The 109,146-nt window shown below is 57.4% G+C and overlaps 1 protein-coding gene across 1 annotated transcript; it reads left to right on the top strand.

The window, feature by feature from the left end:
- The first annotated feature begins 29,817 nt into the window (after positions 1-29,817).
- CCDC85C (coiled-coil domain containing 85C) lies at positions 29,818-108,843 on the top strand. The gene is made up of 6 exons (XM_058567681.1): positions 29,818-30,846; positions 89,732-89,805; positions 100,896-101,000; positions 105,918-106,010; positions 106,988-107,086; positions 107,890-108,843. Exons 1-6 carry the CDS (start codon positions 30,066-30,068, stop codon positions 107,977-107,979), a joined length of 1,242 nt encoding a protein of 413 aa, XP_058423664.1. The 5' UTR covers positions 29,818-30,065; the 3' UTR covers positions 107,980-108,843.
- The last annotated feature ends 303 nt before the right edge of the window (positions 108,844-109,146 follow it).

Here is a 109,146-nt window from a genome sequence, read left to right as displayed (position 1 = left end):
GCCTCATCCAGCCTGGGGGAAGGCATTTCCCACTCCAGCCCCTCTAACCTTCCTGTCTTACCTAAGCGGGGAAAGCTAAGACACACTAGGGAATGTCACAGCCCAGGGACATAAGATTCTAGAACATTCTCCTCCCCAACTCCAGTGTAATAACTGTCACAGCTGCAAGAGCTGCGAGACACACACTGTACCTCACGAGGAGGTCTTAGGGATCTCAGGCAACGGAGGAGACAAAAACAAAGACACCAGAGGAAGTTGAAGCCACCAGCTCCTATAGCTACAGCAAACGCGAAGCACAGTCCAACCGCTAGCCAGATTAATGTAAGTCCTCACGGTAAAGGCCCACGTACCTCAGTGCCTGTTACCCAGCACATCGCGTCCAGCTTTCAGAAAAAATTACAGGGCGTGATACATGACAAGAAAAGACAGTCTGCGGAGAAGCAGCAGCAGAACCTGACTCAGGTAAGACACAGAATGTGGAATTCTCAGACAAAGAATTTCAAATAACTACGATTAATATGTTAAGGGGTCTAATGGAAGAAGTTGACAACATGCAGGAAGGAATGGGCAATGTAAGCAGAGAGATGAAAACTGTGAGAAAAAAATTAAAAAGAAAGAAATGGTAGAAATCAAAACACTGTCATGGAAATGAGGAACGCCTTTGATGAGTTCGGCAGTAGAGTAGACACCGACAAGGGAAAAATCAGTGAGCTTGAAGACATGTTCATAGGAACGTCCCAAAGCAATAGACGAAGAGAAAAACATTAAAAAACAAACAGGACAGGGGCCGGCCCTGTGGCGTAGCGGATAAGTGCGGGCGCTCCGCTGCTGGCGGCCCGGGTTCGGATCCCAGGCGCACACCGACGCACCGCTTGTCAGGCCATGCTGTGGCGGCGTCCTGCATAAAGTGAAGGAAGATCGGCACGGATGTTAGCGCAGGGCCAGTCTTCCTCAGCAAAAAAGAGGAGGATTGGCATGGATGTTAGCTCAGGGCTGATGTTCCTCACAAAAAAAAAAAAACGAACAGAACATCCAAGAGCTGTGGGACAATTTCAAAAGGTGTAACATATGTGTACTTGGACAACCAGAAAGAGAGAATGGAGCAGAAGAAATATTTGAAGTAATAATGGCAGAGAATTTTCTAAAATTAATGGCAAATACCAAACAGCAGATTCAAGAATGTAAGAGAACAAAAAGCAGGATAAATATAAAAAAATCTACATCTAGGCATATCGTATTCAAACTGCAGAAAACGAAAGACAATAAGAAAATTTGGAAAATAAGAAAATTTCCCCCAGAAGGGAAAATACACCCTATCAATAGAGGAACAAGGAGAAGGATGACAGCAAACTTCTCATTAGAAACCGTGCAGACAAGGAGAGAGTGAAGTGAAGGCCAGTCATGTGTCACTTGACGGGGGTACGTTCTGAGAAATGCATCATGAGGCGATTTGGTCGTTGTGCGAACATCATAGAGTGTTCTTTTTTTTTTTTTAAGATTTTATTTATTTATTTTTTTCCCCCCAAAGCCCCAGTAGATAGTTGTACGTCATAACTGCACATCCTTCTGGTTGCTGTATGTGGGACGCGGCCTCAGCATGGCCAGAGAGGCAGTGTGTCGGTGTGCGCCCGAGATCCGAACCCCAGCTGCCAGCAGCGGAGCGTGCGCACTTAACCACTAAGCCACAGGGCTGGCCCATCATAGAGTGTTCTTACACAAACCTAGATGGTATAGCCCATTGCACACCTAGGCTAGATGGTACTAATCTTATGGGACCATGGTTGTATATGCGCTCCGTCGTTGATGAAATATCACTATGCAGCACATGACTGTATTTAAAGTGTTGAAAAAAAAATCAACCTGAAATTCTATATCTGGCAAAATTATCCTTCAAGAGTGAAGGAGAAATAAAGACTTCTCAGAAAAACAAAAACTGAGGGAATTCATCACCAGCAGACCTACCCTCCAAAAAATGTTAAAAGAAGTTACTCAGAGAAAAGGAAAATGATAGAGGTCAGAAATTCTATGTATTGGATGATTATAGTGTGTGGATAAGTGAAATGAATGGCAGCAGAGCCATCAGGACGGGAGGGAGGAAGAGGGGACACTCTGTTATAAGGTGTCCCCTTATAACAGTGCACTACATGGGGATGGATAGTGTTTTTGAAGGTGGGCTTCTATTAGTTAAAAATGTCTATTTCCTCTGTACTATCTCCTCAAATTTTTCTGTAAATCTAAAATTGTTCTGAAATAGAGTCTATTAATAAAAAATTACAGCATAAATAAAATGTGTATTGCCCACTAAAATCATTTTAAAAAGTATAATTGATATGCTTAGAAAGGAGGTAAAATGAAATCATATTAATAAATGCTCAGTTAAAACCAGAGGAGGCAGAGAAAAATTACACACTGTAGATTATAAGCCAGTTCTGTCGATAATCACTTTAAAGGCAAATGATCAAAATACACCAATTGAAATTCATAGATTGTCGGAGTGGATAAAAAGCAAGGCCCAACTATAGGTTGCCTACAAGAAACCCACTTTAATAGAAAGACTCAAGTTAAAAATAAAGGGATGGAGAAAAATATAACATGCTGCCATTAATCAAAAGAAATCTGGACTAGTAGCTATATTAAATTCAGACAAAGCAAATTTCAGTAATAGAAGCCAGAACGGGGTCTTCTAGTCTTTACCAGACGGTCTGCTCCCTGAGGACAGGGCCCTGGCTATTGAACCCCCAGGGTACAGCATCTGACATATGCTAGGCATAGTATTTGTATAAATAAATAAGCACATGAATGCACAAAAGGATGAATGAATGACTGAATGAATGCTCCGACTTGGCTGTTTCCATGAGGCCTGAGCTCCTGCCGTAGCCGGTAGCCACCAGCCGGATGGCCTGGACAATTTCTCCAAGTGCCTTCTAGAGCCAGCGATGTTTGTGGGGAAGTAGGGACAGGACACTGCCTGGGCCGCAGGGACAAAGCTGGTCCTTTGAGCTGACGTGCCCTCAAGCCCTGTGTGATGGAAACAGCCTCGGAAGCTAGCCCTGCGGCTGAGAAAACCTCTGGATTTTCTTCTCCAAACATTGGCTTTGTGCTGTCAGCAGATGACTCAGGGCCCACAAAGGCTGCCTTCCTGCCTCTCCAGGCCCCGCCTGGCACGAGGGGGACACCCAGCCTTGCTGCAGACTCCCTTGATGACCCTAGGCAGGACCTTTCCCACCCTCAGCTCCAGTGTCCCTACCTCTTGAGTGGGGTAGGGAGGAGGTGAGACCAGGCCACTGTTGGATGCCCTGGGTCCTAGCCCACTGGTCCTGAGGGTAGCATGAAGGTCCAGCAGCATTGCTCACATTTCCAGGAGCCCAGTGGGCACTGTCGGCTGCCAGAACCAGGACACAGAGGCCAGCAGAATATCCAAAGCCTCTTTTGGCCAGACTTGGGTCAGTGTGGGCGGCCAGCCATGCATGGGCTCCAGCATACCAGACGTCCACTAATTACAGTCATTAGTTCCTTCTCCAGAATGACGGGGCAGGCCACGGGGCAGCTTTTTTGCCTACTGGGCCACTTGCCTTCCCCTGTCTGGAGGGAGCAGCCCAGGTGTTGGTTAATCCTTTCTCCCCAGGGCCCAGGCTTCCTCTGGCTACTCAGCCACAGCAAGAGAATGTGCTGGGAGTCATCTCGTGAGCACTGGGGAGTGAGTTAGTCATCGCTGTGCCACTACCTGTGTGATGTGGATCACGGTGGGGCAAGAGGCCTGGGGCCAGCAGAGGACTCAGACCGGAGCCCAAGGGCTTGTGTAAACATTTCACACCTACAGAAAATTAGAAAGAACAGGAAAAAGAACACACCACCAGACTTTACCAATGTTACTATTTGACCACATTTGCTTCAGATGTCTTAATCTTTCTCAAAACATGAGGAACTGTGAGCCACAGTGTGAGAGGGGACGTGAGTTAGTAATCAAGGGCACTGGGTTTGAGTCCTGGCTCTGCAGCTTACTAACTGTGCAACCTTGGACAGGCCACTTAAGCTCTCTGTGCCTTGGTCTACTCATCTGTTAAATGGGGGTGATTGGTGAGGCTGTCGGAAGAGTGCCTGGCACACAGTATGAACTCAATAAACAGAAGTGAGTATAGACCCAGGTGGCGCCCAGCCCCTGAGCCTCACATCAGCCTCCGGGCCTTTTCCTCTGCTCCTGAGGGAAGGTTCTCCTGGAGGTGCGCGCGTGCAGGCGCCACAAAGGACATAGAACATCATGCATCATGTTCTTAAACTTAGTGTCAAGGATCTCTTGCTGGATACTTTTCCTTTTGTGACGTGCTTCTTCCCCCTCCATCCAGTGTTCGAGATGCGTCTACGCTGATAAGAGCACTCGCTCCATCTAACTGCCGTCTAGAACGCCACTGTATGCACCACCTTCTGCAGATCTCGAAAATCGCAGGAAGGCAGTGCAGACCGTCTCTGAAGGACCTGTATGCTTGCCAATCTGCTGGTCTCTTTTCAAAACATCTATTTTTAATTTTTAACTTGGAAAAAGAAAAATGAAAACGGAAGACAGTGTTTATTGAAGACCTGTTGGGGTGATGGGTGCTTTGTCCAGCACGACTGCACACGGGAGCTGTCTGGACCAGGTCTCAGCCCTCAGGTCCTCGTTAGGCCACACATACCACAAGCTCATCCTTCCCCATATGCTGTCCCCAGCCCCACCCGTGTGCCTGCAGGACCCCTGGGTCTCCCCAGCTACTTCTCAGTCTCCAGGGACCTCACATGTGCTCAGGGGCAAATTTGCTGATGTTCTGCAGCCCCCGTGATCTCCCTACCCCCCTGCCTGCACCAGCCTTGTTGCCACTGTTTCCCCCCCACATGCAGATGGAGAAACTGAGGCACAGGTTGCTGATGACAAGGAATCCTCATGGGGTCAGAAAGTGGAGGAGTCAGGATTTGAACCCAGGGCCCAGTCGGGCTACTTCCCTGAGGCCCTGAGAGTGAAGGCACAGGTGGAGTCGACAGCGGACTTGGTCACCTCGGCCTGCCTCCTCCTCCCTCCAACCCACCACCCGCTGAGTGGCCTCGTCACTCCCGCACTCTCTTATCCCGCTGATAATTCAGGCTGAGCAGCAGCGACTGCTGTTCATGATCCCTGTGGCTTTGATGGAGTGGCGTGTTTGATGGTGAGCACACAGCCGGCCGTGGCCCCAGCCACCCTCCAGCCTCTCCTAGGACTCTCCAGGGCCCGGGGTCCCTCAGGCAGCTCCTCCAGCCTGTGGCCTGGGTGCGGGGCCTGCGGAAAGGCCAGTGGCAGGGGTGGAATTTTAACGCCCGGCTGAGCTTGGAGCCTCAAGGCAGTGGTGGCACGGGAGCCGGGGCCAGAGGGGAGCGTGGAGTGGTCAGCCCTGTGGACAGGGTTGGACTCAGCGCCTGGACAGGGGGCTCGTTGGGTCAAGGAATAAATAACTCTGTCTTTATTCTTTTTTTTTTTTTTTAACAGTTTTATTTATTTATTTATTTATTTGTGAGGGAGATCAGCCCTGAGCTAACATCCGTGCTAATCCTCCTCTTTTTGCTGAGGAAGACCGGCTCTGAGCTAACATCTATTGCCAATCCTCCTCCTTTTTTTTTCCCCAAAGCCCCAGTAGATAGTTGTATGTCATAGTTGCACATCCTTCTAGTTGCTGTATGTGGGACGCGGCCTCAGCACGGCCGGGGAAGCGGTGTGTCAGTGCGCACCCAGGATCCGAACCCGTGCCGCCAGCAGCGGAGCGCGCACACTTAACTGCTAAGCCACGGGGCCGGCCCCCTTTCTTTATTCTGAGGGGCCCAAGGCCCAGTGCGAAGGCTGAGGGGTGCCATGCCGAGAGAAAGGTGGCCTGGATGCTGGACAGTCTTGGGCTCAAGTCTGCTTCTGTTTCTAACTTGACTTTGGAGAAGTCCCTCCCTAAGCCTCAGTTTCCCCATCTGCACCACAACCAGATGGCCCAGTTGTTCTGGGAGATTCAGATTTCAAATATCCTGTTCTGACATTTCCCACGCCCTGTTCTGTAGAGTATGGGTTCTGGGTGCTCTGATCAAGGGGCTGGTGCTGCAGAGGGTGCCACGGTCAGGTAAGTTTGAGAAACATCACATTCCAATCCCCTCCTGGAGATTCAAGACACACATCTGCATGCTAAAGGCTCTGAGAAGTCCTGCAGCCAAAGCCTGGTTCACTTATTTGCTGAGTCAGACTTCTCACGTGTCCCAGTGCACCTGTTAACACTATTCTGATCTCTTACCTTGATATACATCTAAGCCAGAACCCTCACATGTCTGTTTTCTTGTCTGTAAAAAACAACAGCACTCTCCCCCTGGCAGGGGTGGAGAAGAGTTAGATGGGAAATGCAATGGAAGGGGCCCCTGGGATGTGGGGGACAGATGCCGCCTGCACCCCCAGCATCTCTAGGCCCCAGATAGAGGCCCACCCACGCTCTTGCTGCTCAGAAGCCCTGGGGAAGACGTTTGCACACCGGAGCACACTTCCCCAGAGGGGCCCAGGGCTGGGAGATTTTCTGAGGCCGAGTATGAGAGCTCCTGCCTCGTGGGGAGGCCAGCACAGCCTCCCTTTCCTCATCCCCGGGTCCCATGAGGAATTAATGCCAGCTTTGCTCCTGGTGCCAGGCTCCCAGATGCAGGAGTTACAGCCTTGCTCCAGGACAGGCTGGAACTCCACGCCCAGTGCTAACCTCGCTCACTGTGAGCTGTCCAATCCTGTCCTGGGCTGGGGTGGGGGGCGGGGGGGCAATCAATAGACATCAGAGCATTTGTTTCAAAATCAAAATTCCAGGGGAAAGTCCTAGCACGTGGACATCAGAGCTGGAAGACGGCTATCATCTTACAGATGGGAAAGCTGTGGCTGCCCACTCCCCTCCTCTGCCTTCCCTCTGTCTCCCACAAGGACGGCAGCCCCTAGAAGGAGGGCAGAGCCCTGAGTCCATGGACACCCCCTCCCCTGATGACCCCAAATTTGGTAAGTGAGATTGTTAAACCCATTTTGGAACATTTGCCAGTCTTGTCGAAATCTGTCACCCCTCTGCCCAGAGCCCTTCCACAGCGCCCCGTGTGTCCCTCCAAATGTGGTTTGCACCCTAATCCTGGCTTCAGGGAGCCCCTGTCTGGACCCAGATCTGGCTCATCCCTTCCAGCTCTGCAAGTCTTGGCCACAGGGGCCCACACTCCAGCAGTCATGACATGGCTCTGGGGTCCCCTGGGTGGTGTGTCTTGCAAACAGTTCTGCTCAGTTTCTTTGGGGGTCTGTCAGATCTCATACATCCTCCCCTGGGTGACCCCACAGTGCCTGCCAGCCGAGGCTCCCCCGAGGCTGCAGCTGAACCACAGAGTCCTGGATAGGTGAAGGTGATCAGGGTTTGGGGCTCCCACCTTCCCCGCTCCAGGGTCCCCTGGGCGGCAGCATCTTGCAGGGCCTCCCTGGAGTGGCTCTGAGTAGCTCCCCACCCCAAGCCTGAATGCAGCATGTCTCGGCAGGGGCAGGTTCAGAAGCCGGCCTGGCAGCTGCCTTCCCCAACATGCTGGGCTCCTTTCCCCTTGTGTAAGTCCCTCTCACCCCTGGAAGGCTCCTCTGTCCCTTGTGCAAATCCACCTCTGTCAGCCCCGCCCACCACTTAGCTGGACGTGGCGAGACTGCCCAGTTAGGTCTGAATCCCAGCTGTGGATATTGCTGAGGCTCCAGATGGAAACTTCTCTCTACCCCTCCCCCCAAGTAGGTACATGCCAATAATCACACACATATATATGTTCATAACATGGATTTAGAACGGTGCTAGGTTGGTGAGAGAGGAAATCATCATATGACTGACTCAGGATCCCAAAAGATTGCGGCAGGCTGGAGTGATGGGTCAATGTACCATAATTGCGATTTAAAGGGACACTTTTAAGTTTGAACATTTGCCTGTATAGGAACGGCCACGGGACGTGAGTCTCAGAACAACACCTGTGAGACAGTCCAAACAGAAGTCAAGTGATACGGTCACCCAAAATGCCTATGTGTTTCTGGCTGCATTAATAGAGGTCTAACACTCAGAACAGGGGATGTGATGGCTTGCTTAGAGCTTGGCTACTTAGAACCACTTGGTGATGAAGAAAGCCCAATGGGAGCGTATTCAGAGGTGGAGTCTAGGATGGTGACAGGATTTTAGGTTTCATGAGAAACTTGATGTATTTAGGCAGGGGAAGAAAAGAGGGGGAGATTAGGGCACGGGGTAATAATTAGAGATCCACGAGGGAGAGAGGGAAGCAGCCCTGCTCTGTGAGGCTCAGAGGGAGGAGCCGGAGCCAACAGGAAAAGGGTTCAGTTCAGTCTAGTTAACAGGGATCAGGTTTCTCCCAGAGGTGGTGAGCTCTCTGTTCTCAGAGGAAAGCCAGCAGAGGCTGCACAGACACCTCTCGGGGTGAATTTAAGGAGATCCCTGCTAGGACCTGGATGACTCTTAAGATTGACCTCAATATTGTGTGTGTGCTAAGCTGCTCCTCCCCCTTCTCCCTCACCACCCCCTCCCAGGTCTGCAGTCCCACAAGGATGAGGCGGTAGGACAACCAGAGTATAGGTCAGACTGTGCCTGGTGGTGGTCGGGATGCTGGCGGCCCTGCCTCATGTTCCCTCCCAGCCCCACCTCACACCCCTGCTCCATCCCAGGCCCTGGCCCTAGTGGGTCCCCTCGGGCTGGCCTTGCCCTCAACGCCCCAGCCCAATCCCAGGCTGTCCTGGAGGAGGAAACTGGAACCCCCTGGAGTGGCCAGAGGAGGGGTTCCAGGGCACTGGGGCCAGCCGGACAGTCATCAGAGACCACTGGAGACCCCTTTGGACTGCACGCAAATCAGAGCCAGGTGAGGGGCGGAGCGCTGGCCCGGAAGTCACAGAGTCCCTACAAGTCGTGAGCAGGAAGGCCCCTCAGCACGGCTAGTCCATCCCCGTGTGTCCCCACTTTCCAGAGGAGAAAACGAGGCCTCGAGAGGGAAAGCGACTCTCTCACGATCCCGTGTCCAGTTGAGACTGGAGCCAGGACCTAAGGGGGTCTGTGATGGACTGAAATGTGTCCCCCAAAATTCATATGCTGGAGTCCTAACCCCTAGGACCTCAGGATGTGACTATCTTTGGACAGAGGGTCTTTACAGAGATGATCAAGTTAAAGTGAGACATTAGGGGGGCCCTAACCCAATGTGACTGGTGTCCTTATAAAAAGGGAAATACAGAGGCGAAGATGCACACAAGGAGAACGCCATGTGAACATGCAGGCAGAGGTCAAGGGGACGCATCTACAAGCCCCCAACACCGACGATGGCCAGCAAACCACCAGGAGCTAGGGGAGGCTAGAACAGATTCTCCCTCACAGCCTCAGAAGGACTAGACTCTGCTGACACCTTGGTTTTGGATTTGCAGCCTCCAGAACCTCGAGAGAATAAATTTCTGTTGTTTAAGCCCCCCAGTCTGTGGAGTTTTGTTACGGCAGCCCTAGCAGACTAAGACAGGGTCTATTTGACCTGGGAGCCCCCAGGTCCCTGTTCCCTGGACCCACATTCCCACGTGCTCCCGCCATGGCTCCACCCTGCCCTCTTGCTGGCGGCCCTCTTAGGAGACCCTTCTCCTCTGTCACCTCCCCGGCTCCCCTCACACCCACAGTCCACACCCCCTCATCTCACTTGATCCTCATAGCAACCTTCTAGGGTCAGTACTATTCCTAGCCCCATTTTACAAATGAAGAAACTGAGGCTCAGGGATGTTGAGACTGGATGCATCCCATCAGAACAACCCAGTGTGAGGGCGTGAGGTCCTCATGGCTAAGGTGTTTCTGTAGAGACTGGACAGGAGGAAGTGGGCGAAATGATGTGACACAATGAAATTGTGGGTACTGTGAGTGGACAGGGGCTTTGGGCAACAGGGCCTCCTCTTCGTTGTCAAAAAGAGCCACCTGCCCGGTGGGCGGTGGGCCAGTCTTGCTTTGGCTAAGCGCCTGTCCCAACGGCCTCTGAATCCCACCCGTTGCTGGGATCCCAGACACTGGACTCTGAGCTTGTTGGGGGCTGAAACCATAGCCCCTGGAACCCAGGAAGTGCTCAGCCAATGCCATACATCCTGCAGATACCTAAAAGGTCATCCCAGGAGGGGGAGTTTAAACCAGGGAGATAGGTGTCAGCCCAGAGAAAGATGGTCTTTCCAGATTGGGAGTTTGCCTGTTAAGGGGTAAGCACCCCACCACTGGAGGCATGCACGTAGTTGCTGAGTGGATCCTGTCAGAGCTGCTGTAACTGGGGGAACGTTTGGTCACTTCCAAGTTCCTTTCTGTTACTGTACGCCCAGGAAGGTTTAAATCTTCCATGTATTTTTAAGTATAGGTAATACTTCTATATAGTTCAAAAATCAAAAAGCATAAAACCAAATCCAGGGAAAACGGCCCCTTCTCTCCCTCCGACCCAGCCTCCGGTCCTCCCCCCCCCGGGAAGCCCCGAGTGATGCCGGGTTCGTGCGGGATCCTCCGGCGTCTGTGCGTGCACCAGCACACTCACTCTTTATTTTTACAATAATTACACGTTCATGTTATTTTTATTCACGTTCCGCTGCTTGCTTGTTTCCCTGACAGTGGATTTTCGGCAGCAGCCTGATGATACGGGACAGTCCCCTCCAGGTGCCCACACCTATAAAGTGGGGGTAACGTCCACCTCACAGGGCTGTTGGGAGACGACGTTTCCCGGTGCCTCTGAGTGAAGCGCCTGGTGCACGGTCTGGGTCCCTGAGACAGGTCCTAGGTCCGTGGATGTGCGGAAGGAGCACACCCCCGCACCGTGTGGCCGCAGCAACTCCTCAGGCCACCAGGGGGCCCCTTGGAGCTGCCCGGTCCAGCTGGTGGCCACACCACGTCCGGAGGTGACCAGGACAACACCAGAGGCTCCTTGGAGAGAGGGAGGCCCCTGGGCTGGGACTTGGCATTGTGGATTTCCAGAGGCACTGCCTCGTCCTCCATCCTTTCATCATCCTCCTTGTCCAGGAGTACAGGAACAGGAAGCTAGTCACCTGTGACCCCACTCACCTCTCCTGAAAAGAACAAAAGTTTTTTTTGTGTGAGGAAGATCAGCCCTGAGTTTACATCTATTGCCAATCCTCCTCCTTTTTTTTTCCCATTTTTCTCCCCAAAGCCCCAGTAGATAGTTGCGTCATAGCTGCACATCCTTCTAGCTGCTGTACGTGTGGGACGCGGCCTCAGCATGGCCGGACAAGCGGTGCGTCGGTGTGCGCCCGGGATCTGAACCTGGGCTGCCAGCAGCGGAGCGCACGCACTTAACTGCTAAGCCGCAGGGCCGGCCCTGAACAAAAGTTTTTAAGCAATCCTTTTTGTTGTTTTCATTCAGAGAAGACAGAGAGGAAGAGTTGTCCTACCCAAGCACCCACAGCCCACCTGTCCTGCCCCATTCCCTTAGCACCTGGGCCTTGGCAGCTCCACCTCGACACCTGGGCCCCAGCCTGCCATAGCAACACTCCCCGGGGGGGGACTCGGTCCCTGTGGACCTCATCGCCTCTGCTCTGTCCATTTGCCTGTCTCTGCAGGCACCTTGCAAGTTCACTTCTCCTGCCTTTGCTCATGCTGGTGCCTCTGTCTGGGTGTCTCCGCCCTTCTCACCCCCGGGCCTGCAGAGCCATCCCCTTGGGCAGCCTGCAGGCCACGTACTCATCCTGCTGGGATCCCACAAGGCCAGCTCTGGGCTGACACAGGTGCTGGATTCTCCCCATCTTGAGGCTGCGGACTTGGCTTCCAAGCCCAGAGCTGGGGCAGCTGGGCGGGCCCCGTCCCAGAGGCTGGGAATGGGTCTTGCGCACTTTCCACTTCTTTCCCTTGGTCCCAGCCGGCAGGACAGACCAGAACCAGATTGAGCTGGAATCCTGACCAGAGCAGGGAAGCAGGGAACCTGTTCAGCAGGCTCCACTGCAGCCTCTCACCTCCAGGGGAAACAGGAGGCCCACGGATCTCAAACACATGGGCCTGGACCCCACGGGCAGCAAGCCTGGGCCTGGACCCCATGGGCGGCAAGCCGTCTGGCTTCACCAGCCCAGAGCCACTGCCTGCTGGGGCCACAGGACTGTCCCAGCCACATCAGCCACACGTTGAACACACTCGAGGCCAGCCATTTCATAGAGTCAAAATCACCACAAAGTCACTCTACCATCACGTTCTGGGGAGCCACTCTTCCTCCAGCATCAGGACAGCCAGCTCCTTCTTCAGTGGTACCTGCCTGGACGGACAATGATGCAGACGTTTACTGAGCTCTGACCAGGCACAGTTCTAGCTCACTTGAGCCTCACACTGACCTTGAGTTTTGCACTGTTGTGCGGTGAGGAAACAGAGCAGCAGGTGAAGTCACTTGTCCAGGGTCACACAGGGAGTGAACAGACACTCCAGAGAGACTGGGCCCAGGTCTATGCTCTTAACCAGCACTGCATTTTGGAGTAGGGACACTTAGACTGCATGGGGAGCGGGGGCTGTGCTTTATAAAAACACTGAGTGCCTCTGGATGAATTTCCAGTGTTCCGAAACACAAGTCTCCACTGGGTCTGTTACCAAAGGCATCCAGGTGCAGATGGGCTGCAGTGGCTGCCTGAGCCCAGGATCTGACGGAGGGTGGGGTAAGGCCCCGTGCTGTTGACCCAGGCCACACCACGGGGCCTCACAGCTTCAGCATAGTCCTGGGCCTGGCTGGGACAGGACCCTGCCTAATTCTGGACACTGGCCAGGCACCTGGCCTCAATGATGCTGTCACCCAGACCTGCCTGCCTAGAGCTCTGCCCTCAATAATAATAATAATTACAGCTATTATTAGTATTCTATTGTGATGACGGTAATAGCCGTGGAGGCAGTCTGGTGGCGTGGTCAGGAGACCAGACTCTGTGTCAGGCGGATCTGGCACCCCTTGGCTGTGGGACCTTAGGTCAGTGACTTGCCCTCCCTGCGCCTCAGTTTCCTCCTCTACAAAGCGGGCTGAGGTTGCTGAGAGGCATCAGTTCCTGCTGACCGTCCGGGGGCGGAGCCTGAGCTGCAGCCACCAGAAGGGAGGCCCTGCGACACTGCGTGCTTTCAGGCGGAGCCCACCAGCATCCCAGAGAACCTACAAGTCAGTTCCCGCGGCTGCACCACCCGCCGGTCATCAGCAGACGAGGGGTTTCAGGTCCTGTGATGACAGCCCTCAGCTGGTGGCCCACGCATTTCATCCTCAAGACACTGGGCAATTTCCACTAGGTTGGGGACTGGTTATTTCCCCAGACTCTTCTCCGTCAAGGAGACATGAACTTCATGGGCTGCCCATTTTAGAGACAGGGTGACTGAGACATACGGGAGGCCAGCGGCTTACTTCAGGCCTTAGAGAGGGGCAAAAGGCCAGTGGTTCAAGCAGGGATTCTCAATTTGACCTCCACTGTGTAGTTCCTGAACTCGGCTCCTGGGGAAAAGAGAATGGGGCACGACCGTGGTTGCCTGCATGATCAAGTGGGGGCAAGGGAGTCGCGAGACTTACAGAGGCCACTGGTCCCATGAACAAACTCACAGGCCAGCTGCTCCACCCCCTGCCTTCTCTCCTCAGATCCCATGATGGGCGCACAGGGGACAGGGAGCCAGGTCCCTCTCTTGCTGCTGCCAGAGTCAGAGAAGGGGCAGGGGGTCCCTGGGTCGGGAGCTGGGGCTCTAAATGCCTAATAAGGCTGTGTGAGTTGAGAAGAATACACATCTGTCCTTTATGGAGCTCCAGCCCAAACACTGTGCCACCGACTTTGCAGACCTCCTGTGCCCACAACAGCCCGAGGGATGCGGGTTAAGTGCTATTGCTACACCACCCACAGATGAGGAGAAATCCCAGCGGTGACGTGATTCAGGCCACACAGCTGGTTGGAGGCAGGGCTGCGCTGGAACCCAGAACCCTGGCACTGTCTCCTCTCACCCTCCAGGGAGCCACATGCCAAGAAGGAGGAGGTGCAGTGGGGTGTTGTGAGCAAAGCGAGGTGGAGTCGGCTCTGGGCTCACATTCTGGCTCTGCCAAACACTTGGCAACCCCCTGGCCCTTCTGCGTTTCCATTCTCTCCCCTGTATGGCCGGGTAACGCTCCCACCTCACCAGGCTGCCTTGTGGATTCCAAGACACTGTGAGGGGTGCCCATCTCCTGCAGACGGCACTCAATAAAAGCAAGTTTCCATCTCCCTTTCCCTAGATAATAAAGCAAAGTGTTCCCTCTCCCAGACAAAATATTTACATTTTAATAGAAGCCCTTGTCCTAAGAAGGGGCATGAGTGATGGTGGAATTCGAGGCAGCATGTCAGGCCAGGCGGCAGCTAGGAAAATCTCTCCGTGCTCTTCAAATCATGTGAGCAGCAGCCCCAGGGAGGGTGGTGCTCCCTGTGGCATGCCAGGGTTCTCTGTCCTCCTCCCCTGCCCAGGATGGCTCGCGTCATCTTGAATGCACCACTTCCAAAAGTCACCCAAATTCTTCTGGGCTGAGCTCATTTCACAACCTCGAGCTAGTGGAGAAGGATTTCCCTGGAGTCACACCTTAAGGATTGTGGTTCTCAGAGCCGGCCTTAAAGGGAAACAGGCACTCAGAGAAATGCAGAATAAGGCTGCTCCAACACCATTACGCTCCTGTTAAATTAGACACACACACGCATGCACACACGCACACACATGCAAGCACATCACTAAAATGATAAAAGCCAGTGCTGGCGGGGCTGTAGGAAACAGCTCACTCACGAAGGCTAGGAGATTCTTCCCCAACTCTGCTGCCTGTGGAAACGGGGACCCCCTTTCCAGGCTCAGCACAAGCACGTCCTCTGCAGTGAAGCCTGCCCAGCTCCCGGTCAGGATCACCGCTCCCTCCTGGCAGTTCCCATGGCACAGGGGTCTCCTTTAGGGCACTTCTGTCTGTCCCCTCCTCCACTCCCAGCCAGACTGAGAATTTGAGGACAGGGACCGAGGCTCATTCATTCAGCTGCTCGTGATCCTCTCCATAACCCTTGTCATGGTGAGGATCCTCATTCAACAAATGAGGAAACTGAGGCTCAGGGAGGGTCACCCATTTGCCCAGGTGCTGGCTTTTCAATAGCACAGTGCTGCCTCTGCAGGGGACCAGCCCTGGTTGAGCTCTGGGGACCCCAGGATCCCAGGATATAAAGGGGGCTGGGCAGATGGGGCCGGGACAGTGCAGCAGTGACATGATCAGGGAACCCAGGGGCCAGTGGGCGCCTGAGGGGTTGAGGAGGCATGGAGAAGGACTTTACAAACTCATGTCCTGGCATGGGAGTCAGCCAGGTAAGGAAGACGGACAGGGCGTCCAAGACAAAGGGAACACTGTGGGCAAAGGCATGGAGGTGTGACAGATAATAGTGGGTCTGAGGAATGAACTCTTTACGTTATCCTTGTGGCGGAGTGGAAAATGTGGGCTGGAGAGCAGGGTGGTTAGCAGGAGAGGTCACGACTCCTAGACACAGTGACCCAGAGACTATGCTTTGAAAATCAGCACAGCCTGGAGTAGAAGAGTCTCTAAGGGTGGGCCAGAGGTCTCTGCCTTCAGCCCTGCCCATTTCAATCAAACATCTGGACGAAGCCAAGGGAGGCTTGCGTATCAGATGTACCAGTGGCAACGCCCCATGAGACCACGGCATTTCCAGGAACCTCAGCAGGTGGAACAAGGGACTGAAACCAACAACGGAATTGAACAGGGAGAGCCAGACTAACCTGCATTCAGGCGCAAAAGGTCAATTGCACACACTGACAAGTTATTGGCAAGGTTTTTCTCCTCCCAAATTGTCTTTAAAAAGTGCATCTCCTGAGGCTGAGAGGGGGAGACCTGTTTCCTGGGTCTGCCCACAGAAGATTCTCTATAAACATTCTGTGATCAGCCGAGGGATGCCCTGCACCATTGGGGGTCCTGGCCGGGGAGAGTCCTTTAGAGGAGGGGGTCAGTGTCCTGGCAGTACAGCTGGCCAACCCCAGCAATGCCGCCCACTCATAACAGCTGGGGTTGGCCTAACCCACATAAAAGCCCCAGTCCCACCCAGGAACAGTCACTCCAGCTGCCCCGAGATCAAAGAGGGCCATGGCTGGGTCAGCGGCAGCTGTGGGGTGGGGCTGTGGGGGGAATTCCCCTCCTGTGGGAGCGGACAGAGGGTGGCCACCTGTGCCTGTCATAAACTATGGACAATGGCTGGGAGAACTGGTTAAGCGGAGACTCAGGAAGCAAGGAGGCCAGGCATGCAGCAGGTGCTCAATAAATAGTGCTGATTCATGAACAAGTCAGCTATCTTCAGATCCCCAGGCAAGCCATTTTAGCTGCTGCACTGCAGTTTCTTCAGCTGTCAAGTGGCTGCAGGGTAAATTTTGGTTGAGAAGTGGCATGGGGGGCATTCAGCCCAGGGAAGCCCCCTCACAGCAAGTACTCCCTCTGTACCCCTGAGAGATAGTCATGTTGCCTTAGCTTGTTTACCTCCAGGGACAGAGAACTCACTACCTTGAGTCTGAAACAGAGCAGACACCAGCCCTGCCTTCAAAGAATTCATGGTCTCGTGGGGGAAGTGCACTGGTGTTGAGCTCTGTGGACCCACTGACCTCGCAGGGCTGACTCCCCCTACTCCTATTAAGGGTATTCCCAGTGGGAGAAGGGCCAGAGTGTCCCGTGGATTGGCCCTGCAGAGGCCCTGCCCAGAGGCCTGGCCCACCCCTATCTTATGCAGGGAAAGGAGAGTGGCCCTTTGTGCTCAGGCAGCTGCCAGGTGCCCATAGGTGCTGGGACCCCAGCCTTCATTTGGGAAGCCAGGAGGCCAGTGCCCCCCAAGGTGACTGCTCCACAGCTCCCCCTACCCCATCTTCCCTTGCTGCTCCCTCAGGAGAGAGGGGCCTCTGGGGACCCCCCCCCCAGCTGTGACCACCTAAAGATGTGTTTCAGGGAAGCCGTGAGGGGACGACTCCTGCCCTCAGCCCACCTGAGTGGGGGAAGGGGCTGCCTTGGGGAGGAGCCTGGCACCCTCCCCCTATGGCTGACTGTTGGGGTGACGCGAGGTGGGTGGAGGGGTCCAGTCCAGAGGCCCAGGTCAGTGCAGAGGCCTCCTTGACTCTCAGCCTCGGGGGCTTCCTTTCTGTCTGGCAGGTCAGAGGGGCCAGGGGCCAGAGGCCCTTTGTTGTCTGGAAGGAGGGAGGGATTACCTGCCCCATGGGTTTCCAGGCCTCCTTTCTGGACTTCCCAAAGCTGCTGACAGCCCTGCATCCCCAGAGAGCTGAGGGATGGTTTTCTCACTTCCTGTGACCTCTGCAGTGAAAATCCATCACCCGCTGGCAGAGCAATCCGGGCGGGCCCCAGAAAGATGGCATTGAGTCACCTGGGCCCTCATTGCTCTGACAGCTGTGAATGCGTGAGCGGGTAATCAGCCCTTACGGGAAAGGGCCAGATCTGTCATTTTCCTCCGGAAGCGCCAGGCGGAATTTGCCGGTTGCCCCTCCTTGAAACCAGAGAAAGGCCGGATCCCCATCCCGGGGCCAGACTAGGTCAGGTTTGGGGATTAGGAGCGGGAACACAACCATCCTTCCACTCAGGAATCCCACTTCTGGGAACTTCTCCCAAGGAAACAATCCAACAGGAAAACCCAAGCTGTGCACAAACATGTCCCCACAGGAGTTATTTATGATAGTGCAGCCCCGGAAATAACCCTCGTGTCCAGCAGCGGGGGAGCAGCTGAGCACCTGGGCTGGTTAAGTATCACATGGTTGTGACATAGGGCAGATGAGGAGGTAGGGGCTTGGAGGTCCTGGATCCCTCACCTTGTGATTCCTGAAGCCCCCACCCTGGCACTGGTTAAACAGACTGATTCTGGGATTCACGCAGAGGTGGTGGATCAGAATCTCCAGAAAGGGATCTGGCTAACAAGTGTCCCACACGATTCTTATCACCAGGCAGGTGTCAGAAACCTTTCTCATGGCTAAAATTGCAACTCCAGTGGCGCATTTATTTACACCTAGTGAAGTCTTAGTTGTTGAATCTATGAAATGGGCCTAGCACCAGAGCCTATCCCTGGGGTGCTGAGTGGGTTAGTGAGACCATGGACACAATGGCCCCATATGGTCTTGGGTTCTGTGAGCCACTGTCACCACTTAAACAGCCTGTGTCTCCCTCTCCCCTCCCCCGTCCCTTTCATGCAGTCTTCATCTCTCCCTGTCCCAGAACCATCAGGGGAATTTACATCTGCGTATTTCACCAGGGCCACACAGGCTGGTTTGAGTTCACCCAGGAGCTGTGGGAAGACTGGGCGTGATGTTTCTGCAGGGGCCTTCTCCTCTTGACCAGGAAGGATGACTCCAGCTCTGAATTCCCAGCATGGTTGCCTCTCTCTGGCTCTTGGGCAGGTCATCCTCCAGCCTTCACAGCAGGGTGCACCTGCTGTGGGAGGGACCTGCTACGGACTGCTAAGTACCCACCCGAACCTCAGCTTCTGTCAATCAAATGGGCAGAATAATTCCTGCCCGCCTCGCACGCAGGCTTGCTGTGAGGACAGGAGGAGGAAACGTCCAGAGAGCGCTTTGCAAACTGGAAATGACCGCAAAAAATGTGGGGGTGATGGGGCAGGCTCTCCAGCAGGTGAGGCCCTGGGGCCTGGGGTGCTGCTGAGGAGGGTCAGGTCTGGAGGCTTCCATCAGGGAGCATTCCTGCTCTTTCTCGCTTGTTTCACATGTCACAGCCCAGAAGTAGGTTTTAGGACTATTTGGATAAATTATAAAAACAAAATAACGCATGCATTTAGGTTAAAAAAAAATCAGGGGCCAGCCTGGTGGCGTAGTGGTTAGGTTTGTGCGCTCTGCTTTGGTGGCCCACGGTTCGCTGGTTCAGATCCTGGGCGCGGACCTGCTCACCGCTCGTGGGACCATGCTGAGGCAGCATCCCATATAGAAGAGCTACAACTCTGCAACTATGACACACAACTATCTACTACGGCTTTCGGGAGAAAAAAGAGGAAGGTTGGCAACAGATGTTAGCGCAGGGCCAATCTTCCAAAAATAAAAAATAAAAAAAAGAATAAATTAAAAAAAAAATCAAACAACACTAAAATGTTCAGAAGGAAATGAAATGGCTCCCTGTCCCTTCCTTTCCTCTCTCACTCCCCAGAACAACCAGTCTCCATGTCCAGTTGTTCCTTCTGGTTTTAGCCTCCACATTTCTTAAGATGTTTCCATTGCTATTTCTTTTTTTTTTTTTTAATAATTTTATTTATTTATTTATTTTTTCCCCCAAAGCCCCAGTAGATAGTTGTATGTCATAGCTGCACATCTTTCTAGTTGCTGTATGTGGGATGCGGCCTCAGCACGGCCAGAGAAGCGGTGTGTCGGTGAGCGCCCGGGATCTGAACCCAGGTCGCCAGCAGTGGAGCGCGCGCACTTAACCGCCAAGCCACGGGGCCGGCCCTCCATTGCTATTTCTTGATTTTTCAATTCTAGACATTTGTCTTGCCTGTCGGTCATCACAAATGAGGCTTCCATTCCCTAAACCCTCCTGCTCCCACCTCCTCTCCCTCCGCATCCCCTAGAGGGCTCTATCCAGTTCTTAGTTAACCATTGGTCAAGGGTTTTAATATGTTTATGTAAATGTTACTCCTGAAAGTCACCAAGTGGTCTTGCAGAGTTTTGTTTGTTTATGCCCTGGAGTTAATACATTTTTTTAAAAAAACTTGCAAGGTAGTTTTGTGTGTGTCTTCTTAATCTTTCCAGCTGATCCACTCTAACCTAGTGACAGTAGTGTCTAATACTCAAGCATTTGGATATCTTATCTACTCCATTTTGCCCTGGGTCCTTCCAGGCTGAGCCCTCCACCCTCTGCTCTGGGGCCTCTGAAAGCTTGGGTCCTGAGCCCAGCCCCCTGGGGCTTGCCCCTGGCCGTTCCCCCATGAAGGACACTCCCTCCTGGGGAAGTCGGCCTGTTCCCATGTCTGCTCTCAGCTCCAAGGAGACCATGTGCTCCAAAAACTTCATGGAAGGTGCACAGCAGTTAATTTTTTTGTGACCTTGCATCTCTGAAAATGTTTATATTCCAGTCTCATACTTGGCTGATTCTCTTCATGGGCATAGAGTCCAGGCAGGAAATCCTTTTCCTGCAGACTTTTAAGGCAACTGATTGCTCTGTGGTCTTTCTAGCATCCAGGGTTTCTAATGAGAAGTCCAATGCCAGCTTTTTGAAAAAAATTATTAATTTTAAAACACACGCACAGAATTTCAAAAAAATCAAATAAAATTATAAAGCTTATTAAAAAAAAAAACAAACAGTCCCATGTCTCATGTCTCCACCTCTAATTCCTGCTTCCCAGAGGCAACTACTTTCGATTCTTCTGCGACTTATTTCCATATTTGAAAGCGACACACTTATACTGCTGTTTATTGACTCCTCAATGTAGGCATTATCACTGCCTTTCTCTTAGGGACCAGGAAGGTTTGGTCCACTTATGTCCCTCCCCAACACGTGACAACCCCCCTCCCCCATCCTCCCAGTATGGCTGTATCACAATTTTTGGTTAAATCAATCTTGTTTACTTATTATATTATTTCAACATTGCAGCCAATAGAGCCACGATATGTCCTATGACTGTATTTCCTTCCTTGTAGGACTTCTGGGTTTCCCTGGGGATTATTAATTGCCTCGTTGTTTCGACTTGCTTGGTTTTCTTTGCGCTTATCACTAATTCACTGTCAAATTCTCCGACAGAGCTCTAATATTCCTCTCAAGGCAGCAAGCCTGCAGGGAATCCACGAGTTACACTCTCTTTCTTGGCCAGTCTCCCGCTTCATTCCAATCTGCACTGATGGCTTCTGGCTCCAAGGCCCTCACCCTCCGACTTCCCTACCCCATCACTTTGGGATTTCCTGTTTCCCGAATTACACGTCTTCTTGTTTCTTGGTTTAATTCCTAATGTTAGAGGAAGGCTGTCTGGGAGATAATTTTTTTTTTTTTAATCTGAAAATGTCTTATACTACCCTCACACTTGATTGCTTAGGTCCTGAAATAATTTTCCTGCAGAATGTTGAAGGCATTGCTCCATGGTCTTCTCTTCTTCTGGAGTTGCTGTTGAGAATGTCAATGTTATTCTAATTCCTGATCCTTTGGATGTGGTCTTCTCTTTCTCTGTCTTTCATTCTCTGTCTCTTTCTGGATGCTTTTAGGATCTTCTCAACCCTAGAGTTCTGAAATTTTACAATGATGCTCCCAGTAGGGTCTTTTCTTCACTTCTAGGCTGGCTCTTTATGTCCATCAGTCTCAAGATAATTTTTTGGTATTGTATCTTGAATACTTCCCTCCCTTTCATTTTATCACATTAGAGAAAAGGCAAAACATAGGGGTGTTAAGTGAACACTGCAGTGAACTCCAGGATCCCTAGCCCCTTCCCTATCCTGGGCAGCACATCTGAGGATTATTGGGGGAGAAAGATCTACAAATCTGGACACTTGGGGAGTGGGGTGCCACCCAGAAATGGGAGTGTCTCCTTCCAGTGCAGCCTGATGCCATGAACAAGAGCCTCATCTAACCCTGCGCTTCTCAGCCCTGCCTGCTAGACTCACCTTCTCCAGATATTCTGATTGAAGTGGTCTGGGGCGGGGCCTAAGCCTCTGCATTTTATCCGCTTTGAGGTGATTCTAACGAACGCCAGGGGCTGAGAACAACTGGGCTGACCCACTGGCCTTGTTTGGAGAGCCTAACCAGATGCCTCCTTGGGACTCTGCCTTGCTTACAGGGCTCTGAGTGCTCAGGATGCTAAGATAATGATTCTTCATCACAAAGTGTCCTGGAGTTGGGTCTTAGCCTGGCTGAGCCTGTTTCTGAGAGAAGGCACAGCCCTGCAGTTAGGTGTTCAGAGTCTCAAGAGACTCATTCCAGTGTGGGCTCTGGGGTGTTCTCAGGCCTCTCAACCCTTTCCCTGGCAGAGCAGCACCCCACTGCCTCGCTGTGTGATTTAGGGTTCGAGCCTGCCTTTTCTTGTGCATTCGAGTCTCTCTCCACCCCATGAGGATGAAATGATTCCATTTTCGGGTAAGAGCCAGAGGCTTAGAGATGGGCATTAGTTGCCCAGGGTCACCCTGCTGGTAAATATCAGACCGGGGAGACAGACTCCAAGTCCAGGGCTTTTCTACTTGACCTACCTTCCTCCTTTATCATGCATTCATTCAACAAACACTTACTGAGTTCCCAGGCTCTATGCTGAGAGGGCATTGGGAAGCATTCATGAACAAAATGATGCGCCTAATGGTGTGGGTGTTAAAGTTACTAATGTCCAACTTTTCTCTGCCCAGCTGTGAGCTCAGCTGGGGACTGGGTGGACAAACAACTTCATTTCAGCCCAGCCTCACCCAGAGCAGAGTAATTCCACAAGAGGAATTACTGTTATTGCTGTTGTTACATCAAACAGGAGGGGCAAGCTGGAGGGGGCTTGGAGGGCTGGGCCTGCAGCCGGCAGAAGCCGCATTAACAATTAAGGTCTTTGGCGACTTTAATTCCACCCTCAGTGCATGAAATATTCAGGCACCAGAGGAGATTGGTCTCTGATCTCTGCAGAGGGCAGGGCAGGAGGGGCAGCATTCCTGGTTGCAGACGTTGGGCTGGTGCAGCACTCAAGACCTCGCATGCAGGAGATCCAGAGGCTGTGGGGGCTGGTGGGTGTGGCCCAGAGGTGTCTGATGCAGATGGTACAGCTGTAGACACCCGTCGAACACCACTGGGGCCAGGCCCTGAGGGTCTCAGAGAAGAGCAAGGCTTTGTCCTCAAGAAGCAACAGTTGTGGGGAGGCGGACACAAACCTCCCATCACACGTGGGGCTGCCTACCCTCCCAGCCCAGTGATGCCGACAGTCTCAGAGATACACACTCGGGCTCAAAGACCTTGTGTGTGGAGCCTGGGACTTAACACCTGGAGTAAGCCCTGTTATTATCCTATGAGTAGCATAAATCACATTGCATTGTATTTGTGTATGTGTGAAAGCATCATTTTGATAAATATAAACATTTCAAACAAGTCATAAGTGAGTCAACTCGTACTGTTTCTTCTTCTTTTTTTTTACCTAATATACCGGGCACCTTGAGTATGAAATTTGGTCTGGGCATCTCTTGTGCTCTGAGAGCCCCAAGGGAGACAAAGTGGGTTGTGGAAAGTGCACGAAGTTTCACCCACCAGAGTGACACCCCCTGCCGACTTGAGGCTGGGCAGGGCACGCTCCACACCCTGCTGGTGGGAGTGTGAATCAGCTCCACCTCTCTGAACAGCAGTTTGGCATCATCTGGTCAAGCTGAAGCTGTGTAGACCATGTGACGCAGCCATTCTGTGTCTGGGTATAGACCCGAGCAAAGGTTACGCTCATGTGCATCAGGACACATGTACAAGAATGTCCACGGCAGCACTGCTGGTTATAGCAAAAGACGAGGAACAAATGTCCTCCAATAGGAGGAGAGAAAAGAAAGGTAATACGTTCATGCGATGGATGTTATACAGCAGAGGTTCTGAACTGGAGGTGATTTTACCCCCAGGGGCCATTTGTCAAGATCTGGATACATTGTTGGTTGTCACAACTCGGGGCAGGGTGCTACTTCCATCTAATGGGCAGGGCCAGGGACACTGGTAAACAACCTACAGTGCACAGGACAGTCCCCTCCTCCCCCACAACAAAGACTTTCCCAGTCCAAAATGGCAACCGTGCTGAGGTTGAGAAACACTGATGCACAGCCGTGCAATGAATGAGCTACAGCTGCATATATCGAGGTAATGATGAGGGAAAAGCATGTTGCAAAGACACATGAAACACAATACCATTTAGATAAAGTTCACAAGTGTGCAAAATTAAGCAGGATAGCATAAGGGGGGAAATAGAGTACAGAGAAGGTGCAGGAATAATCAACACAACATTCAGAATCGTAGCTACCCTGGGGCTGGGGCAGGCTGGGGCATGTGACCGGAGGGGTGGTGATTCCTTAAGCTGGGCAGTGGGCTCCCAGGTGCCTGCCGTATCGCAGTTTGTTGTAACATGAAATAGTTCCTAATAAAAATAATGTTTTTAAGTGCGTTGAGGTGTGAACTAGTCCTGCAAAGAGCTGCCTGACTCAGTTTCCCACGTGGTTGAGCCTCCTTCCCTGCCTTGCTCCTCGGGATGATGGTGTGAGGGGTGTCAGCGGCTCCAGCTGGGAAGGGAGGGGTAGGGAGGGGTGCAGATGCCGACACCCCTCACATTGGTCCCTAAAGGGACCTCTCTCCCACCTCTGCCCTGGCCTCTGGCCAGCCTGGCTTTGCAGCCTCCTGGCTGTCTCCCAGCTTCAGCTGACCCTCTCTGATCCATTCCTCCCCTCACACCTCCTGTACGTGCTCTCTATTAAACAAGTCTGGCCAGGTCTCTCTTCTGCTCTGCAGTCTTCTGTGGCTCCCAGTGCCCTCAGGCTGACTTTGAGGATATTGCCTGTGACATCAGAGGTGCTAGGCAGCCATCCTGTGCGTGGCTGACTTCCTGATCCCCAGAAGGGCACATCTGTTAGTGGTGTGAGTGAATGAGCCCACTCTGCCCTTGACCTCCCGCTGTTGCCCTCCAGGGGGCCAACAACCGGGCCAAATCCCCTCCTGGTGGCCCCAGCTTCAGTGCTGTTTCCCCACCTATAAATGTGGGGCTTGACACACTTCGTCACTAAACTCTGTGTTCTTGGGATTCCCCATGTTCCATGCTGCTCCAGTCCCAAAATGAAGTTGGTGGCAGCCCCAGGCCATACCTGGCTTCCTTTGTAGCCCAGTTTGCCAAGGGCAAGCACTAGGTTTCCTGTACAGCCCTTGTTTCACTGTACCTCAGTGTTTGCCTCTGGAAAATGGGTGCAAATGTCCTTATGGGAACACTGTCATGGTCCAGAGGATGGGGAGAATGTGCAGGGAGAGGGGGCGTGGCTCGATCCTCCAGAGCTTTGCAAGAGCTCTGCTAGGTACTTGACACTGGCCCTGTGGGTGAGGGCTTAGATGAGAAAATTGTGGCTCAGAGAGGGTAGGGACTGGCCTGAGGTCACCCAGCAAGTCAGCGACAGAGGAGCTGGGAGATAGAGCCAACAACCTGCAGTGATCTGCCCGCAGGAATAGCTGGGAAGCTGCAGCCACGCCTGGCTGTCCAGCGGCTTGGGGAGTCTCTGGCTCGGATACAACGTGAGAGCCCTATAGCAGGAGGAAGTGGGGTGATGCACGTGGTCCTGGCACAGTGCAGGCCCCCAGCATCATAGAACTAGACGCACAGCGGGAGGGACATCGCAGAGCAGCTGGTCCACTCCTCCTCTTTGAGAAGGAGTAGTTTATAGGGTAAAGTGCACTCTTGGGCTCAGATGGTCCTGGGTTCAAATCCCAGTTCATTCGCTTGTGACCTCAGACAAGTGACTTGACCTGCGTGAGCCTCAGTTTCCCCCTCTATAAAACGGGCTAGAGTGTTCCCCCCTCACAGGGCTGCGGTAAGGATTGCACGAGACAACCCACGTAAAGCCCTAGCACGTGCCGGGTACACAGAAAGTGCTCCCTTGACACTACTCTTTGTTAACAATAATCATGGTCGCTTTTGCATGGGCCCTGATTTCTTGCCGCATCATAGCCTTTCAGCCATGCATGGTGACTTCCCCTCCCCGGGGGGGTCGTCAAGGAAGAAATCGCAGAGCTTGGCCCCAGACCTGGTCAGCTGCCATCGCCTCACTGACTCGCAGAAACATTCAGCCACCACACAACCCTCCACTGGCCACACCAGAGTCCTTGGGTGTCCACCAACCTCCGAAAACTGCCCATAAGTTCACACTCGGTGACCTGAGCTTCGTGGAGACAAACAGCCAAGCCAACGGGCATCCATGTTAAATCCTAGAAGGGCTCACGACACCGTCTCAGAAGGGCTCACGACACCGTCTCATAGGGTCGTTATGATCATCACAAGAGGGCTGGGTTAGAGTCCTGGTGCATACTGTGTGCTGGGTAAGTTGTAGGAGGTGATGGTTATTATTATTCTTGTTGTTCCTGCTGATAACTATCAGCCCCATGGAGGGGCCACCCTTCCTCCCGTGGCTCACAAAGCCCTCCTCAGCCCAGCTCCGTTACCTGACTGCTCTGTGACTTTTCGCTGCTGTTCAGTGCCTCTGCAGTATGTTCCAGCAATAAGGCATGGCTGTATCTACACACACACCTCACTGTGGTTCACCTTTGGGCCTTGGCTTGTGTTGTTCGCTCCACCTGGTGTATCCCAGCCATCTCCTCTCTTCTCCTCAATCTGATAAACTCCTACTTGCTCTTCAAGATTCACCTCGGGAGTTACCTCTTCCAGGAAGCTGCTCCCAGCGCCTCAGGATGCTCCCATAATGATGCATTCTGCTCATCTCTGTTGTGGTACCTACACAAAGCATTTACAGTGCATATATGGTTGCACATATAGATGCATTTATGTATAAATACTTATCTAATTATGCTTGTGTGTTCAGTAAACCAATGAATGAAAGTGACCTGAGGCAAGTCATTTCCCTTCCGGAGCTCAGTTTCCTCATCTTCAAAACGAGGGGCTGACTCCATTGGTCACTTGCCAAAGGGTCGCTCATTCACTCAGCAAACATCAAATGATGCCTGCTCTGCGGTCTGTGCTCAGGGTCCAGGCACAGAGGAGAATAAGACAGCCCTCCCCTCCCAGTGGGAAGACAGTCTGCCTACCACCAGTATGCTGTTATCATTTCCCAGTCTCACAGACCCGGCGTTCTGGAATATTTTGTCTACTATGGGTTAGTATACTGGCTCTCTCCCAGCTGGCTCTCAAAAACATTTGTGCAGCTTTAAATGGAGATACACAGCCCAGGAGATCCTAAAGAAAAATATTGAGGAGTGGTGGTGCATCTTCATTTTTTAAAAGACCCACAGCTACTTTCACTGGGCAGCTAGAGAACTACTGTTAGAGATCCACGATTTGGTTTTACTGTCTTCACGACAAAGCAAAGCTTATCATGACCACGGAGCTGAAAAAGCAGACGCTTGACATATCGGGTCCTGGCTCAGCTACAGCGTCTGTGGGATGGTGAGAGTTCTAGGGGGCTTAGCACCTCTTGCTGGACCTGGGGGACGAGGGCCCTTAGGGAGGGGGTCTGGCTTGGACGGTCCCTCTTGCTTCAGGCCCCTGTCTCAGCTCTGGGCCCACCCACCCTCCCGCTGTCCTATTCTGATCTGCCCAAGCCTGTCCAGCCAGGGTGCAGAGAGCAGAGTCTCCCTCAAGCCACAGGGTAGCCTCGTCCCAGCACCTTGTCTGCTGCACCAGGGGGGTGTCAGAGGTGCTCTCGTGGGTCCTGGCCGGGGCACTCTCGGTCCCACTGCCTGTAGACGATGCAAAACAAACCCTGCCTGGATGGAGGCTTTGTTTTTCTCTTGGAAAGTTCAGCTGAAGCTGCTAGCCCTGGAGGATCAGGAGACGGAGCTGCAGGCCACAGGAACCACTTGGGGCCACAACAAATGGGGAGGGGCCACAAGCACAGTGTTAACGTCTCAGTGACTTTCCTAGCGAGCCACAGTATCCTATGCTCATCCCTCCCTCTCCCAGGAGCAGCTCTCTGCAGAGGCTTTGCTCTGTGGGGAGCCTCCAGGGAGCTATTTAATCTGGCTTCCTGGGTTAGGAAAGACCTGCAGCCTCCCCAAGTGTGAGCTGAAACCCCTTCCCTCTCCAAACCCAAACTCAGGCTGCGCTGGGCTCGGCCTGCGGAGCACAGAGCCCCGGTGAGGAGGATGCCCCTCCACCCAGGAGCCAGGAGCTGGCTCACCTGGGCCATGTCTGGGGGACCCTCAGCACCCCTGGGCTTGACCCTCAAAGCCATGCCCCTCTGGCTCATCGTCTCCCCATCCCCCTCTCCTGACCATCCACCTGGAGAGAGGGGCGGACAGGTGGGGAATGAGGTACCAAATCTGCCCCTCTCTGCACCCCCCCACCCCTTCTCCACATACAGGCCACAGTGAGCCTCTTAAAAGGCACATCAGGTCATGTTGCTTCCTGCTAACCCCCCACTGCTCTCCCAGCTGCCTTCCAATCATGCATAACCTGTCCCTCTGAGCTCATCTCTCATCTCTCTTCCTTGGCCCACTCCCAGCCCCACTGGCCTCCCTGGAAGAGGCCACTAGGGCCTCGGCACTAGCTGTTCCATCCGCCGGACTGCCCTTCCCCTTTATCTTTGTCCTTCCTGTCACTCAGATCTCAGCTTAGATGCCCCTCCTCAGAGGACCTCCCTGACCACGGGATCTAAAGTAACTGATCATCACTTTCTGTGACAGCAGCTTGTCTTAATCCCCTATCCGGCACTTACGACAGTCTCAGTTATCTAATTTGTTTATTATCTTCTCTCCCCTCCTTCCCCTAGAGTGCAAAGTCCCCCCAGAGGGCAGTGGCCTTTGTTGTCGTCCCCTGCAGAGCCCCCCAGGGGTCTAGCACAGGCCTGGCTTAGAGCAAGCACTGGGTACACAGTTGTCGAGCGAATGGTTGAGCTGCTGTAAATCAGGACACCAGCCGCGGCGCGGGCGCGCGCTCCAGGCTGTGGCCGCTCACGGTCGAGCGCGCGGGTTTTATCTCGTTGGGGATACCGGGGGAGGGACGCCCCCCACCGCCCGGCTCGCGGCAGACGCGTCGTAAACGCGCTTCGGGGACGCGCGGATAACGAGACAGACTCAGGCTGTGGGAAGACTCGCGTGCCGGGCGAGGCTGCCGGTGGTGAAGGGGTTCTGTGCGGCTCGGCGCCCCCCGACCCTGGCGTTAAGACCCCAGTAGGAGACTTTGCTCCACCCTCCCCAGTGGTCGGTCTCCACCTCGCGAATCACAGATTCTCCCCCGAATTCCCGGGACGAGTGGTCCAGTTGGCGGGGGAGCGGTGCTCTGAACGCCGCTCCGGGCTAGGGCAAGCTCCCGGCGCCCTGGCCCCCTCCGGGCTGAGAAGAGGGTACGGACCGCGCTCGGGACACGGTTGGCGAGGCCCTGGCTCTCCCCGTGCGCAGACGCCGGAGCCACAGCCCCGGTCTGGAGTAGAACCGCAGCCTCTCTGCGCGCTCCGGCAGGGGACGAGGGTGGAGGTGGGGGCGGAGGAGCCGGGGGCAGAGAAGGGGACAAAGAGCTGCCCTGCCGCCGGGGAGAGCGACCCCTGTGTCAGAGTCCTATTGTTCCTCGTATCTCAGACTATGCTGGACTCTGGTGTCCCCGGGAGGGAGAAGGGGAGCTGTCCTCCGGACCGTGGGTACAGTATTTGTCTATCTGGGGCGGGGCAGGGCGGGCGGGGTACGCGGGCCGGGGAAGGGGCTCGGCGCCCATTTCCGCGCGTCTCCTTTAAGGGAAGCCCTGCCCCACCTTTCCCACCTTCCCCCTCCCCGAAGCCGTACCTGCATTTTAAAAGCTCCCTGTAGCCCTGGGATTGGCCAAGGCCGCGTCCTCCGGGCGCAGAAACTTGAACCGCCGGGAGGGGGGTTGGAAGCCCAGGGGTGGACTGTACCATCTCGGCGGCGTCCCCTGCGCGCGCCCCGCCCCTCCCACACACCCCCGGAGAGGCCCAATCGGACGGGCAGGAGGGCGGGACCGCGGCTCGAACGCGCCTCTGGCAGGGCGCCGAGCGGGCGGGCGCACGGAGCCGGGGGACGTCGGGGGCTTGTGGCGCCTCTACACCCGCTCGCTCCCCCGGAGGCGGGCCCGGGCCGCGGCGCCCCGCCCCTCCCCGCCCGGAGTGGGCGGGGCGGCCGGGGCTCCGGGAGCTGGGCGGGGGGCGGGCCTCCGCCTGCTTCGCTTCAGCCCGGAGAGCACCCGGCGCGGCGGCCGCCGACGCAGCTGCGGTCCCCGCTCGCCGAGCCCCAAGACGCGCGGGTTCCCGGGCCGCCCGGGCGGGCGCTGCGTGTGGGCGCGCGAGGCAGCGCAGGGAGGGCTGCACGCGCCCCCGGCCGCCCCCCGCCCGCGCGCGGACCGGCCCAGCGCAGCACCGGCGCGGGGAGCGCCGGCCGGGCGAGGGCGCGGGCGATGCCGCGGTGACGGCCCCGCCATGGCTAAACCCCCGGCGGCGACGGCGGCGTCGGAGGAGCTGAGCCAGGTGCCGGACGAGGAGCTGCTGCGCTGGAGCAAGGAGGAGCTGGCGCGGCGGCTGCGGCGCGCCGAGGGCGAGAAGGTGGGCCTCATGCTGGAGCACGGCGGCCTGATGCGCGACGTGAACCGGCGGCTGCAGCAGCACCTGCTGGAGATCCGCGGCCTCAAGGACGTGAACCAGCGCCTGCAGGACGACAACCAGGAGCTGCGGGAGCTCTGCTGCTTCCTCGACGACGACCGGCAGAAGGGGCGCAAGCTCGCGCGCGAGTGGCAGCGCTTCGGGCGCCACGCGGCCGGCGCCGTGTGGCACGAGGTGGCCCGCTCGCAGCAGAAGCTGCGCGAACTCGAGGCGCGCCAGGAGGCCCTGCTGCGCGAGAACCTAGAGCTCAAGGAGCTGGTGCTGCTGCTGGACGAGGAGCGCGCGGCGCTGGCGGGGGGCGCGGGCGGCGCGGGGGGCGGCGGTGGCGCGGGCTCCCGCAGCTCCATCGACAGCCAGGCCAGCCTGAGCGGGCCGCTGGCGGGCGGCGCGGCGGGCGCGGGGACCCGCGACGTGGGCGACGGCAGCAGCACGTCGAGCGCGGGCAGCGGCGGCAGCCCGGACCACCACCACCACGTCCCGCCCCCGCTGCTGCCCCCCGGGCCGCACAAGGCCCCCGACGGCAAGGCTGTAGCCACGCGCAGGTCCCTGGACGACCTGTCGGCACCGCCGCACCACCGAAGCATCCCCAACGGCCTGCACGGTAAGGACAGCACGGGCCGGGCCGCGCGGGTCTCGGGGCCACAGCCTCTTCCTCCGGGGGCGGCCGCCACTCCAGACCCCTTCTCCAGCTGGCATCGGAACCCTGGGCAGGGAGATGCCGCGGCCACCCACAGTGGGGCTTTGGGTGGTGTTTTTCTGGTCAAGTGGTGGAGGCGTGTCCCTGCCCAGCTCCTAATCTGCAGCCCGCATGGGACCTGCCAGACCCCAGAAAAGTTTCTCTTCTGTGGAGTTGTCATTATCAGTGTCCAGCACCGCAGGGCTGGCTGGGGGCACTTCATTCCAGCCTTGGAGATCCTTGTCTGGGAGCGGGAAGTTCTTCATGGAAAAACATGAAAGGTCCTCTGAGCGCAAGAATTTCCCTGTAATTTGGAGCAACAGGCGGCCCCCAAATCTGAGCAGCGGCCAGTGTGTGCCGTGGCTGGAATGCCACCTGGGCTTCCCCGGCCCTGTCTGCAGTGATGGGAAGGAGCACAGGCAGCCGGGTTGAGAAGGGGAGGCAGCTGGGTCAGAGGACCAGGGCTAAGAGGCTTCCTGGTTTGCTATGAGTCCTGCACTGCTCAGGGTGGAGGGAACTTTCTCAACCGAGGCTTGGGGACTTTCCAGGGGGATATGTGCTTGGAATGGATCTTGGCTTTTCTTCTCTGCCTGCCTCAGTTTGCTTATCTGTAGAATGGAAATGATGGTTCCTGCCTTGGGGATTTGAGGTGGAGATAAAGCCCCTGAAGGGATTTGTAAACTGTTGGTCGCCTTATAGGAAGTGCCACGGTGGTCAGTGGGAGGACCTTTGGCCTTAGGAAAGCCCAGGTACTGTCTTCCATGCCTGAGACTGTTGGGCCCAGTGCAGAGGGCCCCCAGCTTGGTCTGTGGAGCAGAGCAGCCGGCTATCATGCCCAGCCCTCAGTCAGTCCCTCTCCTCCCCGCTGCCTCGCTCCTCTCCTGCCTCCCTGTTCTTCCACATTTTTGGTGGCTTGGCTCCCAGTTCTGGTGGCAATTGCTGCTGGAGGTGGAGATTAAACAGCCCTTTCTGGCTCTTTTAAAGCCTTTCCTCGTTCAGAGAAAATGTATCTAGGCCTTAAATGACTGTGCTTCCCCAGGTGACAGCCTGAGCAGGGGAGAGACGCTGGGTCTTTGGTTTGGTGGCCAAGTGGCCTCTGCAGGTGCCCTGGAGTGGGGGCTGCGGTGGGCACTGGGCTGGTGGAGGTGGGATGCTAGGCCAGCACAGTTTTTCCTAATACCCTCCCAGCTTGTGAGTTCAGGGCAGGACTGGGCTGAGAGGGGTATTTTGTTACTGATTAGCAATCTACCGCTGCAACTCTGGTTTCTCTTTGTAACTCTGTATCCACCCCACCTCCCACCACAGGCTCCTTAAGGCCAGTCTGGGTAGCTCAAAAGTTAGGTGGTTTAATTTGTTGGGGTTTCAGGGTCTGGGGAGTGAGGTCCCAGTCCCAGCCTCTCCAGCCTTGCCTTCTTGGGAGCTTTGGGAGGGCCAGATTTCTGGGCCCCAGTTTCCCCAAGTACAACACAGAGGAGGGGATTGCTGCAGTCCTGGGCCTGGGAAAGGAAAGGGTTCTGGTTTTCAGCTGTGTCATAGTGACACTTGGCCAGAGTGATTCTCTGCAGGGCACTGAAGTGCTTGAGTGTCATAGCGTAATCTGCAGGAAGTTCTGTCGTGTTTTGGACTGGGAGACGTGGCCCCTGTCTGGCCCAGTGTTTCATCTGCAGCAGTGAGTGGTGCAGGACTGGGGGACTGGGCTCCACCTGAGGGTTTCCACCCCACTGCGGGGTGGGAGGGTTGAGGTGTAGGGTTTCTTGCAGAATCCATGCCCCTCCAAGTCCCACGCATACTTGGAACAGGACTGCTGTAGATTTTGTGGTGGCAAAGCTTTGCTTTGGGGCGAAATAAAAATTCAGCGTCATCACAAATTTCAGTTACAGATGGGGTTGTTATTGTTTAGGTTTGTCTCTTAAAGTTGTGCGTGGCCTTGAGATGTTCTTCCAACAATATGAATACGATACCTAGAAACAAGGAGAGGCCCTTCTCTTAGAAACTACTTTTCTGTACTCAGACCTGTAGTTTAAGTTGAGTGAAGAGTGAGCTGGAGATAAGAAAGATAATGAGCTTCAGTCGGATGGTGGAGAAAGTGGAGTGGGATAGCGGCTGGTGCCTTACGGATTTCATCTCAACTCATCCTCACAGGAACCCTGGGAGATAGTATTATCCCCATTTTACAGACAAGCAGGTGGAGGCTCAGAGAAGTTCTGAGTGTTGCCTGGGAAGGCAACTGAGATTGGAAGTGTCTCAGTTCCAGTGGCCTGGGTGGGGCTGCCTGGGTCACCTACTGCTCATACCCTGGGCTGGCTTGCATCTCTGGCCTGTTGTCATTTTGGCTGATACTGTTAATCAGCAGAAACTGGTAACTCCCTATTCTTGGTTCCTGACCCAGGTTTGCCCTCGTTCTCCCATCCTGGGAAGTGTCACTTCCTTATCGGTGACCGCTAAGCAGATGGCTGATAACCCCATTAGCCGGTGGGGTCAGGCTGTCTTGCCTTCAAATCTCCACTCTTCTTGTCTTGACAAGTTACTTAACTCTGCTGAGCCTCTCTGCTCTTCTTCTGTAAAGTGGGGCAAAACCATAGTGCCCCCTTTGTCCATGTGAGGTCCTGGGATGCCAGGAGCTGCACACAGTAGGTCTCAACAGTTGTCAGAATCGTTGTCATTCGTATTTCTTCCAAGACTCCTCTTGAAAAACGGTAGAGACCCCTTTGGGGGCTTGCCAAACAGACTTCTGTGTTCTCTGCACAACTCTGTCTGCTGTTTAGACAGACAGCTCGCCTGAATGTTTGTGACCAAGCCTGTGTCTGGCTGCACCTGCCGAGGAGCGGGGGAATAGTGGCCCTGTGGTCCTCTTGGGAGCCACGAAGTACCTGCAGCCCTGCTGGGTGCCCTGGAAGGCCCCAAATGGCTGTGGTGGGAGGTGGCCCATCTGTATTCAAGACAGTCCCGGGCTGGGGCCGGGCCTGGCGGGCCTGTGAATGCATATGCAAATAGGCCTTTCTCCCTGCTGTTTTTGATGGAGGTCTGGGCTGGGCTGACTGAAGTCTGGACTAGGGTGCTCTTTGCTCTAATCCAGCGAGGCAAACTGAGGCAAGTGAACCCCAAACACCAGAAAATCAGGTTTGCCTCCGTGAACTGATGCAGTTTTCAAACAAAAGCATTTTCAACAATTTCTCCCCATCCGTCCCCCATCCTGGGTGCCTCACCTTCATCCAGCCCTCTCCCTGCATGTCCCCTCCCACCAGCACCTTGGTTCACTCCCCTTCAGCTAACCTAGGGACACCGGGGCCTCCAGCAAGCCTGTGTAGGGGCATTGTTTACTTTTAGAAGTTTGGATTAAGAATTTGAGCTTCTCAAAATAAGATGAGTTTGTTCTCTTGCTTGTATTTTTGTTGGTTTACAGGGAGGATGGAGCGAGGGTGGTCTGGGCCTTTAAAAAAAGACAGAGCGTTCCCTGAATAGGTCTTTTATGAGGGGCCTCCCAGCTCAGCGCCTCCTGGGCAGGACCGGCTAAGGCGGCTTTTCCTAAACCCAGCCAGGCCCAGGGAGCAAAGGTCGGGGAAGACAATGGGGTGGGTTAGATAAGCCTTCCCCGCTCCCTCCCCAGCCTGGCCCGGACCATCCATCATGGGCACTGAGGTGCTGGGCCCCAGGGTCACGCACAAAACGAGGGCTGGCCCTGAGGAGCTCACAGGCAGGTGACCCAGGGGAGGGCCAGGGTGTGCCCAGCACTTCACAGTTTACCACAAAGAACTTCCCAGTCCCAACTCCATTCTGTTCAGAGTTCCCACATTGGTCTCATATTGTAGATGGGGAAACTGAGGCTTGGAGAGGTGCGCTGACTTGCTGTGGGTCCTGTGGCACTCAGTGGGGGGCCTGGGATCAGTCTTGGGTCTCCTGTGTCAGAGTCTGGGCCTGCTGCCCTGTGCCTGCTGCCCCTCTGGGCTGGGACAGTCTGGCTGTGTTGGACTGGGAGGGACTCCTACAGGAGGCTCCACCAGCAGTGGGCGGCCTCCCCAGAGCTTGGTCCTTGGCGGGGCCCCGGTGACCTGTAGGTGGACACAGGGAGGGTGGGGAGGCCTCCAGGGGCGGGACCTGTGTGGCAAAGGTGTGGCACCTCTTTTCGGGAAGCCAGACCTGAGCCTTGGTTCTGCTCTCCTGTTTCCTTGCATGAAGCAACACGGCGCACAGAGATCCAGAGACCCATCAAATGGGGCCGGGGGGGAGCGTCAAAGGCCTCCATGCACCAGGAGTCGTTCCTCACTTCCTCTTGTGTTTTCATTCCCTCTGTTCTCTGTGCCAGGCTGGCGTCTTTCTGCTGTGGTGGCCCCAGCAGACCCCTCACCCTTGGCCTGGCCTTGGAGCTCCTAGGACACAAACTTGGTTTAATATTGTCCTTGGCGCAGCACGATTAGCAAGGAAATCCTCTGTTGCTCATAATCTGTGTTTTCCACCCATGGGGACTTTCTGCACCGTGCCTGTCAATGTCATCAGCACAGGAAATTGGAATCCTGGGACCTTAGGCGAGTTCTGGAACCTCTGTGGGCCTCTGTTTCTTCCTCTGCAAAGTGGGAAGCCGTTACCAGCCTTTGGGTTATGAACTGCACAGCGTAGCTATCTCCCACCATGCTAATCCCCCTCCTCTGGGCTGGAGCTCTCAGCGCTGGGTGTGCCTGGGGCAGTGTCTCCTGCTAGCTCCAGGTCAGAGGGACCTGGGTGAATCCTGGCCTCCCCACCTGCTTGTGAGCGTGGCAGCTCAGAACCTCTGCACCTCAGTTTCCTCTTCTGTGTCCTGAGGATAATCACACCCTGGTTCTAGAGCTGGGCCCTATAGGATGGATTCAGTGACCCTCCACTGTCACTTGGACCCCTGCAGATTTGCCTCTTTGGGGTGGGGATGGGGTTTCCCCGACACATGCTTATGAGGGGAGCCCCTTGCGCCTCCGTGGGTCAGAGCCACGTGAATCCTCGTCTAGTTGAAGGGAAGGGAGATGGCATTGCAACGGGAACAAGCAGAGTAAGGTCTATAAGTGGGACTGGACCATGGGTGCTGAGAGCCTGGAGCCTATGAGGTGTTCTCACAACGTGTGTGGGGAGCTGGGGAGGCACAGAGACTGGAAGCCTCCTCACGTGAACAGAAAGACCTGGAATGTTGAGCCAGGAGAAGAAAAGCCATGGGGCCGGGGAGCTGCTGCCAGGTGGGGAGGGCTGTCAGCCTCAAGTGTTAGCGCTGTGTGCAGCCCCCGGAGGCAGAGCCTCAAAGTTCCAGTAGTTCAGACCTCAGCGCCCACAGACAAGACAAGAGTGGTCCAGTTGGACTAGGTTGCATCTTGAGGTGGGGAGCTCCCCGTTAGGGAAGGTATGCAAGCACTGGCCTGGGCACCTGGTAAAGGGCATTCCTGAGCCCACTGCGATGGGTTACCCGGACAGCTCTGGGAATCTGGTTGTGCAAGTAGAGAATAGTTGGGAGGCGGGAGGGCAGGGCTGGGTTGTTGGGGGAATTTGCCCTTCAAGCAGGGAGGGCTACATCAGCTGGTGTTTATTGAGCAGTTACTCTATCCAAGTCCCGAGTGCTATGCACACAGTGATTCATGTCACCTGGCTCGGGGAGTGGCGGTTCAGGAGCATTAATCTGGGGTCCATCATGGTGTCGGCTGGGCTAGGGGCAGCAGGGAAGGAAGCTTGGGGCCTCTGAGGTGGCCGTGGTAGTGACAGTGGCCAGGGGAGAGAACCTCTGCAGGTTCTCAGACCAGGCAGGTCTGCTCCAAAGCCTTGCCCCCAACCTGTCTGCCTCCTTGTGACCTCTGACCTCGGGGGTCAGTCAGTCCTGAGCTGCTGGGGGGCTCAGGTAGAGCAGCACCTGTGGATGTTGTGCTCTCTTTGTCTGCAGCCTCACTGTGTACCCGCTCACAGAACAGTCACGGCCCATGGCTGCTCTGCCCACATCTGCAACCTGGGTTTTGGGTATCTGTGCCCAGGATCCATGCAGGGACCGTGATGGGATTTCAGAGCTGGGAAGGAGGCACTTCCATCACCCTGGAGCAGAATGACGAGGGAACCCCAGTGGCCTCCCCAAAGGTTTGGCGACAGAGAAACAAACGTGTCTGCTAAAGGAACATGATGCTCCTTTTGTCATGGAAAGTCAGGAATGGTCCCCCTCCTAGCAAAGGTCACTGTCACATTCCCCTGTCCCCGCAGACCAGCAGGGGCAGGTGGGTAGAGGGTTCTGGGGCAGGTCTGGAGCTAGGTCCCCCAGTGATGCATGCCTGCTCTTGAACAAGTCACTGCCGATCTCCAGCTCTCTGGGGAGCAGGGCAGAAAGATCAGGAGTTTTATCGATTCACCTGTAAATGTTCTTGGGCTCACCCTGCATATGATGTTTAAATGGAGGTGTGGGGCGTTAACTAAAGCTGAGGCTGGTGGCCCTGGGAAATAGATGTGGGTCTGCTTCCCTTTCCCCGTTCCTGCTTCCCCATCAGCCAGAGGCTTTCACCAGTTGGCGTGTGTTATTTCCTGAATTTGAAGATGGGCGTCTTCCCTTCTCTGTTGCAGTGTAGGGTGTGTCTGAGAATCAGTGTGTGTGCTTGCTGTAGGGTCTTCCCCTCTGTCACTCTGGAAAAGCTGTCGTTAAGTATGTGGGCATCTGTGGCTGATGGTATCTTAGAATGGAGGAAATGCCGTGCCTGGGAAAGCCGGAAATCCCAGAGCAAACTGCATGGAGCCCTAAGGGCACTCACGGGAGACTAGGCAGGGAAGGGGACCTGCCCCAGGCTTGGCCACGTGGGTGCTGGAGCCCTCCCTGACCGCCTGCCTGGGCCCTCTCTGAGCTTGCAAGGCCAGGTCCCTTGTCCACTTGACTCCCAGCCTTGGCGCAGAGGGGTGGGTTCCACCAATGTCTTCTGGGTGGAATGAAACGTGCCTGCCCCCTGCTGAGAGTTACCATGTTTATATCACCGGCTTCCCACCACGGTCGCTGGGCCCTGGCCGCTATTGGGATCCCGGCTTCTGCTGAGGAAGAGGCTCAGGGCCGTGAGGCAAGTCCTCCAGGTCATGTGGGGGCAGGGCCAGGAGCTCTCGTCCATGTGACCCTGGAGCCTGCGCCCACCTGTTCATGCCCAGGTGGCTGTCTCATCCCGGTGTGACTGTTCATCATGACCTTTTCACTCTCAGGAGTGCCCTGGTTTTGCCGTCAACTTCTTCATTGTGCTGGGAGCTCAGCGGGTGGGTGGCTGCAGTTGGGAGCTGAGATGGACCTCGAAGGTGGAGCAGGTTAGTACCAGCAGAAGAGAGCAGTGTGGGGAAGGCCAGGCGTGGCAGAAGGAACAGCTGGAGCACAGGCACATCTGGCTCAGTGGGGTGATGGGGGCTGGGGGATGCAGGATGAGGGGTTGGATAGTGGGTGGGGCTGGGGCAGGTGGGGTCTGTGTACTCCTCCCACTGCACCTGCGTCTCCCCCGAAGTCCCTGGGTTGGGCTTTTCCTCAGGCTGGGGGCAGTTCCAGCTGTGGCCTTTTCTGATGGGCTTTTCCAAGGGGATCCAGAGTTATTTGTTAGGGGTCCACTCAGAAACTCGATCCTTTGCATAGCAACATCCCCTCTCTTTCTCCCTATTCCCTACTTGATAAATACACGGGTGGATTATCTGCTGGGCTTGAGAGTGGCCCTGTCAGCTGACGTGTTCCCCACATCTGGGGGTTTTGGGGGTAAGGTATGTCACCCAGTGCTGTTCTGTGGATTGGACAGCACAGAACCAGTGGCTTCAGCCCACTGGTGACCTGTGTGCAAGTCCCTTCCTTTAACTGGGACCTCACCTTCCCATCTGTAAAATGGGTGGCTTGGATGGGCTGTGCCGAGGGTCCCAGCGACCCTAGTAGCATCCTCTGGCCCCTTGACCCACAGTTCCTATGAGAGACAGAGCCACAATGAAAGGGCCACCTGCCCTGCCCATCCTACCTTTCATCGGTCACATTTGTGGTCCCGCCAGCCAACTCTGTTTTGTATTCCTGGGGATTCTCCCCCCACACCCTCCATCCCAGGTTTAGTTTCTTTCTTGGTGGTTGGTCCTCAGCTTGGGGCAGGTCTCAGGATTGAGTACCTGGGGTGGCGGAGGTGGGGTGGCTGCCTGTGGCGCACAGGTACTGCTCTGCCCAGCGCTGGCTGAGGCTGAGTCCCCTGCGTGGCCAGCCTGTCCTCGTGAAGGGCCACACCGAGAGCCCCGATGGAATTACTTGCCTCTGTTACCTGATCGCCTCTCACAGGACTGGGTAACAGGTTTGGCGCTAGGGAGAGGCGCTGAGCTCCGGTTCCTGGGGCGGAGTTTGCCCAGGACAGGGCTGCCTGTTCTGGACTTGAGGTTCCTCCGCCTGCCGTCCTGTCTCTCCCCAGCCCATAGCCTTCTTCAGGGCAGGGTCCTGTCCTCCCGGCCCGTAGCAGGTGCTCGGTAAATGCTGGCGAGGAATGGGTAGCTGGGAGGCGCTGGATGAGGGACTGTCCCTCTTGTTTTAAACCCGACAGCGGTCAAGCCACTTTGGTCACCTGCCTTTCTTTTTTCATTTGCTCCATTTGGCACCAAATGGCCTTCAGCTAGTTCTAAAAAAATCAGACCTCCCCCCGAGTGGTAACTTGCACACCCCACTTCCCTGTTTCCCTTTAACAATTACTAAAAAATACACACTTGGTTTTACCAGAGGTTCCTAACTGGCCGCATGTTAGATATTACTCGGGGAACTTTAAAAACGCCATGACTGGACCCACCCAGGGTGGCGTCGGTGGTTGTAGAAGCTCCCTGGGGTCCTGCTGGGTGGCCAGAGCCACAGTGGGAAACTCCGCAGGGGCCGCCCAGGCTTCAGATGGCTTGTCAGCAGGTTAGCCGGAGGCGAGGACGCTGCCCCAGGCTAGGGCATCACAGAGCCTGGCCGGCCCAGGCGGGGAGGCTGGTGTCAGCTCACGTTAGCAGTGAGGGAGAAACAGGCCCGTGTGTGGTGTCCCCTCGCCGACCTTTGCCGCGTGGATGCCCAGAGAGAAGGCGTCACTGTGCCCAGCGGGGGCTGCCAGGCAGCAGTGGAAAGCTGGGTTTGAACTCCGCGGCTGTGCGTTTCCCGAGCACCTACCCCAGCCCTGGGCACACCCCAGCGTGCTCCCCCACCTCCTGCCTGGGGAGCTAGAACAGATTGCCAGGCATCGCCAAGGAGACACCGGCCTTCACCACCCCCATTGGGGGGTGCTGGGATGCCCCAGACGGGGTGGGGGCCTTTTCAGTATGCATTCAAGGGGACAGATGGAGGCAGGGCCGGTGGCAGCGAGATGGCAGCTATGGAGAAGAGTCGACCCATTTCCAAAAATAGCCCATCCACTGTCAAGGGAAGCATCTCTTTGTCTCCCCAAATCTGCCTTTCCGTCGTCTCCCAGGTTGTAAGGCAAGAAGGAGGCGCGCTCTTGTCTTGGAATCAGAGGCTCTGGGAGCACCCCGCCCCCCGCCCCCCACAAGGGTCCGATTGTATGCAGGCCCTGAATGCGCTGGCCTGTCACCGGCTCTTCTCCCTAATGAGCCCGCTCTGGGAGTGGCCCTTTGTGGTGGGTTCCGGCCACGCTGCCTGTGCAGGGCTCTCAGAAGGCTCGATTTCCTGGCGGCCTCACATCTCTAGCTGGTGGGACAATGGGAAGCTCCTGCCCTGCCATTTCTCCTTTTTCCGTGTTTTACTATTTTCTGGAATGTGCACCCACCACTTTTATCCGGGACAGAAAATTAAACAGCAGGTTCCTCCCTCTTTCAGTGCCTTCTGTCCTGGCTGGCCAGGGCCTCTCTGACCCCTCCCCGTCCCCAGCCCCTTCTGTGGGACCTCCCCCCACCATTGTCTTCTTCCTCTTGTTCCTTTGGGCTCTCCTGGCTCCTTCCCCTGCAAACAGGCTCATGTTTCCTAGTCCAAAGAGGATAAACAAAATCCTCTCCCTGTGGTCATCTTGCCCATGCCCCCAGTCTTCCTCTCTTTACCACTGAATTTCTCTGAGGAGCACGGGGGGCCGAGCCCACCTGCTTCCCACCCATTGCTTCTTGGCCCTGCGGGCAGTCCCGAGCCCAGGAAAGGCGGCTCCAGCTTGGTTCCCCGGCCTCTTCTTGTCCTGACCTCTTGGAGTGTTTGATGCCCACTCTGGGCTTGTCTTCTAGAACAGGGCCTCTCTCATAGCTGCTCTGGCGCCCTCTCCAGCCCCCTCCTGCCCTGTGCCGAGCCCCCGTCTTTCTCTACCTCTCGCTCCTGACCTTGAGGCCCATGTTCCCAGTGTCCTACTGGCCACTGTCCTGTTGACTCTGTGCCCTCCGCCTTGCTGGCGGCCACCCCCACTTCAAGTTTCCTGGCTCTAGCCCTGAGCTGTCCACTAGCCACAAGTGGCTGCTTCAGTTCCGTTTAATTAAGATGAAGTAACATGAAAATTTCAGTTTCTGAGTCACACCAGCACCCTTGCAAGTGCTTCGCACCTTGTTGACAATGCAGCGAAGGAACACTTCCATCATTCCAGAGAGTTCTGTTGGGCAGCACCAATCTAGATAATTCCTCGCTGGGCTCTGCAACTCCCACTTGTCTGCACAGGAAGCTTTGACACCGGAGCATGGTGTCAGGGGTCCCTCCCTCCCTGCCAGCCTCCCTGGACCTCAGCACTGGCTGCAGGACCTGCTTGCCCCAGGCACACAGCAGGCCCTTAGGGCTTCTGCGTGCAGGACTGCCCTTTCCTACCTCCCACACCCGCTGAAATCCCAGCCTTCCATTGAGGCTTAGGCCAGCCCTTGGAGATGGACAGTCACAGGATGTGTGACCAGTAGCCCTCGTCCACTCGGCGTCTGGAGGAGCCTTGAGCCAGGCTCTTGGTGGTTGCTCTGCAGCCGTGGATGTCACTTCTGCTGGTGGCCGTGTGTGTGGGCTCACATGGATGTGCAGGAACCCAAGCTGGGAGAGGCCACGTGGCTCCAGGGGGCTCCAGAGGTCTTCCCTGCAGCGCCCAGCCCCCTGCTCCCGGCCCCAGCTCCTTATCCTCAAAATGAGGCCAAGAGACCTGCAGGATCAGAAAACAAAGAAAATGGCTCTTAAAACCATGGGGTGGGGCGGGGCGGGGTGGGGCAGGGCTGCAGGGGAATGGACGCAGGCCAGCCAGCACTCCCTCCCTTCCCTCCCCTCCAAGGGAGGGGGGCATCCTAGAGAGGCTACAGACCTGTCCTGGCTGGGCTGGTACCAGCTTTGAGCATGGCTCCCCTCCTGCCCTCTGCGCTTGGGTTCTCCGAGGTGGTGGGGGCTGTGGCAGGCTGCCTTGCCTCTCAGGGTTAAATGAGCTGCCTGGGTCCAGCTGCGGGTCATTACTCCAGCTGGTTCCTGGCTGATGAAGCCATTACACACCACACCTGGGGCTCTGGCCCTGGGCTTGGCCTCACTGTCCTGCACCTCCTTGTGTCCTGGCCGTTGAGCCTGCTGCTGCTACTGCTGTGTGTGTGTGTCTGTGTCTTGGGCAGGTCATGGCGACCTTGGGGAGGTCACAGAGGGATGGTGTGGAGAGACTCCCATCCCTGCCTCCTGCAAGGGCCTGGGTGAGGCGCTGGCTCCCTGGGAAGAGGGGCTGGTGTTCATGCTTCCCTGCCCCTGGGGCTGGAGGGTCAGAGGAAGGCCCCTTCTAAACCGCCTTGCTCTCGAAATGCAATGACAGTGCTGATGGTGGTGGGAGTGTGGTGGGTGGGGTTATCCCTGAGTCAGTGCCCTGGAGGTCCCCCCTACTCCTTTTGCCGCTCCCCACCTCCTGGGGGCATTTCCTGTCCGAGGCCGGGGTTTCCTGTGGCCGGCCTCTGCAGCCTTTGCCCATCTCAGAATCCCTCCTGCTGATGGGGTGGGACGGAGCACTCATGAGTGTAGTCGGGAGGCTCCACGGGTGCTCCCTGCCCTCCTGCCCCAAGGTCCCCACCTCCCCAGGCTGGTGCTGCTTTCATCTTGCGTCTCCCCCTGCAGAGTCCTTAATCGCTTTCCACGAGTTACGACCTCGTTCTTGTGAGTGCCGGGCAGGTTATGGGCAACGTGATCCTGATCCGCTCTCAAGTGTGTGGGGCTGAAATGCTGTGGGAAATGCGGGATGAAAAGACCCCTTGTTTTTGGTGCAACCCAAACTCTGAGCAGGAGGGAGGCAGAGGGGGAGCAGCTGCCCCACCGGGTCTGCCCTCCTCCCGTGTGAAAAAACGGGGCACAGGCAGGGTCACAGGGACCTCCTGGCCTGGGGCTTTATTTTGGGGGTTGTGACAGGAGGGAGACCCCTGGACCAGCTCAGGGCCTCCTCCGGCCCCTGGGTGGTCCCTGCTGCCTTCAAAGCCAGCTGTGCCCTCCTCTCTGCTCTGACCCATCAGTGGGCTTATGCTCAGTGGACACCTTAACCGGGGCCGTGATAGGAGTCAGGAAACCCCTGGGCCCTGCAATGACTGTGCACTCATGATCTTTCTGTGGACACGACCCACAGCTGTTCTCCGAGTTTGAGAGTGGTCTGTGGCCCAGGGAAGCCCAAGAACCACAGTAAGAGGGTTAGTGAGCTTCCTCCCTGAAGCCTTTAAAAAATAAAGATAAATGGCCTTAATGCCTGCTCCCGGCCAGGAAGCCCCATGCGGGGCGCGGAGGCGCCCAGCAGACTCCACAGGTCTTCCTCCCTCGGCTGACCGGGCCTCCTGGACACTTGACAGTCTCAGCTTGTGCCTGTTGTCCGGGTTTGGGTGGCATGCTCTGGCTCCCCGCCCCAGCCCCGCCTGCGTCCTCAGAGGCCACACCTCTTGTGTGTCCTTCCTGAAGTTGTTCGTGTTTATGTGAGGGTTTTAGGGTTGGGTGGATGTTTTCATGCAAACCTTTGCTTCCTAGACTGCTTACTCCACATCCTTTCCCTTCTGCCTTGATCTCTCCCTGTTTTCTCTGGGCCTCAGTTTACCCATCTGTGAGATGAGGCATTTGGACCAGATCCACAGGGGCTCAGAGACCCCGGAGGAAGCTGGGAAAGTTCTAGATGCCTGGGTCCTCCCTGGGTATCAGCCTCGCCCAGGCGGCAGTTCCCGGCCTGGCCCCTTCTCCCATCCAGCCAAACCAGTGCCTTTTGGGGTTTTTAGACATTCCTGCTGCCCTGGGGCTTTCAGGACCCACAGTGGCCCAGTTTCTACCCTCGGGCCCTCACCTTCCAGGTGCTCGCCCAAGTGGGGGAATGATCTGACCCAGAATCAGAAGGCAGCAGCCAGGAGGGATCATTTGCCACTCCCCCCACCCCCAGGCTTCGCTTCCCCAGCTTGCCCCCCATAGGCCTCACGTGCCAGCTCCCCGCGCTGCCAGCACAGCAGCCGTTGCCAGCGGGAGCAGAATAAAAATGAGAAAGTCTTCTAATTTTCTTCTTTTGAATTGCAACCTTGATCCTTCCTCCCTACTCCTACAGACCAGGCCTCTGGTGACTTTTGAATAGGTCTGTGGGCTCCCTTTTCTCTGGCTAAATATACATGCATTGGTGCCTTAATGAAAATGACAGGCTTGGGAGCATCTGAGGGAGGCCCCGGGGGCAAGGAGAGGGTGGTTCATGGGCTGGACTGATGGGCCAGTGCCCGGCCAACGACGTTTGACTCTGAAAGGTGCTAATTTACTCGCATGCCAGCTGCTGTTTTCGGGGCAGGCTGGCTTTGGGTGCAGAGGTGAGTCCTGTGTCTAGCTGAGATGCCCGTCTCCCCAGCGTCATCCCCGCTCGGCCCTCAGTGGTTTGCTGATTGGTAGCTGGAAGAGGCCGGAAGGATGGTCCCAATCAGAGAATGAGGCCGAGGAGGCCTGTGCAGGCCCCAGGTGTGCAGAGGGGGCCTCGGGTGAGGGGTGGGCAGAGTGAGCCGGGAGGCTGAGGGGGGATGGAAGGGATGCTGGTCTGGGCTCGCAGCACTCTCCGCACGGATGGGGAAGCAGAGGCTCACAGACGCAGTTTTGTTTATTCTCGTAGCAGATATCTCTGAGACCTCCTGTGGTGTGGGACGCCAGATGAGAGTGACCGGCTGCTGCCCTGTCCTACTTCTGCACCTGGGAGTGAGCCTACGGGGGAGGTGGGGTTAGCCTACCACCACCGTAGGGAAATGGGGACGGGCCCGGAGATCCTCAGGCTGCATGGAGTGGAGGGCAGTTCTGCTGCAGGTGCGCCTGCTCTGCCATGACCTCCTCCTGCCAAGCGCGGGGCGCTCCGGGCACCCAGACCTCTGGGCCTGTGGCTCTCCACCCTGCCAGGCCCACGGCCAGTCCAGTGCGGCCTGGGAGACCCTCAGGCAGGGGAGCTGTGAGTGGCAGTCTGATCTTGTTGAGGCGCTCAGAGGGGATGGGCCCTCCCCTATGCCTCCCCCTCCTCCCCTCTCCTCCCTGCTCCTGTTCCCCAGCTGTGCTTTGTGGCCTGTAAGGTGGACCCTTGGATTAGGGGTCTCTAAGGGCCGCCTGATAGGAGGTTGGAATAAATCCATGTTTGTCGTTCTTGGTTTTTCCTAATAAATAGAAACGAACAAACACAACCTCCCTCAGAGGCCTTGATGAGACTTAGTTCTAACCATTAACATCAGGCTCTGGGGGCCGGCCCTGTGGCTTGGCGGTTAAGTGCACGCGCTTTGCTACTGGTGGCCCGGGTTCGGATCCCGGGCGCGCACTGACGCACCGCTTGTCAGGTGATGCTGAGGCCGCGTCCCACACACAGCAACTAGAAGGGTGTGCAACTATGACATACAACTATCTACTGGGGCTTTGGGGAGAAAAAGGGGAAAAAAAAAAAAGAGGAGGATTGGCCATAGATGTTAGCTCAGGTCTGATCTTCCTCACAAAAAACAAAAAAAACCCATCAGGCTCTGAAGCTGTTTTTATCACGATCCGTAGAGGACGAGCGGGGAGAAGGTCTTGGAAGGGAGAGTGACCGATGGCAGTGGGGTGTCGGGGCTGAGGGGGTCCTGCTCTGAACTGGGCACTGGGCACCGTGATGGCCTCTCCCGAAGCAGGTGGCTGCGTGGGGTAACATGCCCCGGCGCACTCCTCCTGTGCTTAGATTTTACCTTGTGAAACCCTGGTGGCCGGAGCCTCCATTGGGCGCAGGAGGGGCGTCTGTGGGAAGGGCAAGGCTCCAGGGGAGAGGCTGCCCGGGCGGGAGGATGGCCGGTGGACTGTGAGGGGCTGGTGGGCCTGGCTAGGCTCTTGGCCACTGCTCTGCGTACTCCTGTCCTCTTGGGACCGTCCCTCCCACCCCTGCCCACAGGAGCGAGCAGGACCCTGGGTCAGAAAGGCAGGGGACCCTCGCGAGCTCTGGAGGTTTGCCTGTGGCTGTGGGGCTTGGCTGTGGTGTGTCAGCCCTGAGGCTGCCTAGTACGATTTGGTCGGGGGACCTGGACAGGCAGCAGCAGGGATGGTGGAAGGGGCAGCCAGTGGGGGCCGGGGCTGGGGGTGCCTCACTGCCGCATCACCATTCCCCTCGGTGTCTCAGACAAGGAGATGCTTGTGAGCGAGAGAGTGATGAGTTGGCATCTGGAAATGATGCGTCATTAAGGAGCTTGCTTCCTAAAAACGTGTGTGTTTGTCACTAAGGGGCTTCAGGAGGAGGGGTCTTGGGGCTGCTGGGGTCTGAGGGGAGGGGGTTGGTATCGGCCCCATGGCACAGACGAGGAAAGGAGCCCCTACGCCCATGGGCTTTCACAATTGCCCCTCATCCCGGTGCCTCAGTTTCCCGCCTGTGTCCTGGGTGGAGAGTGGAGGTTTGGGTGGTCCAGCACCCCAGGCCTTCTCAGCTCCGTGCTGTGCCGTCTCCAGCGGAGGGCCCCCAGCTCTGAGAGGTGTTAGTGGCAGCCGGGACCTGTCCCTGTGGTGCCTGCTGACCACTGCGTCCCTGCTCCCCCAGGCTGCATCCTGCTTGCCCTGCTTGGGGGACAGACGGGGTTTGGTGTCTCTCTGAGTTGGCTTGTGTGTGTGTGTGAGGGGTGCTGTTGTCAGTGGGAGCGCTGGAGGAGGGTCAGGGGCCTGGCCTGGCCTCACTGTGAGACTTTGGCCAGGCCCACCCTCCTCGGGCCTCATCTGTAAGGGACCCCTGAGGTCCCCCAGCCCTGCCCGCCTCTGGGCCTGGGTGTCATGTTAGGTCGTCATTACCGCTTGGTCTGGGTGCCACCCAAGGCAGGCAGGGGCGACCTGGAAAGAAAGTCCATCCAGAGTGGAATGGCAGCTCTGTACAGAGAGGTGGAAGGAGGCCACTGGGTGGGCAGTAGGCCTGGCCCCTGTGCCCTGCACAGGGCACTTCCCAGCCTCGGGCCTGAGGTCCAAGGGAGAAGGGGCTCTGGCCCTGGCGTCTCGCCCACCCCTCTGCCGTGCTGGGCAAAGGCCACTCACCGGGCGGGTCCCAGGTGAGGTGGTGATGCAGTTATCTGACCAGCACCCTGAGGGTCTGTGCCGTCTGACAGGGTCCAGAACGAGGGTCTCGCACCTGAACTCTGGTCATGGGTCTACGTCCGGGTTGTGCGATCCCAGACAAGTCATGCAGACCCACATGCCTTACCTTCCATCTCTGTTAGCTGGAGTGACCTCATCCGTTTCAAGTTATGGGCTGTTGAGGATGGAACAAGACAGGTGCGTAGTAACAACAACAACAGCAGTAACAGTAATAGCTAAGAGATACTCAGCACTTTCTGTATATTCTTTCATTTAACCCTCACAAAGCAAAGGCATTTATGTTTTCCCCATTTGATGGGAAGAGGAAACCGAGGCACAAAGAGGTTGAACAGCGCAGGGTCCAGTGTAGGAAGCGCAGAGCTGGGATGGATCCGCAGCACTCGTGCCCTGGGCCCGCGTCCCTAACCACGACGCTGTCCTGCCTCCCTTTGCAAAAGCGGCATTTTCCCCATCAGTAACTTTTTCTTCTTCTAAAATGACTACCTGCTTTTTATAGAAAATTTAGAAAAGTAATCACCTTGCACCCCAGTACCCAGATGGCCTCTGGGTACCACTGGGCTGTCTCTGGGTACCACTGGGATGTGGCCAGTTGTGACATTGTTATCAGTAATTGGTGGGTTTTCTCACTTCCCATGGGAAGACTGGCTGTTGAAATGGGCGGGTTAAGGAGACAGGAACATTCTAGTTTCGAGTGTGATTTTTCTCTTCTCCGTGGGCAGTGGGGCAGTTATGTGAAAGTGGAGCACCAGCAGAATGCTCGTTCTGGAGTTTCTTGGCTCCAAACGCATCAGGATTTACTTTTGCAGCGTGCCCACGTTAGATTTCTCCTGGTGCCTTGTATGCCCCAGATGTCGTCTCTGCCTTTGGTTTGTTCTGAGACTTGCAGCCCCCCTTGCCAGCCTGAGCTCAGCCTTCCTAATTTATCCCGGGATCCCCTGACAGCAGCTCTGGAGGCTGGAATGGCTGCTGATGTGTGAACTCCACTGGGGGTTGGGGAGCAAGGTGGCCCCCTCCTTTGTGCTCTGTGGGAGGGAGTGTGTACAGGGAGGCAGGGGAGGATGCTCACACGGGGGTGGGGGACACCCCTCCAGCTGCCATCTCACCTGGTCCTTTCAGGCCACAGGCTCTAACCCATCCCCCATGATTTATCACTGCTGGAGATGCAGAGTATTGCTTACCCCTAAATAATCCATTACTCGTGGAAAGCTTAGAAGACACTGAGAAGTTCAAAATTGAAATTTAAAAATCATCTAGAATCCTACCCTCCGGAGAGAACTGATGTTAACATTTTGTTCTGTTCTTAGAAGAGGAAATGTGGATTCCAAAGCGGGGTCTATACACAGCTTCTGTTAACTTGCTATTTTGAAATAATTCTAGAATCACAAGAAGTTGTAAGAGTAGTACAGAGGGCTCCTTTGTCCCCTTCCCCACCTTCCCCCAGTTGTGACATCTTACGTAGGTATAGTGCCTTGTCAAAACCAGGAGGGTGACATTCGCACAACACGATGACCAGACTACAGCCTTAACTCACATGCGCCTGTCTTTCCATGCACTCATTTCTCTGTGTGTGCATAGAGTTTTATGAAATCTTATCCCATGTATAGAGTTGCTGTACACACTTTTGAAAATAAATTTTGCTGTTTAGAACCGTTTTTAGACTTATGGAATCATTGGGAAGATAGTATAGAGAGTTCCCATAAACCCTGCACCCGGCTTCCCCTGTTACTAACTTCCTGTGGTGGTGGTATGGTACATTTGTTACCATTAATGAGCCAATACTGATACATTGGTATTAACTGGAACCACCCTTTAGTCAGATTTCCTTAGCTGTTACCTAATGCCCTACTTCTGTTCAGGATCCTGTCTAAGACACACTTTTTACAAAACAAATTTGGCCACAGTGTGTTCCTCCGGTTTGTGATCCCACCTTCTTTCACGAGGGCTCGTTGAGATTATCTTTCATCTCACCCACTGTTCTTTGGACACACAGGGGTGTCTTGCTTGTTCTGTCAAGGGATGTCCCTGCTGGGCACCTTCAGGAAGGATGCTGTGTTTGGTCTTGGCTTCCTCTGTCCTGTCAGCCCCTTCTGGAGGGCAGTCCGAGGGGCAAGTCTGACACCCCCTCCATGTGAGGAGGGGACACAAGCCTCTCCCATTTGCTCCCCTGGCCGCCACTGGTCCTGCCCTCCCCGCTCCCCAGGGCCATCACCTGGAATAGCTGAACCCAAGAGAACGCGTGTCTATGACAGACCGGATGAGGTCACGCAGAGGGGCAGAGCCTGGCAGTGGGATGGGGGAAGAGGTTAGGGCTGGCTCTGCCCGCACTGGCCTCGCGAACTGGGGCGAGTCCCGCCACCAGCGTACGATGACGCAGCCCCAAGATTCTCGGGTTAGCATAGCGACTCGCATCTGGGGCCATTTCCAAAGAGTCATTGTCCCCCACCCCCTCTGTGGCCTTCCGGGGCCAGGCCCTGAGCAGCGGGTCTCGCCAACAGGATGTTTCTCCAAAGCCCATTGAGAAATCCCTCTGGAAATCCTCCTACGGCCCTGGCGCAGACAGGCGAGAGAACTGAAGACAATGGGGACGAGAAACAAAAGGCGCGATTGTGGGGCTGACTGGCAGGGTCAGTGGACGCCTGGGCCAGGGCAGGCAGACCTGTTGGCAGGTCATTGGGTTTCTGCCCACCAGGAGGGTGGCCGTGAGGGAGGGGAGTCGAGGCCACACCCCAGGCCTGAGGTGCTCTGTCCTCCTGCCCACAGCTCCCTCCAGATGTAGAACTTGCAGTTGAATTTCAGAGGCCGAATCCTTTGCAGGCGGGGTCTAGACACCCAGCGGGTCTGAGCAGCTTGGCGTGGGCTAGTTGGTGGCCTGCTTATGGGGCCCCGTCCACCCTGCCTTGCCCAGGTCTTTGCCCTGCTGAGGGTGGTGGTTTCTGGTGACCCCGTGCCAGTGTGAGCGTGGTCCTGTGATCGTGTGGCATTGGGTGTACCTGCTGTGTCCATCCCTCCCGGTGTGGGAATTTCATCCTCACACGCCCCCCTCTGCTCCAGTGTTCCTGGAGCTGGCCTTCCAGCTGGCCTCTCTGTCTCCGGGGTCTCCACTGTCACTCTGGTCTTCCGGAATATTCTTCTTGAAGCATAGTCCCCGACTCTGCAGGGACCCTCAGGCTCAGCACGGAGTTCAGGCTCCTGAGAACAAAGTTGGAGGCACTCTGTGATCTGACCCTGACTCCTTTTCCACACCTTCTTCCATCTCTTCCGGAAGCTTCTGTGACCCCAGGCCAGTAGCAGTTCCTGAATACCATCCTGGCATTTCCGTACCCCCCCCCCCCCCCCCCCGCTTTGCCCTGGCTGTCTTCTTGGCCTCTAATTCCCTTCCCCTTCCCTCCCCTCCCTTGGAAAATACTGCTTGTTTTCAAGCTGCCGTTGAAGTCTTACCCTCTCTTTTCACAGTGCTAACCACGCCCTCCCCCAGTGTCCCCCAAATCCCCTCTTTCCTTCATCCTCAGTGCTTCATGTGGCTCTCTTTGAGATGTGTCTCATTCTGTCTGGGCTGTAACTGTTTCCACGTCACCCTCCGCTGTGAATTCCTGGGACAGCGCCATATCTTAACTGTGGTTGACCTGGCACCCACTGTCTGCCTGGAGAGTGCCCATGGGTGACCAGTGGGTGTTGGGGACGCCCTTGGCAGGACAGGCAAGGCTAATGCCGAGGACCACGCCCAAGCTGCCCGGCCTCTCCTTCCTCTGGACCCAGGGGGCCAGGCCTGCTGCTTCCTTTCCCAGTGGCTCTGGCCGTCTCAGTGACCGAGTTCCTGGAAGGTGTCTGCTCTCCAGCAGTGGCCCCAGGAATGTGAGGCTGAGAAGGAGGGGCCGGCCCTGCCCCAGTGACTCACTCTGAGGTGGATGTGGTTCACTATGGTGGCCACTGCTGGGGTCACTCGGTGCCCTGCCCCCCAGGCTGGGACACCCAGAGCTGTGGGACCAAGTGAGATAGGGTGGGCAGGGAGGTCTGGCCTCAGGCCACCTCTGGGCAGACAGCATGGCCACCTGCTGTGTCTCAGGGTCCTCATTAGTAAGATGAAGAGAGCCATCAGCCCCCCTACTCCTGTGTGGGGTGGGGGGGGGTCAGGAGAGGTGACACAGGCAGGAGTTGGTGTGTGAGCCCCTCAGTGGGGTGGGGTGGGCAGGGCCCTGAGAGTCACCAGTGGCGCTCGTGGGTTCTGGGGGCACCCTGGTCAGCCTTCAGCAATCCCAAAGCTGTGTCCTTGCCTTTCCGGCCCACCCTGTCCTGTGTTTCTTCCTTGAGCTGTTTGGGGCTGGGTTCCTGGGAAATGGGGGTGAGTCAGTCACTGGGTCCTGTGGGTCCTGTGGGGTGAGCTGGCAGGAGCCTGGGATTTGGGGCCCCCTCGCCTGCCCCTGACCCCCGGTTCTCCTTGACTGTGGAGTCAGCCACCAGCTTCTTGGATTAACTGAGCCGCAGACGAAGATGCAAGAAGCCGAGGTGGGGGCGGTGCGTGGCCTCTCTCAGCATTCACGTAGACCAGGCTCCCCGAGAACAGGGCCCAGGTTCCCTTGGACCTGCCCTGGGCCCTGTGTGGGGCCAGAGTGAGGAACGGGGCCCTTGGTTTGTAGGGGAGCCGAGGAGATTGACTTGGGGAAGACGCAGGGTGGGGCAGGAAGGAAGGGGCGAGGTGTGTGTGTGTATGTGTGAGTGTGTGTCTACATGAGTGTGAGTGTGTGAGAGAATGTGTCTGTGCGAGTGTGTGAGAGAATGTCTATGTGTGAGAATATGTCTACATGAGTGTATTTACAAAAGTGTGTCTACGTGAGTGTGAGTGTGTGACAGAATGTGTGTGTGTGAGAATGTGTGTCTGTGTGAGAGAGTGTGTGTGTGAGTGTGAGTCTCCACAGCCTGCCCGTACAGCTGGTACCTGCTCCTTTAGTCACATTCAACGGCTTAAAAGCGTCCGTCCCCATGGCTGCTAATTTTGCTCTCGACCTTTAGTTAAATGCTCACAACTGCTGGGCCCTTGGCACGGTGGTGAGTGTATCACGTGTAATTGGGGAAGAGGACCATTTTGTTTCTTTTAATATCATTGCTGCCTCCCCACCCCTCCCAAGAACAGAGCTGACTTCTCTAAGCTCTTTCCCAGGGTGAGTGTTTAATAATCCACTGGGTAGTAGGACTGCGCCCACGGGAGGTTCTAGGTGCCAAGCGGATGCAGTCTGTGTCCGTGTTGGCGTGTACATGCTCACGGTGCCCTCCTTCCGTCCACACCCCCTGCTGAGTGTGGAGGAGGGCGATTGCGGACCGTCACCCCCTCGGTGCCCTGGGCAGGGGTCAGGAGCAGCACCGAGAGCCCACATCCCCTTCTGCTCCATTGTGTATGAGCCCTCATTGCAGGTGAGGACACTGAGGCTCGGGGCATGGCGGGAGCTGCCCAGGTCATACAACAGAGGCCTGTCAGACCCGGGCAGCCCTGAGCCCTCAGGTGCCTGTGGGCTGCCTGGTAGGCCGCGTCCTCGCTGCGGAGTCCCCGTGGCATCCCCGTGGCACACCCCTGGAACCTGCTCGACCAGTGGAGGAGGAGTGGGGGGGACGTGCCAGGGCCGCCTCGTGTGCCTGGCTGCCCACTTGCTGGGCAAACTGCCCCCTGTCTCTGAGCCTCAGGCTCCCCAGCTGTTGAGTGGGCTCAGGGACCCTCGGGTGGTGCTGCACAGGTCGGGACATACGCCCGGCACACAGCGGGTTCTCAGATGGTAGCGACACCGTCTTTTATCCAATTGTTGTATTAAGTGCCCTGAGCAGGAGGGACCAGCAAGATGCAGACTTGAAACCAGGAGGAGACAGGCCAGGGTATAATTTCTGTGGGTGTTGGAACCCGCCCCGCTGTGTACAGGGGCAGCCGCTTCCTCTGCTGATGTCTGCTGTGACACATGAGGCCTCTGGGCGGCCGCAGAGCTGAGGGGGAGTGGTGGAGCTGGGGTCCCCGGGGCATATGCTCATTGGTGCCCTCTGTGTGCCCAGCGTGGGTGGGGTGGGAGAGCTCATCGGTGGGTGTGGGAGGAGCTCTGATGAAGGCATCCAGGGCGATGGAGGGTGGCATGGAAAGAGTTGCTGACTTGCTGTGTTACCACGGGCATATGGCTTACCCTCTCTGAGCCCCAATTTCCTGCAGAGTGACTGATAGTCTGTCCCTCCCCACCCAGTCCCCACCGTGTTGTGGGGTGAGAAGATTGTAAATCCCAAAGAGGCCTCTCCAGGTAGCCCTCATCAGGAGCCTGTTCTCACCAGGTTGGGTGGGAAAGGGCTTGGGGTGAATGTGGGACTCTAGGGGCGCTGCAGGTGAGCTCTGTGACCCTTTGCACCCCTCATGCCTCTGGCATCCCTGTATGGACGTGGGACTTGGTTCCTTGTTGAATACTCCCTGATCTCACCCAAGGAAGACATACAGATGGCCAACAGGTGCATGAAAAGGTGCTCAACGTCTCTAATCATCAGAGAAATGAGGTTCTGGAAGTGAGGCTGCCAGGCCAGAGAGGCAGGTCCCACAGGTGAGGTTCATGTCATGTGTGTGGACGATGCCATCTTGTCCCGGGGACAGTGCAGTACCAGGCAGAGTTGGAGGTGAGCCTCCCGGGAGCTCCTTCTCCTGGGCCAGCTTGGTCCCGTGCGTCAGAGTAGGACACCGTGTGCCATCTGGCTGGCTCATTTTTGCAGTGACCCTTGGGACCACGCTTGCTGTCTTGGGGCCTCTGGCCCCGGGTTTTAGATGTGGTCAGTGGGAGAGGCTAGCAGCCACGCTCTGAGTTTTACTACGGCATCTAGAAATCCCCACCAAATATCGCAGCTTGACTTTGTGATCTGTCAGCCCCCGGGACGTGCCCTGGGACCCCTTTGTGGGGTTGTGGTTTCCCTTTGGGGATGGAGGGAGGTGAGACCATCAGTCTAGCCGTCCCTAGGAGAGGTGCATGGACAGGAAGGTTTGTGGGGTGGGCAGCCAGTGAAGCTGGTTTTCCTGAGGGTTTTCCTTTACAGCTTGAGTTCTGGATGGAATGGAGGGGATCATCTTGGTTCACAGGTATCTGATTTGGCCTGGGAGGTGACTCAGATTCCTGGTGTCCACCCCTGCCCCCAGCCAGCAGCTGTGAAACACAGATGGTCCGTGAGGGTCGGCCTGTAGGGCAGTGTGCCAACCTTGGGTCCTGGGTGTCCTGGGCCTCCTTGTTCCGGAAGCCGCCTTCCCATGGGTTTTGTTTGATCTCTGACGGCCTGTGAATGTCCTGGCCACTCAGGGCAGGGCCAGGAAGCCTGGAGTGGGCTGGGAGCCTGCTGCAGGGCCGGGAGTGCGAGTGATTGCTGTGCACGGAGCACGGCTCAGAGGGCCTGAAGCAAGTGGGGGTGTGCGGTCTGCCACTTTGTTGTCCATTTAAGAGGAAGAAAGGCTGCTGTACAAACGTTTGTGAATGGATTCCTCTAGTGCTGGCAGCGTGCACTTTTGTAGTGCTTTGAGCTCTACTGAGTGATTACTGGGTGCTGCTGCCTGCCCAGCCCTGCGCGGGTGGCACTTCCATGACAGATGGGAGCGCTGAGTCCCTGCAGGGTGAGCGGCGAGCCGGCAGGGCCCTGATGGCAGAGGGGGGCCCAGGATCTGTGCTCCTGAGTCACGGGGCCTGAGGTCTTTGCCACTCCCCTGCACAGTCAGGGCCGACTACTGCCTGCTGAGCATCCTAATCCCTGCCTGCTGGCGGAGAGTCAGGAAGCGGGCCCCACCCCATGGCTCCTGTGTCAGGGAACTCGGGCAGAACAGGCTGAGCCTGGGGGTGGTGCCAGTTAAACAGGAAGGAGGAGGCACCCATCATGCCCGGGAGGCTGGGTCTGAGCCCCATTCCTGATGAGATCCAACAGGCCACCCTCTGGCTGCAGGCCTGACCCTCCAGGAAGCCTTTCCTCCCTGTCGCTAGTTGAAGCCATTTGCTCAGTGACCTTGGCAGTCACTCGCTTCTTGGGGGCTCTGGGTGTAAAGATGAGATGACCCACGGGGTGGCCAGTGTCCCACTAAGCAGCTTCCATGGCCCGTCCCTGGGTGAGGACCTGACTCGTGACCCCATTAACCTCCAGAATCCCCCCACGACAGGCCCTCTCTTGGTCCTGCTTTGCAGACGTGGAAACAGGTTTAGGAATGTGCGCAGGACACGGAGCTATGAGTGGTGGAGCCAGCAGGCAGACTCCTGCCCGCCCGGCTGGTGCACCCCTCGGGGCAGGCATGAGGACCAACCAAATCATTTCATGCTGACAAGCCCCTGGCTGGTGCTTAGAACCCAGAGGATGTGCCAGCAGCACCAGTTGCCTCCCTTCTCTGCCCTTATCTCCCTACATTCCCTAAATTCCAGGCCCAGCCTCCCTGATGCCCCATCACGTGCCGGGTGAGCTTCCGGGCTCCTTCGTCTTTATCCCCGCACTGCCTGGGTCTGGATTGAAGTTTGTAGGATTCTCTGTGGTTCAGCCTGGGAGGAGCAGGGGGAGTGCGTGGGGTTTGTGTCGGGCCCTGGTGGGGGGAGAGAAAGCCGTGGTCAGGATACTGCACAGCCAGCATCTCTGCCGCCCCTGATCCAGGAAAGATCTGACTGCTTCTACTGTGGAGCACAGAGAGAAATCCCCAGGATCTTCACTTCTTCATTGAGCTGCCCGGGGGGCAGGGCTCCCTAGTGCTTGGCTGTGGCTTCCAGGTGGTGGGAGGTCAGAGGGCACAGCCAGGGAGGGAGGAAAGATCAGATGCTCATGTGTCTCAGAATTGAACTCCTGTACAAAGCTGGCAGCCGAGCGTGCCCTCTGTCAGCGAGGATGTCCGGTCACAGTCTCAGGTTCCAAGTGGCAGCTCCTGAATCCAGCCATCCCATCTGTCTTTCATATCCCAGGATGATGAGAAGGAGAATTCCAACAAGGCGGGATCTGGGAATCCCCCTTGGACAGCCCTTTATTTGCATATCGGCTGTAGGGTGCTTGTAGAGACAAGAGGTGTCTGCAGCTGGGAGGCAAGCATTAATGTTTCCAGAAATCTGAGGCTCAGAGACTGCAGGGACTTGCTCAGGGTCACCCAGCAGGTGCAGTGGGCACTACAGAGGCTCGTCTGTCTCTGTCCCTCGCCCTTTTACGGAGGAGGCGTAGAGGGTGTTGAGGGTCTTGTATGGGGTCGTGGTGAGGGGTGCATTTGGGGACAGTGGCTGTAAAAACTAAGTCCTGCTGGAAGGCTGCCATTCCCCACCTCGCAGCAGCACATGCCTGCCAGGTGGTTGTGGAGGGCAGAGGACCCTGTGTAATGGGAGCATGGTGCTGCCCAGGGCTGATCAGAGTGGTGGGATTGGCATCAGTTGGGGCTGAATGCTGCTGCTGAGGGTCCAGGAGGGAAGTGCAGGCTCCTGGCTGCACATGTTCCTTGGAGCCAGAACAGCCGAGCCGTGGGGGCCTCATCACTGACTGTCTGATGCCAACAGGGCCCTGTTTAGCTTGCTCCTCTGTGGGGAAACTGAGGCCCAGAGCAGGAGGAGGGGCCTTGAAGGCTATGGCCTGAGCTGGTGCTTGCACGCTGGTGACAGCTGAGGGTCCCGTGCTTATATGTGAGACCAAAGCACCTTCATTGTGCTCAGCACAACTCCCCTACGGGGTTGGAAAATGAGGGCCTGGGAGCAGCATCCCTTTCTCAGTCTGTTCTAGCTGCTGTAACAGGATGCCACTGACTGGGTGGCTTATGAGCAACAGAAATTTATTGCTCACAGTTCTGGATGCTGGAAGTCCCAGATCAAGGCACCAGCATGGTCGGATTGTGGAGGGCCCGCTTCCTGGTTCACAGCTGGTGCCCTCTTGCTGTGTCCTCACCTAGTGGAAGGGGCGAGGGAGCTCTCTGGAGCCTCTTCTATAAGAGCACGAATCCCATTCCTGGGGCTCCACCAGAAGGCTTAAGCACCTCCCCAAGGCCCCCCTCCTAACACCATCACCTGTGAGGGTTAGGAGTTCAATATAGGAAATTTGGGAAAATGCAAACGTTCAGACCATAGCAACCCCCAACCCACAAACCAGGCAGAGCCAGCTCCCTGGGGGCTCCCATTAGGGTGTCGGCCACCCATGGCTCCTTCCTCTGCAGGGAGCACCCAGGGGGTCTCTGCACTGCTGGTGTTCACTCTGGGTGGTCGCCGAGCTGTCGGCGTGTTGGACAGTGGAGTAGCAGGGCCCAGCTGAGGATGCTACAGGAGACATTAAGTGGTGTGTGGGCTGTGGCCGTCTCTGCCTCGCCTCTGGGCTCCCCCAGAAACAGTGGCAGCTTTACTTATCCCCTTTGGCACCAGGCTCCATCCTTGGTCTTTACACGTGATGTCTCCCGTGGTCACCATGACGTCTCCAGCTCTGAGGTTGCTGTCATCCCATCTTGTACCCGGGGAAGGTGGGCTTAGAGGGCCAGTAGCTTGGTCAGGGCGGTCCCGAGGCCATGAGAGAAGAGGGATTGGAACTCAGGCCTCCTGCCCTTCACCCTCTGCAGGACTCAGGGCGTGCGCTCATTGCCAGCTGTTGATTGAGCACCTGTTTCATGTCAGGTCTGTTTCCGTACTCCTGGGATGCTTCCAGGAGCAAGACATACAGAGGTCTCATTGGGGAGACAGACAGAGTAGCAAACAGATCAGCGGACAGGATGGTTTCGTATACTGGTGCGTGCTGGGAAGAGCGTACAACAGATGGTGGCAGGGGTGGTGTCTGGGAGGAGGGCCACGTGGACTGGGGCTTGGATGATCAGGAGCAGTCCCTGGAGGTTTCCCAGCTGGGGGAGCATGTGGAGGCTGGGGTGGGATGAGCCTGTGCTTTCTGGGAGCAGGACAAAGGCCACTGTGGCTGGAGTCTGGTGACCCAGCAGGCAGAGGGGGCGGAGCTGTTGGCCTTAGGATTTTGTCTAAAGCTCGGCAGAGCTGACATCATCTCATTTACACTTCTCGCTGCTCTCGGGTTTCCTGGTGGAGGACGGTCTTGGGGTGGGGTATGGGTGCCCAGATTGGAGGCCCCTGCAATGTCCCAGTAAGGCCACACGTACAGCTTTCAGCATCCTTGTGAAAAGCGCGGGGGGGAGATGGTAGTGATGGCCTGAACAACCCCAACAATCTGACCTTCGGACTTATGTGTTATTTCTTGGAAAAAACAGTTCATTTTTGAAGGAGGTGTGGCAATCCCCCGGTGTTGGAGGAATTCCCAGGGAGGGCTGTAGCTTGGCCATCCGCAAACGTTGCTGGGGCCCCCCAGGCTGCCTGTGGTGGGGCCAGGGTCCCAGAAGCCCACCTGCTTGGTTCCTCCAGGGTCCACTCCCCTGTGAACGTGAGCCCATGGGCTTGGGAGAGTATGTAGGGAAAGTGACCCCTGCTATTGACTTCCAGAGACTTCCAGGGGCTGGGTTAGGGTTGGGTTATAGACAGCATGTGGGGAGCCTCTGGACCTCATGCTCCTGGAGACGCCCTTGTGGGGCTGGGATGCCCACACTGAGCAGTTTCTAGCTCCATTGCCTGCGCTGCTCACCTTTGTCCCTGTGGCTCTGGGCCAAGATAAAGGGGCAGGAGGCTGGGCAGGTGTGAGGTTTCCAGTCACCCACATGTCAGAAGACAGGAGGGAAGGGGTGAGTGGGATTTGTTCTAATCAGCAGGGTGGAGCTGGGCTCATGCAAACAGTCACAGGGGCCTGGAACCTGGCCTCTGCTGGCCCAAAATACTTACCCCTGCCAGGCCCCAGACAGGCCACAAATTACCCTGTGCCTGTGATTCAGTTTCCCATCCACCTTTCTCTCCGAGGAGTTCCTGGCATCATAAATCTTGCTGCAAACGGTGGGGAGGAAAGGAATCCGAGGTGCTGCAGAGCATGCTAACATCCCCGGTTTGATCTTCCCTGCGGCGGAGGCCCCGGTTTGCTCCCCTCCTGAGCGTCCCTCCCAGGGACGCTCTGTACCACTGCCTTGGGGCCATTCCTTCACTCTTCAGAGCTCCTGCTCATCCATCAGATAGGCTGGCGGTGCAGCTCAGGTGTGCGAATTCAGCACCGTGCTTACAGGAGGCACGTGGTCATCACAACACGCCCTGGGAGGGGTGGGTTCCCGCATGGTAGTTCTGGACAGCCTGGTCTTTGGTGGCCCCCATATCCTCCCCCATGGCCGCATCGCTGGTTGACCCTGCATTTGTGAGGAGAAGGCCTGGTGGCCCCTGTGGCTGGGCTTCCTCTGTCTTTGTCTTTGTTCCTCCTTCCTGTGTTTTGGGGTGAGGTCTCCGTGGCGTGGTTTGCTGGACGGAGCGTGTCCCTGGCAGTGGGGCCACCTGGGCAGAGGCCGGGACGGCAGGGCGAGGGGCTGAGGAGGGGGTGGTGGTGCGAACCTGTGGCGCCGGCCTTGCTGCTTGAAGTCCGGGAGGCAGGAGGGAAGGAGACCCCTTTCCATCTCCTGGGACCACCCAGACTGCTTGCCAGCCCAGGCCAGGGCATGTGCCCACTCCGCTGGGCCTCTGCCACCTCTCTCCTTTTTTGCGTTTTCCCTTCCATTTGTTTTCAGGCCTGGTCTTTCTGCTTTTCCTCCAAAGCCGCATATGCTGATAAGGTCTGTGTTTTCTGTCGTCAGTGGCTGAGAAGATTAATGTCTAGATGAGGTGCCTCTGGCTCCAAGGGGATCCCTCATTCCCAGGGGCCTGCGGGGCATATCTCGAGGTCCTGGAACACATGCTTGTTTCTCCTGCCTTGCCTGGTGGGTTATGGCCCCACGCCCTCCTCTGACCCTCCCTGCTGGCCCATCACCACCTTAGAAGCCTCAGCTTGATATAACTGTCACAACCTCCCCCTCAAAATAAAAGAGCATATAAGACCCAGTCCCCAGCCCCTGCTGCCCTGGACTCTGCCTGGGCCACTTGTGGTCCCTGCTGCTTCCTCATCTGTGAAGTGGGGTTGATAAGGGAACCGTATCGTATGGTCAGTGAACAGTAAGGGGCCAGGCATGCAGGCCACTCTGAGCCTGGTAGGAGGAAGTTTTGTTCAGGGCTTTCACCAGGGTTCTCAGTGGTCCCCAGTGTTGGCTGCTGTGTGGCCTTGGGCTGGCCCCTTAGCCTCTCTGTGCCTCTTTCCTCATGGGTCAAGTAGGGGAATGCTAGGGCCTTCTTTATTGCAGGGTTGTGGTGAGGCTGGTTGGGATGAAGTGTGTAAGGTGCTCAGGTGTGTAAGGCGCCAGGCCACGAAGGCCGCACATGGATGCCACTCCCTGTGGGGGTGATTTGGTCTTAGGAAGGCACATTTCCAGCCCCATGTCAAAAGTCCCCTCTTGGGAGCAGTCCCTGCCCTGCAGATCCCATCCTACTCACGTTGTGAGCTGCCCGATTAGGGCCAGCCCTCGGCTCCATAGTGGGTGTCCTAAATGAGTCTGTGTCTCTGTTCGGAGCCCTGCCCTGGGACAGTAACCGTAATAACGATGGTCACCACATCTCAGCACCCTCTATGTGGTACCTCGGAGGTGTGGAGGATTGACTGAATGCCTCAGGCTGGACTGAGGCCGCCTGGGGTGGCGTGGGATCCTGATGTGGCCTGGGGCAGCTGACCTGTCTCTTGTCTTCTTGGAGCCTCTCTGAATGGCTGGCCTTGGTTTTTGTGGCTGGGGTTGTCCCAGCACCGGGAGCCAGCCTGTAATTGCTGAAGTCCCCAGCAGTGGCGGTGTGCCGCCCTGGACTCGCGCAGCATTTTGGAATACCGTCCTGTACCGCTGAGCAAACGCCTCCTGGCCCAGCGGCCTGTTTGCTCGGGGACATCAGCGCTTCAGAAACCAGAGCCCTGTGTCTGTGGTTCCCGGTTCCTGCTTCCTGGTTTTAGGATCCTTGCTGTAGGGAGCCCCCTGGGAGTTAGAATTTGGATCTTCCTTTGTGGATAAGGAGATCCGTCGCATGGTCTTTGTTAAAGACAGAGGTTGTATGGCTGGGTTTCAGGGCAGGGGCTGGACAGTCAGGCCTAGAGCTGGGATCTGACCTTCCCGCTCTGCCCCTGCCCCCCAGCAGCAGCCTCTCCCTCCCGGATCCCCCAGGACCCTCAGTCAGCCCAGCTGTGTTTCTGAGGCCCATGTTCCTGCTGCTGTGCCAGGCACCAGCCTCCCCAGGAGAGAGAGAGCCCTGCCTGCCTTCCAGGACCACGTCCAAGGTGGAGCGAGGGCGGGGACCCCCCAGAGGTCTGTGGGAACCCCTCCCCCACCCCCACATCATTTCTAGTTCTGTCTGTGATGTGGTAATCCTCCCTTTGTTGACGGCCTGACTGAAGTCACGTTTTATCTGCCCTTTTCTCCGAGCCTGTGTCTGGCTTTTGGCCAAACCACTAATAATACTGCAACTCCCAGTAATCCTTACATTTGTGGGGTGTGTGGCCCGGCCTGCCCTGTCCCTCGGCCCCAGGAAGGCCCACTCTCGTCATCCCTGAGGGACCTGCCCCTGCACCCCTGTCAGCTGATCTGCATCCCCCTTGGTGTTGGCGCAGGGTCCAATGGCCACCTCGCTCTTGAGCAGCGTCCTCACGTCCTTGTCCAGCTTGCCTGCCAGCCCTTTAGGGTGCTGTCCTCTGAGTGTTTGCATATGTCTAGGGGAGGACCTCACCCCACAGAGAAGCCAGGGAGGCAGGATGTGCCTCAAAACACCTGGGGCAGAGGTTCCAGTGTGAGGAGGGGCAGAGGAGTTAGAGAAGCATCCAGGGGTCCCCGGCCCAGCCACCCCAGCCCCTCAGGCGTGCATATACCTGGCTCACAGGCCTCCACCTTGGCGCCGGGGACCTGGATGCTCAGGGTGCAGCAGCACAGCAAAGAGGCAGCAGGCCTTTCCTGCTGCAGCTCTGTTGAACAGCTGTGGATGCCCCCAAATACACAAGACTGGCCCTCCACTCCCAGCAGAAAACAGGCTAAAAGCACCCAGGTGGCAGAGGCAGGACTAGATGCTGGGACTCTGGGGCCCTGGTCCTGGGCCGGCCCTCCCCAGGCAGAGGCAGGAGGGGACAGAGGCTGGCGCAGTGCCCCAGTTTGGACGGGTCTGGTCCAGTGGCCCCGTGCAGGCTAGCCCCAGGCCAGTGAGGCCAGGAGTTGGGGAGCGAATTTGTGGGCAGCAGGGAAAGGTCACAGACGCAGGCCCTTGAGGCCACCTGCCCCCGTCCTAAATGAGCTTGCATCTGTGGTGTCCCGGGCCAGGGGAAGAAGGGCTCTTGTGGAGCTCTTCATGAAAGCCCAGGTGCCCCGACGGGGCCTTAGCACAGGTGGCTCCTCTCCTGGTCGCCGTCCCCCCGCCCCGTCCACCTGGAGAGCTTCTGTCACTTCTGCCGCTCCCTGGGGTGAGCTGAGGCTCCCCTCTGCTGCATTCCCGTGGGTCCCATGTGCGGCCGTCTCATCAGTCACTGTGCCGTGTCCCAGTGCCTGGGCCGGAGCGGGCCTGCAACGTGACTGCACGTGCGGGAACAAAAGCTCTTTTCCAGGGATCCCGTGACTGCTCCTGTCATCTCATCCTCACATCAACCTGACCGGGAGTTGGGGCGGGGCTGCCTTCCCCATTTCTGACGAGGGAGCTGAGTGGAGGGGGAGCCAGGCTTGGGCAGCTTGGGCACTTGGGGCAGCTCTTAGTGTGGCTTTGGGAGGGCAGAGGGATGTGGGGTCTCCAGGCCTGCCCTGCCATGTGGCATTCTGGGTGTGTTAGATGTTACAGCAGCTCCCTGACCTCCGGAGGCCGTGGCCTGGAGAAGTTCCAGCTCATCTTCTGCCTCTGCCACCTCGGGGATCGGAGCCACCTGGGCCCCTTCCCTTAGCAGAGGGTGAGGGACGGCGAAGTGACCGAGGAGCCCCATGAGAGCCTACCGCCGCCTGCGGGATGCAGGCACCCTAGCTGGGAGGGACAACATGGTGTGGTGTGCCATACTGGACTCCTGTCCCGGTGCCAAGGTGGCTGCTGGGCGTGGGGTGGGGTTTGCTCAGAGGCCTTTTTGGGGCAGTAGGTGGGCAGTGATACCACAAGGCTCCCCTACTATAAATGGGTACAGAGTTCATAGGGCCGGGCAGGGGGAAGGGCATTTTCGTCTCGGGGAGCTGAGGGATGGACCTTGGCACCTTGCTCATTCTCCAGGAAGGTGTAAACAGGACGCCACACCTACCTGGAGTGGGGGTGGGGTGGGGGATGTGGAAGGGAGGCAGGAAGCCTTAGGTTAGTGATGAAGAGCCCGGCTCTGTGTGAGTCAGCCCTGGATTCAGTCTTAGACTCACCAGGTACCATTCTGAATGATGTGGAAAGTTTACACTGCCACCTGGAACCTCAGTTTCCCCATCTGTAAAATGGGGCAATGATAGTGTGCACCTTGTGTGTCTGAGATAATTCGTGTGATGTGCTGGCAGAGTGCCTGGTACGTAGTAAGTGCCAAGTAGACTCTGGCAGTGGTGGTGATGGGCGTGAGCGAGCTTCCACGCAATCGGTGCTCAGGAAAGACCAGTTTCGTTTTAAAATAGCATTCAGTATGAACGCACGGCCAGGAGAATGTGGATCCCTGCAGCCTCCTTCCCCGATCCCACTGACCCTCTGTAAAGTTGCCCCTCACTGTCGGATTGGTCTCCATCAGTCTGCCTCGGCCGGACGCAGCAGCCACATGGCCATCAGCTGCCTTCCTTAGCCTTGGGGTGGGGGGGCCACCAGTGTGCCCTTCATGTGTCATTATGCCTCTTCTTTGGGGTCCCCCGCAGCCTGGCCTACCGGACGCCTGTTTATGTTTGTGGCTGTTCCAGTATCTCTTCTGCTTGGGTTGGGACGCCCAGTTTAGGCTCCTCCGTTAATGGAACAGCCAGACAATGGTTGTTATTAAACAGCGGGGGCTGGCGGGGCGGCCGCTGGCATCCTGCTGGGCTCTCATGTCCAGCCCATGGGGGGAGGAGGGGACAGCCCTTCCCAGCTGCCCAGCCTGGGCACACTCGCCCCCCTTCTCTCTGGGGCTACATAAATCGTGGGGACACACCCTGCCCTGGGTCAGTGCACGATCAGTCTAAGTGTTAGGTCCCAGTTATTCTAGAACTTAGCTTGTCCCAGGCTAGTGCTACTCAGGTTTTGCATTATCTCTCGTAGAGGGTCCTAGGTTGTCTGACTTGTACGGGGAGATTGAAGCCCCTTCTCCACGTTCCTCCCTCTCAGCAGAGTGTGGGACATTGCATGTCAGAGAGGTGCCAGGCCTGGTGTCAAATCTCATCCCGGCACTTGAATGCTCCACGACCTGGGAGGTCGTCTTAGAGCCTGAGTCCTGGGTGGCAGTGGAGGAGGGGGCTACTGTGAAGAAGGGGAGCAGCATGTCAAAGCACACGGGGCGGGTGTAGAGGCCACTGTGCTGGCTGGCTGTGTGGGGATGGTTGATTGTTGCTTATGCCTCTTCCCGGGGCTCCTGGAGGCCCCTGGTGCCTGGCACGGCCCTTCCAGCTGACATTTCAAAAACTATCTGCCACCCGCTCACCGGAAGGTCTGGGGAATTTAGAGGGAGCCCCCGGCTCAGCCCCTCAGCGGGACTCAGCCACCCTTCGTACTTTAATTTCCTTCTCCCTCTGGGCCCCTCTGTCCCCACGTGTCAGGGACTCTGGCCCAGCAGGTGGCCTCTGGGGCTGGGGTTTTCTTGTGACCACCCCTGGTTCGTTTTTTTTTTATGTGAGGAAGATCAGCCCTGAGCTAAGATCCATGCCAATCCTCCTCTTTTTGCTGAGGAAGACCGGCCCTGTGCTAACATCCGTGCCCATCTTCCTCTACTTTATATGGGACGCCGCCACAGCGTGGCCTGACAAGTGGTGCGTTGGTGTGCGCCCAGGATCCGAACCCGGACCGCCAGTAGCAGAGCGCACGTGCTTAACTGCTACTGGGCCACCCCCACTGCACGGGGCCAGCCCCCCACCCCTGGTTTTTTTTTTTTTTTTTAAATGTTTTTTTTTTTTTTAATTTTTATTTATTTATTTTTTCCCCAAAGCCCCAGTAGATAGTTGTATGTCATAGTTGCACATCCTTCTAGTTGCTGTATGTGGGACGCGGCCTCAGCATGGCCGGAGAAGCCGTGCAACGGTGCGTGCCCTGATCCGAACCCGGGCCGCCAGCAGCGGAGTGCGGGCACTTAACCGCTAAGCCATGGGGCCGGCCCCCACCCCTGGTTTTTAACTGCTGGACCTTCCGTGGAGACAGAGGGGTGTGCTGAAGCCATGCTCTGTGTGCAGGCTTGTCGTGTTCACGTGGCCCTGCCCCTCCTTTTGCAGTTGTGTTTGCCTCGATTGGCAGGCAGATGTCTGTCCCAGGCCACGCGATGCTCTTGGTGGGGCATGGAGCTCTGTCTGGGACTGCAGGCAGACAACCTGGGCACACATCCTGGCGCCCTCATTTGCAGAGTGAACTTGGTCACATGGACTCTCTCTGGACCTCAGTTTCTTTATCTGTAAGGTGGGAGGACTTGATGTAAGCTGGTCAAGGGGGTTGTTGCGAGGCTCTGAGGAAGTGATGGAGTAAATGAGCTTTGTAGCTATAAATCTTCAAGATCTAAAGAGCCACAGAACATCCCAGCCGGGGTGTACATTTGATCAATGGACACATACCCCGCCCTGAGATGGTGAGCTGCTGAGGGCAGGAGCCATGGGTGCTTCATCCTCTAGTGAGGCCTGGGGAAGGTGGGTAGTACACCTTCGTCTCTAGACCCCCGGTCCCCCCCCCACAGCACCCCTTCTCACTGCCCACCCAGGCCCACCCTGCACCTTGGCTTTTTTTTTTTTTTTTATAATTTTATTTATTTTTTCCCCCAAAGCCCCAGCAGATAGTTGTATGTCATAGCTGCACATCCTTCTAGCTGCTGTATGTGGGACGCGGCCTCAGCATGGCCAGAGAAGCGGTGCGTCAGTGCGTGCCCGGGATCCGAACCTGGGCCGCCAGCAGCGGAGCACACGCACTTAACTGCTAAGCCACGGGGCCGGCCCTGCTCCTTGGCTTTTGAGTTGAGGCCCCCAGGATGCAGGGAGGCCCCTTAGCCCAGTGTCATGGGGTTAGCTCTCGCTTGGTGACTTTGTACCCACACACTCCCTCCGTGACATTGTACCCGCACGCTCTGAGTCTTGGGGACCTGGTCTGGTCCTGCGACTGCCACTATCGTGCAGTGTGACCCTGGGAGCCACTTCCTCGCCCCGTGACTCGCTGTCCTCCCCACCAGATGGGCAGGCAGCCTCTCAGCCTGGGGGGCTGTGAGAGGACTGTGGGCGGGCTGGGCCGTGGGAGGAGGGCAGGGGTGGTGGCAGTCAATGCAGCACATGGGGACCAGGGACCCCAGGAACAGGGTCCCCAAGTGGCTGTGCTTTAGTTTGAGCCAGCTCTCGTTGGCGAAACCAGCTTGGGGACAGTGCGCTCAGTGGCCCGTGACTAACCCCGAGTGCAGCCGCTTGGCTGTGTGCTCACAGGCCCCGGGCTGCCTGGGGAGGGTCTGCTTCCCCTTCTTTGGAACTGGTTGTCCCCCGCTGCCGCCCAGATTCCTGGCAGTTCCAGAGCGTTATGTGGACAAGCGCACGTTCCTCAATGACCGTTTTCTCCTGCATCTGCCCCCACCTACCCTTCACCCCCACCCAGTCTCCCCCTAAGCCGACTCAGTCTGTCCAGAAGGTCTCAGATTGGCTGGATGCCCATCTTTCTGTAGGGACAATTTAATTTGGACAGTCACCAAGGGGACCTAACAGGCTGGACGTTGTTCCCAGTGTTGTGAGATGGGCCTGGACGAACGATCAACCAGCCACTGCCTCAGCTTCCTGATGGCCTTAACCAGATGCTTCCCACCATCAGGACCCGTGCCAGGCACCTCACCACACCCGGAGGATGGATATACACACACACGCACACTGGCACACAAGTCCCTGCCCTCAGGAAGCTCACAGTCAGATGGTGGAGGCTGATGGGTGGGGGGCGTGTTACAGGATGAGACAAGAATCAAAAAGACCTTGAGGTGCTGGTGCAGAGGGCAGGTAGCTGGAGAGCACGCAGCCCCGGCAGGGCAATCCCAGAAGGCTCCCTGGAGGAGGGGGCCTCAGGAAAGCACTGACTCGTTCCTGCTGAGCCCGACCCTGAGGTGTACCTGGCCAGCAGCAGGTGGGCCCAGATAGGTGGGGTGTGTCCTGGGGTTAGCCGGGTCCTGCTCCCCCTTTCCAGCCAAGACATCCTGTACGTAGTGGGGGATTTGGGACAGAGGAGGTGCTTCGTGGGTAAGAGGACCAGAGAGCAGTGAAGAGGCAGCATGCAGAGCTCAAAGGCCTCCAACTGGCTAACTCTTTCACTTCAGAGAACAAAGAACAACACAGAAAACTTTTCTCCTACATGCTAATGGGAGAGGATACTCTCGTGCATGCTAACAGGCGTGTGAATGGATCCAGCCCCATGGAGGGCAATTTGGTAATTTTTAGGAAATTGCAAAGGCATGTCCCCTTTGGCCCAGCAGTCCCACTGCTGGGGATTTATCCTACAGATGAACTGGTGCATGTGCAAAACGGTGCGTGCACAGGCTGCTCACTGCAGCAGTGCTTGTGATGGCCAAGTTTGGAGACAGCCCAGGGTCCACTGCTGAGGACTGGTGCCCGCCGCTCCCACGCACTCTGGAGTCTGTCCTCAGAGGGAAGGTGGGACTCGGCCCGCCTGGTCTGGCTCATGCCCAGCAACGGCACAGCCCACCGGCTCCCACGTGTGCCAGTCACAGGACCCCTCGCCCACGGAGAAGCACCCTGAGGATGCTGGCGCGGGGAGACCAGGGTGGCCCATGGGAGGGGGTGATTTATGTCTGCCTGCTGGCAAGCACTGCACTGCGCCTTCTGCCAGCGTCGGGGGAGCATGCTGCCTGGCGTCTCCCTGCCCGCTCTCTTGCCCTCCCCATTTCGTCCTGGTGTCTTGCAGATGCAGAGTTACCACTGAATCGCTTGGTGCTTCTGCCTGTTTCCCTGGGAGGATGCACCTGCCCGAGGTACTCCTGATGGCCCAGCCGTGTCCTAAGCTGCATGTGCGCGTGGGCTGGGGGCCAGGAGGCAGTCAGGGCAGGGGTGAGCTGGGCGTGGCTTGGGGCAGGTCCCACAACCCTGCTGGGTCCTGACAGGATGAGCGATTGGCTTGAAGAGGCTGTTCGCCACACCGCGCCATCTGGCGGGGCTATTGTAGACCACACAAAGGATGGAGCGCAGAGGGACAGGGGCCGGCCAAGGAGTGGACGGAGAAGCAGGAGGGAGGACGCCAGCCTCCCAGCACACACCCGGCTGGCGGGAGCCGGCCCCATTTGTTCCTGCTGTGGCCGTGGCTTCAGAGCAGAGATCTGGTTTATCACTTCCTCCGGGGGCGAGGGATGACTCCCCACCCGCCTGGATCTTCGGCTAGGATGCTTTAAAGAACTCCGGTTCTGAGCTGATTGATTGCTCTGCTAAGATGCAAAGGCAGTTTTATGTACTAGGTAATTAAGTGGCATTATAGATGGCTCGAGAGTAAGTGACTGCTGTTTTAATAATTAAAATAAATGACCCCTTGATTGCTCCCTAGCTCGATACTGTTTTCCCTCAGTGTCGAGACACCGGAGGGAGACAGGGCATGACCGCGTGAGGGTGCACACCTGTGTGTATGTGCATACGTGGGTGTGAGTGAGTGTGAGTACGTGCATGTGTGTGTGTGTGCATATGTGCATGAGTGTGAGGTGTGCGGGGGGAGGGGGAGGTGGCCCCTTCACGTTCTCTATTTTCCAGGGCAGCTCTCAGGCGCGCACATCAGCTGGAGTGGACAGTGCCCCATCCTGGATAAACTGCCCTGCCCACGAGGCCAGGCTGACCAGGGTGTGTTTGGGACATCGTCTCCCCTGTAGGGCAGCCCTGATTTACACCCCAGCTCTAGCCGTGTGTAGCTGTGCCCATCTCACACACCGCGTGCCGGGCACCCAGGGGTGCATCAGTTCTCCTTTGCCGATTGAGGGACATCGAGATGCAACTCTGTGTGGGCACTGGGTGAGGGCTTGGGGAGGTAGAGAGATGAGCCGGGCCTGCCACTGCCCTCGGGGCCTGTGTGACCAGTAGGGATGCCAGAGTGGCTACAAGGGCAGCAGAGACAAAATGGGGAGCAGGACCCGAGGCCTGGGGAGGGACCTTGCCTCGGCTGGCCGGAGCGTCTGTGGCTCTGCACATCTGCTGCCTGTTCGGGGCTGCGCAGGCCCAGTGGGCAGCGGGCCAGCGTGCCAGAGTGTCATGCTCTTCTGCCTCAGATCGTGCTTTTGTTTTGTGGACGCGTGGCTTTCCCTAAAAGGTATGAACAGCAGAATAACGCGTCCTCACCCTCGTGGGCCCACACTGGGCTGGCTGCCTGCCGGGCATTGCTGGGAAAAGATGGAGATGAAGGAAGCAAGAGGCCCAGGCAGCGGCTCTTTGCTGAGGTCCTCACGTGGCTGCCCAGGAAGAGGGAGAGGAAGGAGGGGACACACACATCACTCGGGGTCAGGCCTGGTACTGGGCTCTCCACGTCCTGTGTCCTCCTGGGCGAGTTTAATCTCACCACGCTGCAGCAGAGGTGCTTTTTTTACGGGTGGGAAAGTGGCAACTCAGGGACATTCAGGTGCCAGTGTCACCAGGCAGGGCCGAGCGTAAACCCCCTTCTCTCCTGCCCGCCTTTCTCCCCGCTGTCCATGCATCTTCCATCCATCCTCTCCACTGATGTTTCCTCGGCATCCCTGTGTGCAGGGCACGGTGCTGGGAGCTTGTGGGTTCTCCCACAGCTGTGCCAGGCTGTGCCGACTCCACACCACCTCACAGCCCTTGCCCAGCCAAGAGCCTTGATGTGACATTGAACTTGCAGCCCAGGGTGCCAGGTCCTGTGCTGTGCCTGTGTGGCCAGCCAAGCACCAGCCTCAGTTTTTCCTTCTGAAACATGGGAGTGTCCGAGGCAGCTTCTTACCTTTGCTGTGCCCAGCTGTAGCCACGCTGTGATGCGTGGAGGGGTGGCAGAGGGAGTCTGTGGGACGTGGAACATGACTGGGCTGAGCCGGGCTCCCAGGCAGAGTCACGTCCTGCCCGAAGCAGGCCCTGCTGGCCTGGCACAGCCCAGCCCTTGGAGGGCGTGTGCTGCCCCGTCTGTGGGTGCCGCCCCGTCTGTGGGTGCCTTACCCTAGCACACTCCCCTTTGCTGCTGCGAGCTCCTGAGGCAAGCGCTTGTCCTCGGACTCTGTGACTCCAGGACCCAGCATGGAGGAGGCACCCAGTGAGCATCTGTGCCAGGGTCTGCCCATCCGTGGGGCAGCTGTGGGTCCCCGGGGTCTGTGGTTCAAAGCCCCTGCTTACTCTGACCCTGCCGTTTTAGGAGGCCCCGGCCGGCTCCTGGCATATCTTCCCTGAGTGAACAAGCGAGCGTCTTTTCCAGCCGGGTAAATGGAGTACTGCCAGTGTGGTTTGGTTGCCAGAGTAACTCGCCCAAGCTCGTGTCCCACTGCTCAGATCCAGAAACACCGTGGCTTAATTTTGCCTATCACAGCAGTGGCAGCTGTGAGAAGGTTGCTCTCGGGCGCTCCTGCTTCCTGAGGGACGCGGGGCTCTGGGGGGTGTCACTCTGAGTGGCCACAGCCTCCTGATGGTGCCCTGTGGGCGCCCCTCCCCATGGAGCTGGAGGCCTGGGTCCTGCCTCCCGTTGGGGGAAGGGAGGCACCTGCAGGCCCAGGAGGGAGGCTGGTGTGTGGGGCTGACCCGGTCAGGTCTGCCTCCCTGGGAGGCTTGGCCTCTCTTGGGACCTTGCTTCCCTTCTGCAGTAGGGATTTCTCAGGCTCCCACAGGCCCTGGCATTGGGGCAGAGCTGGGCTGTGGCTGTTAATTAACCAACCTGTGCCCTTGGGGGTGTGCGGCCAGCGTGACAACTTTCTCAGCTCGGAGTTTCCCTGTGTGTGTGACCTTTCTCCAGGCCGTGGGGCTGGGGTGGCGGGGCAGGGGGCATGCTTTGAATTTTCTGAGAGCGCACCTCTCCTTTGCACCCCCATTCAGTGGCATCCAAAGGTCCATGTGGAAAGGGCCCAGGCAGGACCCGCGGGACGTCTCTGAGCCTCTGCTCCTCCTCTCCAAAGTGAGCCTGGCACCGTCGCCTCAGGGGGCTGCTCTGAGAGTCAGAATTAGGGGTGTGGCATGCCTGTCCAGCGTCTGGCATTGGGGGGGTGGCTCTAGAATTTCTGTGTGAAGAGTTTGCCATCCCCATCCTGCCCCCGTGGTTTCATTCAGGTGCTTTTCTGGCACTGGTACCTTCCAGTGATCTTGCCGTGTGTGTGACTGTCACCATGTCACAGGTGGGAAAACCGAGACTCAGGGGGCTCATGGGCCGCCCTGGGGTGTCCACTCCAGACCCTCTGCCTGCCCCTTCTGCAGCGAGGCCTGACCCTGGCTGCAGCTTCTGAGCTAAGATTCCTCCCATGCTGCACTTGAGGGCAGGTGTGAGGTCTGAAGACCCCTCTGCTGGCTGAGACACGAGGGCAGCTTTCAGTGGCATCCGCTCAGGGCCAGCTCTGGGCTGGGAGCTCCTGGGTCCCCGTCCCTAGTGTCCGGGGCACATCTGCCCGAGGAGGCGTGTGGCCTGAGCCGGTTCCTACAAGCAGAGGCATCCATGGCTGTGTGCAGCGGGGGCGTGAGGCCCGGGTGCAGGTTTGATTTATTTTTTAATTTCTAAGAGGATTCATACTCATTAGAGAAACTTAGAAGACATGGAAAAGTAGAGAGAAAACCAAGTCCACATTTAGCCCCATCTCTCAGACCCTGCTCTGAAGATTTTTTCCCCCAAGGCTGAACTGCTTATTTGCTGCCCCGGGCGTGAGTGTTCTGGCTGCTGCTTATCTCGCTGTGTGTTTAATGTGGAATCTGGCTTTTTTCACTCAATGTTACATCCGATGCTTTTTTCCTCTTGGTCTTTGTAAACCTCATTGGTGTCCGCACAACATCCCTTCTAGTGGGTTAACCAGAATTTATGTGACAGCTGTGCTGTGGCTGGTGAGCGTAGATTATTTCCTGGTGGCAGAGGCGGCTGGTTGTCTCCACGGCGGTGGTGTCGGTCAGTGGTCAGCCTCTGGCAGGGTGGAGTAGCGATGGGTTTTGGGGCTGTGGTGGGGGCTCTGAGTTACCTCTGTGGAAGTCACTCTGGGAAATATGGCAAAATAGTGCTTAGGATGGCTAATGTGGTGACACAGGGTGACTGGAATTGACTCAGCAGTTTCCCATTTTTACCCTTAAAACTCTCTAAGAGAAGGTGTATTGTCTCCTAGGGTTGCCATAGCAAGTGACCACAAACTGGCTGGCTTAGAACAACAGAAATTTATTCTGTCACTGCAGGAGGCCAGAAGTCCACCATCAAGGTGTCGGCAGGGTTGGTTCCTTCTGGAGGCTGTGAGGGAGAGCCCCTCCTTGTTTCTTCCAGCTTCTGGTGGCCCCAGGTGTTCCTTGGCTTGTGGCCGTGTCACTCTAATCTCTGCCTCCATCTTCACACAGCTTCTTCCTATGTCTCCTTTTCTGTCTCTTATAAGGACACTCTCATGCATTTAGGGCCCATCCTAATCCAGAATGATCTCATCTGGATCCTTACCTTGGTTACATCTGCAAATACTCTGAGCTAATCTCATGTTTAAAGATGGACCCCAGATGACCCTTGTATTGCAGATGGGGAAACTGAGCACAGGCAGGGAGAGGCACTAGCCCACCTGTCTAGGGTCACAGAGTGAGCCAGGCAGTGGCCGAGGGGCCAGTGTCCCTGGGTGGCTGGGGTGGCCTGTTGTCCCAGGCCACAGTCAGGGCTGCAGCTGGCGGGCTGTCCCCGAGACCACGAGCTCTGGTGGGGAAGAGCGTGCACGGCCTTGGGTTCCCATCCCGGCTGCACTGCTTCCTGTTTTGTGACCTTCAGTGAGTTATCTCGTCTCTCTGGGCCTCAGTTTCCCCACTTGTACATGGAAATACTGCATTTCCCTCAAAGGGTTGCTGTGAGGATCAGATAAGATAACAGCTAAAGTGCCTCCCATGGGGTCTGTGGATGGTGGAGAAAGTGAGTTTTCTTCTCTTTTGAAGTAAACTCATACTTACAGAAACGGGGCAGGAATAGAAGACTGCCCCTCTGTACTTTCACCCAGAACTGCCGGTGGCCTCGTTGCTCCCTCCTCTCTCTGTACGTGGACTGCTTTTTCACCTGTAGCGTTTGAGAGAAATTGGAGTCAACACACCCCTTTTCCCCTAAATACTTTGGTGTGCGTTTCTCAAGAACAAGGACTTCCACTTACGTAGGGACAGTATGGCCATCAGGAAGCCAGACACTGACACACTGCTTGTTCCCACACGATGCTTTAGAGCAATTATCTTCCGATCCAGGGTCACACACTGTGCTCTCGTTAGCCTTCTTTCATTTGGAACCGTCTTCTGCCTTCCTTTGACATTTCCTCGACGTTTTAGAAGAGGACCGACCAGCCGCACATCTGGCTCTGTCTCACGCTGGGCCACGATTGGATTCAGACGGTGCAATTTGGGGCAGGAACAGCCCAGAGGGGGTGCTGTGTTGTTGGCATGTGCTGCCAGGAGGCACCTGTTGTGTGCCCACAGTTCTCCCCACTGTGCGCTTAGTGCACATATCTTGGTAATTAATAAATAACCTGTGGGAGGGGGGACTATGCAGGTGTCTTGATCCTCACGCATGCTCCCCCGCTAGGTTAGCATCCCCTGGGTACCACTCTGGCAGTGGTAATGGCGACTCTTTAACTTCTTCCATCCTTTGACACTTAGCAGTGACATTCTTCTGTGAGGGGCCTTCCCCTTCTCCCTCACTGGCCTGTGTATGGACACAAGGATTTTTATTTTATCCAATGCAGTTGTAATCTCTGGCTCTTATTATCATTGTCATTGTCACCTTGCCTGGGACAAACAGCTGGCTGTGCGCTGGGGAGGAAAGGAGAGTTGGGGTTTGACGTGCATCTTCATAGGGTCACTGCCTGAGCCTGAGGGTCAGGCTGTCTGCTCTTGTCCTGGCCAAGCTGCTGACAGCCTGTCGCCTCAGAAAAGTTGGTGAACACTTGGGGTCCCCGGTTCACCCCAATGTTAGGAGGAGAGGTTAGGACAGGCTGACCTTTAAGGCCCTTTTGCCCCGACCCCCGAACCCCCCTTGCAGTCACCTCCGGGGCCTTGTGCTCTCCTCTCGCTGAGACCGGGTGTTGGCTGTGGGGCAGTTCCTGGCAGCTAGCTGTCACCTGTGGGAGTGCTGACACAGACGGAGGCTCCTTAGCACCCCACCCGGCCCACCTCACTTCCCTGTGGTGTGTCTCCAGCAGGGCCCTTCCTCTGCAGGAGCGAGGCCTGTTTATTCTCGTTAGTAACCAAACATTGACCTCATCCTGGCACCGCTCTCCTGACTTTCTGGTCTGTTCTCGTTCATGTCTTTTTTAAAGAAACACAGCTGCGTGGGCAGGCGTGGTGGTGTGCTGCGGTGAGGGGCCCAGGCCCACTGTGCCCAGCATACCCGCCTGTGCCCACCTGTGCCGGAAGGGCCCTTAGAGGCTTTCAACTCCCTTGTTGTACAGAAAGATGTTCTGGATCCCAGAGAGGGGACAGGAGCTGTCCAGGGTCACACAGCAAGTGGTGGCAGGGCAGGACTTGGGCCCAGGCCCCTGGTGCACAGACTCGCCTCCCCTCCCTGCAGGCGCCCTTTACAATGCTGAGCTTCACTGGTCACCTCTCAGAGTCCGAGGTGGGTGTTTGGTCCTGGGGAAGGGCTGATGCTTTCTGCTCTGTCCTGGGGGGGCTTCCAGGATTGAGCACAGGATGTAGGGGTGTGACAGTTGCCAACCTTCTCCAGGCACCAGGCTTGCTGTGTGACGCGGCCCTGCAGGGACTTGCAAAGGGACGTGCACCCTTCAGTCTAGAAGGCCTCCACGGCGCTGGGCCCAGCACATTCGGGTGGAGGGACTTGCCTCCTGGGGCGGGCTGGGGCTGGGGGTCTCCCCACACTGGAGGCTTGGCCAGAGGCACCATGAAGGAGCTCATGTGTGGGGACAACCACGGTCACCTTCAACAGAGGGCTGGGAGTGAGGACACCGAGGAGCAGGGTGTGAGGCTAGGGAGGGTGCCACAGGGGAGTCTAGGTGGGAAAGCAGTGGGGCAGATTCTCAGCAGGTGGAACGAGACCAGTCCAGCAGCTGCGGTGGGCCACCCTGGGGGAGGCATCCAACGCGGCTTCCTCTGCAGGATAGCTCTGAGAAGTAGGCCTCCCTCTCAGATGGTGATGCTGAGGCTGCAAGGGAAGTCCCTTGTTCCAGTGCCATGCAGAGATTCAAACTCTAAGCTTTTGTTTATAAAGGTTCTGGAAGAACCTGTGAGAAGGTAGTTAACCGCCCCCCAGATTCCTGAGCTGCAGTGGCCTGGCCTGGGCGTTCCAGAATCCTCCCAGCAGCCCAGTGAGGGGGCATCATTCCTCCCATTACAGATGAGGATGCAGAGGCTCAGAGATGTTTAGTCACTAGTGCGAGGTCACGCAGCTGAGATTACAGAGAGGCCCGCTGATCCCTGGCCTCTCCTGACCTTCTACTCTGGCTCTGCCAGGGGAGGTCCCTCTCCTATTGAGATCAGATCCCCTGGCCCATCCTCAGTGGTCTGGGGTCACCAAACGCCTGGCCAGCAGGACAATGGGCTCCTGGCCTGTCAGTCCTATTTTGGGCCACCCAGTGATGTCACGGTAGGAAGTGGAGGGTTTTCCAAGCCCTGCCCAAGGTGAGTAGGTGACCTTTGAGCCCTGGAAGCTTGGGCACCCCCTCCCTGGTGGGGAGAACTGTGCGTCCAAAGGGCAGTTTCAGCTGCATTTACTGGGTGAAAGGCCACCTGGCCTGAGGGTCACTCGGAGAGCTGAGCTGATGAGAGAAGGCAGGACAGGGATGGAACTGGGGTGAAAGCTGGGCTGAGAGGCCCCCTGCACCCCAAACACCGAGGGCCCCCCATCAGCACCAATGCCTGCAACGCTAGTCCATCTCTGGATGGGTATTGTGCAGGGCGTGTGCCTTCCTTTTGGGAGGCTCTGGGAACCTGATCCGTCATCCCCGCTGTACCGCGGGGACACTGAGGCTCAGGTGGGGACACTCCTGCCTGGCACATGCAGCCAGCCCGGACCCGCCGACTCCACCCCTGCGCTCTCCGCAGCACCGTGAGGATAGGCTCTGCCCGCCTCCTCTCTGCAGCTGTAGCGAGGCCCAGGCTGGGGCTGTCCCTGCGTTCCTGGAGCCAGCCCCGGTGACCTCGGGTAGACAGGCGGGCCTATTAGCTTTCTCAGAGTGGTTGGGTCATGTGGCAAGATTACAGCACACCCAGCGTCTTTGGAGGGACCATAGGCTGCCGAGTACAGTTAGTAAGCCCAGGCTGAGATCTTTATCCAGAACGAGGCCCTTGGGATGCCATATGGGAAAACTGAGGCCCGAGGTTGTGTGGAGAGTGCTGCTGAAGCTGGGACCTTTGGCTGGATTTCTTCCCCGAGCCACGCCACCTCTTCCTAACAGAAATCACGGCTCGCGCATGCATATGGCTTCTGTTGTTTGCATTGCCGGGCGCCAGCTTTCTCCTTTTCAACATGCCCCAGGCGCGAAGGAGTTGGGCCTTCGCCATGGCTGGAAGGACACGCCCTCCCTAGGACCTCCGGGAGGATGGCATCGTGAAGCCTGGCTTGTGGGTGATCACCCTGCTGTGGGTTTTATGTGAAATGGGAAGCGCATTTGCTGTCCCCAGGTCGAGTCTGTGTCATTTCTAACCGGGCGGGTCCTCGCCGCCCCGCGTAATTGCAGGGATGCTGACTTGCTGGGCTCTGAGTCGCGCCTCTGTCCTGCCCTCTGAGCCTTCTGGGTCACCTGGGCCTCCTGCCCCCATTTCCGTGGGGCCCAGGCATGGGAATGGGCTTGTCTAAGGTCGCAGAGCAGGTTGGGGAGAGAGGGGACCCGCTCTAGTCCCCTAACTCTCTGCAGAAGGGTGACTTCCTGCCCCTGCCAGCTCCCGATCCCTGTGGACCCCTCCTCTCCTCGCGGGCTCTCCACCTGCTGTGGTCGGACTGCTCCCACTGAGGGTGGTGGCACCAAAGGAGGCCCACTGCCAGGGATGTCTGTGAGGTTTTCTAGAGACAGCCTGGGAATCGGGCCCACGGAGGGGCATCTGACATCAGGAGTTTCCAGGGTCTTTTCTGGAAGGTCTGTTGTGCTGCTCTGACTTTCTTCCTTTTACTTAAAAGGCATTATTTTTTATTAAGTATATAAAAAGCAATAAGCTTAGAGAATAATGAGACAACTATTTATTCATCTGCCCACCTTTATCAGATTGTCACAATAAAGCATTTTAGCTTCAGATCCTTTCCTTTTAAGAAATAAAAGTTACAGGTAGAGTTGAGGTGCTCTGTGTGTCCCCTCCCCTCCCCTCCCCATAGAGAGCTACTGCCTGGGATTTGGTGGTTGTCATTGCCCTGCATAGATTTCTTTTCTTTTCTTTTCTTTTTAATTTTTCCCCCAAAGCCCCAGTAGATAGTTGTATGTCATGGTTGCACATCCTTCTAGTTGCTCTATGTGGGACGCGGCCTCAGCATGGCCGGAGAAGCGGTGCGTTGGTGTGCGCCCGGGATCTGAACCCGGGCCACCAGCAGCGGAGCGTGTGCGCTTAACCACTAAGCCACGGGGCCCGCCCCCTGCATAGATTTCATTTCTCTTACTGGTCATATGTCCATTGACAATGTATGATGATGCTTTGCAGGTTTTCAAACTTTATATAAACGATGTCACATTTATATGTATCCCCAGTAACTTGCCCCCCCATCATGTTTTCGAGATGTATCCCTGTTGATGCGTGTCACTCCAGTTCGTTCATTTCTGTCTCTGGATAGTATTTCATCCCTTGGTTAAACCACAATTTATCTGGTCCTCTGGGAAGGACATTTAAGGTGGTTTCCAATTTTTTACTACTTTAGCTGGTGCTGGGGACGCGTTCTTGTACCTCCTCTTGCACCTGTGCTGAGGTTTCTCGAGTGCGTGCGCATCTTCAGCAGCAGGAAGCCGTGCCAATTGCTTTCCGATCTGCTGTGCCAGCGGGCACCCCACGTGCTGTTCCCTGGTCCTTACGCACTTGCTGTCACACCGAGTTACCACTTTTCACTTTCTGACCATCTGATGGCCGAAATGGCATCTCATCGCCTTGATTCGGGTTTCCCTGATTATGCATGCGGTTGGGTGTCTTCTCACACATTTCTGCCTGTGACTCACCTTTCCTGTAGCCCGTGCCCATTCCATGTATTTCCTCATTGGTTGTAGGCATTCTGAGTGTGTTCTGTCTGATCCTTCTCTATTCTGGGACTTGCTCTCAGCCCTCCAGATGGCAGCCAGTCTTCTAACTGGGCTCATGAATCTGTTGTCTGTTCACACAGTCGGGGTTGACAGGCTTTCCCTTTATGATTTGTTTTTCTTGTTTCTTGATTAAGAAATCATTTCCTACCTGAGAGCTTGAGTTGTTCTTTTCAATAACAGTTGCATTGAGAGAAAATTCACTTAGTTTACCTATATGTGAAAGTATACAATTCAGTGTTTTGTAGTATATTCACAGAGTTGCATAACCATCACGACGACCTAATTCCAGATCATTTTCATCGCCCCAGAAAGAGAGTCTGTACCCGTTGGCAGTCACTCCCCATTCCTCCTTCCCCTTGGCCCCTGCCACTGCTGATCTACTTTCTGTCTCTGCGAATTTGCCTATTCTAGACATTTCGTATGAATGGAATCATACAATAAGTGGTCTTTTGTGACTGGCTTCTTTCTGTGGCATAAAGCTGTTAAGGTTCATCCATGTTGTAGCATGGATCAGAAAAGCCCAAGTTGTTTTTTCACGTGGAACTCTCTGACCTTCTTGGAACTGCTTCCTGTGTGGTGTGAGGTTGGGATTGAAGTTGACTCTTCCAGATGGCCAGCCAGTTGCCACAGCCCCGTTCATAAAACACTCTGTCCTTCCCCCACTGGCACAGAGTGCTACATGAGCCACATACCAGATGTGCAGAGCTTCTCTGGGCTCTCATCTGCCCTTCCACGTGGCTTTGTTGTCTTTCCATGGAGTCCAGTCCACGTGGAGCTCTCTTCTCTGGGACTGCCACCATCCAGGAATCCCACCACCTGGCTCGTGATGATTTCTTCTTATTTTCACTGCATCAGTGAAACACTGTGCAGATGTGATGTGCTGCCAGAGGTAACTGCCTGGAGCCCCCTCTTTATCTTGCTCCCGAGCCTTTGAGCCCCACCACTGCTGCTCACCCGTAGCTCCTGCTGAGGCCTCACCTCCAGCCCATCCCCTGACACCTGGATTTTCCCTGTTTCCTGACTCTGCTCCACCTGCCACACCTTCCACCTCTGCCCGCACCTGCAATGTCCCCTGGTGTCCTGCCTCCTCCCACGCCTCTCCTCTGTTCCTGCCTCCTCTCCTGGACAGTTGGCGCTATTCTGGCCCCACTAGCCCCTCGCTTAGGGCCTGGCCACTTGGTAGAAACTTGGTTGACACCTAATGATGAAAGCAAACCCCCATTTCTCCTGAAACCAGCCAAGGTCTCCCCTTGTTACTACCAGGGCACTTGGCACATGCATTCCAGGCTCAGTAAGTGTCTATTCCCCCACCCCCTTCAGACTTCAGTCCTGCACCTCCTAGCCTCATCATAATCCCTGTAGTTCAGTTGTGTTTTCGGGAGTTCAGCCCCACCAATTAGTAGTCAGGGCCGGGTGGGCGTTGGGTCCCTTGGGGGTGGAGCCTGAGAGGTGGATGCTTTGAACAGCCACTGCTCAGCATAGATCAGGGGGTCCCAGCCTCGTATGTACATTAGACTCATCTGAATGTGTCTAAAATGTATATGGACGTCCAGGCCCCTCTCCTAGAGTCCAGTTCTGTTGGTCTCAGGGGAGAAGAGATCAGATGTTAAAAGGTCCCCAGGGAGCTAAGTGAGTGTGTGGGCAGCACTGTTGGGGTGACTCGGCCTCTGTGTGGATAGGTGTCCCTGCCAGGCAGAGCCAGGGGTCATCTGCTCTTGGCCTCTAGCAGTAATTCTCAGTTGGGGTTGGGAAGGAGGGGACATTAACAATTCTGTCACCTGCTCCATTGCTTGCACACATAGGTTAATTTCTGGGTGTGAAAATTGAAGGCACAGTATAGGTATAATATTTTACACAGTGTATATAGTATATTGTTTTTTTTCCTCTTTTCCTCTGGTATGACACAGTTTCAATTTGGCTTGTCAGGCTTCCTAAGCAGTAGAAATGAGTTTGAGGTTTTGGTTTGAGAACAGCGGAGGCTACCAGGCGGATCCAAACCAGGGCCCGTCCTAAGTGAGGAATGGGACACGGCGTCGTGTTTGGCTGCTCCCCCGAGATTTGATTGCTGGTAGGCAAGCCTCATGGCCTTTCCTTTACTTAAATGCTGGTGCCCCCACAGGGGAGGGGGCTGAGCCATGTCCTTCGAGCCCTGCGCACAGCACACCAAGGGGTGGATGGCAGCCAGGGGACACCATGCACCTCGTCAGAGGCGGCTGAGTGGCCAGCGTGGAGAGATCCCAGTTTTTATTAATGCAATTGTTTGTCTTTCTCTGTGCCCATTAATTTTCTTACCTCCGCAGGCTCTGGATGGAGAGGGGGGCGGGGCTCTGGTCACAGCCGTTGTTTCATCACTTGAGCTGGTGAGGTGGGATTTGAGGTTTCCATGATCTGCATCTCCCACCATGGAGGTGGGAAGTCATCGCTGAGTTTGCAGCAGGCTGTCTTAGCCGTGCCACCCTGCAGACCACCGCCGGCAGCTCAGGTGGGCAGGCCAGGCTGGAGGAGGGAGTGACAGGAGCCAGCGTGCCCAGCCCTCCCAGCCTGCCTGGCTCGGTGCTGCCACCGCCAAGAGGTGTCCTCACAGGAACCTGATGCTCCCCTGATAAGCCTTCCTCAGCTCTGTCTTCTTCATCCATAAATAATACCTGTCTCACCTTCAGCCCGAGCCTCCCCCAGCTGCACTGTGTGCCAGGAGGCAGATGCTAATGGGTACCGGCTCAGGTGCTCCTGATCCTGCCTGTCACAGTCCCACCTCTGTACCTTTGCTTACACTGTGCCCTCAGCTTAGACTTGCCTTCCAATCCCCATGCCACTTGTCTGCCTATCAGAGTCCTACTTGCTCTTCAGTGCTCAGCTCAGATGCCGCCTCCTTCAGGAAGGAGTCCCTGATTTCTCCCCATCAGCACATCCTTGCTCTCTGCCCCCCTCACCCTTATGCTGCACCTCTTCACTCCACTCTTTGCCCTTCAGCAAATGTGGTTATTCTGGCAGCTCCTTCATTAGGCTGAGAGATCCTTACAGAAGGGGACCATGCCCTTAGACAAGCATGTGTGACTGCTGGTCCTGCTGGCGCCTGGCTCTGTGACCTTGGGCAGACCCATTCACTCTCTGAGCAGCCTTTCTTTCCTCTGTAAGACAGGTTTTCTGCTGCCCACCTGGCAGAGTCCCCAGGAGGATTAGAGGGTAGCAGAGTGAGTGCCTCTGCACTGAGTTGATAAGCAGCTTCCCGTGCCCTCCTCACAGCTACGTTAGGAACTTTCAGTGTTCCAGAGGTTTCCAACCAGCAGAGGTTTCCATCCAGAGAGGCCCAAGAAGAGACCATTCAGCCTCTGCTTGCTTTCCGCTAGGATGGGGAGCTCACACCCCACTGGTAGCCTGCACTGTCATGATATTGGTAATTCTCCTCGCCAGTCTCAGATTTGGAGACCCTCTGCTCTGCAAGAATTCCATCCTTTGGTGACCTCTGGGATTGCCTGGGGTCTGAAGAGTAGGGGCCTTGGCTTGGAACACCCTCCAAGGTCCTCTAAGAAGAGAGGACCGTTTCCAGGCTCCGCTGGATCAGTGCCCTGGGCTTGCTGGGGGAGACCTGCAGGCGCTCATGTGTCAGAGGCGAGGGCAGCAGGAATGTGTAATTCCAAGACCTGCCGAGCCTGGCTGTGGGAAGGGCGGGTGGGCAGCGGCCACCTGGGGACTGGGCACTGGCCAAGGACTGGAGGCTTCCCAGGAGGACTGGGCGCTGCAGGAAGTGTGGCCTTTGCTGCCGTCTCACGCCCAGGGCTGCACTGAGCCAGGGGGAGGGAGGGAAGCCTGCTTGGGAAGAAGAGGCCGCTTCACCACCTGGTCTGAGATCGTCACTTCACCTCCCTTAGCCTCAGTTTCATCATCTGTACACTGGGGGCCGATTGCCTGCTGACAGGGAGAAAAGATGAGGACGAATGTGTGTAAGGCACACTGTTGGTGCTCACTGAGTGTGCATGGTTGTTGACGGCTCTTGCTAGAAGGACCTTGACTTGCTCCATCTCTGTCTTTGTCTACTTGGGCTGCTATAACAGAATACCACAGACTGGGTGGCTTGTAAACAAGAGAAATTTATTTCTCACAGTTCTGGAACCTGGAAGTCCAAGATCAAGGTGCTGGCAGATTCGGTGTCTGGTGAGAACCCGCTTCCTGGTTCATAGACGGCCATCTCCCTGCTGTGTCTTCACAAGGTGGAAGGGGAGAGGGAGCTCTGTGGGGTCTCTTTTATGAGGGCACTAATCTTGCTCGTGAGGGCTCCACCCTCATGACCTAACCACCTCCCGAAGGCCCCACCTCCTAACACCGTCACAGTGGGCGTTAGGTTTCAACATGTGGATTTTGGGGGGGCACAGACATTCAGACCATAGCAGTGTCCGTCGTGCCTGGAGCTGGTCAGAGCTCCCTGCAGTTGGTTCTCCCGGCTGGCCCTGCCTGTGTGACTCGGGGCATCACTGCACCCGTTTCCGTGCCCATGGTGGGATGGCGATACCTCTGCATGGGGGTGAAGGATCTGAAGTTACCTGTGAGAGGAACCGCTTGCTTGAGTCAGGGGGACAGCTCCACTTCTCGAGGGAGGCGGGAGGCATGGGTGGACACTGAGCCTCCGTGGTGCAGAGTGGAGGGCATCTCCCGGGCCCGCCCTGCTCGGTTTCTGTGTCCACGACCCACAGATATGTGCAGGCACTCGCCTGCCCCATGGAGGGGTGAGTCCTGGTGGGGAGGAGAAAAGAGAGAAGCCAGGAAGGCAGGCATTCTCAAGAGCTGCTTCATCCTCTGGGGCAGAGAGGGAAGGGAGCCATGGGACGATGAGGGTGCTTCTGTTTAATGAGGCTCTTCTGCCCGGTTGGAGCCACCCGCGCTGACGCCGCAGCCGACCCCTCTTAATGAAGTGGAAGGAGAGGGGAATTTAATCAGCCGAGCAGCGTCGTGGAAATGTCAGCCATCTCTCAGCAGAGCTGCTTGGTGTGAGCCCCCACGGAGGAGGCCCAAGGCGTGATGTGGCTGGGTCTCCTGCTCATGACCTGCCACAAAGCCTGCCTGTCCCTGAGACCAGCAAGAACCCCGCTCAGCGGGAGGGGGCTAGAAGGGAGGCAGGGCTGGTGGGGACCCTGGAAGGGGCAGCAGCCGGAGAGTCAGGCTGGTGTGTCACTGTGTGTCACCACCCCCCACCCTCCAGCCTCCCTTCACTTCCTCTTGCGCAAAGAGGGAAAATCGTCCTTCTCCTGAGCCATGCAGACACTGTTGGCACCCTGCCCAGCTCCCCGCGGCACTTCCTGCTTCCGTGCCCACTGTCTGCTTCACCTGCCCGCGCCTGCAGCGCTGCGTGGGAGCTTTTCCTGTCCCCTCTCTGGGTGGGCAGTGCTGGGACATTAATACCCCTGTCCCACCGGGACCAGCCCCCACCAGTGAGCCCCTGAGCAGGCAGGGTAACTCTGAGACCCCCAGAGCTCCCAGTGGATTGAAACACCTGCCATCAGCTCCTTCTGTTCCCCGCCTCACTTCTCCACTCCCTCACCTGGCTTCCCGAGGTCGCCTCCCGCATCACTCACCTGTGCTTGAATCCTTGTCTCACCCATAGAAAGATGAAAGCTCATCTACATGCATGAGACAGCAGCGTACAGTGCTGTGGAGTGAGACCTGAGGAGCTCTCGCCCTTAGCCTTCTGTGGCCTTGGCAGTTCCGGGCCTTAGGGGGTCCCCCGCAGGGTGCGGGGTGCCGTGTCATAGTCACAGGCTGTGTGCTTCTCACTCAGTGTAGCTGCTGCTGGTGGGAGCCCGTTGGACTGAGAACCGACTCCTTCGGAGAAGCTAGTCTGACCCACCCGGCAGGATGAATTCCTGTTAGGTCTTCAGACCTTTTCTGAGGGCCTACTGTGTGCTGAGCTCTGAGCTGGGGGAGGAGGGGTTTCCAGGGGTGATTGGATGTGGCCTCTGGCCCCCAAAGTCTTAGTCTGGACTGAAGGTGAGGTGGGGCAACATTGCCTAGCCAGGGAGGAAACCAGGCCAGGAGGGGAGATGTGAGCTGGGTCCGGCCTCACAGCTGCCGAGAAGGCAGGGTCGTCTAGTGATCAGTGCCAGGAGCTGAACAGCGCCAGTGGGGAGGGGCTTGCAGACCCTGCAGGCTCCATGACTCCTGCCCACCTATAGGCCACCCAGGTCTCCACACTCCCCGGGGAACAAAGAATCGGTGACAAGGGGCGCAGCAAGGGCTGATGTTCTGGCTCCTGGAAGCAGGAAAGTTTCAGGGAGCTCCCCCTGACCCCTGTGGAAGCTGGGTCGTGAATCCCCCAGAACTGGTCTAGTGGGAAGGTCCAAGGGCACACCTTGGCCAGCCCAGCCCGGAGTCCCTTCCTTAGTCACCTCCCTCATTTTCCCCACCAGCAGCTGAGCCAGGAAATGATGCTTCCCTCCCTTGTGGCTCCACTCCTCATCACTGCAAACCCCGGTATTAATTTAATTACACGCTTGTCTTTGAGAGGCTGGGGCTCGGAGGCGCCCAGTGGGATCACGAGTTGCCCGAGGCTGCTGGGAAGGATCGTCCTGCTAGGGAGCCAGGCCTTTCCCGGGGTCTCCTGTCCCCCTGCCTCCCCCGGCCCCCCCCCCCCAGCCAGGGTCCACCTTGCTCACATTCTTCCTCACTGCAGGGCACCTGCTCTGACCCACAAGTGACCAGGTGTCTGGCTCCCCAGCTCCTGGTGGTGTGCAGAGCCTAGTTTGGGGAGCAGAGTGTGGGTTGGGGTCTGGCGTGGCAGGGGAGGCTCATCTGGGACTTCCAGGAGGCAGCCTCGAAGCCTGCTAAGCTCTGCAGGAGTGGGCGAGCTTGGGGCTGGGCCTGGGTCTCGGGAAAGGCCCCCAGACCGGAGCTGGGAGAAGTGAGCAGAGGGTGGCTGGTGGGACCCGCCTATCCAGGCCATCCTCCTGGCCACTCTTCTGCCTGCCTTGGACTAAAAACTTCGCTGACATCAATGTGAAGGCTTTTTTTTTTTTTTGCAGTGTGAAAGTGCAATAATTTAATCTGTTCTCCTTCTTTATAAAAGAAAGATTTCTCTCTATTCTAGAAGTAGATTATTTGGAAATTAACAGGAAATGGTGTGAATAAATAAAAAATAACTTGTTCCCTTATATGAGCAACATCACTGTCAATGTTTCCATGTGTCTCCTTCCTGAGTTTACTTCAACGCATAGATGTTTTTAAACAGCAATTATTCGTATAATTTTGTGTCCAGTTCTTTCCACTAGTGTTACGTGTTTTTTCGTATTGTTGAGGAGAGAAGCTCTTACCAAACATCGTTTGAATGACAACAGGGTGGAACTCTCTGCTATTGTTGGACAAGTGGTTGTTTCCAGTTTGGGCTGCTGTAATGCCGCCTGCATTCTTCATAGTTAGAGTTAATTCTTTAGGATAGGTTCCATTGGAAGCACCGAATGATTTAAAATATTTTAAGACTCTTATATTGTTCTTTTGAAATTGGAAAGGAAAAAACCAACAAACCCTGGGGTCTGAAGTGTACTTTGTTCTCTGCAGCTGCTTGGGGTTTGGGGGTAAACCCAAACAGACGAGCTGAGTGGCGGGAGCTCCTTGGTCTGGGGCCATGGACGTGGCCTCTGGTCTGTGCCCATGTGTGGCCTGTTAGGAGGCCTGTGGGCTGTGGCCTGTGGGCCCCGAAGTCTGGTGCTGCCGGTGGGCAGGTGGGGTGTTGTTGGGTCCTTTGTGGCATGGCCTATGTCCCTTCCCCTGGTGCTGGCTCTGTCCCTGCTCTTTCCTCTCATCTGCCGTCCTGGGACGTGAGTGTTGGACCCAGCTGTGGCTGAGGGAACCGCTGGCTCACACAGGAGCAGTGGCGTGCCCAGCTTGCTCGCTGTACGGTGAGGACGCTGAGGCTGGTCGGCATGTCTGTGGCCTCTGGTCCCAGGCCGTGACTCTGACTGTGCTCTGACTGAGAAGGGAAATGCTGCTAGCTCCTGGCTCACCCTATAGAAATGGCAGGGGGAGACAAAACCGTCCCCATAGCCAGGAAACTGTGGGCGGGCAGCATGCCCACCTTTGGAATGGCTCTGCAGCTGTAAAGGGCAGTATGTGAATTAGTGACCTGACTCAGGCCACTGGTCACACGCGTGGCTGGATCGTCCACTTGGGTTCAGGGCTGTGTCTGGGAGTGCTGGCCCGTGGTGGGGCTGCGGTGAGCAGGGGGCCTGGCTGTGCCCGAGGAAGGGCTGTAATGGAACATCCAGGAGAGAGGCTTGACCAAGAACCGTGTCTTCTTTCTGGGAGCCTCTGCCAGCTTCTCTCAAGGGCGTGGTGCTGTCAGCTCTGCTCAGAGTGGCCAGATGCTCAGGGTGCTGAGCACTCACCTGTGAGGTTGGGCCTGCATGATGGGGAGAGGGGCTGGAGGGCTGGGCCCTGGATCCCCCTGCTCACTCGCCAGTAAGTGGGGACACTGTTTCTCATGGCCTCCTGATCTGGAAAATGGGGTGATGCCTGCCTGGCCTTTGCAGGGCTTCAATGAGGTGCCAGATTCAGGGGCTGCCGTGCATCACACAGGGTGGTGGGGCCTCCCCTCCACCGCCTACCCGACCACGGGTCGTGGTTTCTCAGGTCTCCTGGTCTTCCCTGTAAGGACAAGAGGGCTGGGAGGGTCTATGGAGTTTATAGTGTCCACCGTTTCCCACTGGGCATGCCAGGGAACCCTCTTGTTAACAGTGTGCAGGGCACACTAGGGTTGGGGAGTCCAGGCTGCACCCCGTCTCCCTCCCTGTGCTCAGAGGGGCCCAGCCCACCTTGAACACTGAGGCCTTTCCCGTCTGGCCTGTTTGCATGGGTGGGACATGGGGACTGCTTGTCATTTTTGGCTGATTAATGAGTAAACTGGGGCTGGGGACGGGCATGGGGGTGGACTGTAGTGACTGCCGGCCAAAGAAGGGTGTGAGCCAGGCCTTTTTAGATCTGGGGCCACCAGCCTGGCCCCGCCAGCCTGGACAGGGGGGATCTGCCCAGCACTGGGCATGTGCACAGGGTCCGAGTGGGGAGGCCTTTGGAGTCAACCCCTGGGGTCCGATCCCACAGCGGCTGCCGCCCTGCATTGTGCCGTGAACAGGCCACGTCACCTCTTGAAACCTGGAGTCGTCAGCTGTGAGAGGGAGCTGTACGGGGCCAGGGGAGGCGAGGCTGGTGTGGGGATCACCTGGCCCCCAGCAGGGCTCCCAGCAGAGCTGCCCTGTGGCTACCGGTGTCATCCCTGGGGGTGAGGGTGGACCGGCCTGGCAGGGAGCTGCCCTTCTCTCTCTCTAGGAGTCTCCGCATTCCTGAGAGGTGACTGATGTGGACGGGAGCGGGGAGGAGTCGGTTGTGTAATTCCCCAGTAGTGAGTGTGTGGGGCCGGGCCACCCCCATTCCTGCCCGGGGCTGAGCCAATGCTCCTGGGCCTGGTCCAGGGCTGGGTGGACGGGGCTCCTGAGGGTCCTTCCGCTGTACTTGGGGAACACAGTGACCCACAGCAGGCAGGTTGAGGGACAGACAGACACCTGTGCGGGAAAGCTGCCTCCCATACCTGGGGGGCGGCCTCAGAGGACAGCGTTGCTGATGGGCAGGAGCACGTGAGGCCTGGGCCAAAAGTCATGGCGTTTTGGGGAGGGGGCCACCCATGGCCCCATCCTCACCGGCACCAGTGGACTCCTCATCTGCCTGCGGGCTCTGTGGTGGAGGGGCATGACTTCTGTGTCATACGGGAGGACACGAAGGGCCTGGGGCTTGTCTGGGGTTGCGCCAGCCGTGCTCTGGGGGTGGACAGATGCTTCATTATTCCCACAGTTGCATAATGGTCCCAGCTTGTCCTCTGGCAGCACCCAAGCCCCTTTGCCCACACAGGGGTGTTACAAGCCCCATGGGGTCCATTCCCCGAGTCCCCGGAGGTGGCGTGTAGGGGATCAGACAGCTGGCTTTGGTTGAAGGTCTGGTGCCTTCTGAGATAAAGCGTTGGCTGTGTGGTCTGGGAAGACCCTGCCTCCTGCTGGCGGGCGGGCAGGTGCAGCAGGAGGAGCAGTGACCGGCCTGGGGCCGGGTGAGCTCTAGCCAGGTGCTCCTGTGGACAAGCGGTGCCTAGCCCGTCCCTGACAGGAGGCTGCAGACCACCTGGGGGAGGCGCCTGTGTGTCTGGTCTGGGACTTGACTTTCCTCCCACCTTTCCTCCCTCCACACCTGCATCTGCCCCATACCTGCACCTGCTGTGATGGTTTGGTCCCCTTGCTGGCCCTGCCCTAACCTTCCCTGCCCCGTGTTCCGCCTCCCTCCCCTTGACCCCTCTGCCCTGGGTCGCCCTTGGCCTCCACCCAGGCAGGCTCCCTTGTCCTGGCCTGGAGTGACCTAGTCATCACTTTTCTCCTCTGAGCTGATTTCCGGTCTGATGGGGAGGCAGGACCAGGACTCTGGGTGGCTGCGGTGGTGGAATTTTGCCTGCTGTCGGGTGTGATTATGAATCGGGGTCAGCGTGGTGAGGGAAGGTGGATTTCACCCCCTGCTGCATTCAGAAACTAGGGGCACGTGGTTGGAGTGTGTCTCCCTGGCCTGGCCTAGGGCCTGGCTCCTGACTGCTCTCTTCTGTGAGTCCTGCAGGAAAGGGGGTGGCTTACCTGTGCTGTGTGCCCCCTCTGCAAATCGTCAGGCAGGGTGCATCAGAGGAACCGCAGACGCTGACTTGGCATACTTAGGAGCCTCAGTTTTCCCACTGTGTGTGGGGGGGTTCCTTGGACCCCAGGTCCCGGGGCCAGCTGCCTCCTGGTGTGAGGGTCCCATCAGCGGGGTGTTTGGGGGAACGTGAAGCATTGCAGAGGCTGAAGGCATCGGCCCAGGACAGGCTGGTGAGGAAGCCCCTCACTTCCTTTCTACAGGTCCTGGAAACCGAAGCTCAGGGCCCACCGAGGGGGTGTGGGGGAGGCGGGCTCTCCCTCTGGAGATGGAGTCTGTGATGGTTAATGTGGCCCCCTCGTGTCGTTACAGATCCCTCGTCCACCTACATCAGGCAGCTGGAGACCAAGGTGAAGCTGCTGGAGGGTGACAAGATCCTTGCACAGGTAGGCCCGCTGTGGGTGCACTGTGGGGACCGTGCCTGCTGCACCTGAGGGCCAGCGTGGGCCCTGCCACCCCCCACTGCTCCAGTGCCACCCCATCCCCAGCTTACCTGGGGCTCCCTTCCCCCTTCACAGCCGTAATCTCCCGCCTGCCCCCCCCTCCCGCCTGGAGTCACCTCTTGGAACGCTGAGGACACAGACCTAATCCTCGCTCCATGGCCTCCAGGGCTTCCCTCCATCACAGCCTGTCACCGTCTGCCCCTCCAGTGGTCTGTGAGCTTCTTAGGGGCCAGCAGTGGGCCTGTCCCAAAGACGGTGTGGAACACACAATTGCTGGAGAAATGGGCTGCTTAGCTCCCCTGCAGACAGGCAAATCAAGGCCCGAGAGGTGGTCTGGCATGCCCTCACTCAGACCCACACAAAACCTCCCCATTCCTCTCCAGGCTGGGGTCCACCCTCCTCCCTCCTGGGCCTGGCCAGTGCCCACAGACAGATGAGGCCATGCCTCATCCCCAGCATGTCCCCAGACAGGGATGGCAGGTTAGAGACTCAGGGATGAGCGCAGTGCAGGGAGGAGGTGGTGCAGGACGAGAGGCAGAGCGGGGGGGACGGGCCTCTGTGCTCTTGCTGAGTGTGGCTGGAGCATGGAGGGGGCGTGACTGCCAGGACCAGGGGCCTTCCTTACTGTGGGTAGCAGTGATGGGAGGCTGTGGTCAGCCCTGGTTGGGGTGCCTGGGGGCCAGCTGGCTTGGCCAGCCCTCCACCCTCCCTTGTATCCATCTCTGGCTTAATGTCCCCTCCTCCTCCCCTGCAGTGCCCCTGGCCCAGAAGCATCCAGCCGGGATGCCCAGAGCGTTTCTCTGGGAACCAACCCTAGGGAGGACTCAGCTGCCTGGCCCCGTTGCTAGGCGACCAGGGGGCTTGATGCCACTGCCTGACTCCGGAAGCCTCAGCACCCTCTGCCTGCTGGGCGGCTGCTGGGAGGCTCATGGCCCCAGGCAGGGAGCACATGACCCGCCCCTGCACGGCCGCGTGGACAGTTTCCACAGCCCTGCAGCACTCCGCGGAGTACGCCGTTCACGTTTGGGTTCCCCCTCTCTCCTCCACACCCCACGGCCACCACACCCACACCCAGGTGTGTAGCCAGGCGTTGAATTGCAAGGCCAGGTTTATAACTGTATATGTCAGTTTAAGGTCCTGTTTGGCAGAAGAGTTTGGCCACAAGGCGTGCTGGCGCCTTGGGGCTATGAGGGCGGGGAGGGGCTGGGGTCTCCCCTGGCTGTGGGCTGGGGCTCCTTAGACCCAGACATTACACGTGGGCCTGACCTGGGCCGGGCGTGGTTTACGGGAGGGTGTGGGTGGCTGCAGGATATAGATGGAAATGATGCCAGGAGACTTGGGGTGGCGGGGGCACATGAGGGCTCGGGGCCTTTGGTTTGGAGCAGGTCCCCATCCAGCGAGTAGGAGAGTCGCCTACTCCAGCCACCGTGCAGCAGTATGAAGGCCAGGCACATGTTCCGGTGGCTGAAGCCTCGGGCTGGTGGGCTCAGCGGGCTTGCGAGTCTGTCCCGATCTGGCCATTCTTGTTACATTGTTCCCGGGGAGAAGCAGGCTGAGAGCTTAAGCCCCGGATTCAGGTTGCTGTTGGCAGTGTTGTGGTCCTGTCTCCACCAAGATGGGAGTCTCCCTGACCCCATGGCCCCTGCTGTCCTGGGCTACATTGTCCCACTGGGAAAATACCGCCCAGTTGCAAGTGGTGGACCTGGCTGTGGACTTGTGGGAAACATGTGCACACTCAGGCCGTGGAGTGGCAGCCTTTCCTCCCTGTGGGCACACCCTGGTCTCACGAGGGAGCCCTCCATGGCTGTGTCCACTTGCTCCACAGCCACATGTGCAGAGGTGGAGGTGGACAGGGGCCCTGTGTTTGGGGCATCAGGGAGATGCCCAGACGCCCCCCACCAAGCCTGCTCTGACCGGCTCCCGGGGGTCAGACCTGGGGCCTTGGCCTAAAGGCAGCAGTAGGATTCTATCCCCAACCTGTGCGCACGCCTGGGCCGGGCACGGATATCCTGATGGGGTCAGATGGGGGGATGCAGACCCTCGCCCGGACCCAGGCTTGCTGGCCGTAGGTAGTTAGATTGGGATTTCAGGACGAGAATGCACCTTTGCCCGGCTTCTTGCTAGTACAGGAGAAGCGCTGGGAACTGAGACCACCCAGTGCAGAAATGTCCCAGCTGTCTGAGTTCTCTGGTGGAACTTTTATTCCTCCCACGACAAAGCCTTGTGGAGCCAAGCTGCTCTGGTGGTAGCCGTGTGTGCTTGTGTGTGTCATGGGGGACAGGACACCCAGGTCCCATCTCTGTCTTTTCCTCAGTAGGGACTCTGCTGGCGGGCCGCAGTCTTTCCCAGGGTCTCCCAGTGAGTGGGTGTCAGGGCTACACCCAGCATCTCGAGAAGGGGGCAGCGTGTGGTGCTGGGGCCTCGGCCCCCCGGGTGCATAGCCTGCCTGCCTTCGTCCCCTGGCTGCAGCAGAGGCACTAGCCCTCAGCCCGTAGTCAGCAAAAGCACCCAGGGGCCAGCAGCATTGGCAGAGCATCTCCAGGGCCATGGATGGGGCTCCTGCTGCCCCTGTCACCTGCCACCCCTGTCACCTGCTGTTGCCAGAGCTTGGCCTTGAGGGTGGGTGGGTGTTGCTGGTGTGGAGGAGGGCACTGCTGTTCTGAGCCATGCAGGAGAAATGAGAGACAGAGAGGCAGGGAGAGAAGGCTCTCCCCCCACCCCTCCCCCACAGGCCTGCTCAGGGCTTCCTGGCAGCAATTCATACCTCGCTTGCCTTTGGATTCCTAGGGTGGCTCATATGGCACCAGCTTAATGAGGATCCTAAGTCACTTCCTCTCCCCCAGTCTCCATTTGCTCACCTGTAAAATGGGCACTCACTCACTGTGTGTAATTGGTCCCCTGCTGTGTGCACAGCCCTGGGGTGCAGGAGTGACAGGCAGAGGCCTGCCCTCAGGGGGCTCGCCATCCAGTCTCACTCTTGTGACTGCCTGACCACCTCCTTGTCCCAGCCAGCAAGACTCACGTGCACAAGGGGGCTGCGGGGGGACAGCAGAGGTGGAGAGAGCCTCATGGCCAGGGCTCGGCCCACGATGAGAGTACTGGCCTCATTCTAAGGAGGTGCAGGGAAGATGGGGCTTACTTAATCTTCTTCCTTCTGGCCTCCTGCAAGTCATGGGCCCCCAGCTCGGGCACAGCCTCCTGCAGACAGCATTCCCCAGCCCCACCAGGTGGCTTGGCACTAGCTCTGACCTCTCAGCCTGTGGGCTGCCCCCCTCCCTTGCTGATAGCGTGTGGTGGTCCTCCTTTGGGGAGCCTGGCCCCCACCCTTGCTGGACTGTCAACTACTTAAACACTGGGCTGCAGAGTCTGAGTGCTCACATCTGTGTCTCCCATGTTCAGCATAGCTGGACTGGGTGGATGCATCTTGGGGAGCCCCTGGCTGCCCTCCACCCAGAGTCTTAGACCAAGAGGGGAGGCTAGTTCTTGCCCAGAATGAGGAAGGACTGCTTAACCAAGGGAGTGAGGTAGTGAGCATAGCATCTTGGGAGGTAATCAAGTGATGAATGGATGACCATGTTTGGGAATCTTGAAGAAAGAGATTGGTGCTGTGGGTGGGATTCTGGCCTCAGCCTCACGGGCTCTGGCTTATGAGATTTTACGATTCTGGCACTGAAGTCTTGTCATTGAAATCATATTGCACAGAAACCTCCAGCTCTGTGCAGAGTGGGGAATCTGCCTGTTGGCGAAAAGCGGGAGAGAGCAATATTCTTCTTTGAACTATCTTAAGGGGGTGTGGCTTTGGGGTTTGGGTGGGAGGGCAGGGAGCCTCTGTGGATTCCCACTTCCCACTGCCCCACCCCCTCCCCCCATGGCCTCTCTTTAACTCCAAAATAGCTTTAATTAAAAACGTGCCAGAGTGTTCACTGACTAAATTACTGTATAGCAGCTCGTATTTTCTTTCTCATGTCGGCTTTAAAATTTCATCAACACAGCTGCTCCCTCTGCGATGATTCATCTTGAGCCCCCATGCACGTTATTATTTTTCCTGTGGATTCTCTGTGCCCGGCCGGGCTGAGATAGGGGCAGCTGTAATTGATGCCGGGGCCTCTGCTCTGTCTTTCCCTGGGTTCCTTCGCCCGCTGGGCTGATAAATGAAGTCTCCGTGTGTGCCCAGAAGCCAGCTTTACAAAAGAGCAAGAAGCAGGGCCGATGCTGCCTCACATTGGGCGAGCGGGTGGCCGTCTGGGGGAGTGGAGGCAGTGGTCCAGGCCAGGACTGTGAACAGCCCTAGCCCGCCACCTCCTCCTCGCCCCTGTGCCTGCTCTTTCCCGCATCCTGCCGTGCCGCACAGGGTGGCCGAACGCTCAGGTTGGAAGTGACCCCAGGATTTACACCCAGCACAGATGGGGAAACTGAGGCCTGGACAGAGGAGGCTCTCCTAGCACGGGTGATATATTAGTTTGTGAGGGCTGCCATAACAAAGAACCAGACACTGGGCAGCTTAAACAAGTGAAATGTGTCACCTCACGGTTCTGGGGGACAGAAGTCCGAGATCAAGGTGGGGGCAGGGTTGGTTCCTTCTCAGGGCCGTGAGGGAAGGGTCTGCCCCAGGCCTTTCCTTGGCTTATAGATGGTTGTTGTCTCCCTGTGTCTTCACATGGTCTTCCCTCTATGCATATCTGTATCCCAATTTCTCCTTTTTATGAGGACACCAGTCATATTGGATTAGGGCCCACCCTCATGACCTCATTTTAACTCAGTTACCCCTTTAAAGACCCTTCCCCAAATAGGTCGCATTCTGAGATAGTGGGGGTTAGGACGTCAACATATGAACTTAGAGAGGGGCGCAGTTCAACCTGCAGCAATACTGCTGTTGGCTGGTGGTGTAAGAGAGTAAGTTTGGGCCCTGAGGGATCTGGGTTCAAGGAATCCCGGCTCCGGGACTGCCCTGCTGTGTGGCTTTAGGCAGACACCTTATGTCCTGCTGCCTCAGTTTCCTCACCTGTCAGAGGGGCTGACGGTGATGCCCACTGCATTGCACACTGCTGGCCAGAACCCGCACCTGGGGAGTGCCTTGGACGGTGCCTGACTTCTCGCATTTTCCTGGTCTGAGGACTCTGGAGTTTTCCAGGTCTGGCCGACTGTGCCCACCTGGCTGGTGGCTTGGGCCTGGCCGTCCCCAGGTGAACCGCTCCTCTCTGTCCTCCATCTGAGTGTTGACCCATCCGGGCTGGGGGAGAGGGGAACACTCTGCGGCCCTCTAAGCCCGTTGCTGGTGCCCCGATTCTGTTTCCCAAGTCCCCAGAGAGGACGGGCCATTCTGGTAGTGGGTTCCCTTGCCCCAGCCCTCGGAGATGGTGGCCTCATGGTATTTCTCTGGTGGTGCTCTCCGGCATCTTCCATAATGTGCAGCCTAGTTGACAGGCTCTGGGTTGTCCCGACTGTTTGGTGTCTGGGTTTGGCCGTCACGTCCCTGCCCCTGTCCTGGGTGGCGTGGTCTCTGGGGGGCTTTAAATGCTTCGTTAGCAGAACCTTAGAACCAGTCCAGCCTCTTCCTCAGCCAGGGAGGAAGCTTCCTCTTTCCAGCATCTGAGCAGACGGTCAGTCTAGCAACGTGGGCAGAAAGAGAGACTAGGAATTCCACCTCTGTCCCCTATGCCTGGGGCTTAACCAGTGTCCACTGTGAGCCACACGCTGGGCGAGCGTCAGCGTGGCGAGAGGCCCAGCCCAGGACTCTAGAGCCGGAAGTCCTGGTTCAAATCCCTGAAGTGCCGCTTACCAGCTGAGTGGTGTTGGGCCAGTGGCTAAACCTCTCTGTGCCTCAGTTTTCCCATCTGTAAAATGGGGACACTAATGGTGCCTGCCCCAGGATTAAAGGGCAAGTTACAGAAAGTGCTGAGGGCCGGGGTTGGCTGGCCATCTGGGTTGTGGGTCAGCCTCTGTGATCTTGCCTGTGGGCCATCTGGCATCTGAGGGTCCTTCTTGACCCCAATTTACTTGCAAGCACACAGAGACCCGGAAAGCTGGTGAATTGCTCAGATCCACCCAACCGTGGCGGGATTTGGATTCTGCAAGTCTACCCCCCTCCAGCGTCCCCTACCTCCTTCCGCGGAGGTCCTGCGACCTGTCCCTTGCTCACTCCATCAGAACAAGCAATGGGCCTGCCCAGGGGACCTATGAGGGGGCGCTGGTCACTGTGGTGGATGAGACCCCGTCCGCGTGTTACCCGTCAGGCCCAGGCCGCGTGGTCCTGGGTGGTACACACACCTGAGTTCCAAAGATGGGATTTAGGGCCTGAAATTGCACGGGGGTCGGGGACATGGGGAATCTCCCTGCCTAATCCGAAGACCAGTTAGGAAGAGCCCTTTGAGCCTCTGGCCATGCAGCGGCCCCGTGGCTCTTAATGGCCTGCACGTGAGGTCTCTTAAAGGGAAAAAAACCAAATCTGTTGGTACCAAACAGATACTATTGTGAGGGACCTTGCTGGTCACTTTCGCCCTGAGGACAGAGCGGAGGCCAGTCGGGGTGCATTCTGACGCAGCCTCTCCCTGCTGGGGTCCTGAGGTGTCTCTGGCTCGAGGCCTCTGGGAAGGGCAGCCGGGTCCTGGTGTAAGCCTCGGGAAGTGGGAGTGGGTCCCTGTGCCCGCGTGCGGTGGTCGCGGTCAGTCCTTGTTGAATCTGGAGTTCCTAAAATGTGGGGCTCCTGTGGGGCGCCTTGGGGACTCCCTACCTGTGCCCTTGGGCCCCTCACTCTGGCCCAGCCGAGGTCCTGGTGGCTTTGGGGTAATGGGTATCCAGGGGAGGGGCAGCGGTGAGGGTCATGCTGGTGTTTGTGGTGACACCCTCTCTTCCCTTCCAGCTGCCCCGCCCCTACGGCCGCCCGAGAAGCTGGCTTCAGGTAGAGCTGTGGGGCTTGTTTGCAGTGGCGTTTGGGGGAGGGGGTGCTGCTTTGAGTGCTCTGTGGTGCCTTGTCTGCTCCGGGTCCCCCCCTTCACTGCCCCCCCAGCACCCTCCCACCCCTTCCTGGGAGCTGACGGCCACCCAGGGTGCACTGGGCCTGCCTTAGGTTCTTCCTGGCACCTGCCCTCTCTCTGAGCTGGCGTTAGTCTCCAGCTTTACAAAATAGCAGGAAAGGAGTCAGGAGACACAGGCCCTTCTCAGTCCCCTCTTGCTGGGTCTCTCGGCTTGTGAGGTGGGCAGGGCCGGGCAGTGGAATCCCCACTTTGCAGGGAGAACGCTGCTGTGCAGGGTGGGAGGAGGGTTTGCCAAGGCTGCATGAGTTAGTGGTGGCTCCTGCTGGCCCAGGTCCTCGTGTGGGGTCTCCGGGGCTGCCTGGAGGAAGGAAGAGCCCCACGGGGCCCAGTGCTGGGCTCCCACCCCCACCCAGCCGTGTAGCCCTGCCCCCCTCAGAGGTAGGCATTACTGTCCTGTGTTACGGTTTTGGAGACCAGGGCTGGTAAGTGTCACTCAGGATTGGAGCCCCAGCCCCACCCTGCACCGTGAGGGCCCATGGGCTGAGGGACGAGTCCAGAGTGGCTCGGGATGGCCGCCTCTGAAGGGGGTCCTGCCCTGGTCACTGCATGCAGATTGGCTGGGGCCGTGGGTCTGCTGGTCCCAGCGGTCACTTGCAGGCTGGCTGCAGTGGGGACACTGGGCGCCCCTTGTCAGTGCTCACCCTCAAGCCCCCGCCCCACAGTCCTCGCTTCACCTATCAGGTGCTGCCTCCCTGCTGGAGTGCACACAGTAGGTGCTTCTGGGACACAAAACGGCTGTCACAGATGGTCCTGAAAGCCCTTTGGGAGCAGGAAGGAGGGGTGGGAGCCGCTGCCCCTGAGTAGAGCCCAGAAAGGGGCCGGCATGCAGCTGCTGGGCCCCCAGCAAAGAGCCCGAGTGGACGGCCGGGATTGGGTGGCCTCTGTCTCCGCGTCCCGCCCTCAGTCCTTTTCAATCTCAGCACCCCTCTGACAGTGGTCCCAGGTGTATCCTGGGGTGGCCCCAGGCTTCGCAAGCTGGAGCCCCGGGGAAGGCGGTGGCTGGGGTGCTCCTGCTGCCAGGAGCCTCGCTGCAGCCCCGCAGAGGCCTGGAGAGGTAGCCTGTCTCCCCTGCGAGTCCGCAACTGGCTCTGCGCTGAGCTGCACTGCGGGACAGCCCAGGACAGAGGCCCGGGGTTTCCAGAACTCTCGGGGCCCCAGTGGACTAGGGGGCCCTGCAGCCTCCTGGGTCTCTCCCTGTGGTCCAGAGCTCTCATGCTGCCATTGCGGGGTGGGGGCCAGATGGGGAGGAAGGGGCAATGCTGCGTCTGCAACACTCGATCGTTTCCTTCCCTTCGAAGGATTCGGGAAATCCTGTCCCAGCTCTGGGCAGGCTCTGTGTGTAAGGTCCCTCTCCCTGTGTCCTGAATGACCCACTTAAGGGAGGCTGCGTGCGCCTCCCCGCCTCCTGAACTTTCCTTAGCAGCACGCTGCCCCCAGGTGCAGGCCCAGTCACCCCGCAAGGCCATTTCTGCTCTGCTTCTCCTCAGCAATGAAAACCTAGGGACTTGCTTCTTCTGGGGCACCAGCACGGCAAATGCCAGGATTTTTAATTTGGATTTAAGTGCAATTATGGTTCCTCATTTCGATGCGTCATTAGTCACATTGCCCCTAATGAGAGATTGTGCATTTTTCCCGCCAGCTTTGTGGCTTGCTAATAAAGTTCTGCAGACGTGCAAATATTGATAGACGGTCATGGAAGGCAGGGGTGGGAATTGCGTGCTGCTAATTAAAAAACTCCCCCATGATCTTGCACACACCTCCTCCCCAGGAAATTATCTGGGAGGAGGGGGGAGACGACACAAAGCAGTCTTTTCAGTAACAGCACGTGGGCTGCTTCTGAACCCACTTGGTCCAGGGCCAGAGAAGCTGTAGGGAGGTGAGACTCGGCCCAGCACAGAATCTAGATGGGGTGTGGGGAGGGAACAGTAGCTCAAATCCCTGGCCACGTGGCCAAATAAATGTCAGTGTGTGTGTGGGGCCTGGCTGGGCCTTACACCTGGTCTCGTAACTTTCTCTCGCCAGCCTGGCAAGGCCAGTGGGGGATGTTCCTGCAGAATGGTGTCGGAGGGCAGGTGAGAGTCCGGTGGCACCAGGTGTGGACATTCAGTGTGTTTGGGTTTAGGACTTTCCATTGGAGAAGATTTGTGACTGTCACAAGACCTGGCCAGGAAAATAATATGGTTTGGGATCTTCACCTTTGAGTGGAGCTGGGGTGACCTCCCCCCCCCCGCCCCCACCTAGGGGATGTGAGCCAGGGAGGCAGGGGTGCCCTGAAGAGGGGGATCACCGTGGTTGGGGAGTGAGTGCTGGGCGAGGGTGTGGGGCGGGGGCTGTGGCCTCTTTCTCTTTTTGGTGCCTGGTGGTAGGGGGATCCACCTGATCGGACCCCTGGCTGGGCCAGTTTTTAATGCCTCTGGTTAACCCAGGCCATGATCGGGGCATCCAGTCCCATTGTACGTCCCTGGTGAGACTCTGCCACTCTTCCGGGGCCTCCGTGGGAGGGTGGGTCCCCCCACTTCTCCCGGCTCCATGCCCCTTGGTGACCTTGGCTCACACTCAGGTCCTCTGGGAGGCTGTGGGAACAGTTCTCAGCTGGCCTGCGGGTCTCTGGTCTGGCCGGCGGGCACTGAGGGTGTAAATTGGAGAAGTGACTGCTCAGATCTGTGCTTTCTGGTGTCCCCCTGGCAGCCTCCGTGGGGTGCCTCCCTAACGGAGCCTTCACGCCATGTCCCACAGACTCGAACAGGCCACTGCTGTGTGGTCCCTGAGCCAAGGCCTGTGAGGCCTGGGGGTCTGATGGGGGTGGAGAGCAGAACCCAGGGAGTCGTTGAGGCTGGAGACCCTATGAGAAATGAGGGGCCTGGGCTGTCGGGAGGGGAACAGGGCGTGTACAGATCCCCCTGAGCTGGGCAGAGGGGGCCTGATGACCTGGAGGAGGGACCGCAGGCGTGGTTGCTGCACCATCCTGCTTTTCCCCCTGGCCCCTGCCAGGCCGGCCTCCTCGCCTCCAGGGTTTGTTTGGGAAACTCAACAGCCTGGTGATTGATGGACATTCCGCTGCATTTTGTCTGCCCATCAGGGTTCCCTTGGTTCCTTTGAAGTGGAAAAGGGCGGTTGGGCCAGAAATGCCACCCCAGGGTCCTAGTGACACCGGGGCGGAAAGGCCGGCTTCTGCTCAGCAGGAGCAGGGGGCCTGCGTGGGACTGAGCATGGCCCCTGGCCCTCTCCTGCTCTGGGTCCCAGACCCAGTTTCTGGGGGGGTTTGCTTTGCCCTGGGGGAAACACCTGAGACCAGATATGTGTGTGTTCATTCATTCTTTCTTGCACTCATGCATTCATTCATGCCTCCCTCCCTCCTAAGCGTGCACTGGGCATTAGCTATGAGCCCAGCTTGCGCTGGTTCCTGTGGATACAGAGGGGTGAGACCCAGGCCCACATTTGGGAGCTCCTATCCCACCGTGAAGGCTAATGGGTAACCCGAGCTAAGCACTGTGGCGGGCTCACGCTGCAGGGAGCCCCAGCACCCGTGGGAGGCGGGTGACTCTCCCGCGGACGCAGGCCCCAGGGGCTGGAGAGGGCGTTCCCTAGGCCTGATGTGCAGGATGCTGGAGCAGAGGAACGAGGGTCGAGGGTGGGAGAGCCCTGCACTCGTTCACTCATTGCTCACCTGTTCATTCAGCTGCTCAGCAAACGTTTATAAAGCATACAGCGTGGAGAAAAACGAAGCCTCTGGCCTGGTGGCGCCAGCACTTGAGTGGGGAGAGGGATGTAAAGAGCTGCTAATGGTGGCAGTGAGGACCGAGGAGGGTAGGCAGGGAGGGAGGGTGGGTGCGAGGGCAGGGCTTCAAGCAGGTGCAGGGAGCAGAGCCACCCGGAGGACCCGGCAGCAGTGTCTCGTCCAACTGAGGGAGCAGTGTCCGAGGTCCTGACAGGGACAGTCCTTGGTCCCCTCAGCCAGGCCCGTCACCTCTTACCTCTCCCCGTCTCTCCCTGCAGCAGGCAGGCCCTGGAGAGTTCCGGACGCTTCGGAAAGGCTTCTCCCCGTACCACTCAGAGTCCCAGCTCGCGTCCCTGCCGCCCTCCTACCAGGATTCCCTGCAGAACGTAAGTGCCCTCCCCCAGGACCCCACGGCTCCCGTGTGGAGCCAGCGCTGCCTCCGAATCCTTGGTCCACGTTCCAGTGGAGGGTGAGGCTCAGACCAGCTGGCGACCTGCCAGGGGTCCCGTGGACAGGCCGTGGCTGGGCTGGGATCGGGACCCTTGTCTTCTGCCCAAGCTGCTTCCAGGTCAGGTGGGGGCAGGGGGTCAAGGCTTGTGCTCACAGCCCAAGTGGCCTTCCTCCTTCCCCCACCTTCTTCCCCGACCCTCCCAGGAAGAGGCCTGGGCTCCCCACCCTCGGAGCCTTGTGGGGGCCCAGCGTGGCGGTGAGAGGTGGAGGCCTGACTTGTGGTGACATTGTGGGCAGTTCAGGGCAGTGTCCGGAGGCCCTGAGAGCGGCTGCCCAGGCCCAGCTGCTGTCCCTCTGCAGCTCGTCAGCCTGTGCCACTCCACGGACACGGCAGGGAGAGGACGCCCGGCTGGTGCTGGAGCTGGGGGTGGGGGCTGCGGTGTTCATATGTGCGGGGTTGTGTCTTCAAATTATCAACAGAGGGCCTCCAGGGCTATCCTGGGCTCTGACCTGCCCTGAATGGGAGAGGGAGGGGCCGCGTGGGGCCGGCTCTCTGGGAAGTGGGTGCCGAGCTCGGGACTGCTCCCCGTGGGTCCGTGTGTCTGTCATCTCTATGTGACATCTTGCATTCAGAATACGCAGATCTATAGAAGCAGAAAGGACATTAGTGTTTGCCAGGGGCTGGGAGGAGCCTGGAGTAGGGCTGGATTGCTAATGGGGATGGGGTTTTTTTGGGGATGATGAAAATGTTCTACTGGGATGATTGCACAAATCTGTGAATATGCTAAAACCCACCGCCCAGAAGCACTTACTCTCATGCGCCCTGTAGACGATGGTAACAAGAACCCCAGTGGTCACTGAGTATCTGCTGTGGGCAGTGCGTGCAGGGAGCATAAACCTCTCCAGGCGCATAAGCCCTCCAGCGAGGCAGGGACCCTGGCTGTCCCCATGGGACAGACCAGGAGCTGGGGCTGGCCCGAGGCCGCTCTGCAAGGTGGGCAGGTGGGCCTGGCCTCTCAGCCCGGGTCCTGCCCTCTGTCTCCCTTCCACCGAGGCCAGCGAGGACAGCCTCAGGGTGCCTCTGCAGAGCCTCTCAGTGCTGGCAGAAGTGGGCCGGTGCCGCCGCCGGCTGCCGGCCGGCGCTCTGTTCTTTCTCTTCGGAGGCCTCACACCTTCTCCAGGAATGTAGCTGCTGACGCTGCGCAGGCTGCAAAGCCTGCCGATAGCAGAGAATCCAAATATTTATCCAGGAGCCCTGTGGCCGAACGAGGCTCCAATTGCTTCGTGATGAAGGGCTGTGAACAGCCGGTGACGCCTGCTCAGGGGCTGACTCCACTCCTCCATGCAGTCTGATCATCTGTGGGAATCCTGACGCTAATAGTTATGGAGTGCTGTGCGCTGAAGTCCTCTCCACGATCTGCAAACTGTGAAGTGCTGTGCAAACCTGGCTGTCTCCTGTGATGTGCCAGGCCTGTGGGATGTGAGCAGAGGGGGCTGAGTTGGGGCTCGCTACCCGCAGGCCTCTCTGGAGATAATGCCGCACAGGCTTGGCCTCTGAGGCCTCGACAGTGCTGATCAGCGTGGTCAGAGGGAGTGAGGGTTCTGGAAGGCTTCCTGGAGGAGGCCTTGGGAGGGGTTCCATGTACCTCACCTCCTTTCATCTTCTAGACTGCCCTTCTGCACAGTAGGGGCTCTCCTCCCACTTCAGGGGGGAGGAAGCCAAGGCCCAGGGGGATGGGGTGGATTGCCAGGGTTGCATGACTAGTATGTGCTGGTGCTGGGCCACCCTGAGCCTGGAGGCCAGGGGCCAGCATGAGGCTCCACCAGGGCTGGGGGGCAGGTCCCTGGGGTGGGTGGAGAGGGTTGGGGTGTCTTGAGGGAGGGGCAGCCTGAGAGGCTGCTGAGGCGGCAGTGGAGGGGCGGGGACCGAGGAGGAGGCTCAGACGCCCAGCTTCTTGGGGTGTCTATAGGGCATTGAGCCCTTGCTGGGCCCTGGAGTGCCTTTATCAGGCACACGGGTCCATGGGGAGAGTGACGGCTTGGGTGGGGAGGACCCTCTGTGCTCTGATGCGGCCAGGGGCACAGGCTCTTTCACACCTGAGCGCGTCTTCTGTAAGGCTACCCGCAGGTCCACGTGCCACAGGGTCCCAGGTGACTGTGGGGTGGGGACACCCCCTACCTGCCCGCCCTGCTGGCTGTCAGTGGAGGGGGGGATTTGTGCTCAGCAGCCGCCTGAGAGGAGGATCAAGTTTTTTTTTTTTTACGGTGAGGAAGATTGTCCCTGAGCTAACATCTGTTGCCAATCTTCCTCTTTTTGCTGAGGAAGATTGGCCCTGGGCTAACATCCATGCTCATCTTCCTCTACTTTGTGTGTGGGACGCTGCCACAGCGTGGCTTGATGAGTGGTGCATCGGTCTGTGCTTGAGATTTGAACCTGCAAATCCCAGTCCGCCGAAGCAGAGCACGTGACCTTAACCACTATGCCACCGCGCCGCCCCCGAGGATCAGATTTTTGACAGGCCCCTCGGGGAAGCTGGTCTTCCCACTTTTTTTTGTCCATTGACTTTATTTTTAAGCATACAGTTCAGTGTTTTTAGTATCTTCACAGATTTGTGCAATCATCACAATAGAACATTTTCATCACCCCAAAAGAAACCCCGTACCCATTAGCATTCCCTCCCCATTCTCCCCTCCTCCCAACTGCTGGCAACCACCAACGTACTTTCTATCTCAATAGATTTGCCCATTCTGGACATTTCATAGAAATGGAGTGATATAATCTGTGATCCTTTGTGACTGGCTTCTTTCACTCAACATGATGTTTTTGAGGTTCATCCATGTTGTGGCACGTGTCAGTATTTCATTCCTTTTCATTGTCGCATACTATTTCCTTGTGTGGCTACACCGCATTGTGTTTGTCCGGTCATCAGTGGCTGTGCATTTGGGTTGTTCGGTTTTTTGTCTGTTGTGAATAGGGCTGCTGTGAACATTCGTGGACGGGTATTTGTGTGGACGGATGTTTTCAATTCTTTGGGCTATACACTGGTCTCCCCACTTTTGCACCAGCTCTGGGGCCCCAGAGACCTGAGTTCGAGGCCCAGCCCCATTTTTACAGCTGTGTGGCCTCGGGTGAGTCATTCAGCCTCACTCTCATCTGTAAAATGGGGATGTAAAAAGGTCGTGTCTGCCCAGAGGGTTGTTATAAACGCCCGTGGGCTGCGCTGCTCCAAGTGGGCGGGCAGGAAGCAGGAGGTGTCACTGGGCTGATCCAGACTGTGCTCCTCCCCACCGTGGCCGTGGGGCCCTCAGGAGTGTGCCGTGCTTGGGGGTGCCCTGGAGGTAACAGTCCTGACTGCGTTTAATCACTCCTTACACTTGTTATTTGTGTAGTGGCAGCTTCATTCACAGGATCCCGCAGCTACACTCGCATTGACAGCCTGGTGAGCTGGCCGGGACAGGGCTGGATTCCCCAGCCTACCCGGGCCACTCCTGGCTTCCCTCCTGCCTTTGCTCGAGGCAAAGGGCGCAGGAATCGGCCCCCTTGCAGGGCAGGCAGTTCTGGGAACCCCAGGTATAGACAGGACCTGAGGTGCCAGGTGCCGGGGCCTCCCACGGCTGTATGTGTGTGGCTGTCGCCCCCTGCTGGCCAATGCAGGAGTGCAGCCTTCTGCCTAAGGTTGGGCACCCGTGTGTGGCCGCCTACCACCTGTCCCCCGTCCCCCCAGAACACTCCCCACCTGCCGGTCCCTGTTTGGTTCCCCAACGTGACAGACCTGGCCTGGGCACCAGAGGCTGCTGGTGTTAGGAAATACCGTCAAGCAGACTCCAGGGCTCTGCACACACCCTGGGACACAGGGACTCTTTCTGCTGTCCAGACAGGGAAACCGAGGCACAGAGTGGGTCGGGCTCTGCCTCGGGTCACAGCCAGCAGAACCTTGCCCAAGCCCAGCTTTCCCAGACCCCAAGGCCACATATGGGGCCAGCAGCAGGTCCATGCCAGGCGGGTGAGTAGGGAGAGTACAGGGGGGTGGGCTGCTGTTGGCAGAAGGTTCTGGGCCCTGAGGGTGCCTGCCCTGACGTCTGGCTAGGCAGGATTCCAGGGTGGTGGCCCCTCAGCCAAGCCCCCCGAATCTGACCTCTTGGCTCCTGTTAGCCCTAGGGGGCTCCATCTGTGTAGGCCTCCTTGTCTGTGAGCTCCTCCATGTGGCCCTGAATCTTGAGTCCAGCCGGGCCTCTCTGCAACCTGAGGCAGAAGCCCTGCACCCTGGCCCACAGCTGCTGGGGCCAGTGACCCTTTTTGGCGAGAGGCTGAGGGGCACTGGGCAGACGCTCTGCCTCTGATGCAGGTGGGCAAGGAGCCAGGAGGCGGGATCCTCTCGTCTCCTGGCCTTGTGTCCTGCCCCAGGCTGATGTGGAGCTGGGAACCTAGTGCCAGTTGGAGTGTTTGCTGAATGAGGTGGTATCCCCCGGGTGGCTGGACAGGGCTGGGAGGCAGGGCTCAGGGCTGGAAGAGATGCCCAGTTCTGGGAGTTCTAGGTTGGGGGAGGGAAGGCTTTGAAGTCAGGCAGGCTAGGGTTCGAGTCTAGGCCTTCCACGTCTCCCCGGGTGAACTGGAAAACAGATAATAGACGTTCTACGTGGGCTGTTTGGAGGAGCCCATGGGATGTGGCTGGGGGCCGGGTGCTGCCCCTCTGCCCTGGCCCAGTCCTCACGCCCCTCCTCCACTCCCGCCTTTCCTCCTGCTGGGCCCTGGCCCCACAGCATCGGGGACCTCTCTCAGCTGCTGGTCACACCTGTGGCCGCCGCCTGGGAGCCAGCCAGGGTGAGCTAAGACGTGTGATTGCTTCCTACAGGGCCCAGCCTGCCTAGTCCCCCAGCTGTCCTCGCCCTCTGCCGGCTACAGCTCTGCAGGACAGAAGCCTGAGGCGGTCGTGCACGCCATGAAGGTGAGGCCCCCCAGATCCCTGGTGCACTTTGGGAGCGTGGGACTTCTGACCGCACATTTGCCCTCTCTGAGCCTGGGGGCATCTCAGCAGCAGGGCAGGGCTTTCATTGCTGTGTGGGGGCCCGGGTGGCCGTGACTGCCTGGAACACTGAGGGGGAGGGATTTGGAGGTGCCGGGTGGCAGCAGCAAGTGTGTCCCCTGTCTGCCATCCCTGCAGCTGAGGAAACTGAGGCATTAGGGAGGTAGAGGGCAGGCAGGCGGTCCCCCAAGGTCAGCTTTAGGGGCAGGCCTGCAGCTGGAACTGAAGCTCAGGTCCCCCAGCCCAGCCTCTCCTCCGCGGGCAGCTGCCTCCCTCTCAGGGCCCCTGGGTGCGGGTCCCGACAGGCGCTTGTTTCCCCTGGGACAGCTCACACACCTGGAGCGCATCTCCCACTGCTGCGCCCCTCATCTCTTCACCTGTCCGTGCACCATGGACACCACACACGTGTGCATGGACACAAGCTCACAGGCGTGGGGGCCCGGTGCACGTCTGCACAGACACAGCACACTTGCACCTGTGTGGGCCGTGACTGGGACACACACACACCCACACACACCCTACATGCATGAGCCTGTGTTGTCCTCGAGTCCTTGTGCCTGTTAATCATAAGCCAGGGGCTGTGGGTTGGAGTCCACCTGTGCGAGTGTGGTCCGCACCCAACCTGTCTGCCCTGCTCCCAGGTGACTTGTCCTCAGCTCTGCCCCCAGTGGTGACACGGGGATGCTGCTTCCCTTGTGTGGTGTCCACAGCGTCACTGGGGTGGGGGGAGAGGACACAAGGGAGGAAGGATGACCTGCCCCTCAGGTCTCTCCACGTCCTTGATCCCACGACCCCGGTGGCTAGGGGTCCCCGGCTTCCGTTTGCAGCAGGGGAAGCTGAGGGTCAGGGTGACTTGCCCGGTGGCCTCTGCCCCTGACCCTGGGACCTGTTCCCTGCAGGTCCTGGAAGTGCACGAGAACCTGGACCGGCAGCTCCAGGACAACTGTGAGGAGGACCTGAGCGAGAAGGAGAAGGCCATCGTCCGCGAGATGTGCAACGTGAGGCGCTTCCCGCGGCCTTGGCGCGAGGGAGGGCGTCCTGGGCCTGATCTGGGAGAGTGGCCACAGGCTTCCCTGTGTGGGAAGGGCTGGTGACCTGGAGGGCTGGGAGGAGGCACTGGAGCCTGGGGAGCCCTGGCCTGTCTTCACTGCACACTGCCCCCCCCCCCCAGCCCCCAGAACAGGGTCTCTGATCTCTGGTCTTGTTCGCCCCTGGTTCTCCGGTGTCTGGCTCTGGCCTCTCAGCTTGCTGGTGCCCCTGGTGGCTGCTGGCCGCACAGGTGGTGCTCAGACTGGAGGTGCAGGCAGGACCCCTCTTCTCTGTGGGCCCAAGGCTGGGGCTGCCTTTGCTTCTAGAAGCTGGGCTGCCTCTGGGTCTACCTGGGAGGGAGATCTTCATGCCTTGACCCACCTGGCTGATATGTGTCATTTCTTTGGACCGTTATAGGAGCCAGCAGGGAAGGGCGGTTCGGAGGGGCTGACCTGGGCCTCACTCGGGGTGGGGGATGTTCTGAACCCCTGCCTGTGTTGCCTCCTGGGTCTCTGGGCTGCACCGGACAGCTGTGAGGCTGAGCATGCACCCCAGCGGTGACCTGCTCAGGATGGCAGGCATGGTGATGAGGGTGGACTTGTAAAGACCTGATCTGAGCGTGTCCTGGCCTCATGTGGCCTCAGTTTCCCCTCCTGGCCCCATGGCTCTTGGGACGTGGGTGATTTTGAAGAGCAATGAGGCAGTATGTGTGCACAGGCCAGTAGGTGGGCTCAGGGTAGGCCTTTGACTCACATCTCGCCCCTCCCTACAGGTGGTCTGGAGAAAACTGGGAGATGCTGCCAGCTCTAAGCCCTCCATCCGGCAACACCTGTCTGGGAACCAGTTCAAGGGGCCTTTGTAGGGCTGTTCCTCCATGGATGTGGACTGGCCCTGCCTGGGGGTCCCCAGGGGGAGCGTCAGGCCCCAGACATGGGCAGGCCCTCACGCCGAGCCACTGTCTTCTTTTTCTGTGGTGAATTGTACATAGGACGCTGCCCACTGTGGCCCGGCTGCCGTGGGTCCGACATGCTGACGGCCCGGTTTCCATCTCCCGCCTCTCACACACCAGCAAACTGGGAAGACGGGACGCTGCTGACTGTCCCCTGCGGCAGAGCAGCCTGGACAGCCTTGTTCCCGCTCTGGGCTCCACTGGTGAGAGACTGAAGGCTGCCTTACCCTGAGATGCCAGGGCCAGGAGTCATCCCAGGCTGTGCCCAGCTTTGATGGAGGGGCACCTCGTCAAGCCCTCCACGCCCCTGGCTGCCACCTGCACTGGACAGAGGCCACTGGCAGCTGGACCTGATGCAGGGGCCCCCACTTCTCGCCCACCCGCTGTGGCTGAACGCTGGCTCACCGAGCACTGGGTCCCCTGGAATATGGACAAGGAAACTCACCGTGTCCAGGGCTGGCTGGCGGCTCTGAGGCCCTTCCTCTGGACCCCGTGCCCAGGCCCCCTGCGGCCAGCTGCTGCTTGTTTTGAGAGTTGATGCCCCCACCCCCAAACACACACTCTCTCTGCAGTGTCCCCTCGCCCTGTGCCAGGTGGTGTCCTATCTTGGGTTCCTCCTGCCCAGTGCCTGAGGCATCTCCATTTCTGTGGTTCACATGACAGGCCAGGCCTGGGTGCAGGTCCTAAGTCACTCAGCCTCTCTAGGCCCCTGGTGGAAAAACGAGGTCTCAGAGGTTCTTTCAGCCGTGCTCACCGTTCGATGCCCATCAGCTTTAGTCAGCCTGTGCTCGCATTCACAGCACGAGCCGATGGGGTCCGCCTGCTGGAGAGGCCGCTGGGCAGAGCTGAGGCCCAAGCGGAGTTCTGCTGCCTTGCTGCCTCATCACGGGGGAAGCTCACCTCCCCTCTCTGAGCCTCAGTGTCCTCCGCTATAGAATGGGCAGCATAAGGCCCTCCTTGCAGGGCTCTGGGGATCAAATGAGACCTTCAGTGTAAATGACCGTGTATAAACTGTAAGGAGCGATAAGTCGATTTTTGTGTGTGAGAGAATGAGGCCCAGGACGGGTAAGTGACCTGTGG

This window comes from Diceros bicornis, chromosome 24 (genome assembly GCF_020826845.1).
Source record: "Diceros bicornis minor isolate mBicDic1 chromosome 24, mDicBic1.mat.cur, whole genome shotgun sequence".
NCBI classification, from domain to species: Eukaryota; Metazoa; Chordata; class Mammalia; order Perissodactyla; family Rhinocerotidae; genus Diceros; species Diceros bicornis.
The sequence above is the reverse complement of the archived record's forward strand: the minus strand, read 5'-3'. Positions and strand labels throughout refer to the sequence as shown.

What these genes read in the sequence shown, in the direction of transcription:
- CCDC85C (XM_058567681.1), top strand. Translation starts at nt 30,066, where the DNA reads ATGGCTAAACCCCCGGCGGCGACGGCGGCGTCGGAGGAGCTGAGCCAG. An exon ending in ACCAGGATTCCCTGCAGAAC is followed by an intron (nt 101,001 to 105,917) that starts GTAAGTGCCCTC and finishes TGCTTCCTACAG; the next exon opens with GGCCCAGCCTGCCTAGTCCC. An exon ending in TCGTCCGCGAGATGTGCAAC is followed by an intron (nt 107,087 to 107,889) that starts GTGAGGCGCTTC and finishes CCCTCCCTACAG; the next exon opens with GTGGTCTGGAGAAAACTGGG.